This window comes from Triturus cristatus, chromosome 4_2 (genome assembly GCF_964204655.1).
Source record: "Triturus cristatus chromosome 4_2, aTriCri1.1, whole genome shotgun sequence".
In the NCBI taxonomy this organism is placed as follows: Eukaryota; Metazoa; Chordata; class Amphibia; order Caudata; family Salamandridae; genus Triturus; species Triturus cristatus.
The window spans coordinates 295,697,476-295,841,654 of record NC_140586.1 but is presented as its reverse complement, the minus strand read 5'-3'; the positions used below and the strand labels follow the sequence as shown (position 1 = coordinate 295,841,654).

General features: G+C 44.3%; 1 long non-coding RNA gene across 1 annotated transcript; it reads right to left on the bottom strand.

Moving 5' to 3' along the window:
• Positions 1-34,444: 34,444 nt before the first annotated feature.
• Positions 34,445-120,781, bottom strand: LOC146833735 (uncharacterized). The gene is made up of 3 exons (XR_014960266.1): positions 120,721-120,781; positions 37,253-37,340; positions 34,445-36,803 (listed from the first exon to the last, which is right to left on the bottom strand). It is a non-coding gene; the product is annotated as an uncharacterized LOC146833735 (long non-coding RNA).
• Positions 120,782-144,179: the final 23,398 nt, after the last annotated feature.

Genomic DNA, 144,179 nt, shown 5'->3' with positions numbered 1-144,179 from the left:
AGCACACGCACAATGAAGGCTGCGCGGGCTGGTATGGGGAGGCACATGAACAACAGAGGATGGGCGAGCAGGGATGGGGAAGCACACAGATAACTGTGGGATGTGCAGAAGAAAGAATAGCAACAGAAGGTGGGTGGACGGAAGGACGAGGAAGCAAAAAGGGCCACTGAGGGAGGGAGGGCAAGGGGAGAAACTTTCGGGTGAGAATTAAGAACACAAAGTATACCAGGGAGGCAGCTCAAAAACACATGCATGTTCGTGGAGTGCTTAAACCAAAATAAAAAAAGTAACACCTGAAAAGGGAGCAGTGGAAGGACACAAGTAATGGGCCGATGCTCCAGGCAGTGCTTAATTTGAGCTGGTGGGTGCCAGGACTTATTTTTCTTCAACAGATATTGACAACGAACAAGCAGTGGTGGCTGGTAGGAAACAGTGGCGGTGAGCAGGGCGACGGTGGGAGATAAAAAAAAGAAAAAAGAAACTTACCTGCCAACCACCACCTATCCTCCACACAGGAACCAGGAAGCAAGCACCCTGGCCCCCAGAAATCACAACCCTACAATGCAACATTGTGATTGGTCTGACTGCTGTGGTTTGGTGCTCGGACGGGAATGGGAGCCTGGGCATGTTCTCCACCCAGGCTGTAATGAAGCGTGGGTGGAGAACATGCAAAGAACATGCACAGTGTGCATGTTGGTTTGGCCACCCGAGAGGGCCGGCCAAACCTCCATGTGCACTTAAGGTGCAACCACCACTCATCCTTCCTGTGATGCGGGGAGCCCAGCCCCGCCCTGCCGCTTCAAATACAAGCTCAATACAAAAAATAAAATGATAACGGAACGTTATTATTGTTTTCTTTTTTGTATTGAGCTTGTATTTGAGGCATTGGGGCAACGCTCCTCCGCCTTAGCGGAGAAGCCACTGTTGCAAACAAGAGAGGGAAAAACACACAAAGTGAAAAGACGCAGGAAGAGAAAGATGGAAAAACTGGCCCAATGAGTAAAAGCAGGGACCGGCAATAGTAAGATAAAGGGACAGTGTCTGTTTGGTATTGGATTAAAGAGATCTGAGCTAAATTCACAACTACTCTGCCTTGGTATTTTTTCATGCTGATTTTTAATAGCACGGCTGGAGTAGAGCTTCTGCCACAGGCACTCATTCTTTTACAAATTAAGCACTGGCTTCAGGAAAGGGACAAACATCTGACGAGTAAAGGAAGCCCACAAGCTGAGGAATAAGAAGCAAGAAAAAAGACAATAAAGCACTCTAATTGTAAGCAATGGGCGGGCTCTAAGCCCAGTTTAAGCTGACAGTAAGTGTCATAATAGACAGAGCATGTGCTGTCTTAGGCGACGTTCTAAAAATATGAACCCATCTACCCCAACACTTAAAATACCTTTGTTCCAGACAGTGAACCAAATTAAAACCTCATTTGATGGCACCTTTTTCAACCACGCCCCTACCTTCCACAGTGGACCTACAAACTCTTTGGATGTGGTGCTCCAGATGGAACTCCCTCTACACAGTTACTACGAAGCTTCTTTGTTATGACCTCTCAGGCAAGCTTGACCTGCGCCCTCTTTAGTTTGTTATTTAGGCTTCGGCGCGAACTTTGACCCCAATAATCACCTTCTCTGCTAATCTCCCCCTGCCGCCTCCTCCTATCTTGCTGTGATCTGATCTGGCTGGGGCGCATTTGATGCCACACCGTGACCCCGGGGCTCGGCCGGCCTCCCTTCATTTTGGACACATTTGAACTTGCCTTTCATGGGAGAGCTGCGGAGAGGCTCCCTCACAGCCACGAGCCCAGTTTCTTGCCTCGAAATTCATGCTTCAGAGACATTCCAGTCTAATGGAAAACGGTACACGGATGCAAGCAACAAAGTCACGCGCGTGCACATTACATATTCATCAGGCTGCTCAGACAATGCACTTACCAGCTCTGGCCTGCTCCTTATCACAAAGTCATAAAACAATACAACCAAATTTAGTAAAATCCATATGACCATCTCTCCTTAAAAACAATTCAAAATAAAAACACAATCCCTGTTAGTGACACATAGCACTGTGATTGCACTCTTGCGCAGTATTCACCCATAAACTATGGATCAGGTTTACTGAGGACGTGCGTTGTACTTGTGTGACGCGAATCATCGTAAGGCAACACAAGTCCTTAACTTGGATTAGGAAAGCTGCGCAAGGGTCGATTTGCATGGCCCTGCATGGCTTTGTAATGAAATGTAGCGTAACGCAACAGCTTGTGCGACGTTTCTTTTTCATTTCCTTGTGGTAGACGTTCCTTGGTTGGAGCGTGGGCGTTCCTCTGCATCCACCTATGGATTTTGACATAATCCCATATTTACTAAGGTCAGTAAACCTGGGATTGCGCTAAAATGCTACACCTCTCTGACCCAGGTGTAACGAGTAGAAATATCTTCTGCAGCACACATAGAAAGAGGAAAATGCCTCTAAGGGTTGTTTATGCCTTCCTGCACAAAAACAATCCTGCAAGTAACACAGGCACCTTTGAGGCATTTGCGAATTGGGTGCCTGCGTTGGCACTAGGCAGCACACAGTGCGCCAGCGCTAGAAGGCAGCAGAAATGCGCTCTATCTTTGTAAGTATCGGTGCATTTCTGAAGCCTCTCTTTCACGCAACACAGAGCAGTAAGTTGCCTTGCTCCGCTGCGTTGCTTGAAATCTTAGTAAATCTGTCCCTAGGCTTTTATTTATTGAGATATTTTGTAAAGCGCTGCATGTTGCCTTTCAGAGCACTGGCACGATGGAAGTACAGTCTGATTATAGGAACAAAGGAAGTTAGCATGCAGTCAAGCGAGACGAGTAGCTGTATCACCTATTTTACAGACTGAGCTTTATCTATAGACAATCTCAGAGGACGGTGAGTTTGAAAAGGTACATTTTAGCAGTTTTCCTAACTTCATATGGTTGAGTTCAGCTTTTAGGATGGGTTCAGGGGCGTTCCAGACATTCAGGGACAAAGCGAAGCAACACTTCTCAGTGCTCCCTCCTTGCGATACCATTGGTGCGTCATATTTCTTGTATGACACATCATGTCACAAAGGAATGACAGATACGTCAGTATTACTGATGTATCTGTCGGCGCAAAACTGACGCATTGCTGGAGTTGTGTCGGAGCACTGCAGGGGAAGGACTATGATTATAGAACTGCGTCACCTTTTACGCCTGCTATGAGGCAGGCGTAAGGCGTAAGAATTTGACGCAGTGGCGTCCTAGAAGTGGTGCCCTGTAATCTTATAGATTTCAATGCGCCACTTCGACAAGGTCTTGATGCGGGGGGAACGCCAACCCTGCATACATTTTACATGACGCAGGTATAATGTAGCGCAGGGCATTACGAAGTGAGGCATCTGCCTAGATGCGTCACTTCATAAATATGAAGCAACGTGGAGAATTATTTATGCCGCCACAGCGTCACAAATAGTGACGCAACAGTGGCGTAAATGTGACGCAAGGGCTCATAAATAAGCCCCTCAGTCCTTGTGCATCCAGGGATCTGACACCATGTTTTATCTTTTTAAAGAAACATAGGTTCGTCCAATGAACTAAAATAAACATAGTTCTTTTGTAGGTATGCACTGAAGTGTTACTGTCATTCATTTTTGTACCTTTCTACTGCACAGACCAGACCACATTGGTGTTGGAGTACTATATAGAAAAAGCATATACGGTGTATAAGAAGTAGGTGTAGTGCATAAGCATAATTACAGTCACTTATAACATGTTATGTTACCAACAAAAGCGGGTAACCTTCAAGTAAATAGTGAATCAATGATATTGTACAAGTAGGGACAGTGGGTGCTTGCAAGAGCAGGGGATCACCGTTTATGACTGTGAATGACATATACAACAATTAACATCTAACAGTATATTATAATGAGTCTGGCTCGCTTGACAAGTAGAGAAATGTGACAAGTCCTCACATCTGCAAAGGATTCTAAAGTGTCATTAAAGAAGATGTGAAAGAGTTGGGAAAAGACCTTTGCCACGACTCAGGAACAAAGAGTTCTGGAGTCATGCAAGCCGAACAACGACTTGCCCAAACAACGACTCAGCCTTAAACACGCATGTGCGTGGTTAAGGCTGATTTGGCCTAGTGTTCGGGCAGGGCGGAGTTCGCAGGAGCATCGCAGAGGAACAGGTAAGAGGGGTTAATTTTCAGGGGGTGGGAGGGTTTGTGGTTAGTCTTTAGGGTTGGGGGTTAGTTTTTAGGGGTATGGGTGATTGTGTTTGTTTAGAGGGTGTGGGAGGGATTAGTTTGTAGGTTGTTGAGTTTGTTTTTATGGGGCGTTGGTGAACGTATTTATTTTTAAGGTGGCGGGGAATTAGTTTTAAGGGGGTTAAGTTTGTTACTAGGGGGTGGGGATTGGGATTAGGTAATAGGCAGTATGGGTGATCGTGTTTGTTAATAGGGAGTGGGGGAATTCGTTTTTATGGGGTTGAGTTCGTTTTTAGGGGATGGGGTGATCGTGTTTATTTTTAGGGTGGGGGAATAAGTTTTAAGGGGGTTGTGTTAGTTTTAAGGGGGTAGGGGTTTCGAATTATTTATTGGGGGTATGGGTGATCATGTTTGTTTATAGGGTGTGGAGGAAATTCGCTTTTATGGGCAGGAGGGTTTGAGAGGGATCGGGGTAGTAGTTGAAAGCCATTTTTTATATCACACATTCCTTTAACATGAAAAATCGTGGAAAAAGAATGCGTGGTAAAAAAAATCGTGGTTTAGATGAGGTCTTCGTAGCGCCCTCGTTGTTAGTGAAGTCGTGGTTATGGAACCCGTTCTTCCAACATACAACCGTCAGAGTTACGTGCAAAATACAGCAAAAGTCTGTTTTGCCCCCCCCCCCCCCCCCCCCCCCCAAAATCGCAGTGCTTACATGTGATATTGATGTTGACAACAGGTACCATCAAATCAGAAATGATCGGTCCACATCAACATCACAAAGTCAAAAATGGGTATAACTAGGTCATGCTATTTCTTACTCAATGTTCTGCAGGTCATCAGATAATTTGCCCTAGTGTACTTTGAGGATGATGTACAAGAAATTCAACTTAGTCGTGCCAATTTTCCAGAAGCCGTTGGAGATGTTCAAGATTGGGTATCGTTGGGACTCCTTTTTGTATGAAAGGCACCTTTTGGCTGTTTCGTTCTGAAGTCTTAGCTATGTTCCTCTTCCAGAAACCAAAGTAGATGATGTTAAAATAGCCAAGCCATGCCAGGAGATGGGCTCTAGTGAGCCCTATTTTACATTCAGTTTGTAGGAATAGGAGAATTCTCCAGAGAACGAAGCACTGAATATTCACACCCTTTTCCAGTGTTGGCTCAGGGAACAAAACTGATCAGAGAGGTGTGCCAATGTTTTGAGGTTGGACAAATAATGGAGAAATCTGCTCAGGATTTTGGATCACTAAGCTCTCTGTCTTGGTGCTGTTCAAGAACAGGAATCGAAGGGATGGATAGTGTACCTTCTGCCATAATGCAAAAAGTGACAGTTGTCCTGCCCCGGAAGCGACGTGACTTCCGTTACCGGGACATCCGGGCCCTGGGGGCCCTCCCTCCCTTCTACTAACAGGGAGCACTTTTTAATCCAAAGGACCATGTGGTTAAGGCGCAAAGAAATATCGGTTCGATTCCCTGGTGCATTTTCTGACTGGAATTGGATTGAGTATCATCAGGGTGCATTTGGAATTTCACCAGGTAATGCTCGACCAAGTCTTAAAAGGGGTGTGAGCTGATGTTGAAGGGAAGACACAAGGGGAAAGATTCTTAAGGAACACTACACGTCTCTGGGCATGTGAACGATTCTTATAATCCAATCCTGATTTTTTTTCTACAGTCAGTGAGGAATGTTTTTGGACCTCATGCAGCACAGATTCTGGCATAGCTCTTCAGAGTTCAACTTTCCCAGATGTATTGTAGGGTGATGGTATTATAGGCCGCCAACAATTCAAAGAGGGTCAGAGGGGTTTTCCTATCCTCCAGAGAGAGGAGGATCCCTTCACTTAAATTTGTTTCAGGGAAGGGGTGATATTTGTTTGCTTCAGAAGGCTTGCAGCAATATCGGTAGGATGGACTTTATGTCCATCGCCATAAGGGAGGATAGGTGCTTGAAGCATTTATCTGAACAAGGTAACGTGTTAGAATTTTTATTTATTTATGTTTTTTTTTTTTGCTGGTTTAGACAGCGGGAACTTGTCCCGTAGTTATTGGAGCGTTTTACATAAGCATCAGTTACATTACACAAGGGCACTTTCTTTTTGTTGTTGTTTGTTTTAGGCACAGAGAGATTAAGTAATTTGCCCAGAATCAAAAGATGTTGAGCTGACTCAGAGACTCAAACCTGGTTCTCCAGATCGAAAGTCATCTGTTCTAGCCGTTAAGCCCCATCCCTGTCCAAATGGATGCATGTGTTTGGAGGACAAAGTTGAGGAGCAGAATCCAGAATTTGGACCAAGGTGATGGCGAATTGTAGGTGTGGGATGCGATGGGCAAATGAGGCACATATGGGGTACTAGTGATGGAGTCCCGGATTTTGGCAATTTGTGATATGAAGATGAGGGGGTCTTTACAGCGTTGCGGAGAAATGCACAGATTGCTTTTTAAAGCATCACTGTGAATAAGTGCCTAAGAGATGCTAAAGATGTCCTTGGTTTGGTAGGGTGCCTTGGCAACGTGTTTGAGGTAATACGCCTTTTTAACTCTCTTGATGGCCCTGCAGGAACCTCATCTGTTTCACTTACAAAGGCTTTTATCTTCTTCAGACTGGAACTTACGCTATTGTCATTTCAGGACTGGGCTAGCACATTCAGCTCCAAAGATCCCAGAGTAAACCACTTCTTGGTAGATTTGATTCACACCTCAGGGTTTCTGAGCTTAGTAGAAGTCAAATAATCTAAAGCAAAAACTAGACTGAGTTCCAGGTTGTTGCTTTTTGCTGAAGGCTTATTTATGTTGGCATCTTTGCAAGAAGGCACCAAATCTCTCGGTGCTGAGGAGGAGCCTAGCGCGCATCCAAGATGGTCGCGTGAGCACAGGGCTCCCCGGACCCTTTCTGCTCCTCGGAATTTATCCTGAGAATATCCTGACGTGGCTTATGGAATCTGGGAGATAAAGACCAGCTGAGCATATATCTCTTTTCAAAAATCAAATCGGACCTGGGAATCCTGAGTTGTCGTCGTCGGAACTTTTGGGACCCACCCGACGGAGGTGACCGGGGTGAAGGTGACCCGAGGGGCCGGGCTGCAATTGAACAACAGCGGCCTCAGCGCGGTGCCAGCTGCCGATCCACCACTTTCGGTTTCGGTTTTGGACTTCAGGAGACCGGCGGGGGGGTGCGCTCGGGGTGGCGAGGTGCTTCCTGGGCCTCTGCACGAGGTTTTCTTCCACCTGCCACTAGAGTGCCTATCGCCTCGGACCCCCTATACCGACATTTTGTGGTCTTCTTGCTGGTGCCCTTACACCTCTTGATTGGAGGTCCCCTTGAGTGACCGTGTTCACATGGGGGGCAAAGGGGGTCCCGAGGGGCGCAAGACCAAGGCTTCCCTCCGCGGGGGAGCAGTCCAGAGCAATAACATGGACCGCTACACCCAGGGCAGGGGGTCCTCTGGCGCTGCTGGCCTCCCCTCGGATACTGCGGAGGGAGGCACGACCGTCTCTACGGAACTATCCCTGCAGGACATTATGGGCGCCATTGATGGCATTAGGGAAACCATCGCGACGCAATATGAGGCCCTGGCCCGTAAGATTGACACTGTCGCGATTGATGTCACCCTGATCCGGGCCGACCTCTCCAAAACTAACGAGAGGGTCCAGGCTCTCGATACACGGACCTCCACCCTCGGTGCGGAGGTGTCGGATCTGCGGGCCGCGCTTGGAGACATCAGGGTGGTCAACGATCATATGGCCCGGCGGCTTGAGGACTTCGAGGGACGGGCCCGACGCAACAACATCCGCGTCATAGGTGTACCGGAGTCCTCCGACGGCCGCCCGGTTGACCTCGTGGTCGAGGAACTTATCCTGAACCAGTTGTCCCCGGCTGGCCTAAGTAAGTTCTTTGCCGTGGAGCGGGCCCATCGAGTTCCGGGTGGTCGGCCACGACCGGGGGCCCCCCCGAGGCCTATCGTGGCCAAACTGTTCCACTACAGGGACCGCGACGCTATTCTGCAGGCCTCACGGACCCACGGCCCGGTTCGTCATGAGAACTCGACCATCAATTTTTATCCGGACTTCACGCAACTGGTCCAGAAACAACGGATGGGATTCCAAGGGGTGAAGCGTCGTCTCCGCGAGCTGGGCCTAAAGTATTCGATGCTCTACCCTGCAAAACTCCGAGTGGAACATGGGGATCGGACAGCCTTTTTTGACTCTCCTGTGGCCGCAAGTGACTGGCTGGACTCTCTGCCGGACGGAGGTGGCCGTCCCGGACCCTCTGCGGGCACCGCGGGTGACGGGTCCCCTTTAGAATGACTTTTGGTCCTTGATTTTGCCGTTTTGCTCTGTACAGTTGGGTCTTATTTCATTTGTATATTGTGTTTTACCAGGACCAGTGAGGGGGGCGGGCGGGGACGGGTCCCTTACCTCCTCTGGGGTCTTTTCGTAGAATGGGGGTAGAGGGGCGACAGGCACACTGCAAGTTGGGGGGGTTTTTTGGCCCGCAGGGGTGCAGGGTGGGGGGAGTTGGTCTTGGGGTGGGGTTGGGGGGGAGGAGGGGTTGGTTTGCTGTGTGTTTTTTGTTTACAGGGCGAGGTACTGATTTTTGTCCACATTTGGGAACTGTGCTGCAGGCTGGGGGACCCTTGATTTATTGGGGGGGATGGGGGGGGACGGGTTGAGGCTTATGTCATGGAACGTCAATGGGTTGGGGGACCGTATCAAGCGGGGTGTAGTACTGCAATATTTGCGTCGTTTGACTCCTGATGTGGTGTTTCTCCAGGAGACGCATCTGGTTGGCAATGTTTGTCACGCAATGAACAGGGGGGGATACCGCCTCGTGGCCCATTCTGGTTTCACAACTGGTTCCAGGGGGGTGGGCATCCTCCTGCGAACCTCACTTCCGGTGGAGATCACTAAGATAGTCTCGGATGACAGAGGGCGCTATGTGTGTTTGATTGGGAGGTGGGAGGGGCAGCCCCTTGCCCTGGTTTCAGTTTACGTCCCCCCGGGCCTCCAGAACTCCACCTTCACTGACTTGGGTCGAATGCTGCTTGACCTTCCGGACAGCCTTCTGCTCATGGGCGGGGACTTTAATTCTGTGGTTTCGGGTGAACTGGATCGTCACCCACCAAGGACCCTCCCCGCTGCCCAGGCATGGCTGGGTGGGATGCTGGAGACCTTCGGCCTGGTGGATAGTTGGAGATTAATGCATCCGACCCAATGTCAATTCACCTTTCACTCGGGGGCGCATGGGAGTCTCTCTAGGTTAGACTACTTCCTTATCCCGCGGCGCAGACTGGTCGGATTCGAGAGGTCAGGCACCTGGCGCGGGGTATCTCCGACCATTCTCCGCTGTGGCTTCTTTTTGACACCGGGTCGCGGTCTGCAGGGCGGATCGCTCCCATTAACCCATGGTACCTGCGAGACCCTACGACTCGTGACAGCCTGGTTAAGGCTATGGACCAATACTTCCTTGATAACGAGGGGTCGGTGTCGTCTGCAATGTCCCTGTGGGAAGCCTTTAAAACCGTGATCCGCGGACACGCCCTCTCCCAGATAGTGGTGGCTAAGAGGGTCAAGAGTGAGGCAGTGGTGAGGCTGGAGACTGACATCTCGGGGCTGGAGTCGGCCCTGGAGGCGAATGTTACTCCGGACGGGCTCCATGCCCTCAGCCTGAAACAGTTTGAATATAGGTCCCTGGTCACTGACGCGGCCAAAACTATGTATAGGGAGCAGCAGGGTCGTCTGTACGATGCCGGGGACAAGGCGGGAAAGTTGATCGCGTGGCTGGACAGGAAGGAGAGAGTGAATCGTGTGGTCCCGGAGTTGCGTGCTGCGGATGGTGTGTGTGTGACGGAGCCGGATGAGATTGTGGAATGTTTTGCCGACCGCCTCCGGGCAGTGTACTCCCCAGTGACTGACAGGGATGAGGACGACTCTCGCCTTCTACTGAGGGATATCGCCTTGCCCGGCCTGTCCGTTGAGGACCGTGAGCGGCTGGACGCCCCCTTGTCGGCGGATGAAATAGCGACCGCGATCCGCTCCCTTCGCTCGGGCAAGGCTATGGGTCCCAACGGTCTGCCCATTGAGCTATATAAATTGCGCCCTGACAAGCTTGCGCCCTTCCTCAGTCGCATGTTCCGTGAGTCACTGGCGGCGGGTTCCCTCCCGGCCGACCAGCGTTTGGCCACGATAGTCGTGATCCCCAAGAAGGACAAGCCGCGAGACCGCTGTACTTCTTACCGGCCTATTTCACTGCTAAATGCAGAGCCTAAGATCCTGGCGAAAGTCCTTGCCAATCGTCTGTTGAGCGTCGTGTGCGATCTTATTCATCCGGACCAATGCGGCTTCATCCCGCATCGTAACACCGCTCTTAACTTGCGGCGTCTTCACGGCGCCCTTGCCAGGGCGGAGCTCCTCTCCGAACCGGCCGTGCTGGTTTCTTTGGATGCCACGATGGCTTTTGACACCATCGAGTGGCCATTCCTCTGGGCTGTCTTGGCTAAATTTGGCTTTGGGGAAGGATTTATTGGCTGGGTGAAGCTTCTTTACACGGGACCCATGGCTCAGGTGGTGGTGAATGGGCGGGTCTCTCGGCCCTTTGCCCTCGGCAGGGGCACGAGGCAGGGATGCCCGTTGTCCCCTTTGCTCTTTGCTCTCGCCCTGGAGCCACTCGCTGCTTGGCTCCGCTGGGAGCCCTCGCTTAGAGGGATCCGGTGGGCCCCGGGCTTTGAAGATCGGGTTTCGCTGTATGCGGACGATATTCTCCTGTATCTCACCTCGCCGCGGCAGTCGCTCAACGTCCTCTTTGACGTTCTGACTTCCTTTGGGAACAATTCGGGTCTCACGATCAATTGGTCTAAATCCTGCGTCTATCCGATCTCCGGTGGTCCTCCTCTCCTGCCGCCTCGGCTTCCGATCCAAGTATCTCTGAGCGGCTTTAAGTACCTGGGGATATACGTTTCGCTGGACCCGGTGGCTCGCTATGAGCAGAATCTCCTGCGTCCACTTCGGCGATTGCGGGAGGACACGGCCCGGTGGTGCAGGCTGCCCCTGTCCCCGCTGGGTCGGGCCGCGCTGTTCAAAATGATGTCCCTTCCCAGGCTCCTCTATGCACTCCAGAATTCCTTCGACGTCATCCCAGTGGCCTACTTTCGGGAGGTGGAGAGCCTGCAGAGGAGACTGGTGTGGGACGGGCGGGCGCGTATTGCTCTTGCTAAGCTTACTCTCCCCTGGTACGACGGGGGCATTGCGCTTCCCGACATTCGCAGGTATTATTGGGCCGCGCAGCTTTCGGCCATTAACCATGCCACGTATGCGCCTGGCCTGAATCCGGCGTATGAGATGGACAAGTTCCTGCTTCCCGGCGGGAACTATAACAGGGCACTTTACTCCCGCTCGGCTGGCCGGACCCTTACGGGTCCTACTAAGATTGCGGTGCGGACCTGGAGGGCTGCCACTGCGGCCACGGGCTGGAGTGAGCGACTGACATGTGCTACTCCTTTGTTTGCCTCCGATCGCCTGGGCAGCCTCTGGACTACGAAGGGGTTTGACCAGTGGGACACGATTGGTATCAGCAAAGTGGGAGACCTGTGGCATAAGGGCGCGGTTAAGACTTTCGCGGTGCTTCAGGCCGAATATGAGCTTACGGACAGGGAGTTCTTCCGCTATGCCCAGGTTCGAAACGCCCTGCTCTCGGTCTTTGGAGAGGGGACCAAGATCCCGGTTTCCTCGCCCCTCGAGGACCGCATACTTGACGGACATGTCCCTGGCAGTACTATTTCTTTAATTTATAAGAAACTGATTAATCATCGGGCTGACCTCTTTGTGCGCCTTCGGGAGGCTTGGACGGGGGATGGGGTGGAATTGGACGACGAGGACTGGCAGTCTGCACTGTCGTCCCCCAAGGAGGTCGCCATTCCAGCCCGTCTCCGGTTGGTACAGCTTAAGATTCTTCACCGGGTGTATGTGACGGGTCCTCGCTTGGTCTCGATGGGATTTTCCGACGACGGGCTCTGTAAGCGGGGTTGTGGGCTCAGCGCCACCTTTCTCCATATCCTGTGGGAGTGCCGCGAGGTGGCGGACTACTGGCGCCGGGTCCATACGGTTATGGGACAGGTCACTGGGGTTGTGCTGCTGCCGGAGGTGCGTCGCTGTGTCCTGAATGTGTGGGAGCCCAATGATTATAGCGCGGCTCAGACTCGGTGGGCGGCCCTGGGGAATATGATTGCCAAGAGAGATATAGCGCAGCTTTGGGGTGCCCAGCGGCCGCCCACCGTGTCAGTATGGAAGGAGAATATGGACTGGTGTATGTTCAGGGAGAAGACTGTGTATGTTGCCCGTGGTAAGCCGGGGGCATGGGGCAGAATCTGGGGGCAATGGAATGCATATCGCGGGGGTATCTGTACGCCCCCCCTGGTGGACACCGATATCGCCATGTCCCCCTGACCCTTGACGGTTCCGGGCACCTTTTGGAATGACTACATATGGACGTTCATTTCCCTTGGCCCCCCCCCCCCGTCCCCAGCCTCCCGGTACTCCTTCCTTTTGCATGCTGCTTAATGGTCTGAACTGGAGTTCCCCGGAGGAAGCCTGACCTGCGCTGTTTGTCTTTATGCCTCGCCTTTTGTTTTTCTTTTAGTTTTTCTTTGTGTCTGTTGGACTTAAGTCTCCTGTTCCTTTAGAACTATCCGGAGCCACTACGGGGCCGAGCCCCGGGAGCCGACTGCAGCCTTGATAAATGTATATTTCATTCTGTACTTAGCGGCCGGCCCTGGTGGTTGTAGGCCCGTGCTTGTAATCGAATTATTGTTCAATAAAAATTTAAAAAAAAAAAAAAAAAAAAAAATCTCTCGGTGCTTATATTTCTGAAATCTCTGGTGGGAATTGGGGAAGTTGTTTCTGCTTTAGTGGTTGTTTTGTAGTTTAGGTTTGTGAGGATAATGTAGAAGTGGTCAAAACAAGCCTTTGGTTGCAGTGCCATGTTGTAGGTTTCTAAGTTGTATTTGAAAATGAGGCCCAGACTGTGCCCTGCTGAGCACACCGCGCCCTGCTGCATCTCTTTGAATTCGAGGCCTTCTGTATTATTGAGGCGGTCTGAGGCGGATGTCAACCTACAGGTTAAAATCTACCATAATTGCAATTTTATTGGCTTTAGTCGATAGGAAGAGAATGAGATTAAGAACTCAGCCCAAAAAACAGTCTTTTATCCTGGGAGATGGTTAGGAAGAAGGTGGTATCGCATCTTGGGAAGGAGGTCATCGAACGTGCTATTGGCATTCTCACCAAACCATGTCTCGGTGAGGCCACCTGACAGGTGGATTCAGTCAGGAAAAAGTGGGTGTTGTGGGGATGCCGCAAGCTGATCGGGTGTAAGCCGGGCCATGTCTCAGGTGGGGCCACGCAGCTTGGGAAGGATTGAAAAAGACTGAAGTCAACTGTAGCATTGTGACTAGACTCTCGAGGTTGTGAACAACAGTGGCATTGATGTTTGGTAAGGGCAGAAGTTAGGCAGAACATGGGCCTTAGAGGTTCACAGCATGGTGTCTGGTGAGCTGTAAATGGGGCAACTGCCTAGGGTGGAGGAGTGCACCAGTGGGTCTGGAGGATTCAACAATTCTAATGTTTGCCCCTTTGGTATTTCTGAGACTTTTGAAGATCTCTTCATAGACCAGCAAGTTTCTGTCATTGACTGGGTTCATGATAGTTCTGTTTCTGTAGGTGTTAAGGTGGAATTTCTTTGAGGCTGCTAAATGAGATATCAAAATCTAGTCTGTGGCTACCTTACATTTTCTGAGAGCTTTTAAAATGTGAGCTTAGACTGGAATGTGTCTCAAGTCAGATTCTGAGTTGGTTGTAAAGCATGTAAAGTTTGAAATTTTAAGACTTGTGTAAACATCAGCATGAGAGTTTCTGGACTTGATCTCATACTGGCATGTTATCAGTCCTTTCTAGTGTTTTTGGAAACTGAGGTTGGTGGGTAGTGGATCAATTTAGAACATGTGCAGTACCATTAAGGTCTGGGGTCACCTCTTGTACAGTTTGGCATTTTCAAGGTGGGGAGGAGGGCGAGGCTTCCTGGCGCGAAGGGATTGTGTTGATGGCTGAGTGGCCAAGAGAAACTAGTGTGGGTCAGGAGCATGCACTTGTTATAAAGAGTGGGAAGTGGGTGGCCAGAAAAGGTCAATCCAGTGGGTTCATGGTTATGGTATGTGGAGTGGTGGCAGGGCTCCCTACCAGCACTTCCAGATTTGTGAACTAAAAAAGACTTCATTTGTGGCTTTCTACAACTTCCTTCTGTCTGATGCAGTTTAAGATTCACCACACCTGAGGTTCGTAATCAGAGAGTCTTTATTCAGTTTTCTCCCAGTGAAGGTGAGTATAGGGTGAAGACGCTCTCAGGGCCAGTCTGTTGTAGTTACAATTCAATTTCAAATTCAACTTTAAATATAAAGGCCTGGATTTGAGGGTTTGCACAGTGAGGGCTCACATTAGGAATACGATGAGGCTAAGTGCCGATGGGTAAGCTGATTGCAGTTGGCTGCCCTGGCCCTTCTTGTGGTGGGAGAGCTGAATTTGTGAGAAGGGCTTCTTTAGAGGTCATGTGTCATCATGCCCAGGAAGGAACAGGTTATATTGTGCAGTGAAAAAACATAGTTAGGTTTATTTCTGATGTGATATTGTGTGGAACTTACGGTGTAGAAAGACTCTGAGATGATATAGCCACTCTCGCTCCCGCAAAATATCAGGTGGGAACTATGTATATTTGTTTCACTTCCTGGTACTTTGTACCAGCTAATTTAACGAGAAGTATTCACTATGCAGCCATGATGCCCTTAGCACTGGTAGGATTAGTAAAATCTCCCCCGTTCAAGAGGACAGACCACTCAGACATGTCACTGTTACAGTTATCAGCATTTGCAAAGCCATTCCTGATAGGTTCACACTTTAACCCCTCTGAGGAAAGCTCTACGGCAGGACATCAGAGATGGAGAAGGCGGACCAGGAGAGAGGCAAGCAGGTGACAAGATAGTTTAGTTTAGTTTAGTTTAGTTTGCCATTTGTAGAGCGCATGGTTACACCACCGGTGTGTCCCCGCGCTAAAACGGTTCTTAGTAGGGAAAATAGGCGACATTTGTATACTTGACCCTTAGACTGTATTTTAATCACTGGCTGAGAACAGCCAGGTCTTCAGTAGTTTGCGAAATCTAGATTTGCATTGTTCTGTTCTTAAATCCATTGGTAGTGAGTTCCAAGCTTTTGCCGCGAGGTATCTAACGGAGCGTGCGCCCATTTTGGCCTTAAAAATCCTGGGCACTGTCACTAGTGCCCTACCCTGTGATCTTAGAACTCGGCCTGGTGTATATTGTGTTAACAGTGGTTGCAAGTGCCGTGGGCCTTTCCTTAATAAAATGCGGTGGCAATGACACATTGCCTTGAAAACAATTCTTTTTCTTACTGGTAGCCAGTGTAATTTATCCAGAGCTTTCTTGGCAGAGGCTCTTCTTGAGAGGCTTAATACCAGGCGAGCAGCCGCATTCTAAACCGTTTGTAGTTTGGACAAACCTTTTTTGGAAGGTCCTAAGTATAATACATTGCCGTAATCCATTTGCGATGTCACCACTGCATGAACTATGGTTTTCCTTGCATTAGATTGCAAGAGGTAAAGAATCTTTCGTAGTGTTTTCATAGTCCCATAACATTTGCCTTCTACCTTACGAATTTGGTTGTCAAAAGTCAAATCGGAGTCAAACCAAACTCCAAGGTTTTTAACTTCTGCTTTAGGGGTTGGTATGTGTCCTAGGGCCATATGTAGGTAAATTAAATTTACCGATTCTTAAATACCGAACTTTACCGATTCGGTATTTATGAATCGGTAAATGTAATGTAGGTAAATTATTACCAATTCGGTAAATATCGGTATTTAAGAATCGGTATTTACCGAATCGGTAATGGCAACTGGCTTCCCATTCATTCCTATGGGCCTGGAGGCCCATAGGAATGAATGGGAAGCCAGTTACCATTACTGATTCGGTAAATACCGAATCGGTAATGGGGGAGGCAGTATCATGGGTGGCAGGGTGTCACATTGACACCCTGTTGCACCCCTGATTCGTCCATGTGTGCACATGTGGCGCACATACATGCCCTAAGGGCATGTATGTCTGCCACATTGCACACTTCAAATTGCACAAAAATGCTTTTTTACAGGTATTCGTCATTTACCATCAACTTTTAGTTGGTGGTAAATAACGAATCCCCACACCAACGAGACACTCCCCCTACATATCATTTCAGGATTCGGTATTTACCGAATCGGTAATTTTACCGATTCGGTAAATTACCGAATCCTGAAATATGCCCCCTACATAGCAAAAGCCTAAATACCGGTCGGTAACGGGATATTTACCGAAAATCGGCCGTTACCGACCGGTATTTGGCTTCCTACATATGGCCCCTAGTGTTGCTGGCCACCAGGCTGATGACCAGATAGTGGGAGCTTTTCCCACAATCATCACCTCCGTTTTGTCCCCATTCAGTTTAAGATAAAGGGAAAGGGAAGAGGTCCTGGTGAATGATATGAGTTCACTTACCCCCTGTATATCACAGGATGGAGAAAAAGCGTTTTGTGGAAAGGCAACTTTATACGTCTGACCAGAAGTCGGGAGGGAAATAGCTGGAGAGATTAGTAGGGAAAATGAGATGAAAGAAGTGGCATCAGAAGAGTGCATCACTACAGGAGACAACGGAATCTCTGTTATGCCATGCTTAGGGCGGTGTCTGCGCTGCAGCATGGTAAGTAGTTCCCCAGAGCTCTCTACACCGAACTGACGAAGTTCTAAGACGGCCAAAATGCACCTACTCAAAGGGGCTGTGCTCTGGTTATCTGGCTTGACTGCTCCTGTGGGGCAATGCCAAGACAGAGGTTTGTGCGGGTGGTCCCCTTTTGTAGAGGAACTGATAAGGGTAAAAACGAAATTAATGGAATGCTACCCATGGACATCCTGCTGATTAATATTGATTTAAGCATTTTCAGCTACCACTTTTTTATACTTTGATATGGAAATTCCCGCGAAGGAAAGTTTGGAGCATCATGGCCTCTGATAGAAAATCTTGAAGCAGGTAAGCTTGTAGGGGAAATCCTCTTAGTATTGTTTGACTTTCTCTATACCATGGCCCATATTTATGGGAAAGTAACGCAATGCAGTGCAGCAAGTCACCTTGCTGCACTACATGGAAAGTGGTGAAACCATGTACAACATACCATAACATGTATTTGTAAAGCGCACGTTCACCCCCCCCAAAAGGGATCTTGGTGCTGAATAACAGATGTTTATTGTTATCCAACTCCAGCTTACTCATTTTATTAACTTCAGAAAGGATGAGTTGACACACTGGGATTTGAAACTGCAACCATGAGGTCGAACACAGGCCTCTGCGATGGATGCTTTAGTCTCCTGAGCCATCAGACCCAGCTGTATATGGGATGGACGTACAAGGGCTAGACGGTGGCACAGTCCAGCCTCTACAGCACAAATCCTGCCGCCACCATTGCAGCGGCGTCACTATAGGGGTGCGGGGGGTGCGGACCGCACCGGGTGACACCCTCACATGGGTGCAGGGGGAGCGCGAAGGCAGTGCGGAGCGAGGTTGCCTGCCTCTGATCACCGAGTTGTGGGCCCATCTTTTGAGCTGTCGGGAGGCCTGAGAAGACGACTTTCAGGCTCAGCAGCTCCTTGTACAAGCTGAGGCCTCTCGCCTGCTAGCCCGGCAGTTCTTCTCTTACTGAAGACAGTGGCTGCAAGACGGGGTTCTCACTCTTTTTCCTCTCCTTTCTTTTATTTGCTCCCCTGTGAAATGGATCCAAAAAAGAAAATCACTTTTGCTGGAAAATCAATGTCGTATTTTTCTGACATTTAATTCCAAAGTGCAGCATCGGGAATAAAAGTTTAAAAATATGCTAAATAAATAACTAAATAAAGTAAGACAGAGTGGTAGCAAACTGGCCAGATTGATTTTATTCACACCCAAACACATTAGCGCCACTTTGACAGAGTTTGCCAGTGAAGCGCTATTTTTGTTGTCTTGGCCTTGTTTTCCCAGGGCTTAGAACTAGTGGAACAATCCTGGAGGTACTGCAATGTGAGGATTGAAAAACAAAATTTGTACTGCTGCTCTGTATCTAGGGATGTTGTCTTTTTTTTACCATACTGTTTACGTTTTGTAAGGATATAAGCAATGGTCATTGAAATGGGTCCATTCAGGGCCCTGTTGTCATGTCCTTAACTTTTCAGGCAAAAGCACTCACTGATTTCTGAACAGTGAGTGTAAAAGCGTTAAGGTAATCATGTTCCTGCTTACATTTCACATGGTTTGCAAAATTTTGCATTCCCTATGATTGTTTGCTTTTTTCAGGATGCTGTCACTTTTTACTTGTAGGCCACATATCGTTCTTGCCCAGTACGTAATTTAAATTGAGCCGCATCCAGGTGTTTATAGCTGGCAACAATTGGGTTGTAGTTGAAGGCAGTCTGAGATTTTCTCAGTGGGGCAGTATGGTGTTCAGTGGGGGAGAGGATGTGGCACTATGGCTAGAGCTGCTGAATTTGGAACTGGGGAACCAGGTTCAGCCTTAATAACCAGTCCATCAGACGACTCTCCTGAGAGAGCACTATCTCATGCTAGACCTTGAAAGGCTTGGCAAGACATTAGAAGCCCCGGTGTCGTAGCACCAGCAGGTGGACCCTAGCATGCCAAGTGTAGGTTAACCTTCAAGGCTTGTCCACCACTATTCATACTGAAGTTCACCTCCAGAATTGCGGGCAGGCCTATGAAGCAGCACACCCTAGAACAACAGTGACCCTGTCACTGAGATCACAGGACCCTTGAGAAGGGCCAGCTCTAGGGCGGTGCAACCGGTGTGACCGCACCAGGTGCTGACTTTAGGTGGAGGCATCATTTTTGCAAGTCTATTATGGTTTTAAAAGCGCTTGCTGCCTCCTTCCTGGCCTCCAGCAATTTTCGGTAACAATAAAAATGTCATGATGACTCTGGTGATTAATGTTCTTCCTAGAGAGAGATCGGAATTTTGTCTAATGGAAGATTTGACTCATGGAAAGGTAGCTCAGAGGGTTAATGTACCTGCTGCAAAGAACATGTAACATGCAGATCACAAAGGGCACATAATGTAAATAGGCCAGTGGGCTACTGCTTTTGTCAGAGAGATCCTTTTGTTACTTGCAGTTTATAAGTTAAAATCCTAACATAGAACAGTGAGCTATTAACTGTTATCTACTCCGCAGCAACACAAGTCACATTTTTTATTAACTTTTGATACGTTTGAGCTACAAACAATTTATTAGTTGAAATGGTCAGATCATGCTGCAGATGTTGCATTATGAGGCAAATATAGCAGAGCCATTATTATTTAGAAAACATTTGCAAACTAGGATTTTTAGCCATTCTTGTTTGAACTGCTGTTGTGGAAAAGGGAGAAGTGCTGATGACAGAAACTCCATGGCTCGGAGACAAATGGCTTCTGCTTTTTATCGTATTTGGGGACATTCTGTGATTAGAAGTATATCCCACTTTGTGAATACATTTTACTGTCAATAACTCATTATAACCTTAAATATTCATGTGTATCCATTGGTTGATAAAACTGGGCAGTGAAACCAAACAAATAAAAAAAATTGGGATGTTTGCGCATTCTGGCCACACCTCTGGCTCCGCCCACTGATCCAATCCTTGGGTTATTCACGCTCTCTGATTCTCCGCCCACAGTTCCCCTACTTTTTTCCCCCCACTTCGCCCACTGATATATCGTGTTGCTGGATAGTGGGAACACCACACCAGTACAAAGTACCATACCTACGATCTTATAAATTCCAATAAACTGTTGACTAGCAGGTAGCTCACTGTACAACCTGATGAATGAGTCACTATCACACCGTTGTTAACAGGCACATTTTGTAAATATAGGACCTACATTTACAAACGTTACTAAGGATTCTGTATGGTCCCGTTATTTGCCAACTGTGTCCACTGGCGGACTCGGAGCGGAGGAGGTCCATGCGGTAAGTCGTGAGGGGGTGACACCATGAGTTACCCGCACCGGGTGACACCAACCCAAGTGACGCCACTGCACCATTGCCTTGCACTGCACCTACCACTAATAACCATGTGCACAGCATCCTCTGAGGAAGGCCATTCAGTGGCCTCTCAACTGGTAGTGTTTTATCGATCAAATGTTTGGACACAATGACATCAAGAAGGATTTTGTTTTTTGATGGTTCCGCTTAAAGCTGTTCTACGCTGTGTTATGAGCTCAGCGTACCTATAGTGAATTTCTACCATTTATACAGCCCCGTAGGGCTGTTGGAGCTGCAATTCCCATTGACTTCCAAGATCAAATTGTATCTTTGTATTTGGTCAGCGTAGATCGGTCCAATGTATTCTTTAGTAATCGGTCTTACTAGAAATTTACAGTTGATCATTGGTAAAGGCTTAGCGGAGGAGAGGAAAAACCCAAATAACTGTTGTTGATTTCCAATGTCTGCTTCTTGGTAGGCCCCTGAATTTTCACCCTCATCGGGCCCAGGTCGCGAGGGCAACTAAACTATCTCCCTGAGACTTGGACCTGTGTCCAGGTTAGAATGTATCTTGGCTTATGTACCCATCCATGGACAACGTCGGCTCTTGCAAATAACAAAGGCCTGCATTGGATAGTGTAGGTCCACTGACATTCCTTTATCACCTGCTATTGTGAGAAAATTCACAAACCTTTTTTCTGTGCAAACCTTCTGAAGCTTGCTTTAAAACTTTGCCAGCTTCGCAAACTTCTTTAAAATTGCAACATTTCTGTGAAATTGAGTTTCTTGGAAAACATTCTCAGCAAAATCTCGCTTTTCCCAGCTTCTCAAAAAATTAAATATTAGATTTCAATTTCACCCACACGGAAAGAAATAAACTAATCATTATTAGGTGCTAAGTAGAAAAAAATTGCAGGCAATATTTAAATTTCACACACACAGTTAAAAGCAGGCTACTCACCGTAACTTCCTAAGTTAAACAAAAACGGAATAGGTCTACTTGTATTTAGTAGCTTCGTTGAGGTGCTCAGGGATACATGCATCACAAAAGCCTTTTATTGAAAACCCTGACTTTTCCTCCTAAAGAAACTGACAAGGTCAGGAGAAGGTCACAAAACATGTGGTCAGAATAACTGACCTTCTTGTCCAAACAGACAAACAAGGAAACATGCTTTCTCTTCTAGTACATCAGAGAAGGAATCAATCCCCTATGGAGCTGTTGCTGCAGCTTGACCTCCTAACTTTTAGGAAGTAATGGTCCAAATAAATTCTGATTTATTTTTTGGGGTGGAGCACTCTAGCAGTTTTTTATTTGGTCTCCATCTGGAGATGTGGTTTATGACCCTTCCATTTTTTTTTAAGTCCAGAGTCAGGGCCTTATTTCGAGTATTACTGACGAGATATTCTGTCTGCTGCGTATTACAAGTGCATTGTAGTTTATAGCATTTGCAATATGGCGGATGCATTGCTTAAATTGCAAAATAATAAGTGTTGGTGCTCAGAATGTTTCTCGGAAGCCCACAGCGGCCTGCTGAGAGGTGGAGTTGCTGAATTTCAAGGCTGTCTAGCCTTGATTCCACCTCATCCCTCTTTCATCCACCCCTCTACACTCCCTGCCCCTTAATCTCACTTTTGCAGGCACTTTTTCAACTCTTCTTTCTCCCTTTGTCACTGTTTGCCATCTTTGGGACCGATTCACAAAGGGCCTCCGCACATGTGGCGGGGGCCCCGCAGTCGTGAGGGGAGCCTCGTACCCATGGTGGGACCAACGCAATGGGAAGAGACAGGAAGGAGGTCCCGCTATGAGTGGATGACCCTGCTATGACTGCGGGACCCCCGCCATGACTGCGGGACCCCTGCCGCGAGTGCAGAGCCCCCGCCACGACTGCGAGACCTCTGCCACGACTATGGGGCCTCCACCATGAGTGCGGAGACCCTTTGTGAATCAGGCCCTCTCTCTTTATCTTTTCCAAATCTCTGCCTTTGCCTCTCTTCCTCAGGGTCAAAGTCTAATGATGGAAAAATAACTTCTGGTCCCAAAAAAGAGCGCTGGTGGGCCCTACCTTCAACCACCGGCTCAAATTAAGCCCTGGGCGGACAGGATATCCGCCACATTTTGACAGAGTATCCCACCTGCAAACTCTAAATTACGTCCATGTTCAAGATCTATTGTAATGGGATCACCGCCCAGTTTTTCACTGCTGTTAGAACAAAGGGAGATCGAATTAAGCCGCAGTTAATGGTCGCATAGATTGCACAGGCACAGAATATGTGCCAACAGTGGAAAAAACATGGGCAGTAATTTGGCTGCAATAATTTTGCTTCAGAACTTGCAGCCCAATACTTTGACATGGCCAAAGCTGCAAATAGCATGATTTCCACCAGAAGTGAGCACCAGTGAAAAGCTGGTGATAACCTAATGTAGATCACCTGCATGAAGTGAATTTGCATAGCCAGATATGTGACAGGATGGAGAATTGGCATTCCCAAAATCCCGATCATCCACGCTGCATGTACCTTGGAGGAGAGACTGTGATGCTGGAACACACAGCAGGTAGCAAATCAATGGGCAGCAATAATCACACAAAAGAGGAGGCAGACGGGAGCTGCTAGGGTGTACTGCATAAGAACCATGCCACTGCTAGAGACCTGCTAGCTGTCTTGCAGCCTCCAACCAAAATAAGTTTGCCGAGATCAATAAATTGTTACAACCTATGTTCTGCCATATATTGCATCAGGTGAATAATGACACATTAGGCTAATCTAGCACCACATCATTCAAATTAATTTCATATTTCCTATACTACTTTACCACTAATCGATTTTGGGTTCCGTAGAAGCGTGCTGCTTGCCAAAAAGCGCTTTGATGCCTCGTCAGAGGTAGTAAACGCTATATAAAAGCAATTATAATACAATACATCAAATACACCTCTGACAGACAGACAGTGCCTAGCAAAGAGAGATTCTATGCCATAGTGAAGTTCCTAATAATGTAAATAAAACGCGCCCATGTCTAGCTAATGCCCTTCAAAAACCAGCGAGCATGCAGAGTCGATACTCTATGGACATACAGATGACAAGTAACTCTGATCTGTCCTTCCCACATGTATACCAGATGAACAGCAGTTACCTATGATTCTGTGATAAAGCAATGAGACAGGGTCGCCAGGATACTACAACTGCGAAAGATATGGTGCTCGATTTGTCCTATGCCATACCTATACATTTTACATGATAATTGGTCAGAATTTCATCTACCCCATTATTGTCTGACATAAATATCATGCCCTAAATATAGTTTACAAAAATGTTGCTCCAGTTGGTGTATATTTTATATACAGATAATATTATGCTAACAAGATTGTGGCATCATGCCATGATTATACACATGCACTGTAGCACACCTGTCACATAGCCACTACATGCAGTTTGCACACTTAAGTAGCATGTGACCTTAAAACACTGGAAACATTGATATACAAAAAGCGCATGACACAGCAGGCTGAAACTTCAAAGTAGATGTATACATATGCAGATAAGCAGCATAGCTTACTCCATGAGAAGACGGGCACAACCAACACGCTGCCAAACAGTACTTTATTGTCCCACTAGACTCATAGCAAGCGTATCCACACCCCTGCGTCAAGTGTTAAGCCAGTTCTGGTGGCTCAGTGGATTAATGCGGCCACTGCAGGGCCCTGTGTTTGAACTCATGGTCACAGGCTAAAATCCTGGCAAGTCCATTCAGCCCTCCATCCATCTGAGGTCAATAAAATGAGTACAGTTGATTCTGGTAACAATAAACAACTATTATTCAGCACCAATATGCCAATGGGTGAATGTGCACTTTACAAAAACACCTTATGTTGAGCCAAATTTCCAAGGATACCTGGCAAATTTGTAAACTATCTCTCCTTGCAAGTGACGTCAATGATGATGGATTGACCTTTAAGGTGTGGATATTTATGCTATCCTTCATCCCCCAATGCCCATGAGTTGCAACACAATGGGGTCCATACACATGCATTCAATATGAGTGAATTTGCTTAAAGTGCTGATTCAGCTGCTTAGACAAAAGTGGGGTGCCTTCTTGTATGCACAGAATTTGTGTGAAATATCATCCTCATGTGCTACTCACTGCATAACAACGTCATCAGGCTCTTCATGCTTGTGCCTGAGGAAGATATATATTTTCATGACAGTGGTGATGACATCGACAGTCCCCATCCACCCACTGATCAGAGAAATGTTGAAGACAACTGACAAAAGAGGATGTCAGCACTTTGGGCCTTATTTATGAGGCCTTGCGACAGTTTTGCGCTGCCGGTGCGTCACTTTTTGTGACGCATCGGTGGCGTAAAACATACCTCTGTTGCGCCCTATTTACAAAGTGACGCATCTAAGCAGATGCGTCACTTTGTAAACCCCTGTGCTACATTATACCTGCATCAGGTATAATGTATGCAGGGTGGGCGTTCCCACGTAAGTAAGGCTCGTAGAAGGGACGCAGTGAAATCTACGAGATTTCACTGCACCACTTCTAGGGTGCAAATGCGTCAATATCTTACACCTGCCTCACAGCAGGCATAAGACTGACGCAGGCCCTTTCACAAAGGACACATTGCTGGAATTGCGTCACTTTTGTGACACACTCCAGGAATGCGTCAATTTTGCGCCTACAAACACGTCAGAAATACTGACGTATCTGTAACTCCTTGCGACATGATGCGTCATACAGTAAATATGACTCATCCATCATGAAACAAGGAGGGCGCACTGAGAAGTGACGCATCACTGCTTTCATACAGCGATGCGTCACTTCTCATAAATGAGGCCCTTTGTGTTTTAAGGAAAGTCCTTGAGACAGCTTTAGCTCCCTTTGTAGCCTCATCTAATGAAAGAAAAAAAATCATAAATAAAAAATACATACATACAGGGACTTTGAATCAGTCCTCTTCTTCGAATGGTCTGCTCAGCTGTTAACATTTCGTTCCCACCAAGGATAGCATAGGGCATGGGAAACGGGATCAGCCCACTTCAGCCACTGGTTCTCTTGCACTGAGGCATGACATTTTTTTCAGTCACATGTGCACATCCGCCTAACAATAAGTGCACTTCAGTGCCAGCACTGGTGGGCAAATACTTTACTTGCCAATGTTTCTTCTTTCTATTTTTTAATTCCTTTTTATTTTTTAAGTTATCCTTCTGTGTTTAAGCTCTGCCTTCAGGTTATTGCATTTCAAAGCCAATAATACATTTTCTTTATGGCAATAAGAATCATATTTTCCTGTGATGTGCATTAAACTTAAAAGTGATTTACATCTGTTGTACGTATACTTGGCTGCTAGAAAGCACCCTACTGTTCTAATAAAATTATATGCAATGGTTTACTTTTAAGGTTCAAAGTTTATTACAAACATATGGTCACCGCATTTAGGTGGTGGCAGCATGTTTTCTTTTTGTTTCTTCTTTTTATTTTTCTGACATATGCTTGCAATAAAAAAAAACTCAGTATATCAGCTTGCTGCAGCCAATTCTTTTGGCTTTGCAAATGCTTGTTTAATTATGCAACAATTAAATGTGAATAAAACTTGGGCATGACCATATACATCATCATCATCAAATATCTTTATTTCGGTCGTTAAGACCATAAAAGAAAGCATCATAGTACAATAAAAACATAGCAGTATTAAAACATTACACAGTTGTGATAAAAATATTAACTCAGTCCAACGTCATTGCTTGATATGGTTTTAAGAAGACGTGAGCGTGTAAACCACATAGACGTTAAAAACTTGGCAACAGCAAAGGCAATTGGGGGCGAGATGTCAGATTTAAGTATTCTAAAAGCTGGGAGGTGTTGTTTGAAACCCATGTTTCTAAGTAATGGGCAGAGCCAATACTTCCTTGCTCTGCTGTACACCGGACAGAAGAATAAAACATGCAGGTCTGTCTCTTGTGTCTGCTTGCAAAGGGGGCAAAGGGCCGTGTGTGCTGAGTGAGACCACAGGGCAGTGTATGCCCTCAGAGGGAGAGTGTTATAGCGCCATTGCATGTAAAGCTTTCTTGTGAGAGTGGGACCCATATCATTATAAGTTGACTCTAAGTGGTAAAAATCTTTAAAAGCCAAGAAGTGGGCAATATGGGAGCCCTCCATCGCTGTCCTTATAGCACCTTGTAAGTGGTGTTCACGAAATACCTTCGTGATAAGTTTGCGGGAATCCCTGGTGCATGTAACCTCTGGATCATACCACAAGTCAGGTCTACCCAGTGTCTCACAGGTAAGCTTTATGTAACTTAACCATGGTATTTGTATGTTGTTACGGAGGCGCAAAATCTCTTGCAGCTCTGCTCTATATTTGGAAAGTTCTGGGGACGACCATATTTTACACCATAGGGTTAGGGGTTTTAAGGCCAACTCCTCTGAAAGCGGTCTTAAGCCCAGATCTAATCTGAGTGGCAGAAGAGGAGTACTGGCCGGTAAAGCTGTCAGCTGCCTGAGAAAAGTGTTCTCTGTTACCTGAAGCTTCTGCACAGGCGTATGTCCCCAGATTTCTGCACCATAAGTAATGGCCCCCCGGGCCTGGACCTTATATATTTGTATACGTGGGCCTATGGGTCTGTATGTAAGGCCCTTTGTCATCCTGGCAATGCCACCCACAGACTGGGTCAGTTTCATATTCGCTCTTAGTTTGTGTGGCTCCCAGGTCATGCGTTCGTTAATAACTATACCCAGATATTCAAAGGTAAAAACCCTCTCCAGCCTAGAGGATCCTATACTGGGCGACGATCGTGTGGTCGGGGGTGGGTTGAAGATCATAAATTTAGTTTTAGCAGCATTGATCTCCAACCCACGCTCCTCGCAGAAGCCTACAAAGCCATTCAAAACCCGTTGGAGTCCCATGGGGGATTTGGAGAGCAGCAGGGTATCATCCGCGAACATAATTGCGGGAACCCTGCTGCCGTCCAACTTAGGGGCATCAATATCGTTCAGGGTGCAAAGGTGATCTACGACCCCGTTAACGAATAGACAAAAGAGAGTCGGGGCGAGAACACAACCCTGCCTAACCCCCCTATCGACCGGGAAAGCATCAGACAGTGTTCCATCCCTTCCACATCTTACTCTTGCATAATTCCCCTGATGCAACCTTCTCAAAATTGAGAGAATATCCCCGGGGACCCCCATCTTTGTTAACACCGACCATAACTTATCTCTGGGTACCAGATCGAAGGCGGCACGAAGGTCTACAAAGACTGTGTGAAGACTGCCGCCCTCTATCAGCACCGTATTCCAATACAAAAGGTTTAAACGGAAGATTTGGTCGGTGGTGGAGATGCCACGCTGGAAACCCGCTTGGTAAGGGCTCATAATCGCCATTTCTTCGATCCAGTCCTGGAGGCGATTTAAAATGAGCCTACCAAAAATCTTCTGCGGTACATCTATTAGGCTAATGGGTCTGTAATTGGCTGGGAGCAGAGGGGAACCCTTTTTATAAATTGGTACAATCTCCGCCCCCAGCCAAGTACCCGGAATAGCCATACCTGCTAAGATAGCGTTATAGAGGGTCGCAAGATAGGGGGTCCAAACGTCTGGCTCCTGCTTGAACAAGTCACCCGGAAGCCCATCTAAGCCAGGTGCCTTACCTGTGGCAAGGCTAGTCAGAACGGCTCGCACCTCCTTAAAATTGAATGGTTCACCTGTCTCAAGGGAGCAGTGGGGATGGTTAGAATTTTCCCCTACATCCTCAGGCAGTTTATAAAGAGACTGAAAATGGTCCTGCCATACCTTGGCTGAGATATTAGGTTCTGAGGCAGGTGTCAATTCCTCGGAACCCGTGTTGACACAGCGCCAAAATTTGCGCGAGTCTGCACGGGCCAGGAAATTAGTGAGATTAATCCATTTATCATATTCCCATTCTCTTTTAGCGTTTGAGGTCATGGACTTGTAGACACTTCGTCTGGCCCTGATGTCCACGGCACACCTACCTTCCTTGATTGCACCCAGGAGGTCGGCTTTCGCCTTTCGGCAAGCGCCGTTGTACCATGATGGACCAAAAGATTTTCTATTAGTCCTGGTTATTGGTTTCGTTAGGCATTCCGAAACTATTATTAGGAAGTCGGCATGCAGCTGTCCTAGATCAGAATAGATAGCCTCACTAGTACCTTTCTCTGCTATCACCTGGAGTTTCTCCAATAGAGGCAGTGCTTGAGCATATAAGTTATGAATTTTTTCCGGATGGGAAGATATATGCTCCCACTTTATTCTGCGTCTATTGGACTCAAGTACCCGGCATTCTTCAGATTCACCCCTATAAATTCCCCTAACTGGGGAACCGGGGTGACTATAATTTAGTTCAAGGGCATTATGGTCGCTATCACTCCTAATTGTAACCCAAAAGTCTGTTACAAAGGACCATGAACACACAGGAACCAAAACATAGTCCAGTCTGGATTTACTGCCCATTCTATTAAAAGTACATCTTGCCATACCATCAGATTTAGACCTGCCATTGCAGGCGCGAAGGCCGTATTTCAATGAGAGGGAGTTGATTTGCAGAGCCAGGGGGGACCATGTCTTAGGAGCCGGAGCCTGAGTGGGAGGAATATGCCAAAGGAGATCCTCCTCCGTGGCCAGACCCTCCATGAAGCCAGGGAGGGGCTCGTAATGGCAATTGAAGTCCCCTCCTATGAGATAGGCAGTACCCTCTGGTATGTCATTTAAGACCAGAGCGAGCTCCGTGATGGTAGATGACTCCTGGGAAATATTGGTTGGGCGTGAGTAGATGTTAATCAACAACAGACTAGCGGCATTTGGCCACTCCAGCAGCACAGCAAGGATGTCTGCTGAATTAGTGGGTAATATATCCGCCCTGCAACCTAAGTCAGTGGCCACCCATGTTGTGAGGCCACCTGAAGGGCGCCCCCTACCCACCCACGTTGCATGCTTAGAAAAGGTTGCAAAGCCCATATGAACAATATTTTCTCTAGCCCACGTCTCTTGTAAGAGACAGATGTCTTTCTGCTCGATAAAAGAACACCAGGATGGGTTATCAAGTTTGTTAGAGAGGCCCGCAATGTTCCAGGATAGAATTTTAAGTGGTGAGGAAATTGGTGCGGTGCAAGGTGTGCTGGGGGGTGAAACCACTTCCGACTCCGACCCCCGGGGAGAGGTTGGGCCGTAATCAATTCCCTGCTTAACCCTCGCGGGTGGGGTGTTCCAAGGTGGGAAAACCACCCCTGAGCTACCCTCTTCAGTGATTTTAGTGTACGGAAAGTATTCCTCATCCTTAGGGGGTACTGGTTGTCTATTCTTAATTGTGTTCAAAGCGCCACCACCCACAGACGAAAACGGTCAATCCACCATGTCTAGAGTAGAGAAACGATTGTGGGTGGGTACTTGATCATGTCTAGGGCACCCTGTCAGCCAGCGTTCCCTATCCGCCTGTGGAGCCCTTGACCTATTTCTCCAGGGTACTAGATCCCACCCGCCCTCAGCTTGTGTAGTTGTTGTTGTGGGAGGGTAGAAGAAGGAGAGTGGGAGCGATTGAATAAGAGAACCCGTAGTTGGATATGGCCAACTACATATGTGAGAAACTGTTCGGGGATCCCTAAAATTAATCAATACACAGTCTCCCGGGGTAGTTTTTTTGGTATTACCCAGCCACGGGAGTCTCCTAACCATGAGAACCTCACTGTTAATGCCCTCTGGTAAGGGCCTGTTTTTCGAGAGCCAGTGGATGACTTTGTTTTTCAAAGCCACCACTGGTTCGCTGGTAGATGGTTTTAATTCAGGGATACCCGTTAGGATAACTGTGTACGGGGCTGACTCAGGCGGTAAGTTAACTGGTCTGTATCTACTATTATGTTCCTGCGCCCGTGGTGGGGAAGGAAACGGTGTGTCACGGGGAGTGGGGGTGGTATTCTGTGGAGGGATCGTGGGTCCAGGTTTTAGAGAAGGGATCGGTCTGGGCAGATGTAAATGGGGGAGCTGTTGTAGACCAGGACTGTCCCTAGAGAGTGGTATAGCTGTGGACTTTATGGGTGTTTTAGTAGGTTTAGAATTAACCCCTAACTGAACCAAATCATGATGAAGATTATTTATAGATGATTCCAATTTAGCAAGGCGATCTATTAAGGGGGTGAGTAACTCGCTCAAGAGAGATTTTATGTCTGCAAGTGAGGGGCCCTCCACCCGTGCAGCAATTTTTGGACTCACTGGTCTTTTGGTTAGGGGTACTGCCACTCCCTTTCGTCCCACTAATGGAGAGTTTGTTTTCCCCCTGGAGGCAGGCATCAGATTCTTTGGCCTGCGCCCTCCTACTGTTTGGGCCCTTCCCTTCCTCTTAGGTATTGCTCCCTCGCGATTCCCTTGAGTAGGATCTACACTAGGAATATCATTAGTTTTTGTAATTGTCTCAGGGGCTATATCCAGACTGCAAGTTGTAGGGGCAGTAGAGAGTCTTGGAGGCGGGAGGGATAGTGTAATAAAATCAATTGGAGTAGAAATATCGCAGTCTGTGATAGATGATATCGTAGTGCTTGGATTCAATGATGTCGAAGACACCGGCAGTCCAGGCGGTCCCCCCTTGACATGGTCAACAAATTCTGGCAGTTGTGGTGGGGAGGTAGCATGTTTGAGAGGGCCTAAAGACGATCTTCTAATCCAGTCTATTTCTAGGGAAATACGCTTCTCTAAAGTGGTTATGTCGTCAATCAACAGGGATCCAGCCTTTGCAAAATATAAGTCCAATGTACCTGTGGGCTTGGCAGCAGCCTGGGTTGTTTTGCTCCGAGTTTCTCTCACAGTCGCCATTGATGCAGTCACAGTAGAGGCGAAAGAGGGTAGGCCCTGACCCTGCCTCGCCTGGCCTCAAACGGCCCGCTCTTTGCCCGGTCTTCGCTCCGGGCGCGTTCCGCTGGCGCGTAGGGGCGGGGCTCTTATGCTGTGGAAATATTTAGAAAGGGGGAGGAGCCGTGCAGAGTTCACAGGTGTGCTCGATCAAAAGAACAACGAGCACCCTGGTCCTCGCAGTCCCGGGCTAGCGATGTCAAGCGGCAGCCTCCCCGAGTACGTAGTCCGTAGAGCACAGCAGTCCAAGCAATCCCGGGCAAAGGGAATCAGCAGCTTCGCAGTGTCCAGCAGCCCTGTGTGGCGAGCGGCTCCCGCGAAGCGGGGGCCGCGAGCGGCAAAGAACTGGATGGGGGAGGGGCCGGGAAGAGTTCACAGGTGTGCTCGATCAAAAGAACAACGAGCACCCTGATCCTCGCAGTCCCGGGCTAGCGATGTCAAGCGGCAGCCTCCCCGAGTACGTAGTCCGTAGAGCACAGCAGTCCAAGCAATCCCGGGCAAAGGGAATCAGCAGCTTCGCAGTGTCCAGCAGCCCTGTGTGGCGAGCGGCTACCGCGAAGCGGGGGCCGCGAGCGGCAAAGAACTGGATGGGGGAGGGGCCGGGAAGAGTTCACAGGTGTGCTCGATCAAAAGAACAACGAGCACCCTGGTCCTCGCAGTCCCGGGCTAGCGATGTCAAGCGGCAGCCTCCCCGAGTACGTAGTCCGTAGAGCACAGCAGTCCAAGCAATCCCGGGCAAAGGGAATCAGCAGCTTCGCAGTGTCCAGCAGCCTTCATCAAGGGTAGCTGTGACCCAAACCTTTAGTCCCTTAAAAAATCGTGAACAATTTGACGGAGAGTGCTCCACTGCAGAGCCTGGCATGTAGCCATATACAATTCCTAACCCCAACGAACCATAGGTTTAAAAAACCATTGTTTTGCCTGTTCCATCATACTCCATAAATCATAACCCCATAATACAACCCCCTGACCGCAATACATTCCATGATTCACAATCTTAAACATTCTAGTCCCAAGTCCAGCACACCCCATAAATAATAACAACACCATCAATGTATACCCTCCCTAGCTCCAAACATGGTCATGAATCATAACTTATATTTTATCCTCCCTAATCAAAACGCATCCCATGAATTATAATCCAGAGACCGATAGTAAACCCCAAAGCATCCCATGAATTATAACCCCATTATTTTACCTAAAATGACAACACAACCTGTGAATCATAAACCTATCAACTTATGCCCTTTCCAATGCTAAAACACTCTTGGAACCATAACCCCAACATCCTATGTGCTCTGTAACTCTAACACAGATAAGGAATGGTAACTCTATCATACTCACATCACCCACTTCCTACCTCAAATTGGATGGACATAATGAATAATGCTATTTTGCATCTCCTGCATGCCAGATATTGGGGGCTTGGAGGTGTGGGGTAACAGCAATCTCGCCTTAAGGTCTATACAGGAACAAGGTTTGGGTTCTATGTTGCGATTCCTATTGCAACACACTCGGGTGACTGCGTGCTTCTCTTTGCCTGTTCAGTACCTAATCAGCTAGATTTATCACATTGCTGTCCCTTGAGGCCTATACATGGTCATGGCCTCTTGCTGGTGTGATCTTCTTGCAGGAATCTCCTGCAAGCCGCCTGGCTTTCAGAAGGCCATATGTTCTAATGAGCAAGTATGTGCTGGCACAAGCTTTGTGTCTGCCTCTGGCGTGTAAAGGTTCTGGCTCTGGGGTCCTGCCACCTTCTGACTATGTGACGTCCTCAACATTGAGTACATATTGGCCATCTTGTAGACATAGAAGAGAGACAAGGGAGCACATGGGATTGGTGTATTTTACGGTCAGAGGAGTTGGTTGGTTGTCTGATGGCCATTCTGGGCCCCCACAGTGTTTCCAGTTACTGGGGTAACAGCATTTACTCTAGTACTGATGTCATCCCATATACTGTTCCTTATTCTTACTAAGATACTCCTCACCAGTCTGCTAAAACATTTTGCCACCTCCTCTGACAGGATCTCAAGCTCTGTTCAATATATCTATATGGAAGTTGTCTTACCTGTACTGTTGTTTTTATTGTGTTTTGCGACAGACGATGGTGATAGAAGTTGGACAGCGCTATTCGGGATAGAGTGTAACACTTCTGACCTGGCCAGGAACCATTTCCATATATGTTTGGACATGCTTGGTAATGCCCATTGGCAGCAATATTGCACCTGCAAGTGTTCACAGACACTCCATGAAGCTTCTGAGTATGTGCAGTTTTAGCGCTCGCCCACACGATATCTTATGTGTCGGAGGTAATTTTCCACCTGTAGAATTGACCACTGACACTGCTGTGCCTACGCTGGTTCTTAAAATGTATGCTCACAACATGGAGCATTTTGCAGTATCAGACTTATTGGTACTCACAATTGCCAGGTGAGTCACCACCTGACTCCAAACTAGTGTGCTATTAGGTAAGACAATCCAGTATACTGAGTACCTGGTGAGGGTTATGAATAACAATTGAGTGTGTTGTGTCATATTTTATTTTTCAGTGAATGTACACTGATGTTTCATGGCGTTATTGAGGGACACAACACTGTGCAGTTTGCCATAAACATGGTGAACATTACTAATTTATTTTTTTATTTTAATTTTAGAGAATAGCACTAAATCATTACTATGCCTGTCAAACTCTAACATTTGCACAACACTTTGATATCTGCAACTGGGCACTCCTAATGAGTATAATCTAATTAATCTTTTGCCTGATCACCCACCCTCTTGGGCCACCCAAACAAGTCATGCGCACTTTCCCCGTTCTCCATGCGGGCTGCATTACAGCCTGTGTGGAGAACATGCCCTGGCCCTCACTCCCTGGTTGAGCGTCGAACCAGGACGCTCAAAACCAAGCACAACGCTGCATTTGTGATTGGCCAGTGGGGCCTGGCTGTGCTTCCTGTTCCTCGAGGAGAGCAGGAGCAGAGACGGCAGCAAGGTAAGTTAACTTTTTTAAATGCATTTTTTAGTATGCGCACCCTCGGACCCCCCTCAAATGCCCCCCACCCCCGGCGGCCCCGCATGACCGCCCCGGCCCCGCCACCCGCGAGCCATGCCAGCCGCCAAGACTTTGATGAGGAAGACAAATGGGGAGAGACTGCTGTCTCATGTCTGGGATGGATGACATTGAACTGGAGTCCTTTTACTTGCAGTGCTTGCAGAACACAGATTAAACCTGAGGTTTATTGGTGATGGCAAAAACAGGGTCAATGAAGCTGCAAAAGGAAACACCTGTTAGCGGTTGCATTCAAGAAACCGGGATTTCAACTTTTTATTGAACAGACGGTCAGCCATAACAGTGCGGGTACAGCATCCCGAAATTTCAGTCCCAGGATCAAGAACGCCCGACTTCCCTCAACTGGTAGCTCGAAATCCCTGTACTTAGAGGAGAACATGGTCAGCAGAGAGGAGTGGCCATGTTGGACATCTCTTGAGCAGCTCCATAGATTGAATGATGGACAGTGCGAAGGGGGACCAGAGATTAATAATGCAGCTTGCCTCCCTCTGCAACTAATGTGGCCTCTTCAGACGAGGGAAGGTCGGAGCATTTTTGGATTGAGTCAAATAAATACCAGACGATTAGTACTTGTAATTTATGGTAGCAAGCTTTTAACATCTTTAACAAAATGAACTATAAAAAAAAACAATGAACAGGAAATACAGATGGCGATGATGCCCGGTAAAACAATTAAAGTCCATTAGAATGGTATATGAACCCGGAAGCGCATTAGTTGCCCTGAATGCCACTCTTAAGCACCTGCTTCCGGAAGGAGTATGCACACGCCAGAGGGTGAGGAGTAAGCTAATATTTCTGTATACTTTGTTGTGCTAAACAGATAATAAGTTTGCGATGGTCACGTGACTCGTATTCACAGTCATGGCGACAGGTGAGGACAGCTACAGTGCTTTGAAGTCGAACGCCTAGGGGGACAGGGAGCGGTGACGTTATTTTGAGTATAAACTAGTTGCTCGGCTGACTCCGGCAATCTTGTCTTCATCTCGGTTAATTGAAGATGAAAACGCAATTTGGAATGATTATGACCTTCACAACTGGGATTCATTAGGCCCTGCGTCTGGGGTCGAAGGTCACGCAAGCAGAGCCCGGATGAAAGGCTGCCGGGCGCAGGGAGCAGAGGGGAAGGTGATCGGAACCAGACCAAGTGGTTGCTACTGCGGGCATCCGGACCGGCATCTTGTTTGTTCAAGGGTGCCGCACCTGGGGCAGGGGGGGGGCAGGGGGGGGGGCTGGCTGGCTCTTCAGGGAGGCGACGCATGGCTCTGCCTGTGGAGGGGGCGCGCGGAACTCGGCTGGGGCTCATTAGGAATCATCCATAATTCAGAGAACCGTTAGGCTGTTTTATGTATAGAAGATGTGAGCTGTGAGGCCAGTCCTGGTATTTCAGAGATACAGGTTTTAGCTTCAGTACTGGGGGCCAGTCATACTTGGGAAACCCTGAAAACGTACTGACCACAGTGTTTATTCGCATAAGAATCTACATAACGGACAACTGTTACCATCTCATGGCCTCTTCAGAGTGCACACGGCGCAGAGTAGTAGGATGTGAAAGGGGAACTGAGGATGAAAGATAAAGCAGGGAGAAGAGGTTTTCCCTTGTTTTTGAACATTGAAATTTTACCCGCTTCGAAAAAGTCCACTCTAGACAGTCATAATCGTCTAAACGTTTACCTCATGACAGCTTGAGAGAAAAACCCTTAAGAGCCGCTCAATTTAAATGCCATGTTTCTGAGAAGAGAATGTTTAAGAAACATCAGTAGCATTTCTGTCTATGTCGTTTCAAGATTGCTGCCCTACAATACTGTCAGCAAGGCCTTTGCCTGACAGACCGGCGACTGCTGTCTCATTCGTCTTGGATCTCTCAGCAGCATTTGGAAAAGCCTCCTATGGGACCCTTATCTATTCTGTCCATCTATTTATGTTGGTTCAAAATGTCCCTAAATGTAAGGTTTGTTTCCTTTCTAGGAGGATGCAGTTTGTCAAACTAAAATCTTCATATATGTATAACTCTGCTGGTGACCCTGAGGCAAGCCCCGCCCCTTTTTCATCCATATACCCTCTTATCTTCCATATACCCTCTTATCTTGTGGAATGGTAACCTTGTTCTTTAGCATGCCCTGTAACAATATGCTGATCCTTGACTGTCAGAACATTCAAATCATGACCCTATAGCTTCCCCCTTTGCACCCTCTCCACATCTATTCGACCATTACAACTGGAACTTAGAAACACAAAAAGAGGAGGGTCAGGGCAAGATATTCCTGCACCAGTCGTTATACCTTATCGTGGCTGTGATTATAATTTAAAGCTCGGTGCAATGGACCTAGGACGGGACCTCCATATGTCCCAAGAAAGTGGTTTGCAAACCACTAAACTAAATTTAAACACAAATGGCCCTGCACTAAAAAAAGCAGGTAGTTTAGTAAAGGCAATTTATTGTCCATATAAAAAAACTAGAGAAATAAATTGAAGTCTTCCCAAATGAAAAGAACAATGGTAGATATTGATTGTAGAAAATATTTTCTTTTATCCTTTTATTCCATAGAAAACTTCTTAACACTCAAGACTGCCAACGTGTTTCGTCCTCATAGAGACTTCTTCAGGGCTAAAATATAAACAAACAAAGAGTTATTTACAACAAGTAGACAAATACACAACATAAATAACAGATGAACCAGACAAATATTACTTTATAATACATATAGACAATTTCATATCCCTTCATATAGAATAAGCAAAAGATCATGGGAAGACAATCAATGAACAGTTAAATGTAGTAAAACCACAAAAAATCAGAATATATATTGGACATTCTGAAAGGGAGGAAAGACCAGAAATCAATCTCATTATATTTATTCTAAGGTCCAAAACTTAGCAGACAAAATTGGACACTGTGACTTTCCAATAAATTATCACTGTTCTATATTGAAAATATCAAAACTACAGCAAAGTAATCTCACAAATTCAAGAGAAAAACACAAAACATTAAGGAGTGAAACGAGAGACCCAAAATATGTAAGCGTCTAAATACACTATTTAGTTGTTCTCGCATACCTTGATATAACATTGATATGTATCAAACGTTCTTTTGTGGTGTGGCTCTTGCATGTTCAATCGGATCAATAATGCAAAAAATGTAAATCTGAAAGAAATAAACAAAAAGTTCCCTTCAGTGGCAAGCTTACACACAAAATTCTATCTCACTGGTATTCCTCTTAGATGTTTTTAAACAATAGTAGAATACACTAAATCAACCGACCATGTCCCATTCCTATAACCATTAGTTGTTGTAACGCAATTTTGTTTGAAAACAGCAAGTCTAAAAGAACAGCATATAAACTTTGTCTGTATTTAAAAGCACCATATGTTCGATGCATCTTTAGTTGAAAACGGCCCTCACTTTTAAAAGTGCGAAAAAGCCATTCTTTTCATAATCTGTTATCGTAATGTACAGCACCCACAGCGTAAAAAAACATAGCAGTATATCATGCCGTACTAGAGCTAATCTAGTAACGCCATCTTGGAGTGTCAATAAATGTATAGAGTGAAAGCGCATCCCAATTAATTATAAAAGTGCGAGAAAAGACAAAATTGTGTTGCATTATAGATAAACAGTTCACAAATGATTATCAAATAACCAATCTTATGAAGCGAATAAAACAAAGTCAAGAAAATACTACTACAGACTCCTAATTCAAAAGGACAATTATCCTTGAATTTACAGATAATGACTCTCCCGATTATGTAAAACGGAGGCAGAATTCAAAATTTGAGAAGATCCGAGCCCCCAAGATGTACAATGTTCAACTCTCTAGAAGTGAAAATACCTGTGAGGGGTTATAAATCAAAGGTTTTAAACCCAACCTAAAACACATGACGCCAATATATCCTAGCCGCGCCATCTTTAGATAACAGAGTACGAACAGTTCTAAGTGACCATTCTCCAGGAAAAGTCTAATTTGAGAAATGGCTACCAGCCTAAATGTTATTAAACTATTGAGATATCCAAGGTATAGTTGCACCCTATACAGGTTATAAATGTTATGACATTACAAAGTAGAGACCAATCCTAAATAATATATATCCAAAGTGGAGACATTTCTTCTTAAAAACGAGCATAGGGGTGGGCGGAATTTGCGGAATTAACCTTCGCAAATTATCGCGAGAATGTTTAAAATTATCGCAAACAAGCAGAAATATCGCGAAGATGCGGAAGTTTTTTTCCGGCATGTTCGCGAGATTTTCTGCATGGTTGCGGGTCGCCAACTTACCCATGTGGTTGCTTGCGGGCGCGGCCATCTTGTTTTGAGTTGTTCTCGCGGTGCATGATCGCGAGAAGAAAGACGTGATCGCGCGACGCATGACGTCACTGCGGGCGCGAACTGTCGCGAGACAGCGCAAATGGCTAAAAACAATACAACATCTCATGGAGAACGCGACCGGATCAAGAAAACTTGTCGGCGAACGCAGGGATTCAGGTAAGGCGATCGCGCGCGCGCGAGAATGTATCATTTTACAGCGCGAGCAAGAAACAAATTATCGCCAAGCTGCGGAAACCGGAATTTTTGACATTTTCGCGCTCTCCGCGGAACGCAAAAATGTCAAATTATCGCAATTTCCGCGAACGGAACGAAATTTTTGCCCAGGCCTAATATTTAAGTGGTGCCTCGAGTGAAAAAAACGTTACAGACTTAAATATACAAGAAATCACAGAAACCCAAAAAGAAAAAACTACATTCAAATTAATCAAAATAAGCTCAACGTAAATCTTCAAATAAGCAGGGTAAATTATATATAAACACCATAAAACTAAGTTATAGGGTGTAGGCCAGCATTTTATTTAAGTTTAAAGCTGCAATCCATTGCTGCATTCTCACAGGATATGTATCTCCCGAGTTGCTGTGATGGCTTCCTGTTCAGTTAGTAGAATCGAACCGAGCAACCCAAACCTCGCAATTTATATGAAAAGAACAAGAGGAAAGAAAAGCAACACCTGTGAAGAATTATGAGTCATGTGATTAAAGCCGACTCATGTCATATGGTGCTGCTATCTAGAAGTCGTGCCATATTGGAATGGCATAAAGATAAATAATCCCGATCAGTGTATCGTAAAATACGCATATCGCACTGTAGCGTTACTGATATTTTGAAACTCAAAAGTCATCTATATGGTTTATAACGATAAACGAGAAAAATAATAAAATAAAAGTTAAAGACGGTAAACAACGACACTTAAGAAAAAGGTATGATCCATATGATTGTACTCAGCCCATAACACATATCGCCGATGTGTAGAGATCGCGGCATCTTGGAGCAGTGTAAAATGGATAGGTCTTGGTGAGGTGGCTTGAAATACCTACATCTCACGCTATGAGCCCAATGATATTGAAGTATAAGCTCATGTCACATGGCGACGCAGTCTAAAAATCGTGCCATCTTGAAATAGAATAGAAATAGGTGAAAAAAGAAAAATCGAAAAATCGAAAAATTAAAAGATAGCAAAACAGTGAAAAATTGTGAGCCACATGATTATACTCAGCTCATGTCACATGTCACCAATTTCTTGAGAACGAACCCCCTTATAACATCATAACATAGACATGTCTCAATAAAGAAACATGAAGTGCATATATCTCACGCTCTGCGAAAAATTAAAAGATAGCAACAAAGTGAAAAATTGTGAGCCATATGGTTATACTCGACTCATGTGGCATAACGCCGATATATTGAGAATAAACCCTCTTATAACATTATAACATAGGCAAGTCTCAATAAAGAAGCGTGAAGTACACATATCTCACGCTCTGTGGCCGAATATTATTGTTATGTTATGTTATGTTAAATAAATTTATAAGGGCGCAACTAACACCATTAGGTTTCTTGGCGCCAAAGTAAAGAGAGCAGAAGATAGTGCAAAGGCCGTTTATTGATAAGATTCTGTGAAAAGAAAAGTTTTAAGGGCAGATCTGAAGCTGGGGTACGAAGTGGTCAATCTCAGGGACAAGGGGAGGGAGTTCCAAAAAGTGGGGGCCAGGAAGGAGAACTTGAGCCCGCCGTGTTTCTTCCTCTTATATCTAGGGATGGAAAGCAAGACCATTTGGGAAGACCGGAGAGTGCGGGAAGGGACGTAGGATTGAAGAAGGGAAGAAATAAAGAGGGGGCCCTGGCCGGCTAGAGATTTGTAAATGATACAACCCAGCTTGAACTTACAGCGGGCGGCTACAGGGAGCCAATGAAGGCTCTTCAGGAGGGGACGGACATGATGATCTCTAGGGAGGAAGTGGATCAGGCGGGCAGCCTGATTCTGGATCAGCTGAAGCCGCCTGAGTTGGTAGGCTGGGATGCCTACATAGAGCGCGTTGGCGTAGTCTAACCTCGATATTACAAGCGCCATCAGGGCCAAGGTAAGAGCCTCGGAAGTAAGTAGCCGGGAGATTTTCTTAATTTTCCTTAATTGGAAATGGCTGGAGGAGACTACCGCGCTAATCTGGGGCGTCATGGAGAGATTACTACTGATGGCGACTCCCAGACTTTTAACACAGTTGGCCGGGCTAGGTGGACTGCCAAGGCTGAGAGGCCAAAAAGAAGAATCCCAAAGGTTGAGGGGACCCCCGACAAGAACGAGTTCGGTCTTGTCGGGGTTGAGCTTCAGATGGTTTGAGCTCATCCAGTTGCTGATAAAGCACAGGGTATTTTGAAAAGTGGCAATAGAGTCAGCAGAGGAGTTGATGTTGAAAATTAGTTGTATGTCATCAGCATAGTTGAATGCTGTGACATTGAACTGACGGAGGGCACGGATAAGTGGGGAAAGATACAAATTAAAAAGGAGGGGGGAGAGGGAAGAGCCTTGTGGGACGCCACAGGACAGTTTGACCTGGGAGGCAGTAAACTGGGATAGTCTGACAGCTTGATGGCGTTGGGTCAGAAAGGATCGGACCCAGGCCAGAGCGGTGCCCTGGATGCCAGCCTCCCTGACACGATCGACCAGAATTTGATGGTCGACCGTGTCAAAGGCGGCCGACAAGTCCAGGAGGACCAAGGCCTGGCAGATGTTCGCGTCCGCGCCCCTGCGCAGTTCCTCCATAACAGAAAGGATGACGGCTTCTGTTGAGTGCGCAGGTCTGAATCCAGCCTGCTGGGGGTCCAGTGCACCAGATTCTTCCACAAAGGAGCTGAGAGCGTGAGTGACGTGCGACTCTAGAACTTTGCTAAGATAGGGAAGAAGAGAGATAGGGCGAAAGTTGCTCATGATGGAAGGGTCTGCCGAAGGTTTTTTGAGGATGGCAACCACCTCGGCCTGTTTGAAGGGTCCCGGAACCTCCCCTATGGCTAGAGAGTTGTTCAAGAGAGCAAGGGGGGGGTCAGGACAGGCGGTAAAAACTTCTCGAAGGACCGAGGGGGGGCAACAATCGCTGGGAGAGCCAGAAGAGACGTTGTGTAGGAGTGAGAGGAAGTTATCCTTGGAAATAGGAGGGAAGTGAGTAAAGGTGTGTGTGGGAGAATAACTGGGGACACAAAAGGATGTAGGGGCAGGTGGGAAGGTGGAAATGCTAGTTTTAATTTTGGTGATTTTCTCCACAAAGAATTGATTAAGGGAGTCGCACAAGGATTGAGAAGGGAGAGGGGCTAAGATGACTCTTTCCGGGTTGGATAATTCATCCACTATAGAAAAAATATCTTTAGATTTATTGGATGAGTTTAAAATTTTGCCTGAGAAGTAGCATGATTTAGCCACAGTAATAGCGTTCTTGTACTCCTTCAGCCGAGACGAGAAGATCATTTTCGATTCGGGGGAGTAATCCCGGCGCCAGCGTCTCTCTGCCTGGCGGAGAGTAAGTTTGTGTGCGCGGAGCTCAGCGGTAAACCACTTTTGGGCATCGTGCCTGCGCCTTGTCTTAACCGGTTTTAGTGGTGCCACAGAGTCGGCCGCGGCGGTAAGCCAGTGTGTGAGGGTTTTGGACTGAAGGTCGGTAGAGATGTTGGGTCCAGTCATGAGTGGGGGTGAAGAACTCAGGAGAGCCGTAAGTTTGTTAAGGTCGGCTTTATTCCAATTGCGCGCCAGGAAAATGGATTGGTGGGCAGCGGTGATAGGGGAAGACAGGAATAAGGAGAAAGTGATGAGGTGATGGTCAGACCAGAGACAAGGGGCGATGAGGGGAGCAGAGATGGCAAGAGAGGTGGTCCAGACTTGGTCTAAAATGTGGCCTTTAACATGTGTGGGTGCATGTATATGTTGAGTGCAGTTAAGGCTCAACATTAGGTCAGAAAAAGCACGCGAATCAGCAGTTTCATGAGTGTCTGATGGCCAGTAATTAAAGTCGCCCATGATCAACACGTTGGAATTGCTGATGGTAAGCTGGGTGATCATGTTACCGAACAGGATAGAAAAGTCAGGCATAGATTGAGGGGGGCGATAGGTCAACACACAGATGAGTGAAGACCCAGGCTGCTCCAGTCTTAATACGAGACAGTCTGTCGAGGCGATACTAGGAAAGGACACTGGGGAGAACCTAATGGGGTGTCTGATGATGGCTGCAACGCCGCCGCCCGCTTTACTAGCAGGGCGGTTGGTCTGCAGGATGTAGTAGCCTGGGGGAATGGCCGCCAGAACGTCAGTAGATGAATCGTCAGTGAGCCAGGTCTCGGTCAAGAACAGGACATCAGGCTGTTCCGAGTCCAGGAGGTAAAATATTTCTGATTGATGACAGACCAGGGACCGGGTGTTAAGATACATCACAGACAATGGGGAGGAAGTAGAGCGAGGGAGTGACTGGGCCCGGGACGCGGGATTTGAAGAATGGACGCCATAATCGGAAGAGATAGGGGAAATTTCCGGGAATGAGGTTCTAGTCGTAAACAGATTATGAAGAAGCAGTTTCGGTACGGAGAGGGGGGGGGGGAGGGCAGGATCATGAGCAGAGACTAGAAAGGAGCGAGTGTAGATGAGTAAGGGAGCAGAGTGACATGCCCCATGCCCCGGCCTGCCGCGGACGGGCGCAGACGGGCTTAACTCAGGCGCAACTCCGGCGCGCCTACGTCGCGCCCGCTGCGCTCGTCCGCTGCGCCGACACATGGAGGCCCTTTAAATAGGGGCGGAGCGAGGGTGGAGTTCAGGGCTCCACTCCAATCAAACGATCCCAATCAAAGATGGCGGCCGCTACCGGCGGGGACCGGCGATCTCAAACAGCCCCCAGCCAGCAGAATACCTGGAATGATAAGGTATAGCTATTTTACCTGCATAACAAAAGTACAGGGGTTACCAATAAAAGTTTTAAAACCCTCGCGTAGGGTGAAAGCGCCGACCGCTCGAATCAGCGGGACGCTGCACAGTAAAATTAAGAAGATGCAGGAAAAGGTTCTGAGAGCTCTCTAAGCGTCTGCGCGCCAGCCCACTGCCACTGGGCTACAAACAAACACGAAGCGAGGCTCAAAGCGTGCTCCTAAATAGGGGCGGAGCGAGGGTGGAGTTCAGGGCTCCACTCCAATCAAACGATCCCAATCAAAGATGGCGGCCGCTACCGGCGGGGACCGGCGATCTCAAACAGCCCCCAGCCAGCAGAATACCTGGAATGATAAGGTATAGCTATTTTACCTGCATAACAAAAGTACAGGGGTTACCAATAAAAGTTTTAAAACCCTCGCGTAGGGTGAAAGCGCCGACCGCTCGAATCAGCGGGACGCTGCACAGTAAAATTAAGAAGATGCAGGAAAAGGTTCTGAGAGCTCTCTAAGCGTCTGCGCGCCAGCCCACTGCCACTGGGCTACAAACAATATTAAAATATAAGAAAAAAGATGTCCTACAAAGCGTTGTCCAAAATAATAATACATGCCCATAGGTGCAATTTTCATTTGGGCATAATGCCAAAAGCCCATTTTTGACAATGCCGATCACCAGTGAGTAGAATGTTTCTATCTGACATCTTGACTGGTAACATTTTTCATAACCTAATTCATTTCCAACTAGTACTGACTTCCATCAATTGGAAATATACAGCAAAAAAGGTCTTGAGAGAAAGGCCATTCTAGCATCAGCTATAATATTAATTTAAACAGTGAAAGATTTGGAGCATTAATTCACTGTCCTCAAAATCGCAATGACAAAATGGTTCCAGTCCAGAGAGAGTGACATATCAATACATCAACCATGCAATTATCGGAGTAAGTGACACATAGATGGTATTTAAACAAAACTTACTATGGGGAAGTTGTAATGTATGTACACGCAATGCCCCAAACCCTCAGGGTAAACAAAATTGAGAAAATACGGGATAAAAACCACTATTGATGAGTTAAACACAAGCAATCTCATAGGAAATGACGAAACTCATTATTAATATTCAGACCAAGAGACACAACCCTTATTTCTCTAGTTTTTTGATATGGACAATAAATTGCCTTTACTAATAACCTACCTGTTTTTTTGAGTGCAGGATCATTTGTGTTTAAACAACTTGAACTTAGCATTCCTCGGTGTCGAATACGCCATTCTTTTTAGAACCTTCTCTCAGTGACCATGCAGTTACTAGTTGACTTTGTTGAATACCGCTGTTTGAGGTTTCCTATCTGTTGAAGGACTTATATACGTCAGCCTAGTTGAATAACTATTGCTGTTACTCTGTTAAGGGATCTTATCTTGAATGTGCCTAATTAATTCTGATTCTCCAAATGTTATTGTTTATAGAAAAAAAGGCAATAAAGATATTTAGAAGACATCTCACCTAATTATACCCACCACAGAGTGTCATGTTGGATACACCACGGTTCGATGCAATCCTTCAGTCCTTTTAATATTTATGTGGAACCGGTTGGAGATCAACTGACGGGGAGGCCATCTTTATTCACAAGTATGCTAATAACATTGGTCTTAACTTAAAACCATTTTCATTGTCTGACATGCAATATTTTTAGGGCATCCTTCAACCATTAGAGAGCTGTCTGGATCATGTTTCACATTTCCCTTCTGCTTTCTCTAAAAAAGGTACCCAATCGAACACATTTTGTTGTGAAGGATATTGATGTACACATGGCACCCTGATTCTCTTCTCCTCTAACTGATGTTGTATTCGTGTGATTGGCTTGTGTATCACTGTGAACTAAGCAACCATTTTAAAGTGATTATCATCCTTATAGATTAGAACAGCACACACTGCAAAGTGTGGCATTCTTGCAAAGTGTTAGAAAATCTATTTTCCTTAATTTGATAAATAACAGAAATTCATATAATGATTATAATTATCACAACATGGCTTCATTATTATTTTATTATGTAATTCTATTATTCCTAATTGACAAGTGCAATCCCCAAAGGAGAGCTATCGCCATTAATTTGCAGACATGCCAACACCGCATTTGCACTGCCAGGTCTCTGTGCTTCTTTGTTTTGCTTACTGTAGAAAATAAATGGCCAGAGGCGTGACAAGGAAAATAGCATTTTACCTCTTTGAGCTAGCTAGTCAACCTAAATGCAGCACAGAATAAGCTGCATTTTGATTGTCTGACCTTGCGCATAGCTCAAGATGAGGTGGATTTTGATTGACTCGCTCTAGGAAGTGAGACGGCCAAAGTTGCTTTGCATCTGAGTGGGAAGTCCTCACTGAGCCTGATAAAGGGGGTTTAGGGCCTTGTGATATTGAGAATCCACAATCTTATTGCCTCATGTCTTGTCTCCCTTGTTCTTAGATCAGCTGTCTTCCTGGTCAGGATGCCTCCTGTTGAAACTCTGGGCATCTGAAGGAGTCCCCACTGGACACATGTCTTGCCTGAGAGTGCTGCTACTCGAGTCTGAGTGTGCTGTAATGTTTTTCCACTCCTGGCCTGGCTGAAAGACGTACCTCCATCATGGCAATTCTGCAAGAAGACATACTCAAGAAGATTAGTTGCAGCCTGGTAGAAGTGATGGAGCAAAGTTTCGTAAAGAAGAAACTTGCTCTGATGCAATCCTTTCAAATAACGTGTAACACTTTAATCAACCTGTTTGTGGATAATAATAATTTCATTACACACATTGCACAGTATCTAGGGGACGCTTGCCTATGTGTATTACTAACCAGTAACCCGAGTGTCATTAAAATGGTCGACAAAACGCGGGAATTTCACTACGCATGCGTCTATTGCATCTATGTAGTATGACGTTTTCTATGCTTGGAGGGAAACTTTTGCAGCTGCGCAATAGCTTTTAAAATGGCCGCTTGAAACTCACATGTTAATGTGCATGTTTCTGCTTAAACGAAGCCTGAAAGTTCTACTAATTGCTAATGCGAAAGATATATATAAGTAAATAGGATTAGAGTAGAAATAGGTGGAATACGGTGAATTCATTTATTTTCGTATTCTAACATGTTTTCCTCTGACTTTATTTTTAGTTCGTATTTGGGCCTCAGAGGGTGACTGAAATCCCTACCCCATTTGGTCTGTGCGCACGCGCACTGAATCCTGCCCGGAACCATGATGACACTGTTGAAACCCAGTCAAGGTCAAGGAAGAATCCCATGAGAACTTAACCCATCGACCCGGACAAGAGAAACAAATATTACAAATTGTATAAATTGTATTGATCATAATATGAAATGCAGGTGGGAATAAAGAGTTGGGAAAGTAAATTAAGGGGTGGGAACATAGAACAATGAACCTAAAGTAAAATATTACATTTAGTATGGTGTGATCAACTCACCTCTTTGCCCTGTCCAATCAGAATAGGAGAATACACGATATTGAAACATTTGGGTGGGGTACACGAACACAGAATAGTATAATTGAGGTAGGTTAATTAGTTAGATGTCAGACTCAGACCCGACACGGATGCTGCTACAGACGCTGTCAGAGACGCTGTCTCAGACCCTGCAGATGCCAGAGACCCTGCTCGAGAGACCGAAATACTGATCGATTATCCAATCATCTAGAAGGGGAGTTACGGAAGAGAAAATCGAAGAGAGTAGTGCCAGAGAGGGGTGTGACACTGGTGTTGCACTTAGAAGAGGTCACCTTCCTAGTTCTGAACCTATCCTGATCCTCTGTCTTCCACCTGTCCCGGTGGACTCCATCTGGCCCATCTTCAAGGAGTTGGGTTCATCTATCACCCTAGGTAAATATAATTCTGGGAAATCTGTCCTTGTACCTGCTGTCTGTTTTTCTCCCTCTTCAGGTACTGTCATCATGATATTTTATTGAGACTAATTATTGAACTAAACTTAATTTCTTCCTGAATGGAAACCCGATGTTAACTTGTATTTTGTTCTTTGACTCACAAAATTCTGATTAGATAAAACTTTTAAAACTCTTTGAGTCTGTGATTATTGGAGAAAACTTTAAATGTTATTTCTATCTATTCGACTAGCTACTAGATTCATTGACCAGAGGAAATTTATTGTCAAACAGATTGGATTGGTAAGATTTGGGTAAAGATAACAATATCTTACAGGTAAACCAAAATTGACCCCCGCAGTACTACTAGCTTATTGTATGAATGTTTATGGTTCCAGGTGATTGTATGGTGTGTGAGTAACCCAAGCTGGTAATCCGCTGGATCAGTTTTTTTTGGTAGCAGAGCTATGGTTAGATTGTTATAGTTTGTTAGGTAGAAAATATTGTGGATTGAATTATTGATTTATGTATTAACACCCATTTTATTTGTTTATGTTTTGTTTCATGTTGTCTGGAAATTCCCAGGAATATTGAATAGCGGGTGGCGAATGGAAGCCACACTGCAGTGAGGTTACTTGTCTGGATCAAGAAGGTGCTGAAAGTTATGCAGGACTAGAAGCACTGATTTTGGGATTATTTTCTTTCATATAAAAGTGAGAGTAATTGGTAGCAAAGGAGTTCGCTGGTGAAACTTTGGTCTTATATCACCTAGAAAGGGTAATACCAAAGGAATAGCAGGTTCTCTGATGCTTGAGTGAAGAGTAAGTGGAAAGGTTTTACTCATAGTGTGTGAAGAGTAAGTGGAAAAGTTTTACTCGCAGCAAAAGAAATTGACTATTCTTTGAATTTAGAGGATCTGACAAAGTAGCGAATGGTTCTATGTTGTTGATGAATGAAAATTGCACGTAAAATTGTGAGAAAATACGTTTTCGCATTACCTTGTAAAGGAGGGGTCAGTTGCGAGTGCTGCACTGACGTCATAGAGAGCCGCGCTGGGATTGGTTGAAACAGCGGGTGTGTGTGACTGACGCAAAATTTTGTAAAGGAGGGGTGTGTAGTGAGGAGTGATACTGACATCACAGAGAGCTGCGCTGATATTGGCTAAATGCATAGCAAAACAGAATCTGATTGGTTAAGAGAATAAAAAGCCGCACTGGTATTGGAGAGTCATTAAAGTAAGAGCAGATATTTGATTGGTCATAACAATAGAGTCCCCAAGAATAACAATAGACACTGGAATTTGTATGTACGATCCAACCTTAATAGGGACCCATCCAGATAGAAGGTTTATTGGTTTTGCTTGCGAACAGTATCTTAACCAGAATTCACACACAATGTACGGAGAAAAGAGAAAAATGTCATTTATGCAGAAAATTCAAAATTATTTTAAAAAGGATAAACCCATTGAAACTAGAGAAGGAGTTCTTATCCCTCCCCCGAAAACGCCCGCATCATACATGATGGTGGAAAGAGGCTATCATACCTGTGTATGGTTAGAAAATTGGATAGAGTACACAAAAAATGATGGAATATTAGCTTTCCCCGAATTTGGTATATTTAATGGGAGAGTCTTACATAACTTACGCACTAGAATGAATGAATTCGAACCCAGACATAGATTGACCTAGTACGAAGCATTAGAAGAATGGGAAACTGAAGCATTTGAGCGTGATAGATCACGAAGTAACAGAATCCTGAGTAGATACTATCCAAAATGTTCCCGTGAAACCCGAGATAATCAGATGAAACAGTGGAGACAAGCCATGGTGGCTGAAGGATTATATCCTGTACTAACGACTGAGGAACAGGTTGGAGGGAAATTCACAGAGAAAACAAAGCACTTAACAATGACAGGTAGTGGAGACTCAGAAGATGATTATTTAGAAGATATTTTAATGAAAAATCCTCCGCCTTATCAAGAAGGACCTAATGGAACAACTCAGAATGCCCCAGTTCTAGATACGCCTTTAATTCTGCAGGTTGTACATGACAAAACAATGGAAAGGGTACTTCAAGAAAGAGAAAGGGAAGCGATAAAGAAAAATAGAAGTGAATTAATACAGAAAATTACCCAGTTAAGCACGCATCCTGAAGCTCTGCCTATACCAGTAAATATAAGTCCTGTGGTCCCACTATATGGGGATAAATCAAATTGTCCTAAAACACCCGTCATGACTACTCCCATCATTGAACCGAAAAAAAAGAAAATAATAATTGATGACCAAGCTAGTGAATGTGAGTCAGTGATTTCATTAATGGACTTTCCGATAAGAGTGCAAATAAATGACACACCGAGAAGGGACACTCCAGGTTGCTCAAAAGAAGTACGAATAGGGATATCCACAGGGACGAAAAATGCCACCATAGTAACCCCAGAAGAAATAGAAAGATGAGCACAGGAAATAGAGAAACCAAACCCGCCACCGAAAATATTAGACATTTTCAAATTAAAAGTTGAATTAGAAGAAATAATATCTGGAAATGTAGGCTTGGATAGGTTAAACACCTATAGTGAAGAAGAGTTACTGTTCATTTGCAGAAGCATAGCCAGAAATACGAAAATATTTCATGGCCTCTGAAATGGGAATTAAGATAGGGAGATCCAAGGTGTTGCAGAAACCCTATAGAGCAGAATTTTCTGAAAAGGATTTGGAAAACATGAATATGTCGGGAAGAAAATTGCAGATAAAGGAGTTGATGACAATATTGCAAAAATGGGGAGATTTAGATAGATGGAAAGTTAGATGGACAAAGAAAAAGGAAGAAGCACAGACAAATCGATCGACATCTGAATATTTGATGAAAGAAACAGAGAAGGCTGAAACATTGTACCCAATGAGAGAGGTTCCAGGAGGGCGATATGTACTAGGCCTTCCGTTCCGCTCGGGGAATTTGCGGAATTTGGGTAATTTCACGTTCTGCGGAGAACGCGGAATTACTAAAAATTCCACGGTTTCGCAGAATTTTTTGCTTGTTCGCGCTTTTAAAATGCGTGTTTGTGAGATATTTCGCCCCGAGCACGCAAACAGCGTTCGCTTACAGGAAAAAGCATCGTGAACGGGCGGAACAAGCAATTCCGCATGTTCGCAGAACTTTTGCGTGCTCGCGGAGATTTTTTACCGTTTCGCAGAGCTTTGCGTAGCGCGACTTCGCAAATTCCGCCCACCCATGATATGTACATGTCCCATGGAGCTGACAGGATATTTGATCATTTACAAATGATTTCCCTAAATTGAGAGAAAAGCCAGTTGAATGGTACAGGCAAGTTGAGAGGTTTGTGAAGGTTTCAAAGGTTTTGTTGAAAGATTTGGATGGTTTATTTGACATGGTGGTGCCTGCTGATTTGTTGACAGAATGTAAAATTACAGTTGATTGGCCTAGTGATGAGTATCCGAGAAATGAGAAAACAGGAGCCCCGTCAGAGGAGGTTATGAAGAAATAAAACCAAGTAATCATTTTCTTAAAAGGGAAAATTCCCCCAAAAGAAACAGATTAGATAAAGATAGATAGAACAACCCAGGAAAAGGATGAGTCTGTACATGCTTACTATGAGCGCCTTTTACAGGTGTTCAAGCAGAATAGTGGATTTGAAAATATCGGAGATAAGGACCTGACTCATTTTGTGTATCGGTTTGTGTCAGGGTTAAGACAAGAGATATCCCAAATGATTAAGCAGCACAATCTGTGCTGGCAAGCAAAGTCCATAGATGAGATCCTAAAATATGCAAAATACTGTGGAGATGAAATTGACAATAGACGAAAGAATTTAGAAGAGAAAGTGATGTGGGCTCAAGTGAAATTAGCAGAACAGCAAGAACTCCAGCTACAGAATCAGGCAGGAAATACAGGAAGGGGGCATGGTCAGGGTGATAATAGTGGGGGTAAACCAAAAGGGCGAATGAGCAGAGAGGAAGCAAAGAAAATGTTTCCCATGTCCTGGGTGCGGAAAATTGGGACATTGGAAAAACGAGTGTAAAAGTATGCAGAATAATAATGGCCCAAATCAAAATTTAAATCCACAGACGCAGAATGAGGTGATAATGAGTCAACTGCATCAGGTTGTAAACCTACAGAGTCAATTGCCACTTGCCCCATGCCAAATTTTGTGAGTCAAGCCAAGTACAGTGCAGACACGGGATTTCAAGAAGGAAGTGGTAAGAAAAATGTTGTAACATCGCAATTTCTTTTGCAGGATTCCTATTTTGATGATAGCACTTTATGACAGTGCCTGAGGGGGGAGGAAGAGGAGTGCGTACTTGGCGCATCCTTGCCGGTAGATCAGTCAGGTCCATATATCGATGGTAAGGTGGAAGGAAATTATAATACCGTCTTGTTGAATACTGGTACTACCCATTCTACTGTGAGAACAGCAGACATCTCAAACCTACCCCTCTCGGGAGAAGCGATCCAAGTAGTGGGCGTTTCTAATAAACAAATTAGGACCCCAATTACAAAACCAATGGAGGTACGTATTGGCAAATTCAAAGAGATGCAAACGTTTTTAGTGTGTGACTCCAGTCCTGTGAACTTATTAGGAAGAGATCTATTGTGCAAGATAAATTGCACCATATTTTGCACACCATATGGTGTTGCTATTCAGACTCCAGACGAAGACGGAGTGTTCAAAATAATGCTAGCAAAACTAGGAACAGAAGTAGATGAATTATATTCTGTGATGACAAAGGATGAGTTACCAAAAGAGGTCAAAATATCCGTAAATCCTGAAGTGTGGGATTTTACAGGAAAGGAAGTGGGATTAATGAAAAATGTAGATCCCGTGAAAGTGACTGAAAAGGAAGGTGCAGTTTATCCAAATACTCGACAATACAGAATGAGTCCTGAAATAAAAGCTTGTGTTGCAGCAAAATCGATCGAATGGTCGAGCAAGGCATTTTAAAAGAAATAATGAGTAGTCTTTGTAATTCACCTATAATTGGCATCAAGAAACCTAGTGGAAAATATAGGGTGGTACAAGATTTACGAAAGATGAACAAGATTGTTGTACCATGTTGCCCTATAGTACATAACCCTGCAGTGATTTTGTACCAGATACCATGGAAGGCAGGATGGTTTACCATAATTGATTTATGCCATGCCTTTTTCTCGGTTCGGTTCGGTTCAAAATCTTTATTCGATTCAGACAATAAATCATAAAAGCACAAAGTTAAAAAGCGATAAAATACACAATTAAGATAATCCATCTATAAAACAATAATTGTAATTTGAAAATCCATCATACAGCATAAATACAAATCCCATGGCAAAATACAGTTCTACAGCCAAATTATCCATAGCGTTTCCTAATCTGAAGTGAGACTCGTATGAAATTTAACATAGCACAACAAGTTTCAACAGAAGATAATGACAACAAGTAGTCGTAGCCTTCTTTATAAGTACATGGTTGCCGCCCCTTCAGGATAGGCTTAATAAATCTAGTCCTTGGTTCCTGATATAAAGAACAAAAGAGGACAACATGTATGGTACTTTGGCTAACTCTGTCATTACAAGGACAAGGGGGTAGCCTCTCACACCAGCCCCCTTGTTTAGGAAAGGCGAAGAGAAAATGAAGGATATTTAGCCTAAACCTCGTAAAGTAAAACCGCCATTGGACATTGGTTGTAAAAGTTAAATAAAACTGATGCTGTTACTTAAGTGCATAACTAGTTGGGCCTCCCAAACAAGATGTATCTAAAAATTTCCAATAACTTGCTTTAATTTGGGTTTTTATGTTTCCCTGGATATTTTCAGGATTATCATAGGCATAACCCAAACCTATCTTGTTCAGCATGTCACTGACATATGACAGCCAGGGGATCTGCTTTGCATTATCCAGGCTCATACAGTCTAAAAGAATTTCTCTGGAGAGCTGCAGGGCATCAGATAACCATATTTTACCCCATAATAATAGGGGCGACAGACGGATAATATCAGTCACTTTGGTCATTCCCATTTCGTTATGACAAAAACTGTTTGATGAGCCCGATGGGATCAATAATACCCGTTTTAGGAATTTATTTTCCATCACCTGTATTACTGAGGGATTTTCGGTCCCCCATACCCCTGCCCCGTAGGTGGCCACAGACAAGCATTTGGATATATATAAGGTTTTAAGATGCGCAACAGGTTTTTGACCCAGCTTACCACAAAAACGTAAAAGACCTTCTATGGAGCGGGTGGCACTCTGGACTCGAGCCTTCATTAATGGGGCCCAACTTAGTTTGTTGTTGAAAAGATTTCCAAGGTAATTAAAATTATCCACCTTTTCAATGGTAAAGTGATTCACCACAAATTTCCTTGATTTTGACCCTTTTGGACCACAGACCATTGCAAAAGATGTTGCAAAGTTTACTTTCAGGTCAAGGTCCAGCATAAAGGTGTTAAAAGCATCTAGGCACACCTGCAAACTATTTCCAGTGAGGGTCATCAAAACAGTGTCGTCTGCATATGAAAGTATGGGAATACTCCTACCATTTACCTTTGGAAAGTCACAACAGTGGTCCAACAAATACTTCTCCAATCCGTTTGTGTATACTAGGAACAAAAAAGGCGCCAAAATGCAGCCTTGACGCACCCCCTCAGTTGAGGGAATGGATTTTGTTGTTTCGCCCCCAGGTCCAAACCTTATAGCCACAGACGTTGCTGCATGCAATCTACGGAGAAGTGTCACCAGGGGTTCTTCAAAACCCATGTCGTCCATCATCTGCCACAACTTACTTCTACAAACAGTGTCAAAGGCACTTGACAAGTCCATGAAGGCAAGGTAAATTGCAGAACTCCTTGCCTTCATGTACTTGCCAATAATTAGCGCCAAATTCAGACACTGTTCGACCGTCCCCTTCCCTCTTCTGAATCCATACTGGGAATTCACAATTAGACCAACAGAGTCTGCCCATGTTTCCAATCTGGCCAAAATGACCCTTCCCAATAATTTACATGATGCATCAATCAAAGATATAGGGCGATAGCATCGGGGATAACACCTATCGCCCTTCTTAAAAATCGGCACCACCACTGCCTCCTTCCACGATACAGGGATACGACCAAGAACAACAGCCCTAAAAACGTTCAACAATAATGGTGCCCATACTTCAGTATTGTGTTTAAAAAAGTCCAAAGGGACAGCATCAGGGCCCGGGGCTTTTAATAGTATACCTTTCCTCAAGGCTTCTTCAACCTCTTCCAATGTGAGCGAAGAGCTAAGGAGCGAAGCTGTGGATGGTACCACCAAAACCCCTGCGTCATCCAACAGATCCGGAAGTAATAGTGCTTTGGGATTAAAAATTTTACCAAAGTGAGCTTCCCAAGATTCACCAGTAACCTGCGTCACTATGCTTTCCTTGTCGTCACTTTTAAACAGGGGGCGATTTACTACTTCCCAGAAGAGCCTACTATCTTTTAACTCAGAGGCCTTCTCTAGATCTTCCCAGGCACGGTTTTTCAACTCCTGCTTCCTCTTTGTGATGGCCTCTTTATAGGCCCTTCTAGTCGATCTTATCAATTCTTTGTTTCTTGGTTTTTGTATGAGGGCCGCTTTTAGGGATTTATGTGGGGCGGAGCATGCGGAATCAAACCATCTAAAACACCTTAAATTCTTTTTCCCCACTGGTTTTTTAAGGTGCTCAGCCACGTGCCCGCATAATTTTTCGAAACTCCCAATGACCTTGTCTGAGTCAGATGTTGGCAATAGGCATGAATCGATCTCAGTTTTACAAACATTCAAAATCTCCGCCTCTAGGCCTACAGCATCTATTTTCCCCCACTTCATGGTAACACCCTGATTTTTATTATATTTTATGGGTTGCTCCCAAACCGGATGTTTTCTACTAGCAGGAGCACACAAAGATAGCATTAAAGGATTATGATCACTTACAGCATTTGCTATTACCTCAAGCCTATTAACATAATGGAGAAAATTACTGGACACAAATACAAAATCAATAGTGCTCATTGCACCTCCTATTCCCTGAAAGGTTGGTATTGGCGATATGTCTGGGGCGACCCAGGGCTCTACCATACATAAATCATTTAAGACAATGATATTATTTAAAGCGTCCCCCTGGGGCGTGTGTTTAAAATGCATCAGGGGCTGTTCGTTTAGGTCCTCAAGACCACACACATTTGAACCACCGTACTTGCACAATGAACAATTAAAATCGCCAACCCAAATAACAGATAATAGAGGTCGTTCGCTACGAGCCTTACGTATTGCTTCCTCCAAACTCTGAATTGTGCTTACATCATTCCTATCAAAAACATTGTGGTACCAATTAATTAATAACAAGGGCTCTGGGAACAAATTTTCCAACAGGAGCAACTGGTACCAGGGAGTATCCACTATTTTTGAAGTTATCAAGTTCTTCAATTTAATGGAGAGTGCTGTCATTATCCCACCCCTAGCCCTCCCAGCTGATGATGGCACCGCCAAGACATTAAAAGATTGAAAACCATCGATTTCCCCACCCGTTCTACTCCATGTCTCCTGGAAGCACAGGATATCCTGGCCACCCACGTAATCCAGCCAAGCTTCGTCCTCCAACCTACCCGCAAGACCTGCAATATTCCATGAGATTAGGCACAACGTATGTTCCCCTAGTTTATCATCCACAAGCTCTTTTGGAGTTACCAGGTCGTGCCCAATAATAGGTGGGTTTGGCACACAGCCCAAATTACTGACAACCTGAGTGTCCAAAAGTATATTAGGCTGTGCATTGTGGTTGAAAACATCCACCACCGAGTTATCCTTCTGCCTTTCCCCCTCATTCTCCACCATGGCCAGATCTGGAGTAAATGAAACATTTTCCCTTTTCTTGTCTAATGGTCAATCTAAACCCTCCATTCCCGCCAATGGGTCAAAACGGTTTCTTAGAGGAATATTGTTATTTGACATCCACCCTAGGTATTCCTCCCCCTGAAATCTTATTCTTGATTGATCATAGGGCAATTGCATGAAACTATTAAAACTTTTCGGCCCCATGTAACCTCCATCACCCTGGTGCCACAAACCAGGATGATTTTGGGAAGGTCGAGATGCAGTATTACTCTGTATCCACCCAGAGTAACTATTGCCCTGCAATCTTGACCCAGAGTAGCGAGGATTAAAGGAAGCATGATACAGGTTGGGGTAAAAGTATTCAAGGCCTATACATTGAATATCCCCCATTCTGGCAAACCTTGCTTTGTTACAAATTAAGTCCTTGACCCACCTATCCCTAAAGTTAATAAGGATACAATCCCCCTCTAAATCCTTCTTGCTTGGACCAACCCAAGGGACCCGTCGTACACTTAATATTTTTGTAACAGAAGCTGGGGGAAGTGGTCTATTGTTGTCGAGCCAAAATTTGACTTTATTTGATAAATCCTGACTTGATTCATGTTTATTTTGTGCGACCACCGGGACACCTGTCAGGATGGCCATAAAAGGGGCAGAATCAGGAGGTATGTTCACACAGGTTGATTTGCTTGAAGGTGCCATTTTACCCAAGACTAATGAACCGCTCAGTGGAGTTAATTTATCTTCAGGTGCGGCCGCTAGCTTAGACGTAGTTGAGCTCAATGTTGACGCCATAGCTGTATTAGACATTAACTGAGAGCCCACATCAGCCGCCAATGTAGGTTTAGTTGAAGCTGACTGTACGGGGATTCGCTGGGAATCAGCAGATGCAATAGGCTGGGATAGATTACTTTGATTTTGAATAGAATTTTTCTGAGCCCCCTTCTTTGTTATAATACGATTCCCCAAGGACTCAGGGGTTTTACTGTTATTAGCCAGAGTTTCCAGCGAATGTGTGTTAACTGATATTAAATGCTCTAGTTGGTCCAATTTTAAGTTAACAATTTGTGTTCTCTCTATAAGGGGTATCAAAAGACTTTTTACCAACTTCTCAATGTGTATTAACAAATCTTCGTTGGTATTATTTTGGCAGCAATGAGTCAGATAACCGGGATCTCCCGATCGTATTCCCCTTCCCTTCATGTAACCTCCCCCTCTTTTACGTTTGCTAATTTTTGTAACTGCTTGAACAGGATCCGAAACTTGGGATTGTAAGGGAATAGGCCCCACCAAGTTCAAATTAGAGTGTTGGTTCCCATCCCCAATGGAACTCAATACAGTACGATCCTCTATTGGGCCGTTCGCTATATCATCCATAGGTATTTCTTGAAAATCTGGGGTTACAGCTAAATTTGGGCTAGCTTCCAAATCATTAACTATACTCTTTTCAGGAGTGACCACAGAGGCAAACCGTCCCAGGGATGAACGTTTCCCCGTAACTAAATCCAGAGACAAACGCTTTTCTGTGAGGGCGATTTCTTTATCCAGTATCCCTGTAGCCCGGATAATGAAATCATCCAGGGTTCCAGTGGCTTTACCGCTACTTGACTTTACTGTGACCCGCCTACCCTTCCCTGATAATGAGGACATCATTAAAAAGTATATACAATTTAAAAATACGGATGCTTCAAAAAATAAAAATAAATCTAAACTTACACACAGTGACTACATTAAGTATCTCATCACATTCGTAACTAAAACATACTTTAAGTCCTCAAGTCCACAGTGAAAGAGAATGGGCCCGGCCCGTCCCTGTACGCCCTTGGACGGCCTTAGACGGCCCGCCCTTTGCCCGGGCTTAGCCCCGGGCGCTCCCGCGCGCTCCCGCGTCGCTGGAATGACCTTCCCTAAATAGGAGGGGGGAATAGGTACGGGGGCGTGACGAACAGGGAGAGCAGCCCAGGTGGAAGCAATTGGGCACGCAGGGACTCCTGGGCAATGGAGTCCTCTGCAGCTCGCAGCCCTGTTTGCTACCGCTCACCCCGCTTAGTTCAACCCTGTTCCAGAGCACCCTTAAGGTGTTAAGAGGGCGCTGCGGGACCCGCACAGCGGGTCCGGCGAGTTGCTGGCGCTGAAAAGGAGTCTCACTGTAAATCCCACGACGAACTGGCAGCAAAGGTAAATCCCAAGCAAACAAGGTTTTGGCTCTGTTTTAATCAGGCGGCTATGCAGGGGGGCGTGACGAACAGGGAGAGCAGCCCAGGTGGAACCAATTGGGCACGCAGGGACTCCTGGGCAATGGAGTCCTCTGCAGCTCGCAGCCCTGTTTGCTACCGCTCACCCCGCTTAGTTCAACCCTGTTCCAGAGCACCCTTACGGTGTTAAGAGGGCGCTGCGGGACACGCGCAGCGGGTCCGGCGAGTTGCTGGCGCTGAAAAGGAGTCTCACTGTAAATCCCATGACGAACTGGCAGCAAAGGTAAATCCCAAGCAAACAAGGTTTTAGCTCTGTTTTAATCAGGCGGCTATGCAGGGGGGCGTGACGAACAGGGAGAGCAGCCCAGGTGGAAGCAATTGGGCACGCAGGGACTCCTGGGCAATGGAGTCCTCTGCAGCTCGCAGCCCTGTTTGCTACCGCTCACCCCGCTTAGTTCAACCCTGTTCCAGAGCACCCTTACGGTGTTAAGAGGGCGCTGCGGGACCCGCGCAGCGGGTCCGGCGAGTTGCTGGCGCTGAAAAGGAGTCTCACTGTAAATCCCACGACGAACTGGCAGCAAAAGCGATTCAATTGCATCCAGATAGTCAGTTTTTATTTTCTTTCAAATTTGAGGATCAAATTTATGTTTGGAATCGCGTTCCTCAAGGGTATACTGAAAGTCCTTCGATTTTTAATCACATATTGAAAAAGTGTCTTGAAACATTAGTGCTGCCTAGGAATTCAGTCCTGGTACAGTATATTGATGACCTGTTGGTCGCATCGAAAACAAGGAATGACTGTGTTACTGATTCCATTGCTTTATTGAACCATCTAGCCAAAGGTGGACATAAAGTGTCCCCAGAGAAATTACAGTTTTGCCAGACAACAGTTAAATATTTGGGACATCAGATACAGAAAGGACTAAGAAAAGTAACCTCTGAGAGAATAAAAATAATAAGTCAAATGAAATTGCCACAAAACCAAAAAGAAATAAGGATGTTCCTTGGTGTCGTAGGATATTGCAGACAATGGATTGTAGGGTTTTCCTTATTGGCAAAACCCCTGATACAAATGACCACGAAGCGAGTAAAGGACCCAATAGAGTGGGATGATCAAAGCATGGAAGCCTTTGCAAAATTACAAAAATGTCTGTGTGAAGCACCTGCTTTAGGTATTCCTGACTATTCGAAAGAATTTGCACTGTTCTGTTGCGAGAGAGATAACTTTGCACTCTCAGTACTAACACAGAGACATGGTCTAATGCGACGTCCGGTGGCATATTTTTCTGCTACTTTGGACCCTGTAGCATCTGCATTGCCTGGTTGTCTAAAAGCTGTAGCCGCAATGTGCATGAGTTTGGAACAGAGTGAGTCCATTGTGATGTAAAAGTGTCCCTCCCACATGCAGTTGTAATTCTGTTAACAAGAACCCAAACTCAGTATCTTACCCCTAGTAGAATGACAAAATACGAAAGAATTATACTAGGGGCTGCAAACTTGACCATAGTCAGATGTACTGTTCTTAACCCAGCTACCTTGTTACCAGATCCATACAATGAAGAGGTGAAGGATGAAGTCGAACATGAATGTCTTGACGTGACAGAACTCAGTACCAAACCCTGTCCTGACATACAGGAGGATCCCTTGGAGAATGCTGAACATGAGCTTTTTGTAGATGGCTCGTGTATGCGCCATGAGGAAGGTGGACTAAGTGCTTCTTATGCTGTGTGTACATTGGCAGGACTAGTCGAAGCATCCTATTTACCAGTAGTCAAGTCTTCACAAGTAGCACGAATTGATAGCTTTAATTAAAGCTTGCAAAAATGGGAAAAATTGGAGAGTAACCATTTACACTGATAGTATGGTTACGGGGTTGTGCACGACTTTGGCCAGCTCTGGATGCAGCGAGACTTCCTGACTTCTTCTTCAGGGTCTCCCATTAAAAATTGAAATTTTGTGAAAGAATTACTTGAGGCAATACAATTGCCAAAAGAAGTGTCAGTGGTCAAGTGTGCTGCACATAAGTCAGGAAATGACCATGTGACGGCAGGTAACCGATATGCTGACCAGGTTGCCCAACACTGCGTCAAATATAAGATGGCAGTGAACAAGAACATTGAAACATGTGGATTCAGCTGCCAACTTATGCTACTTTCAGGATTAGAAACATGGAAAGAAGTAAGAGTACAAGATGAGGTGGAAACAAGAGAAAGAGAGGAGTGGGAGAAAGTTGGATGTCAGAGAAGGGCAGAAGACGGTGTATGGGTTTACTTAGATGGCAAACCAGTGATGCCAGACTGTATACTTGCACCAATGGATAGGATGTATCATGGAGAGACTCACATAGGCAGAGATGCAATGATAAGACTAGTCAGACAAGATTGGTTTAATGCAAAGTTCAGAACTGTTGCAGAGAGTCTTTGCCAGAGATGCTTAACACGTCAACAAATGAATCCAGGCAAGAAAACCATAGTTAGTATGGGGAGAATTGGAAAGGCAGAAGGTCCCGTCGTAAGACTGCAATTCGATTTCATTTAATTGCCAGTTTGTCGAGGTTTAAAATATGTACTTGTCATAGTCTGTTTATTTTCAAAGTGGGTGGAAGCATACCCAACCCGAAGAAACGACAGCCTGACAGTGGCCAAACTCCTATTGAGAGATTTCATTCCTCGATTCGGTTTTCCAGTAACTATTGAATCAGATAGAGGGTCTCATTTTAATAATGAATTAATTTGGTTGATTTGTGAAGCATTCAAAATTGAACAAGAGCTGCACTGTGCATACCGCCCAGAGGCTTCTGGAGTGGTAGAACAAGTAAATGGCACAATTAAGTCAAGATTGGGAAAGGTGTGTGCATCCACCCCACTGGACTGGCCTGATGCTTTACCTCTTGTTCAGATGGGACTCAGAAGTATTCCAGACAAGAATACTGGATTGAGTCCCCATAAAATACTCATGGGAAGAGCAATGAGACAAACATGCATACCAGGACACAAGCTGTTGAATATATCTGATGATGTGGTCCTAGAATATTGCAGAGAGTTGGCTGGCCAAGTGCGTTCTATCTCTCACCAGGTTGGAGAAGACGCAGTCGCCAGGCAGCCGAACCAAGCGCATGATCTGAACCCCGGTGACTGGGTAGTTGTGAAGAACCACACTCGAGAATCGTGCCTAGCACCAAGGTGGGAAAAACCACATCAGGTTATATTATTTACAACGACAGCAGTAAAATGTGCAGGCTTGCCTAATTGGATTCATGCAAGCCGTACTAAAAGAGTACCAGCACCTGACGAAGACGAACCCCAACTGACTCAAGCAGTTGGGAATGCTGAAGGTTGTACAGCTGAAGGATCCAGAGTAACAGATCCTGAAGTAGCTGACCAAGTACAACCGAGCACCAGTCAGGATGATTGGATTCCAATAGTAGAGATACCTGAAGTAATTGTAAGAACAAGGAGCCAAACTAGATTAGCTAGTCAGGAAAAGAGCGAGGACCAGATAGGAGCAGAAGAACGCACTCAGGTAAGTGAAAATACGATTGTTAGGGAACCTGAGCAGGACCAGACAAGGGGAGAATAATCTACTCAGACAGAAGACACTGAAACCACAGCTCCTGAGTCTGAGGGGGGACAGATAGGCTTAGAAGAATGTGTTCAGGCAGCAGAAAGCCAAAGTGCAGTAAAACCTGATCAGGACCAGACAGGAAAAGAAAAACAAGCTCAGGTAGAAGAAGAAGAAAAACAAATTGAAATAAAACCTGAACAGGGTCAGATTAAGGAACAAGAACACATCCAGGCAGGTGGCACTAAAGAAATAAGCCCTGGACAAGGTCAGATAGAGAGAGATTCCGAAAACGAAAATAACCAAGTTGTGCCACAAACTAATAAAAACAAAAGAACACTTGAAGAAAGTGAAAGTGCAGTGCAAGCCACAAGAGTCAGAAAAGGTGATAATCGGCCTAGTGTTATCAAGAGAGTGAGATACCGCCTCAAAACAATAAATTAGGAACCAGATCGAGTAAATGAAGTATCCAGTCCGAATGAATAATTAAATGAAAATTCCAAACGAAGAAGCACAAGATTGAAAATACTGAGCAATAAATTCAAAGGTCCTGAATGGACGTATGTTATTATTGAAGACTTCGAGAATTTGGAAATAAATGAAGAAGCTGATGAAGAATTAAATGCAGAGCAAATTGACGAAGCAGTGAGACCAACTTGAAAAGAAAATTGTATACCCAAATATACCATCGCAAAATGTATTTTAATTAAAAGAAGAGAAATCTTCTTGTCCAAAAGAAAATGGCTGACAATAGAGCTGCTGGAAAAACTAAACGAAATTGTGTAAAGAAATGTTGTAGAATATGTATATGTAGCATATTGTTAGTACTTATAATTTGGTTAGCACTAACAGGAGTGATGGACATGTTGAGTGGGAGCAGCTCCTTATCTCCGGGACCTAAAAGAGGCATGAATATAGAGGTCGAAGCCTTGGTGTAGGGAGTTCATGAGTCCATCGGACTGTCAACAGGAGCTGCTTCAGTGGCTGCACACCTCATGCCAGGGATCCTGGCAGAGTAGGACATGCTCTGGGTGAAGGGAGAAGCAATTCCTGGCAAAGAGTGGCCAGAGGTGGTGGGGTAAATCAAGCAGAGAGAGCATGCCAAGCAATGCCGGTCTTTGTTCTTCAGGAGCTCCACAGTCCCAGGGCAGTAACTTGATTAGTGTGGTAACATGTAGGAACAGGCTAACAGTATATGGATTGCAAAACAATAAACTCAGGAACACCTGCTGGCAAACGGCGAACACCCATTACAACGATGCAAGCGCATCGTGGGTACATTACATCGCACATTTCACATCACGGAAATGTTTACAACGCATGGTGTTACATCGCGCATGCTTACATCGCGGAGATGTTTACAGTGCATGCTGTTACATCGCGCATTTATTGGAAGCTCAGGCCACATGCTTGACATACATTACAGATAGCAAAAACAACATTAACTTGAAAGTCAATGTTTTTCCTGTGTTATGTTTTTATGGCAGGGCAACACGGTGAAGTCTTCTTGAAAAAATAACTTCATAATTTTATTGCCTCAGAGGAAGTGTCACAGGCGACAGCTCAGTATCGCAAACAAAACATAAAAAACCACACAATAACAAGTGAATTTTGTAACCAGTGCAACTTGTAGCAATCGCCTGATAACGTGAGGTTTGTAGCTTTTCGTATTAAACAAATAATATAGCCAAAACAGTATTTTTTACACTGCACTAGAATGCATTTTATTAAAGGTTAAAGGATATCATGTTAAATTAATAAAATAAAAACATACAAACATTGTAATCAGAATGATTCTCTTTGCGCCTCACACCGGGCTGCGGTTTCTTGTTTGCACTGACTCGCTCGCGCACACCCATCTGTCTTATCAAGAGCAGGGAATGGACCACACATCACTGTGCTTAAATGAAAGGAGGATTGTGTGTGGCTGCTTCACACGAGAATGCATAATGGTTATCATGATAGCATGATAGTATCGTTTTCAAAATTGTCTTCTGATAAGCAAGCAGATGGCCACATTCTTTGGAAATCAATCTTTGGCAATAATGTCAGAAAACATGAATATGAATCTGAGACTATTTGTACATTTTTACTTTAGTGTGTGCTTTTTATTCGCAATACACTTTGTTATAATCTACTAATTTACCTTTGTGGTGATTGTCATAGGCACATCATTGGCCCAATTTACCACATATTGTTTAATGCGATCGCCAACCTTCCAGAGACAATAAATAACATTTGTCTTGAAAATATATAAACCCCTTCCCCGAAGAGAGCTTCGAGAGAGGCACAGTCAGCTTAGTAGAACCTCTAAACACGTACCTACATTTTGATCTGGAGTGCTCCACAGAAAAGAATAGCTTTCTTGTAGACTGGTCTTCCAAGTTTGAAGTCTGCAACGTTTCCAAGAACACGCAAAGGTCTGACGCAATCTCACAATGCCTTCTCCTACATTTTAAATCTCAGATGAGCACAGTAGGTCCTTACCAAAAGATGATACAGAATCCTTGGCCACAATCCAGTCTGCGCCTCTGAAAGAAAAGACACTTAGCAGGGAAGTGAAGTGTGCCTTCTTACATAGTGGCCATCCTTCACTAGTCTGTGTCCCCAGTCACCCTTCAGTCGGACAGCTGCGCACTACTTGCAACTCTGCAGTCTGGTCCTGTAGGGTGTCTCATCTGACAGCAGAGGGATGAAGGTGTCACTGTGAGATACCTTCATACTGCTGCTCCAGGCCGGGATGCTCTTGCCTTCCCTCTCAGGCACGTCACCATGGAGCTCATGTCCAGAGTCTCCATGGCTAGTCTCACCCTGGCGGAGCTCCATCAGTTCAAGCTCGTGCTTGGCCGCCGTTACTAAGACGCGCTGCTTGTTGTAGTACTTGACAAAGTTGTTTAGGTCTTGGATGGCTTGCTGTACATTTGTTATCTCCATCAAAGTTTCCCCTTAGTGTGTCAAGATCAGACTGACATAGAATGGCAGAATGGCCAAGGCATCAATAATAATTATGAACGACAATGCAAAGTGTAGTTTGTTCGGGGAGGAGATAAGGCGCAGGACATACTCAAGAGTGAACCAACCAATGCAGGCTGTCTCAATGCTGTAGTCATCACAGACAGAAAGGATGGCATCATACCCCCCCCGAGACACAGTCCACCAGCTCTGCCAGGCGGGTGGCCGGGTATCGGTTCAGGATGTCTCCGTAGTAAAGGTGCCGCATCCCCCCGATATTAACCACAATTTCCACGTCGTCGCTGCATTCGGACCCTTCACTCTCCAGCTCCTCGAAGGTGGAACTGCCCATCATGTTTGTGCGGAACTGTTAATGTCCTATTTCTTTCCAGTTCTTGTCAGCGGGTGGACTTTGTTCAAGCAATTCAATGCAAGGCAGGCATATCCTCGCAAACATCGAGGCAAACGAGAAGCGCTCCACCTGCAGCAGGGAAGCTGGCAAGGTGTGCGTGCTTACACTATGTAGACGAAATGCAACAAGCTGCATTCAGGGAAAGTGAAAACTCAAACGAAAGGCAGACGAGCAGTTTTTTTTCTTGCTTCTGTTAAACTCCAAGGAAGACAGAAGTAAAGCCACACTGTGCTGGAGAGCTGGGCTCCTCTTAGATTTTGTTCGTTGCATGTCGCTTCTGCCAATGTAATATGTGTGATATGCGTTGTAATGACGTGTGCTTTGAGTGTGTGTGATGTAATGTACTTGGCCATAGGAAACACTGCATTTGCGTTGCAACGTCATGCGTTGTGAAAATGGCCGGTGTAATGGTGTTTGCGAAGTATTACATGCGTGGTAAAAGCACGCGTTGGAATGGAGTGCGATGTACGAACATACATCCCTGGCAAACTATCTAGCATTCAAAACATCACTTTCCAAAAGTTGCAGCACATACCTACAACCATTGTCAAGTACTTGACTCCCAATATTCATACATTATTGCAGTTCTACTGTGGGTGGGAAGTGAGAATGGCAGATTTAGGATTTTAAAATATGAGATATTTATGGATGGGTGGATATTTTTGTAGCATATGCTTTTTTAATTGATCAGTTTGCGGTCAATGGGGCATATTTAGAAAAAGATTTTGGTGCCCAGAGCTGCACCAAAATCAGCAGCATTGCGCTCCAACATTTTCCAAACGCAGGGATGTGCTGTATTCACTAGAATACAGCGCACCCCTGTGTTTTCCCCTAGTGCTGGTGCAAAAGAAGCTGCCTAACGTCAGCGCAGGCCCCCTGCCGCCATGTTGCAAGGGTGCCTGTGCTGCAGGGGCGATTGTTTATGTGCAGGAAGGGACACCTTAATTCATGGTGATTTCCTCTTTTTATGTGTGCTGCAGAATGAAGCACACATAAAAAGAGCAAAAAATGAGGAGAAAGGAATAATTTCTCCTCGTTAGAATGGTGCTGTTTTTGTTGCCGCCAAAACCTTGTAAATCTGGGGTAGTGTCAAAAAGCAATGGGTGTTGCGGTGGAACACCCACAGCAACACCCATTGCCCGCCCCTTTGCCGCAGAGGACTGCAGTAGAAAGGGGCATATGTACAAGGTGGCGTTAAGCCACATTAAGTGGCTTATCGCCACCTTGTAAATATTAAAACTGGTACTACGCCACCGGAGTGTAAAATAAAATGGCGCTCCGGTGGTGATAGGGGCTTTCAAATATGCCCCAATACTTTTCAGTTTTCACTTGTAATCTCTCTGTGCGACTCTACTGTGACCATAGCAGGCAGTGCTGAGCTCACCCCCAATGTTCACACTGGTGGCCATAACTAACGGCCATGGGTATCGATGAGTTAATAGAATTATATTAATGAATATAGGTGTTACGTTACATTATTCTCATATTTCATAGTAAATATCGGTTTGGGGTTTTGTAAACAAATCTACAAATGTGCACCATATTAACCGTTTGTTGTTACAGGCTGAACCGTTCCTTCTAAGTGACATTGGTCCCATTACACGTTCCCAGTTATCTCTGCTGAAAGGCACCAGGGCCACAATTAACAATTCCAGGCGGTATCTCTCCATGAGATAGCGGGGATTACAAGTTAATTCCACTGGAATGCAGATTAACCTTCTAGACCTGGAATTACCAGATCCTTTTGAGAAGGTTTTCCCAGACTCCCTAAATGTTGATACCTATCATCTCCTCTGAGCAAGAGATAAATATCTGTGGCAGGGTGGATGGTGGTGGAGGGTGTCTGGGTGTTTGGGAGGCTGTCGGCTATCTAATGGAGGATTGTCTGCTTCAGCTGCTGTGCCTGAGTGGGGTGGGCGGGGCTGAGCTGCTCTTTCACCTTGCAACCCCTGCCCCTGTTTTTATGGGTTCGGATCCCCCACCCTCCAAGTAAAACTGTTCTTTTTATTTTTGGACCCAGAACTTACAGGTCCAGAATCACTGTGAATACCCCTCCGGGCAACTTGGAATGAACGCCTTTCTAGATTCTACAAAGAATATATTTCACCTAGACTTCTTTTCTAATGAACTATGCATGCATGTTGTATGTATGTGGATTTAGAGAGCACAAAGCTAGCTAGGGAGCAGTAAATAAGGGTTGAGAACCCAGGGGTTCAGTTAATGGACATTGCATCAACCTGGGCAAAATCCTATCACATGATAAATAGCAAGCAACACGCTGAGGTAGTTGCAATGTTTGTCTACGATTCAGGGGTCCACATAGATCCTGGTAATTTACTATGTTTCACAGGGAAACACGGTCTGCACACAAATATTGTACCTATCTTTGAATGGTTTTAGTAACATTTTGGCACCAGAAAGGTGACTTCATAAGCCTGCTTGCTTCTCCTGCAGTGGTAGTAGGCAGCTGAAAGATGTCAAAGCAAGAAACCTATGGGTTAGTACTCTACTTTGTACTACTGCCCCTATATCGCTTGTTTGGGAAGGAAGCTTGCACTGCGATAGCCTGTGCTGGACCTGTTATGTGTGTCTTTGAGAAGCTTGCACTCCTCCTGCCTGTACATGATCTATTCTATGTAGGTGATGCACATTCCTAAAATTACGAACATTTAATGTGAGCTGGGGAAACACAGCAGCAGTTTTCACAGTCCTGTGTTTCCTCATGAGCAGACAGGCTGTAACCGCTGCCATTTTTAACAGTATTTTTAACAGTATTAATGTCAAGAAAGTGGGGAGAGGATGTGGCCTGAAGGCTAGGGCGGTCGACCTCCACGCGGGGAACCCGGCTTCGAGTCTCGGCAGGGACGCTCAACACATCCTGTGATTCTGCGTAAATCACGTAATCTCCCAGTGCCTACCAAAAATATGAATGTGTCTGTCTGTAACGCAACTGGTGCTCATGTAAAGCGATCTGATACCTTGGGGTCTAGTTCGCGCTATTTAAAACTCCCCCCTAAAAAAGAGTGTCCCAATGTGTTAGCAACAGGGAAAAGGGGATGCATTATAACACATCTTTATGTCATTTCTGAATCTAAAGGCGGCACAACACCTATAGCAGCAAAAATAATAAAAGAGTTGCTGAAGTACAAATGTTTCATAATTGTTGTGCTAACAGTCAATCTGTCAACAGCCCCATAACAAGCATTGAAAATGCAATAGGTCTTGCCCTCGTTTAAGTTAAAGCAATTCTGTTTGTAATTAGGTGGCTTTTTAGCTTTGCTTTTATTAGTGTTTTTCACACGTTCATGTACATAACATGCATATGTATGCATATATGTATATGTATATGTATGCATGCATTTATATTTGTATTTATATAGATATGCAGATGTATATATATATATATATATGTATGTATATATATATACACATACATATATATAAATGCATATGCATATATATGCATATATATGTGCATATGTGTGTGCATAGATTGAGGTAGAGAGATAGCGGTAGATAGGTAGAGGTAGGGGTATAGAGGTAGAGAGGTACAGGTAGAGAGGTACAGGTAGAGGGGGAGTAGAGAGTAGTAGAGAGAGAGGTAGAGAGAGAGGTAGAGAGAGAGGTGGAGAGTAGAGAGTAGAGAGTGAGTAGTAGAGCGTAGAGTAGAGAGTGAGTAGTAGAGAGTATTAGAGAGAGTAGTAGAGAGGGAATAGTAGAGAGTAGTAGAGAGTGAGTAGTAGAGAGTGAGTAGTAGAGAGTGAGTAGTAGAGAGTAGTAGAGAGTAGTAGAGAGTGAGTAAGAGTAGTAGAGAGTGAATAGTAGAGAGAGTAGTAGATAGTAGTAGAGAGTGAGTAGTAGAGAGAGAGTAGTAGACAGTAGTAGAGAGTGAGTAGTAGAGAGTAGAGTAGAGAGTAGTAGAGAGTGAGTAGTAGAGAATAGTAGAGAGTAGTAGAGAGTGAATAGTAGAGAGTAGTAGAGAGAGAGAGAATAGTAGAGAGTGAGTAGTAGAGAGTAGTAGAGAGTGAGTAGTAAAAAGTAGTAGAGAGAGAGTAGTAGAGAGTAGTAGAGAGTGAGTAGTAGGCAGTGAGTAGTAGAGATTAGTAGAGAGAGAGAGTAGTAGAGAGTGAGTAGTAGAGAGTGAGTAGTAGAGTGAGTAGAGTAGAGAGTGAGTAGTAGATAGCAGTAGAGAGAGAGTAGAGAGTAGTAGAGAGTAGTAGAGAGTGAGCAAGAGAGAGTAGTAGAGAGTAGTAGAGAGTGAGTAGTAAAGAGTAGTAGAGCGAGAGTAGTAGAGAGTAGTAGAGAGTGAGTAGTAGAGAGTGAGTAGTAGAGAGTTGTAGAGTAGTAGAGAGTGAGTAGTAGAGAGTAGTAGAGAGTGAGTAGTAGAGAGAGAGAGTAGTAGAGTAGTAGAGAGTGAGTAGTAGAGAGTAGTAGAGAGTGAGTTGTAGAGTAGTAGAGAGTGAGTAGTAGAGTAGTAAAGAGTGAGTAGTAGAGTGTGAGTAGTAGAGTAGTAGAGAGTGAGTAGGAGAGAGTAGTAGAGAGTGAGTAGTAGAGTATTAGAGAGTGAGTAGTAGAGAATAGTAGAGACTGAGTAGCTTACTCTAGTGAAATGTTTGTGAAGTGAAATATAGCAGACAGCAGAGTAGACATATTGAAGGCTTTGAAGACACAAATTAATTGGGGTGCCAGTCCCCTAAAAGCTGAATCCTGGTTGTTTTAGTCCATTATTTTGTGTGTGCTAGACATTCAAGTACCCTTGCTAGATCAGGATGGCCCCAAGAGCGGTTCTCTTTCGATCACAAAGTTATCTTTGTTCGTGCACCAGCGACCAGTAAGCTCTCTAAAATGATAGAAAATCTAGAGGGATCATATCGGCTCCCTACTTCATACTTGCTCAGTCATCACTTCTACAGGTGCACATAGGATTAAACTCTTACGCAATGTATGACCAGGAGCAAGATACAAAGTGGCTAATGCAAAAAGTTGAATTGCTAGTGTCGAACAGCGGGTCCCAGGAGTAAGCAAATCGCTGCCTGGTGATTCTATTCGGAATGGCAAAGCGATGAATTACATCCACTGTGGAATCACACTGCTCCCAGTCGCTGAAAACTCACTTGAGTATGGAGCCACAGTGCCTGTTCCATGACGAAGAGTGTCCCCTGTTGGTTATCACATAAAAGGAAGAGGAAGCCTCTAAACAAAAGCCTGTGCAGCTCTGTTGTAGGTGACTGATCATCCTCTCCACAACATGTCCTTTGAAGCCGCTGTACATTAAATGCACAGACAGAATCAGGGAAGAAACGAAGTCAGGAAAATAAGCTCTTCTGTAAAACGTGAAGTCACATTTCCAACTTATTCTCTTACTTCAAAAACCCGTTCCAAATGGATCTGGATGAACCAAACAACAAGAAAAAGGCGGCGAAAGCTAACAAAAGACAAACAAATACCGTCAATGGTGAGAGTGTCATGCGGTTGTCACTCGTGCTTTTTGTCCCAGTGCAGGCCTATGGACAGCCACCCGTCTCATGCAGGAACAGTCACTGTGTCTGTGTAGAGGGATGTAGGAGTCCTAACAAAAACAGGCGAGTGGAAAACCAAAGTACAGGGTGATGAAAACATATACCAAACACCCAATTAGTAGGCTTTACAAGATGTGAATAAAAACAAATAAATAAAAAGTCGTTTTAATTTACGATCCATCTCAGACCAGCAATAAAAAAAAAAGACTCCAGCCTCAATTCCCTTTGCCAGTGCTTGCTACTTATTATTTTTTTTTTACAAGTAATTTGTAAAAAAAACAGGCAAATCAATTAAAAAAAATAGCAGAGTGGGCAAGTAGACCATGCACACCAGGTCTGGTATTGAAGTGCACTCCTGTTTTTAGGCGCTGTGCACATGCGATCAGACATAATCCTTACACTCGTTGTGCAATGGATGAAGTGGGCTGACCCACTGCCTCATGCTTTATGTTGCGTGTGAGGAAGCAAAATGTAAATTGCACTTTCCATGCCAATGAGTGAAGAGGGCTGACTCTAAGCCCCTATATATGTGTGTGTTCGATTATCAGTTGTGAACAAAATGGGAAACAAAGAACGAATATGCGCGAAACCGTGTAAGAGTATCAAGGAGGGTGTGAAAGAAAGAATGAGACAGTAAGTGGAAGGAACCTCAAAAATGGGAAGGTTGCACTGTGCGATCTGCCTCTGATCAGTGTTATTGCTCGAAACGCCGCTTCTCCCAACTGTACACAAATATCTGCACACCAGTTTGGACTCAGAGGTACACAACCGAGGATTGGGCAACACTCCAGCTCACACAACTCTAATTGGTTTATCAGCTAGCTTAATCTCCTCGGTCAGATAGACATTAAGCAAACTGTGCCGCCTGTTGCTAGTTTCCTAGAAGAATGTTGATTATACTTATGTCAGTACACATAGTCCACCAAGAAAACAAGGGAGGTCGGGCGGGCTGGCGTGCAGTGCACGCGTGCGTGCACATGGCGGCCTGCTTTCACTTTAAACTGTGTTTAAAGTGAAAGCACGCCGTGTTTAAAGTGAAAGCACGCATGTTCAACAAGATGGCGGCGGGCTGTCCACTGTCCTTACATGCACACGCATGCTGTTAGGTTTGGACAAATGGAGAGAGCAGCCATCTTTGTCCATCCCTGCGCGTGCATGTAAGGCTTCCGGAGAATCGATTCCAAAAGGTACTCGCAATAGCGAGGGCAGCGCATGCGCTGCTTTTGCTAGGCGAGACCTAAAAAAGGACAATAATTGGTAAAACAACGAAAAATAGAAATTTCTCTCTAACGAATGCCCAGTGTTCAAACATAAATTGAACTTTAGTGAGATAATACTATCGTAACATACAAAAGAATAACACTGAGAACTGAAAATGTGACAACACTGAAAGCGGCCATTTATTTGCCCACTCGGCTCCTCGTGTGTCTGGCAAGTCAAGCAAGTCTGAGTAAACCTAAATGAGGAGAGCGGAGACCCCGGATTACATGTGGTGTAAGGGAGACACGGGTCCTTTCTTCATACGCTCTGGGGTTGACCTACTATACAACCATATTGGCGAGCTATACTGAATGGACTGGGCAGAATCTTTTTGGCAACATTCCGAGTTGAACTCAAGTATGTTCTTCTTGGCATACCTACAGATGTGGGCATTCTACGGGCAAAACTCCTGTTCTGCAACCTGGGCCTGGTGGTGGCGAAGCGGGATGTGGCTAAGCTCTGGGTGCCCCAGAGATACAGACTTTTCAGGTGGGGAGGGAGGGGATCGATTTATATATGGCAGCTGAGAAGGTTACTTACAAAATCAGAGGGTGTCCACGTAAGTTGTATAAGATCTGGGGGTGCTGGATAAAATATTACAATCGTGACTTGATGGATGATGAAAATGTGGCTTCAGCTGCCCAGCCTTAATGCTATGTACTTTGCAGTTAATTGTACCTGTATGATTCCTTGTTGCCTACCGAGCTGATAGTCACTACCATAACATTTGTCTTTACTAGCACTGTGCTGCTGCTCTCCGGCTCTGGTTATTTCATTGTTGTGGGTGCGAGTTCACGCTCCTTTTGTTATTTGTATGAAAAACAAAATAAAAGTATATTTTTTATAAAGTCTGAATAAACCTCTCTGTATGTATGACACTGCTAGGTCAGGATACAGCCGTTTCTTTGTTTTCTCGACCACAGGGAGCCGTCTAAAGGTTCCTAATGAACTAATAGCATCAGGAATTTCCTTTGTACTTGACATACAAGTTCTGGTCAGGTTCAGACCAGGTTCCAGCTGCAGGTGATTAAGGATATGACTCCTCACTCTAGAGCAGCCTAATCTTCCCAAGTACCCTTGAAGCACCCAGCAGCGTCATTTTCCATCAGTGCTGTGTCTTTCAGTGCAATGTCTCAAGAATAGGGCACTCTTTTTGAGCCCTGTAAAACTCTGCTCTACTGAGACCTCAAGCAGTCAACAACTCTTATGACTCCGAGAGGGTCCCTCCCTTCAGTATCTGTTCACCTGCAGGATGTACAATTTTTTCTCTATATGGCCAGGCAGCCATGACCTCTGCTCTGAGATGCCTGAGTTCTCATGGATGGAACCTGAAATGAAGCCTTTGTCTCAGGTGTCTATCTTAAACTTAGTCAACAAATTATCCAGCTCAAAGAGGTCACTCACTACCAGACAGTCCTTGTCAAGGTCCTACTTCGCACCCACAGTTTGTATTTCCACTTATATCTCTATGTGCGCCTGGATACCCTCACGGGTGGAAAGAAGCACCTACAAATCACTGATTGATTGATTGATCTGCAATTGCACTTGCCAACTAAAAATTTACCACATTGCTGCCTTTGCAAAGCTTATTGTGGTCCACAAACTGATGCACACCCTCATCTGATAGCACCAAAATTCAAGATTCCCATAACATCTGGCAAGTTACAGTGACTAATTCAGGGTACTGTCATAAGTTAGGCAGAATGTTAGAGAGAGTCATAGCGTAAGCAGAACCTAAGGTGCTCCCAAGAGTCCAGACAACCAACCAAACAATTGTTGCTTCCATCAGTATGCTAGATCATTCCTTTCAAGTGTGAAAAAAAGCAGGATGGATATCTGGTGAGCTTGAGATTTGGGTCCAGATTTATCAAAGGATTGCGTCCTTAAGTCAGATTTACCAAGCCACACAAAGCCACCTTGCGTGGTCCTGCGTGGCTTGGTAAATCTGGTTTAACGGTAGGCAGCGCAAGTCGCTGCCTTGCGTTACTCTGTGCCGGCAGGTGTTACATGGGTGAAGAGTGGGTGTACCCATGTAATTTGGCACATTCCCAGATTTACCAAGACACGTAAGCCTTGGAATGCATCAAAATAGTACGTCTTTCTGACAGAGGCACAACAAGGAGATGCATCTTTATTTCTCCTTGTTTTTCCCTCTTTTGAAGTGTGCTGCAGAATGCAGCACACTTAGAAAGAGGAAACCACCTCTAAGGATTTGTTCTTGTGCAGGAAGGTGCACTGTTCTGTAAAAAAAACAATCCTGGGTATAATGCAGTCACCCTTGCACCATGACACATGGCTGCCAGTGTTGGCACTTGGCAGTCACAAGTGTGCCAATGCACAGCGAGAGAGCAGGAATGTGCCATATGTTAATAAATATGGCGCATTTCTGCCCTCTTCATTTGACGCTGTGCAACAAGTTGTATTGCTGCGTTGCGCTGTGTCAAATATTGATAAATCTGGCTGCAGGTCTGCAATATTGTTTTATGTGATTCTCTCTCTGCATTTCAAACATCATTCCATTGACTTACTCTGGGCATCCGAGGCTTACTCTGGCCAGCCTTAAATGGCCTTTTCTCATTGGACTTCTCCCCATGCCGAAAGTCCTAGAAGTTGTTATGGGCATTCAAATATTGTTTTCTGGATATTCTAATGAAATAACGTTACCCCGACTTGTTTTGATAGCTGCGTCCACCACTTGAGTTTACCCTGTTTGTTACCTGTCAGTTAGCTGAAACCGGCCTTTATTAACGTGATCATAGATGTTTTACTTTGTAGCTGTATCTTCACATGGCTGGTTCACAGATTGCTGGCTTTAAATAAAGGCCGGTTAAGTAAAGACCAGCTAACTGACAGATAATATATATGTATATATATATATATATATATATCTACTGGCGGTCGCCAGTAGATAGTTATAGTTAGGACCTATTTTCCATAGGAAATCCGCAACATTCTATTCCCAATAAGTCTGGCGCCGGTTGACGAATCTTCGCGAAATTTTCCAAACTTTTGGCCAGCTCCGCTCCTACCCTGAAAGTTTCAGGGTGATTCGTCAAGTGGCGGACGAGAAAAAAGGGGGGTCCCAAAACGCGTTTTCCCCATGCAATTTCCCATAGGATCTGTTGTCGCAGCTACAGCCCGAACCGCTGAACGGAATTACACCAAATTTGGCAAAGAGGTAGTCCTCAGTTCAGTCTCGTGCCTTTTGCATAAATGGTGTGAATCCGTTCAGTAGTTCCTGAGAAAATTAGAGTTAAAAGTACATATATATCTATGGCCAGAGAGGATCCGCGCACCCTACCCGCACCGTAAGCGCACTCTCCCCAAACCGAGCACGCACCCTCCCGATCGCGCGCTGAATGCTAATTGGCTGTCGAGTGTCTGTCTACATTCGAAACCAGGAACTGTTGGCGGCCATTTTCTGCCTCGGTAGAAGCGAGGCTGAAGAAGCAAGGGGAATAAGTGTGTAAAACATATAAAGGGGGCAGAGTGGAAATACTCTGACCCTCTAGAGGTGCTTAGGGGCTCCCAGAAGGACACCCTGGGGCCCCCTTTTTTTTTTTTTTTTTAAACGGCGGAATGCACGCACGTTGCGCGCATCCAACCGCATTTGGTGCATGGATCCTCTCGCGTTGGGTGCGCGGATCCAAGGGGAAAAAAATTGAAAAAAGACAAGAAATCATTGGTTGTATGACAACTTTCTACACTGAAAGGTAGGGTGTATATTTCTGTTTTTTAAAGGCATGATTCTTATTGGTTAACAAAAACTGATTGTAAGGAACATTATATATGATAAGCTGATTTTTTGAAAAGTCAAGCACACTTGCTGTCTTGTTTAGCAACATTGTGTGCTGAACTTGTGACCTGTGTGCTCAGTGCAGTGTTCCATGACCTGTTTCTATGGTAACAGGCAGAAGGCAGATGTGGGAAGGGTTGAAATGGATTTCATTTGGAAAGGGTTGAAATGTTTAACCAATAGAAATGTGTGTTTGCTTTTGAATTTATGTGTGAAGGATTGTGATTTGATGTTTACATGTATATGTGTGGAAAATGAAAGGGAATCTTTTCCATTCTTTGTTTTTGCTGAGAGGTGCACAGTGCAGAGATTCTGTAAAAGAAAATCTGGTGTGTGACTGATATACTTCTTAATCTACAAAACAACTTGAAAGGTGAGTTATTTAATTGTGAGGGGATGTATTTAGACTATTTTGATTTTAATCAGACTAATGTATTTCTCATGCTAAAGTGTAGGGAGTACTTGTTTCTCTACAATCTTATTGACAGTGTGTGTGCATTAGAGTGCATGTGAGTTAGGCTTTGACACAAAAGTGCAGTCCTGAAATATGTAGATTGTGTGCAGTTCCCTTACCACTTCCACAGTAGTGAATGATTTTTGGTAAACTCCTAGGTATAGTGGTTGTTGTCTAGAATTACACTGTGAGTATGTGTGCATTTGGGAACCACTGTGAGAGAAGCATTTGGTAACATTGTGTATTTGGTGACAGATAACTCTTTTAAAACCTGTCATGTTGTCAAGTTTTAGTAGCATTAGAAGCCAGTCTTTGCTTATGCGTTGATTAAATGAGTCATGCTTTGAAACTAATGTGCTGTACTTAAATATGTAGATAGTGTGCAGTACCCTTACCTCTTCTAGACTAGTGAATGAGTTTTGGTAAACTGCTAGGGATAGTGTTGCTTGTCTAAAATCACACTGTGAGTCTGTGTACATTTGGGTAAGGATTGTAATTGAAGTATTTGGTAACATGGTGTATTTGCTGACAGATAATGTTTTAAAATCGGTCACGTTGTCAAGTTTTAGTAGCTTTAGAAGCTATTCTTTGCTTATGCATTGATAAAATGAGTCAGGGTTTGACACTAAAGTGCAGTACCATGTACTATTCTCTTCACTGTGCCAGAACTGAAAATTAAAAGTTTTACCCAGGCACTGTCCTAGCAGTAGTCTGATGATTTAGTCAGTTTCCAAGTACTCATGTTGTGAACCATACATTACCACATAGCCTGCTTCAAATGTCTGTGCAGTATGCATGCAATCTTCTAATATACTATACACTTGTCTTTCACATCTTCAATTCCCTAGTCAGTATCCATACAGTCCAGCAAACATCCTGTCACTCCCTTTGCACTCCTCTAGTGACCCATTCAGTACCAAGTACTAATCCATTCACTGTGTCAAAAGCCAACCACTTATAAATTCACCCAGGCACTCTCCTTGCTGTGCTCTAATCATTCAGTCAGTTCCCAAGTACTCATGCAGTGAGCCAGGCCTTAGCACATAGACTGCTTCAAATGCCTATTCACTATGCAAGCAGGTCTCTAACCACCTACACAGTTGTCTTTCACACCTTCAATTCCCCAGTCAGTATTCATACACTTCTAGCAAACACCCTGTCACTCACCCAGTGTGTCTCCTTATAGTACTGTAATCATTCAGTCAGTTAGCATGTAGTCTTTTAGTGAGGTAGGCTTTAGGGCATGAACTGCTTCAAAGTAGTATGCACTATGCATGTAGTTTTTTAACCATCATCACACTTGTGGTTCAGGGCTATAGTTTCTTAGTCAGTTTTTATATAAAATGTGTTTGTACAGTAATGGAATAGTATAAATTTGAAAGTTATTAATATACATTTATTTGTGATTCTTTTTTACAGATACAGAACAGAAGTGTTTCTCATCTGTTTGCACTCTTCTCGTGCAAGATTGTTTAGATGAAGGGTCCTTCGGTGTTTCATCATACTTGCCGTGCCGTGCAAGTATTTCTTGTTAGGATCCCTTGCAACAGAACTCTTTTGCAAATCTTGCACGTGACCAAGGTGGCATTGATCTTTGTTTGCCCCTCGGGAAAAGTAAAAAATTTCCACACCACTGAAGGAAAACGTTGTGGGCGTGGTGCGTCCTCCAAAAATTCATCCTTAGATTCGGTGAATATTTTAAAGCGACAACATTTACAGTTTTTGTAAGTTAAACTTATAAAATTTTGTTAGCTGTAAGCATTTTATATATCTGTGATTTGTATCTTGTGGTATTTTGTTGAGAATAGCATGTTGTTGTTTTTTTAACAATCTTTTTGATTGGTTTTTTTTTTGCCCGCTGTTAAGTGATGAGTACAATTGAAATCACTATCTTTTGTGAAATTTAATATATTCTAAGAACAGAAAAAAGGCAAACAAATTACTTTGTGGAAATTATGCTGTGTTGTAAAACATGTATTATTACATGTTATAATTGTTTTTTCTTTTCTTTCACAGATCCAATTTTAAAAATAAGCAATTTATATGAATATAGATTGCAATGAAAATCTGAAAAAAATGTATACCATTTTTTATTGCTATTACTGAGAAGGTAAGTTTAACTAAGTCTCAATATGCAGAATGAGGAGGTTTGCAAGAAGCTACAAAGTTGAAACACGTTTCTAAAAACTCTGTTTATACCTATGTAGTTTTGAAATCTGACCATAATCAGATATCATGTGACCTGCAAAAAAAGAGATTTGAGGGGTTCATAATATTTCCCATTTTAGCTACTGAAGGACCGCAATTATTTCAATCATTCTTCTTTGAACATCTTTGCAGACAAAACTCTGTGCTTACCTTCTATCATTTGCAAGGAATTTTTAAACTGGAAATATGTCACTTTTTGTAACATAGTTATTGCGCAAGACACTCTTTCATATTTACAAAGAGAGCAAAAGGCACTCTGTGCACTTTTTATACTCCATGTAAATACAACCTCATTATGCACACCAGTTTGCGTTGAAAGGGTGTTCTATAAGTGTTGTTGTGCATGATTGCACTGAATACTCATAGAACAAGACACATGTCTAGATTTGTCAGAAATCATAAAACTCGATTTGTGTGTGAATGCTGCACAATTCCAAAATTGGTGTAGGAAAGCACAACAAGGACAATTGTTTTCATTTCTCCACATTTTTACATCTTCAATGCATGCTAAAATGCTCAGCATACATTGAAGGAGAAAAATGCCTTTACTGATTGTTTTGTACAGGAAGATGTGTCTTCTTGCACAAAAACAAACAGCACATGACGCAGATATCCTTGCACTTTGGTGCAAGTGTGCCTGTGTCACCACATGGCTGCAGTTTAAGCAGCTGTGCCGAGAGAAGCATAGATTTGCAGCATATTTATGTACATATGTTGCATCCCTGTGCTTCGGAACTACTACAGCTCACTGTAGTTAATGAGGTTACTGTGTGATGCTGCAGCACTTCCTCATAGTTCTGCACTCATACAGTCACCATACGCTACTAATGCATTCGTTCAGTCAATTACGTACTATACATACATTCATCTAAACTTTCACAGACAAACAAACAAATATAGCTCTTTTTTAAACCAGGAAAGTTAGTTCTTAGAAGAACTTTTTTTTTCTTCTTCTTTTTTGTTTTTTAATTTTTTTGTACTTTTTGGAACAATTTTGTTATTTTTTAGTTTTTTTCAAAAGGAAAAAAGACAACAGGAGGAACAAAACAGTCAACTTCTGCCAAAAAAATAAAATAAACACAAGTTTAGCACTTGTGGTTTTGCTGCGCTCGGCAGATTAGTTCAATTGACTGCTCGCCGTAACATAGTAGTTTGTTGCATTTAATGCAACTAATTTATAGTTTTCCAAATTCTGGACGTATGTCCGGGTGAGTGCTTGATGGTGATGCTGCAGAAGTGCTTGCCACTGCTGGCTGAGGCTGCTGTCGGAGTCTTCTGCATTCCTGCTTGACCAGGTTCACGGGATGCAGAGTCTTCAGGTGTTTTAACATACTTGCAGTCCCACAAGAGTATTTTTTTGATGGATCTCCTCTGGAAAGCACTCTTTGACATATTTTACATGTCACTTTAGTTGAATTAGTTTTATTTTGTCCTTCTGGGAAGGTAAAACATTTTCACACCACAGAGGTGTATCTTTCTGTGCGTGGAGGTTCCACAACAAATTCCTCATCAGACGAATGGTCTGATTCTGATGGTGGCTGCTGTGCGGAAGCAATTGCCTTCAGAAAAATTGCAGCTGTGGAAATCTTCCCCAAAAAGTTTCTTCTAGTTCTAAGGTGTGAGATGTTCCTCCAAAGAAGCTCAAAGAAGAATGATTGAAATGGGTGGGGTCTTTCAATAGTTAGAATAGGAAGTGTAATGAACCAATCAAATCTCTTTTTTTGCAGGTCACATGGGATCCGCGCACCCTGCGCTTACGAATCACGCACCCAGCGCGCTTCCGTGAAATTCAATTAAAAAGAAACATAGGATTAGATGTAAAAATATATTACTTTTAAGACTAGTTTAGAGTTTGTCTTCAATTAATATTCTCATGAAATACATATATATATGTTTTTTTAAATGTTAAATATTTCGCCGGATCCGCGCACCCATCGCATCATACATGCATATGACACATCGCGGAAGCGCGCATGCGTCGCATTACGTACATCGTACGTGTCGCATTTAGGCTTGGAGTCACGTACCAGTCGCATTGGAAACACGTACCCAATGCGTATTATACCGTGCGCGGATGCTATCGCGTAGGGATCGAGAACGGTGAGCATAGGGTGCGCGAATCCCCCAAAAATTGAGAAAAAAAATAAAACAAAGTTTTGAAAATATAGTTTAAAAATATTTGTAAAAATATACAATTTTTTTTTTTTAAAAACCCAATAAAAACAAATAATATTTTTTAATTTTTAAAAGAATTAATTGAAAAAATAAGTTAAGAAAATGGTGATAAAATAGTATTTCAAAAAAACATAATTAATTAAATTGACACACTGAAATTGAAAAATATAGAAATCCAATGAAAATCATTAAACATGTTGGGGCAGATTTATGACGACTGGCGCATCCCTGCATATCAGCAGGGATGCGCCAGTTATTATGCGCCACAGCTGCGCCACCATGGATGCGCCGCATTTATAATGCGGCGCACCATGGGGCAAAAACGGCACAGATGCGTGACGCATCTGTGACGAAAAGTGGCGCATTGCTGGAGTTGCGTCGCAAGCGCGACGCAGCTCCAGCAATGATCTGGGGGGCCCTATCTGTACAATGCTGCGTCAATCCTTACGCCTGCTTCAAGCAGGCGCAGGGTTTTGACGCAGCATGGGCCTAAAAGTGACTGAGTGAAATCTTGTAGATTTCACTCAGCCACTTTAAGGAGGCGTTCCTGCGCCGGAACGCCCCCACCTGCCCTGGAACGCCTACATGTGGCGCAGGGCTTTACAACGTGACGCATCTGGGAGATGCGTCACGTTTGTAAATGCCCCGCACCATGGCGCAGGATTTGCGCCGCTGCTGCGTCACAAAAGTGACGCAACGGCGGCGCAAAAGTGCCGCTAGTGCAACATAAATCTGCCCCGTTATCTTTAGAGATAAGTTATAGATAGGAATTAGCATTTACAAAACCTTTGAAATTCACTGAAAAAACTATAGGTTTCATGCATGTTATAGTTAGGAATTGGCATTTAAAAAACCTTTGAAATTCACTGAAAAAATCATAGGTTTCAGGGGCGTTATAGTTAGGTTTTGGCATTTAAAAAACCTTAGAAATTCACTTATAAAACAATACTAAATAAAGAAAACAGCCACAAGTATATATTGGCAGGTTGAAAGGAAGAACGTACTTGGGGACCCTTTTCACTCTTTCTCATCACTACATCACCTTTTTGTCTTCGCATTCCTACCACTCTCTGCATACCATCACCCTCCTCAAGTTCTATATCTGTAAATCCTCAGTTTAAATTGCACTGACGAACAACTTTATGATTATAATGGGTTTAGAAAATGTACATATCTGGTTGTTGTATTTTGGACTATTATTCTGAACCCATTCACCAGTGGTTACCTCAGTCTTCTTCACTACTTTCTTAACATCAAACCACTCTTTATTCTCTTTTGCCTTTTCCAACTCTCTTTGCTTCCAATCTATGGGAACACCCAAGCCTGCACCTTCAGTGTTGACCATTTTGGGAAACACTATGGGAATGCGTCTTCTACCCCTAAACAGCTCGAACGGCGTTCTCCCTGTGCTGAAATGTTGTGTGAGTCTGTATGCCTCCAATCTCTTCCTTGTCTCTTATTTCCACTCCTTCTCACAACATTTTTACAACTGTATTGTTTCTTTTAACATCATATTGAAACACTTAACCATGCCATTGGCTTCTGGATGGTATAGGGTATACTTTTTATGGGCAATTCTATTTCCCATCAGGAAACCTTCCATTTCCCTAGAGACTAGTTGCACCCCATTATCTATTAGCAACATATGCAGTATGACCTCTCTGGCAACAACATTCTTAAAAAATCAATTGTATGCCTAGCTTCAATTCTCAAGTGAAGTACACCTTAAGCTATGTGGAGTACAAATCAGTCAGAACAAGCAAATATATCAATCTTCCACTACTTTGTATAGGATCTTGAAATAGCCAATGCTCCAACTTCACATGGATGCACTGGTAGCTTCCTGACTATCATGGGCTGCATTTTGTCACTAAGCACTCACTTCCTACAATCCCTTATCACTCTTTTTGTCTGAAAGTCCATTCCTGGGCATCAGTAACACACTTTTAACCTGTCTTTCGTTTTTGAGATTCCCTGGTGTCTTTGTGCACTAAATCTATCAGCTCACCTCCATGCACTGCTTGTGGAATCAGTCTAGTGCCTCCTTAAGCGAATCATCTCTTTCTGACAATTTAGCCTTGACACAGCAGAATCTCTTGCAACGTTCTCCACGGCCTCCTTTACTTTTCCAACCTTCCTTAATGTGACTAAAAATACCTTGCAATAGAGCTAAATGCAGCACAACATAAATAGCAAGCCTGAGTGTCGCTTGCTAAATGTGCTCTTGGGATATGATTTTCCCCCAAACACACATCTGCATCAAGGAGTAACGTGGAATTACAAAATTACTTTGAATACTGTGGCATAATTTACATTCCACCCAGGCCTAGTCTCCCCTCCTTCTTTTCTTCTTTCCTCCGTTATGATACTTATGTTAATTAAAAAAAACACTGGTATTCTGCTCTTCTTCTTCACCTTCCTCCATATCACCATTTAACTCACTACACCAATCTCAACAACCAGTCTGCTTCATGGTTCTTGGGGGCATATTAATAAGCCAGGCGATAAAATTATCGCCGCTTAAGCGGCAGAAAACTGCCGCTAAAACGGCGATAATGGGCTTGATAATTTGCTCTTTGGAATTCCAATTGAAGCCCATGTTAGATGTGAAGGACAATTGGAATTCCATAGAGCATATTAGCAAGCCCATTATCGCCGTTTTAGCGGCAGTTTTCTGCCGCTAAAGCGGCGATAATTTTATCGCCTGGCTTGATAATATGCCCCTTGGTACTGGGAATATAACCTAGTACAAAGTTGCACTCCTTTAATAAAACCACCCCTTTGGCTCTCCTACTGAACACAGCATCAAACCCTTTTTTGTGAAAATTTCCCTAGAGGGTTTATGGTCCATTATGGTTCTGCAAGATGTTTCTAAAACATTTCGCTGCCTAGTAAATGCCCAAGACTTTCCTTTCTATAACTGAATAACACAGTTCTGACCACTTTAAACTCTGCGAAATAAACATCATTATAATAATAATAATAATTATTATTATCCTTTACAAAAGTCCTTCATATTACAAAAACACAATTCCAAAGCCCTTGAGACAAGCATCTGTGATGAGTGTATGTAGCTTTAGCCATGGGATCAAAACTTCACAAACTAGGAGCAGAGGATAACTCCCTCTTGACCTAACAGAACAGTTGTTCCCAATTAATATCCCACATAAAATCTGGCCCTTTCTTCAATAAATTCCTCTTGTCCTGTAAAACTTGTTATAGTACTCTGCCATCCCTAGAAAGGGTTAAGTTAAACCGGAATTATGATTTTTTTTAAAGAATTAATCAAAATCTAGTGCTTAGAGTCAAATAGCGCTTAAGGGTTCCTTGAGGTTGCGCTGGACTGGTGTAAATACAAAGTTCAGGCCGACCACGATGGCGGGCAGGCCGGCTACAGGACTCATGCAGGTCCAACTAAAAAAGTTCAGTGGATGGAGCAAGTGTCAACGTTGAAGACTTGATGGACAAGCTGCGTCGTCGTCGATCCTGTGGGTGGAGACTAAGTGTTGGCGCCAATCCCCGCAAGTTGATGAAGGCTTCGCTGATGAACCCCTTCACAATGCAGGTGCTGTGTCATCATCAAGCCGCACTATCTGTCATCGTCGAGCCGCGTAGTCTGTCAAAGCGATGTCATCGATCGGCGTAGAAGGGCAATGTGTCAGTTCTGTACAGTGCAGCAGAAATCACCTTTCAAGATCCCATGACTGGGTTCACACTACTTGGTATGGCAGGGCTCAAAGCTAGCAGAGTCCAGGTGCTGTTGCAGGATTGGAGGAAGTCTTTGATGGCCCTGAGACTTCAGAACAGGGGGCAGGCAGCAAGCCCTTGGAGTCACCCTGGGCGATCTCTCAGAGAAAATCTCCCGGTGGGACAATTCCTACGTATACGTAGGAATTGTTCTGATATTCGAGACTACAAAAAAGAGGCAATAACACTCACTAACAAATTGAAACAAAGGAATTACCCAACTAAAATAATTGAACAGGCCAATAAAAGAGCACGGAATACTCCCAGAGAGGCCCTACTCGAGACTCAAGAAAGACAACAACCTCAAAATATGATCTGTGTTACCACTTTCAACTCATCCTCCAACGATGTTAAAAAGATCATAAATAAAAGATGGTCGATTCTAACCTCCAACAAACTTTCACTGAACAAACCTATGTTCTCCTTTAAAAAGAACCGTAGTCTGAGGGACACTCTGATCCATACAGACTCTATTGGAAATGTTGAACACGTTCAAACAACACTATGGGATACGCCCCCAGTGACGGGACACTACCCCTGCGGGTCCTGTGTAGCCTGTGAATTCACCAGAGCTAGCAAAACACTTGAACTCGGCCTCAAAACCCCCTGGGAGCAACGATCTCATACCAACTGCAACTCTGAAGGGGTCATCTACCTCATAAAATGCCCATGTGACTTAACCTACATAGGTATGACCAGCCGAAAAATAAAAGTTCGGATATGCGAACATAGAAGTACCATCAGACGCATGGTCTCAGCTACTAGACTCACCACACACTTTGTCGAGAAACATCACAAAGACACTGACATACGATGGACAGTCATTGAGAAGATCAAGGGCACCAGGAACCTACAGAAAAGACTCCTAGAGAGAGAACAACGGTGGGTGTATCGTCTGGGAACACATGAGACAGGACTAAATGATTCTATACCGTGGAGTCAACTTAAGAAGTAAATCAGCCCCATGGACCTTATACCTGTTAACATGATCATCTAACACTACGTCTGATTTACGTAATGACAGTACTGATAATACACATCCCCACTGTTTAACTACTTGGACGCTGGATGGTTTTTGCTGTCACTAGTATGACAACATATTCCACCATAGAGTCACACCAGCACTCAACCAAGACGTCTTCTACTAGTCTTATATGGGTCATTAATTCACCAATTCTTCATCCCACGCTTCTCACCCCATGTGGTTTGAATATACTAATAGGTCTTATCACACATAGACCACGTCCGCTAAAACGCGGTAATAACTTTGTTCCTTACGCTCAGTTTCCACTCTGGGCATTACCGGCTCATTTTGTTTCATCAGCGGCGGTTTTCAAATTCTGGTTATAATTAACCTATGTTCTCTCACACCGCTTTATACACACAAGCGCTCAGCCTGCACTCGTATATATGTGCCCGATTATTATTATTATTATTTTTTAATTCACTTTGCCTCCCACCGTGGCACAGAGTCACGTATACCCAGCGTAGATCGCTATCTTCCAGTTCAGCCTATTTTTTCACTAAGAACTACTTCTCCCATCAACCCCGTACGCCGCGACGTCTGACGTCGCTTCCTGCAATCTAGGGGCGTGTCTCTCAATCAGCCTTCGACTATGGCGCGTTTTCGCGTTATATTTACCTGTCCCAGGCTTCACCACTTTGCGAAAGCCGAGGACCAGAACCAAACAGGTAGCAGGCAGGGCGGTTGATCATTACTAAGTAAGTACTCTAACCCACACGATGTCCCATTCATTATGTATCAACCTTCGTTCCTTGACTGCACCGATACGGAACGACTCCCCCCTTGTTTCCTTTTGCTATTTACCGCGTGACACAACTCTTATTCACGGTTCCCCCAGGACAGCCCCATCTGGCCCCTGGTCCTGAGAGATTCAATCTACCTTCCCGATTTGGGTAAAGTATAACTGTAGATATAGTACGTATGTTTGTGTTGTATGTATGTGTAGTATGATTTTAGTCACTTACTCACCTGCCCACTCATAACATGGTTCCTGGCACCGCCAGGAACATACTTGGTTTTAATGTGCACTAGTACCTGGAGACACTGCGTGCACGCTATTTTTACAAAAACAGACATCACTCTGTTATCGCTAGAATGCGAATTATCTCGCCACATTCACAGTATGTCTGTCACATTTTCTATGATATGTTGCAGATATGATGAGTGGCATGATAGGAGGACACTCCTCCTCACGTGAGCATGCACACGAATGTCCACGCATGTTCACGGGCGGTATACACCGTACCGCTCTAAGAGAAATGAAATAAGCGGCCATCAAACCGCTGGTACTTTTATATGTTGTTTGTCTCTATTTTTTCTTTCACAGATGGAGCCTGGCAGTTCACACACATCCACCTTATAAACCACGTGGAGCAGCTACTCTGCCCTCACCATACTGACAGGATAGGGACACCCCATTACGTGTTAATTACACTCACATAGGGGAGTTACTTTTTTTGCCCTGAAGAAAGTCCTGGACCTTTTTTGGCCCCTTTTTCGGACTGAAACATGTCGGCACTAGGGTCATAGGACCATAAAACTCCTATAAGACCCACTTTTTTAAGTATTTTAATTACTCGGACAGACCCAAGAATAAAGGGATACTGGGGATCTGTCTTGGGTATTTTATCTAGTTAACTCCCTCTGCCGTAGAACATATCAAAAGCACTCCCAACACTGTGGTCGAGCCCACCCGGACTTCTAGGGGTCTGGGTGACCCGATGATGAAGCATGACACCACTAGGGTGTGTGAGGGTAACTTAAAGAAAGACTTAGTTTCCCCACGACCACGGTTGTATTAGGCACAACCTAGAATTTCCATTTTTCTTCCCCTGTTTTATTAGATCTCTATAGATCTGTTAGAGTATTTTTTGTGCATTGTGTATGTAGCTTTAGCCATGGGATCAAAACTTCACAAACTAGGAGCAGAGGATAACTCCCTCTTGACCTAACAGAACAGTTGTTCCCAATTAATATCCCACATAAAATCTGGCCCTTTCTTCAATAAATTCCTCTTGTCCTGTAAAACTTGTTATAGTACTCTGCCATCCCTAGAAAGGGTTAAGTTAAACCGGAATTATGATTTTTTTTAAAGAATTAATCAAAATCTAGTGCTTAGAGTCAAATAGCGCTTAAGGGTTCCTTGAGGTTGCGCTGGACTGGTGTAAATACAAAGTTCAGGCCGACCACGATGGCGGGCAGGCCGGCTACAGGACTCATGCAGGTCCAACTAAAAAAGTTCAGTGGATGGAGCAAGTGTCAACGTTGAAGACTTGATGGACAAGCTGCGTCGTCGTCGATCCTGTGGGTGGAGACTAAGTGTTGGCGCCAATCCCCGCAAGTTGATGAAGGCTTCGCTGATGAACCCCTTCACAATGCAGGTGCTGTGTCATCATCAAGCCGCACTATCTGTCATCGTCGAGCCGCGTAGTCTGTCAAAGCGATGTCATCGATCGGCGTAGAAGGGCAATGTGTCAGTTCTGTACAGTGCAGCAGAAATCACCTTTCAAGATCCCATGACTGGGTTCACACTACTTGGTATGGCAGGGCTCAAAGCTAGCAGAGTCCAGGTGCTGTTGCAGGATTGGAGGAAGTCTTTGATGGCCCTGAGACTTCAGAACAGGGGGCAGGCAGCAAGCCCTTGGAGTCACCCTGGGTTCAAGTGATATGGGTCCACTCCTTGTCCTCAGCAGGGCAGAGATAAGCAGGCAGCTGGGCAGCACAGCAAAGCAGAAAACCAGTTCTTCCACAGCAGCAGTCAAGCAGAGTGGCAAATCCTTGTACCATAGCAATCTTTGCTCCTTGTAGAGTTCTTCACAGGTCTAGTAGTGTACTGTCTTGGCAGGGTCAGAGCCCCAGTTACAATACTCAGTTGTGCCTTTGAAGTGGGGGTGACTTCAAAGAGGGGTATTTGAAGTGCACACAGGCCTTTTCTTTCCAGCCCTGCTCCAGACTACCAGTAGGGGGTAATCAGCCCTTCATTTGGGAAACAGGACACTGTCTATTCAGGTGTGTCAGTTACCCCCTCTCTTCCTGCCCAGAAAGAGCTATCAGAATTGAAATGAATGCAGATGAGTTCTGTCACACCTACCCTTCCTGTGTTTGTGGCTGTCTAGAGGGAATACACAAGGTGTAGCTGTCACCTACCCCAGACGTGTATTGGACACATGCTGCAGGTACACAGAGCAGTAAGAGCAGAGACATATCCACTTTCTAAAAGTGTTAAATCCAAATTTACCAGTAAAGAGGATTTATTATTACCATCATAAACATACGAAATATGACACAGATACTTTCCGCTAATCAGGAATTACAGCTTAAAAGTGTATCAAGGAGTTCCCAGTGTTAACGTATGAGAGCAGTCGGGCTCACAGTAGTGAAAATGAATTAGGGAGTTTTTCACTACCAGGACGTGCAAAACTTAAGAGTACATGTCCTAACTTTTACGTACATAGCACCCTGCCCTATGGGCTACCTAGGGCCTACCTTAGGGGTGGCTTATGTGTAAGAAAAGGGGAGTGTAAGACTTGGCGAACGATTTTAAATGCCAAGTTAAATTGGCTATAAAATGCATACACAGACCTTGCAATGGCAGGCCTGAGACAGGTTGGAAAGGCTACTTGTGTGGGTAGCACAATCAGTGCTGCAGGTCCACTAGTGCAAAAACAACAATTATTGGACAGAATGCTGAACAATGTCATACATTCACCCCAGTACAGAGATCTGGGCCTAAATCCATAGTTGTTTTGCTCCTCATGCCATTCCTGTTTAGACCCAGCCATATGCAAATCAGTCTTGATCCTGTTCCCCATGGCAACAGTCCAGCTGGAACTGCCAAGCCAGGTCCACCCTGGACTGGAAACAAGAATCCTGGGACCGGTTTCAGGGCTATGCATGTTTCTCACAAGACAGAGTGACTGGCAAAGGGGGGGGGGGATAGCGATTATTTATCGCGATCATTTTAAAGTACAGTTGGAAATGATCTCTGCCCTCCCGGCAGAAGCACTGCATTTTCGTATAAAACTAAACAACCTTCAGTTCTTCCGAGGGATATTGATATATCGCCCACCGGGCATTAAAGTGGCTTTTACTCAAGCTCTTCTGACACTCTTGGAATCATACACTGACTCTCATTCCCTCACTATTCTAGGAGATTTCAACTACCATTTAGAATTCAGCAACAATACAGACACTACAAGGTTGTTAGACAATCTTGAGGCTTTTAGCCTCAAACAACTGGTAACCGGACCCACCCACCAAGCAGGTCACAAGTTGGATGGGATTTTTACCAGTAATCCTGACATCACCTTTACCAACCTACTAGCTCTGCCATGGACAGACCACAAGGCTATATATTTTAACCTTAAAATCACTCAGATACACCCCAGAGTACAGGCCAAAGCTTCTAAGGTATCAATCAGATGATGAGATAAAATCAAGGATGGCGACTATGAGTCGGCACTTGTCCTTTTCCCTTTTAGACTCAGATAACAACAGGGTAGTTCTGCAGTTTAACGACTGGCTATCGTCAACAGCCGACAAGGTCGCACCCAAGAAATTAATGACGGTAAAAAGAGTTAAGACATCATCACCATGGTACACTCCAGAGCTTAAAAGCTTAAAGATCAACTGTAGAAGATCTGAGCGTCTTTGGAGGCAAGACTATGATAACCAAAAGAAAGTTACCTACAATCACACTATTTTGCTATATAAGGAGGCAATCATTGCCGCAAAAAAACAGTTTTTACAGCAAAAATAAAGGAGGCGGGCAAATCCACAAGGATTTTGTTCAAATCCATTAATTTGTTGGCTAAACCCCAGCAAGATAGCGCTTTCAAGCCAGATCAAAATCTAGGTAATAAAATGGCGGGTCACTTTCTAGACAAGGTGCAAGGAATCTATAACGATTTCCCAAGTACTCCCAGACCTCAGGACATGACAGTGTCCGTAATTCGCCCCCAATGCAAACTGACTCATTTTCAGCCACTGAACAATGGGGAGGTCCAAAAACATCTACTCTCCATAAAATCTGGTGAACCTATTGATCCCTGTCCCCCTTTCATCATGCATCAAGCAGCAAATAAAATCTGCAAAAATCTTACCCCTATCCTGAACCAAGTCTTAGCCTCTGGTTGCTATCCTACAATTTGGAAAATGGCATCAATTACACCTCTTCTAAAGAAACCAGGCTTAGATCCTAGCGATCCCAAGAACTATCGCCCCATTGCTGGTCTCCCAATTGCGGTCAAAGTTCTAGAGAAACAACTGAACAAAGTGCTAACAGACTATATTGATGTAAACAACTTGTTGGACATCTCTCAACATGGCTTTCGCCCATGCCACTCTACTGAGTCTGCTTTAATCCTGGCAGCTGAAGAGATCCGCGGGGTAGTGGATGATGGGGGGAAGGCGGTCCTCGTCCTCCTTGACCTATCAGCCGCATTTGACACTGTAAACCATATTGTTCTGGTGCAGCGTTTGAGGGATATAGGGGTAGAGGGGACCGCCCTGTCCCTGCTGTCCTCCTTTTTGGAGGCAAGGGAGCAGAAGCTGTTTTGGGACGGCATGAAGTCGGACGGTTTTCATCTTCCCTGTGGAGTTCCACAGGGGTCTGCCCTATCCTCAACCCTGTTTAATCTGTACGTCACCCCGTTGGCCAATCTCGTTAGGAGACATGGTTTTGCTCTGGTCTCATACGCTGATGACTCTCAACTTGTCATTTCCATCACTAATCAGCCAGAGACCACAGCAGCCAGGTTCCATGCCTGTCTCACCGGGATTATGGCCTGGATGTGTCAGAGCTATCTGAAAATAAATACAGATAAGACAGAGGTGATGGAGTTTGGGCCAGACCAGCCCCTGTGGAACCAGTCTTGGTGGCCGATTGAGGCCGGAGATGTCCACGCCCAGTAGAGAAGGTCAAAAATATAGGGATCATTTTTGATAACAAACTAAATTTTGGTGCCCAGGTGAACAGCCTTATTTCGTCATGTTTTTTTCACTTAAAAATCTTGAGAAAAATCTTTCCTTTTATACCTCAAGAGCTACAAAAACAGTGATGGTAGCTCTTTTTCTATCAAAATTGAACTATTCCAATCATTGTTCTTGGGAATTGACAAATTCCAATTGCCAAAAACGGCAGTCCCTACAAAATGCTGCAGCTAGACGTCTACTGGGTTTACATAGAGGACAGCCAACCTCAGCTGGAATTAGATCGCTTCACTGGCTGCCCATCAAACAGCGTATAGAATTCAAATCTTTAACTCTTGTGCATAAGGCAATCTATGGGGGCAGTGCCGATGACCTTCAAAAACCTTTTATACCATATGTTCCTTCACGCGTTCTTAGATCGGCCAGTCAAGGTCTCATTGAAATTACAAAGATAAGACGGGCAAGATGGGTGGGCCGAGCAATAACACACTGTGCGGCCAAGCTTTGGAACAAACTGCCTCTGTCCAGTAGGCTTCAACCCAATCTCCAGCTCTTTAGGAAGAGTTTGAAAACCCGGCTTTTTACAGCCGCACAGGCTTCCCTTTCCAATCGTATCTTTCTGCCCTTACACCCCAGCGCCAAGACGCTTCGGCATTCGAGCGCTATACAAGCAATAAACATAAACATAGGACCGGTTTCAGGGTTTCACCCCTCATCAGCCAGGCTAGCTTGACTCCAGGGCAAACGAGAGCACTGGACCAACGTCAGGGCATACCCATCCCACTCGGGGTGACAAATGCAAAAAGAACATTTGATGGGCAGAATGCTGAACAATGTCATACTTTTACCCCTGTACAGAGATCTGGGCCTAAATCCATCATTTTATTGTCTTCCCATGCCATTCTAGTTTAGACCCAGCCATTTGCAAATCAGTCTTGACCATGGGAAAAGTCCAGCCCGAACTGCCAAGTCAGGTACTCCCTGCACTGGAAACAAGCATTCTAGGACCGGGGTGGCATGGTGAGCAAAAGAATGATGGATTTAACCCAGATCTCCTGACTTGGAGTGAATGTTTGATTTGCTCTGCATTCTGTCCATCATCTGTGTGTCTTTTGCTTACTCTCCCTATGTGTCCTGGGCATGCCCAGAAGTGAGCCCTGGGCTCACTGTGCCACTGGAATCAAGCTAGCGTGGCTGATGGGAGGTGTTGCCCCGAAACTGGTCCCAGGATGCTTGTTTCTGATCCAGGGAGGATCTGACTTAGCAGTTCGAGCTGGAGTGTTCCCATGAGGAACAGGGTAAAGACTGATTTGCCTATGACTGGGTCTAAACTGGGGTGGCATCGTGAGCAAAAGAACAATGGATTTAATGCAGATCTCTTGACTGGGGTGAATGTTTGATTTGCTCTGCATTCTGTCCATCGTCTATGTGTCTTTTGCTTTCTCGCCCTAAGTGTGCTGGGTATGTCCAGACGTGGGTCTTGGGGCTCACCGTGCCACTGAAACAAATTAGCCTGGCTGATAAGGAGTAATGCCCTGAAACCGGTCCCAGGATTCTTGTTTCCGGTCCAGGGAGGACCTGGTTTGGCAGTTCGGTCTGGACTGTTCCCATGAGGAACAGGGTCAAGACTGATTTGCATATGGCTGGGTCTAAACTGGGGTGCCATGGTGAACAAAGGAATGATGTATTTAACCCAGATCTCTTGACTGGGGGTGAATGCTTGATTTGCTCTGCATTCCGTCAATCATCTGTGTGTCTTTTGCAGGTCCACTAGTAGCCTTTAATTTACAGGCACTGTGAATATGATATAGCACTTTACAAGAGACTTACAGGTAAACTAAATATGCCAAACAAGTGTAAACCAATTATACCATGTTTAGAGGAGAGGTAAATGCACTTTAGCACTGGTCAGCAGTGGTAAAGTGCTCAGAGTCCTAAAGCCAACAAAAAGAAGGTCAGCAATATGTTTGGGGTGACCCTTCAGAGTGGGCCATCTTCCAAGACACATAACATCCAAAGACAAGTATGTCATCTTGTTACACTTTAACAGCAATAGTTCCTTTCAATACCTTCTTATTGCCCTCTGAAAATTGGAGGCAACATATATCAGACCAAACAGCATACTAACCTACCAGAAAATCACAAATGATATAATGAAAGCCGTTAAATTCTTTGAGTGCTCACCAGGTTTGATCTGGTGGTTCTGGCTTCAGTAAACAAAGACAACATGCCAGAAATGTTAGGAATGGGATGTCTGTCTATGTGTACACTTATATTTAATTATTGGAGGTGAACACATATCCTGAGATCCCCATTGGTATTCCTGGCAGCAAAAACAGGTGGCAATAACTCTGTGCCCTCCATCTCTTCACAATCCCTTCACTTTTCATCATTTCCAATACAACTTGCATCTCCTGTCACACCGTTACGGGTACAACGTACCTTGCTATACTTTGACTGAACACCTCTTACTAACCAGATGTGATGCATTTACCCTTTCAAACATACCACCCTCCCTTGAAAGACTGATGAACTCCTTCCAAATATCTTGAACAAATTCATCATTCAAGGGCCACACCTTAGTTTTATGCACAACCCTTGACACTTCCTTAAGCATTATGGGAGGACAAGTATTCTGATCTAACATAAGACCCACATATTTGTGGTGAAGCCAACTCAAAATACTGTCACCTTTAGAAAATGCATAAATATTTCCAGAGACGTAGCTCCCTTTATACTCTATCAAACTCATAAAGTAGCCCTCAAGCTTAATGGATTCACCACTGTATGCACACGGTATGATGTCTGGTTTGTTGAGCTTGATTTGTCCTTAAGATGTTTCCTAAAAAATGTATTTGAAACAAATGTATTTTTTGCTCCTGAGTCAAACAACACATGTATATTTCCCTTCCACTTTAATAACATCCTTGGGGTATTTCTTATTTCCTCCTTTGATCTATTAAACAATTTGAAAACATGCCAGTTTTGTGCCATCTTCACCTCATTCCACTTCAATTTCTCTCACTTTACCTTTTAAATGTTTAGCTCTACAGTTGCTGGCATAATGTCTTTTCTTAGTATCACTTACATACCACCTTCTATGCAGGGCACTCCTTACCATTAGCCATGTGTCCTTTTTTTGCCACATCTGAAACATTTACTTTGAAATTCTCTTATTTTATCTTGTAAAACCATTGAACCTTTCAACATCTGCACTCTCTCATAATGCACACTGTCCATCTTTATCACTTCCTCGCATATAATTGAATGCTCTATTTTCTATGCAATCACGAACATTTCATCCAAACTGGGTTCATCCTTTTGCTAGAGATCATCTTTAACTCTCTCATGGTTACACTCCAGCATGAGTTGGTCATAGATTCTCTCCTCTAATATGCTGGAGAATTTACATGAGGATGCCAGTTTTCTTAAATCTGTGACATAGCTTTTCACAGATCACCCTCTCTATGCACTAGCCTCCCAAAATGATACTTCTGTAAGATGGTACTGACCTTTGGAAGGTAGTGAAGATAAGGTTTCTATGTGCAAAATCCATATTCATTAACATCTGTTTCGTCCTCATCATATATGTTACGAAGATGGACAAAGGCCTCTTGGTCCTCTGACCGTAAACAATGCACCACCAAACCAGTTTTTATATCAGTACTTAAAGAAGTCTCAAAAACGTTGGCAAATAACTCAACCACTTTTTTCCATTATTGCCACATTATGTTAGGCTCACCAGGAGACATTAAGAAAAATGTCTGTAGCATTCAGCATGGTGAATTTACTCAGTACTTAAGACGATCTGATAATACACATGTTTAGCCCCCCACTTCATGAATGGATACATCCCAGAACTGGCAAGTCAGTGTAATATCAAGTAGCTTTTGAAAGTCTAGAGCTTCAATATTCGATTCAGTACTTGAATATACATCTTAAAATAGAAAGAGTTAAATATGACACCAGTCAAAGTTACTTATTGTTGACGCAAGTCAGTTAGTTTAAAGGACTTTGAAAAACGTTTTAAAAATTAAAACAACTTTTGAACATGGACCATGAAGTTCCCAATATGGTAGTCTGTTCTCTTTAGTTATGATACAGAGAAAGTGCCTTCCACCCAAAAATTAATCGTTCTTTTTTTTAATAGTCACAGTCCCTTGCTTTTAAACATGCAGTGACCTTACTGTAGTGTCTCCAATGTTCTTCCCACATTCCAACTTGTGCCTTCTCATTTTTTTCGCTGGCTGGCTAAAAACATTGAGAGTACTCATTCAGTGTTTGAAGCGCGCTGCCCTTGGGTGCCTCGTCATACTTCTGACTGTGTAGCTGACTGCCACTAGGCACACTCGCCATATAGTTGAAACATGCTATTCACAAGGTGGCAAGCCTGCATGCCAGGAGGACAGTGTGGGTGAGCATAGAAGCTTTCACATTTGATGTCTGATGTGTTCCATGTAGCTCCTGCGTAGACATCAGTGGAACATACCACAGTCCAAGAATAAGATGAATGCCTCACAGGGAAAACCTGGAGGTTTTTGTAACTCCTTCATCAACGTCAGTGTAGCACAAACAGGGGCCACAATAAGATGGAACCCTCACAGGGAAAGTTTGTGATGCGCATGTAGGAAATCCACATTTTCTGTGTGGTCAACCTGGGGGTCCAGAAGGGCACAGAGCAGACAAATGCCACTTCAGAGGTGGCACATTTTCCACTTTCTGTCCCCTGAGCAGGGAAGCAATTCAAGGGATTGATCAGACTTGGCTGGGGACGGGTTGTGTAGGAAATCTGCCTCTTCTGCATCGTAACCCCGTATTTTTTGCCTTTTGCTGGATCCTATATTTTTGCAGGCTTTAGACCTCTGTGCACATTAACCCTTCCAACCAGTAGTAAAGTGCCTGTGCACTCCCTTTAAACATAGTTGAATTGGCATATTCCTAAATGGCTTATTTATCTTATCTATGAGTCTCTACTATCTGGTGCCCAGGGCCAGAAAGATAAATTACACCAGAGAACTGCAGCATATATTGTGCAATCCATTACAGTAGTGGTGCAAACATGGCTACAGATCAAACCTCCCTCCTAAATATAAACGAGTCACCCCATATAGGCCCTGTAGCCTACAAGGCAGGGTGCATGGTATTTAAAAGTAGGACATGTAGAAATGTAAATGGTAACATGTATTTACATTGACTGGAACCCAAAAGCTATTTTTCACTGTGGCTTGCCTAGCTGTCCTATGTAGGAAACCAGATGACAGGTTAAACATTCTAATACTGAATCTCAGGATTGAGAATAGATAGAAAAATAATTAAACAACTATTTTTAATAGTTATTAAAAATCCAATTCAGTTGTGAAGTCAGATTTTACATAAATATTAAGGAAAAGTAACTTGTAGAGAGTTACCTTTTCCCTACCTGAAGTTCCTGGAGGCTAATTTGCATTTGCCCACCAACTTCTCCCAGCCGGTGATTAGCATTTGAATAGGTGTGAAAAGCCTACCAGGTGCAAACAGTAGGCAGACCTGAATGGGCAGAGATGACTACTTTGACCGTCACAGAGTATTAAAGGTAGGGTTGTGGGCATTCTTTTTTACACTACAATGTCAAATCCTGCTTGAGTATCACATCATACTTGTCTGCTGGGTTTTACATATAACACTTGGAGAACACATAAATAGAAGTGAACAGGATGCAGACATTTCTTGTGCATCCGCTGTGTGGTTGCTGAAGAATCCTGCTTTATTCCTACCAGACCTGTGTCTCCTCATTTATTGGGGATAAAGTGGCTAACTCAAACTGGATTTGAATGTTGTATGTGGGAGTACTCTAGAATTACCATAATACATAGTAGAAAGAAGTGGATTCCAAGATTCGTATGGCTGACCTCCTGTTCAAGCTACATGGATGCAACAAGGCATTGGAGGCAATTTCTGCAAACGCCCATCTGACTAAGGTAAACTGTACCTGGTCGGAGCCCTGCTGTTGGACTCTGCTTGACACCCTGTAAGCCTCTAAGTGTCTCTCCAGAGGTTATGAGGGGCCTTAGAAGTGTACACCTGTGGTAGACTAGGACTTGAATAACTCAGAAGATAAAATCTTTGACCAGGACGAACTTAGTTAGTGTATCCACCTGGCGCTCCATTGCAGTCATACTTAAATTGCACCTAGGCCCCAGTCTATCGCAATCATTGACTATCATTGGCACTTTGTGCTTCTTGGCACTATTCTTACTTAACACTCTAAAAAATGTATATCTCTGGCTCACTTTATTGGTGTTTTGTCATTCTGGTATCATTTTGTTTATTAAATTTGACTCTATTTTTCTAATTCGGTTTGGGATTTTTATTGTTTTGCATTTTGACTTTACTACTGTCTTTGTATTGCATAAATGCTCTACACATTGCCCTAAGTTAAGCCTGTTTGCTCCTATGTTACCTGTAAATTGCACACATGCATGAGCAAGCAGCATCCATTTTTCAGCACCCATTGTCTTTCCAAGAGCCTGCATACCACATACCACACAAGATTTAAACACATGCCCATTTCAGGAGAAGGTATTTTCTTTCAGTAGACTTTCTACTGACAGCCGTGATCTTTGCCTTCCATGAGTCACATTTCAAAATATCCACTTCGATCTCCATTTCAGCTAATGCACAGGCCCGCTTCTGATCAGGTGCTGATCATCCCCCAGGGGCAGCAATAAGTTCTAGACCTACAATTAAAGACACTTCACAGAGGAATGCTTTATTTACACAAACTTCATAGTAACCAAGCCTGCTGAAATGGATGGAGTAATATTCTGGTTACCTATCACTTTCCTTGATGCACACATCAATTGGTACCATTGTAAAGCTTTAAATGGAACTTCAAGCAGTGAGCAGCCCATGAAGTTCAATATTGTGCCACATGGCTTGAGTTGCAAGGAAAGCTTGTGAAAATGTCCACCCTTACATTATGTAATGAAACATGGCTATACACATCAAAAGGTTGCTTTAAAGGGCTATATGTGAACTGATGTTTCAAGGAGGGGACAGGAAAGGGGCAGAAGGAAAAAGGGACCTTCATGTCAAGTTGTTTGCATTAAGAAATTTTGGTACATTAAGACTACTCCAAGGTACTGAAAGAGAACAGAATGAGAGGTAGAGGGAAGATGAGAGCATTCTGGCTGGTTGAGTACTTGTAAAACTCGTATGCCAACCTAAGGCTTCTTCAAAGAGCTACATAGGGAAGTGATAAGAAACAAAGTGGAAGGTGAAGTGTAATTCTTGATAAGAAACAATATAAATCCATCTTTCCTCACCGACCTCCCGCTCATAATCCCTCATCCCCCATTCTTCTCCCCATTTTGCACTTTGAAGTAGTCTTGGGGCAGCATAACAATTAAATAAGCACCAAACATGCTATAATGTTTTCCTTTTCCATATACCCTATCTTCCCTTCATCGTCATTTCCTTTGTTCACTTGGGGGCAGCTTTAGTAAGGCACATGTACTTACCGAACTTCCAGAATGTCCAAACATTCCCCTTTTCTCTCTCATCACATTACTCTCTCCTTGTCGCTTCTTTCCTATTTCTATTTCCTCACAACTCTTGGTAGCAGCTCACAAATTGTATTCAGACTATATAAAATTTTAAAATGCTGTGACACTCTCTTCTCTCTCTCTCTCTCTCTCTCTCTCTCTTTCTCTCTCTCTCTCCCCTTTGGAGACAAAGATGTAAATATCACCTATTATAATATATCTAATACTGAGATTTAATCTCTTAGCAAGTGCTTACATTTTTTACAAATGGGTGATAGAGACAGACATAGTAAATAGTCAATCTTGTATGTATCTTTCATTGGGCATTGTTATGCGCTCTTGCAATGGCAAATAACATTTTGAGGCACCTTTTTTGGTGATGCCATGTCTTCTGTAAAAGATGCCTTCCAGAACCTAAAATATATATAATTGCACATCTGATACGGTGGGTAAGTTACAATATCTAGTAGTTTGGTTGGAGCCTTCGTAGAAAAAGAGATGTGCTGATGTGTTGAGTTCAATAAATGTTTAAAATGTATATAGGCTTTAGTCCCTGGTTAGACTGACTATTATTGGGGGAATATAAAAATTGCTGTAACAGCTGGCAGGCAAATACCAATTGACAGTCTTACTGCTAGTGTTGAATGTGACGTGAGTTTGTCGTCCATAACCCCACAGAAGTTAAATAACTTCCTGCTCTTAGGATAGTCCCTAAGACTACTTTTAATAAGATGTTTGTTAACGTTAGGAGGCAAATTCTGTGTAATACAATGAATACAAGGACCCTAAAGACAGGAGGGAATGAGGGGATATCTTAGATCAGATGTCGATAAACTCAGGTACTTTGTGTGGACTCGCATTTTTCCATAATTCAGAAATTTGAATATGATCTATTGCTGCAGTATCTTTAGCATCATGTTGGATGGGAAATACTTTGTTTTGAAACCTCATGCATATCTTCCAACTGGCCACAAGAAGCCAGTCCTGATGTGTACCCCAATAGTTCCAAGCATGCCATTATGTCTAGATCCATACTTATAACAGGAAAATGAAACTCCAAGTCCTAGCATTCTGAGTGCTATTGGGTAATCAGCACTGACTTACAAGTCACTTTTATGACAGTCACATGACAGCCATGGTCATTGAAGTGGGCTAATCTGAAAAATAGAAATCGGTTGTGTTTGTCCGAGACCAATATCACTAGCTTTAAGCAGAATCCGTGACTGAGGGATTTTGTGGTTGTTGGTTGGGGACTGTGGTCTAAAATAGGTCAAGAGGAGCTGAAATCCTTTTGTATTAGTGTATGGAAAATTATCTTCTGTAAATGTCTTGAAAATGTGGTTAGATATGGCCTTTCTTGACCTACTCTAGACAACCCTGCCCTCACTTGATGATCAGAGCCTGTGAATTTTCGCTAGGTCATGTGTGATAAAATCTAACATTCCTGGCTACTTGGCATGGATGAACACATTTTACACAGTACACCTTTTTCAGGGTGTCACGATGAACATCACACTATATAATGTAATCTTTTATAAAGGTACAAAGTTCTGAGTGCTAGTATTAACATATCTATGAGCTGCAAATGATACTGGAGTACATTATACTATGAATGTTGTCATTGAGGTACTGGGATGACCATTTTGATTTGTGATACAATTACAATTGCTTTAGATTTAACTAAACTAAATGAAAATGCACCATTTTTCTTTGATTTTCAAACAAATCTTTGGAGTGAGAAACGCCACTGATTTAAGTATCTCATGTGCTGCCCTCACTTGCATTGTGTTATTTTACATGTCTTTGGTGCACAGAGCCTAGGTTGAAGTGCACAAAGACCCTTCATCGCCGCACAAAAAGAAAAATAATTAGAAGGAACATTGGTCTGCTCTGTGGCATAGCTACCAGGGGATTGAGCTCAGATTGATTTAGTGACTTTGAGGGTTCTCTCTGACATGAGTTGTGATTATTCCTTAAGGTGGGTTGTAACCCACCCTAAATAACAATACAATTCCTTACACGACACAAGCAACACATGTAATAGAAGTCTCCTGTGCTAATTTAGGGCTGCTCCAACTGCTTCTTTTATTTCCCGTTTTAGCACATCTAAACTGAAGTGAACTCTAGTTTTGGTCCCGATATTTCACAGACAATAAGGGGTCGATTAGGATGGCGGGCAGATGACCGCCGCCGGGTCGACAGTGGCAACCGCCGGTCAGGCGGCGGCCATCCGCCCGCCGTTGAAAGCCAGGAAACTGACGGTTCGATTAGCATTGCGGTCGTGACTTTCCGCCAGCCACATTTCCGCCGGTTGCTGGACCGCTGCAATTGTTGCGGATCAGGGCCAAGCACTGCTGGTGCATTTAGGATGCTGGCGGTTGCCAGCCTTTCCGCTGCAGTGGGACCGCCATTGAAAGGCAGGCAGAAACTGGTTACAGGGCCCCAATGCGGGCCCCAATGTGTTTGGGGGGTGTGGGTGCACTGGTGGGGTACCCATGCTACCCCCTACATTTACCTGTACCAAGTGGCAGGCACTGTCCAGTGCCTGCCACGCAGTGCAGGGAATTGCAGGACATGCTCCTTTTCACATCGCGGCGGTGCTGCTGGCAGCAGCAACCGCCGCAATGTTAACTGACAGAATACGACCGCCACGGTCGGATTTCGACTGCGGAGCATACTAATTGGACTGGCGGTCTTTTCCCGCTACCATGGAGGTCGGAGTGATTTTCCGACCGCCATCCTAATGGGCCCCTAAGTCTGTAGTTAATCATGGTGGGTCTAATTATTGTTAACATCACTTATCACTTAGTGGCACTACTTCCTATACTGCCTATGTCACCAATGCCCATTCTTGCCCTTTTGGTATTCAACAGCTTCTCTTCCAGGCATGTGTTGTTTTATGGATTTCTGTGCTGTCTTTGATTACCCCCCTATTTGGTGTATGAGCACCCAGCATCCCACTGCCCGTGTAGGTAAGCTGGTTAGTCTTATTATAATTAAAATGCACACATCTATCACATACCCTCACCTTGAACACCATCAGGCTGTTTACCACATAACACAATAACCCCACCTCAGTGGTCATCTTGCACAACATGAAAACACTTTTCATATAATCTCAAAACAAAATCAACACCCTCCCAACCAGACACCATACACGTGTGGCTTGTTATCTGTGTGGCTAAGAGCTTCAGGGGTCCACATGGAGTGGTTATGTTATGTTAAAGGGACTTATTAAATTCTTGAATACCTGAGGGTGTCTTGGCACTGGCTATTTAGTGACAAGAAGGATAGGCTTAAAAGAAGTTCAATAACCAGGTCTTGAGAGATTTCCTAAAAGTCAGAAGATTTGTGGAAGATTTGATGTGGAGCGGAAGCTTGTTCTAGGTGGTGGAGGCAACCAGCACAAAGCTGCGGCCTCCCCATGATGCTCATTTGAATTTAGGCAGAAACATGGATTTGGCTGTGGAAGATCTTAGTGGTCTGTTGGGAGTATACCAATTGAAACTGTTTTTTCAGGAATGCGGGTCCTTGATCATGTAAATCCTTGTAGGAAATACAAAGCGCTTTAAAAGTCATTCTGTGCCTGATAGGCAACCAGTGAAGCTTCCTCATTTGTTTAGACACCGATTGGTGTTTTGGAATCCTAAGGAGGAGGCAGGCCGCTACAGTTTGTAGAGTTTGTAGCTTGTTGAGAATGTGTTGATGCGCATTGAGATAAAGGGCATTGCAGTAATCAAGTTTGAAAATAACAAAAGAGGTAACTACTGATTTCTGAAGCTCGAGGAAGGAAAGCAAGAAGCTTTTTTATCATCTTAAGAGTATAAAAACTTTACAAGAGACTGCTTTGACTTGATCAGTACAGGAAAACCTGTCCTTTATCAGAAAACCCAGATTACGGGTTTTGCTGACTGGCGTGGGAAGAGGGTCTAGCTCTTGGCGCCACCGGACAGGAGTCCAGAATGAAGGATGGTCACCAAAGAGCAGGAACTCAGTCTTGCCAGAATTTAGCTGAAGGCAGTTCTCAGACATCCAGGTGCTGACCTACTGCATGCAGTTACAAAAAGCATTTGCAATGCAATAGGTCTCGCATTTGTGAGAGTTGAAGCTATTGGTATTGTAAATGACAATGCCTTTTATTTATCTGTTTTGATAATTAGCACATAAATAAAAGGCATTGTCATTTACAATGCCAATAGCTCAAACTCTTGTAAATGCCAAACCTATTTCATTTCAAAGAAACGAGCGCCATTTTCCTGGGCTGCTTGGTAAGTGAAAGCGCGCATGGCACACTGAATGTTGCAGAAAAGCATGTCATGCCTGCAGGAGGAGAAACTCTTTAACCCCTTCAGCGCTGCGCGGATTCCCCCGCGGTGCTGAAGGGTTCGAGCGCGGGCGGGGCCATGACGGAACGGTTCCGTCATGAGCACAGCTCAACCGATGCTCATGACGGAACCGTTCCGTCATGAGCATGGAAGGGGTTAAAGAAACTAGGGGCATATTATCAAGGACGGTGTTAAAATTATCGCTGGTTTAGCGGCAGAAAACTGCCGCTAAAGCGGCGATAATGGGCTTGATAATATGCCCTTGAGAATTCCAATAGAAGCCCATGTTCTGATGTCAACATGGGCTTCTATTGGAATTCTCACCGGCATATTATCAAGCCCATTATTGCGGCTTTAACAGCAGTTTTCTGCCGCTAAAGCGGCAATAATTTTAACGCTCTGCTTGATAATTTGCCCCTTAGTTCTTACAGACTGAATAAGACGTACTGTGTAAAAACAGAAGTAAAAGGGCCAGTCCTCATGGGAGGTTACAAATGAAGAGAAGGCAGTACTAAGGAGGGACTAACGAGCCTATTAACGAATCAGACGCGAGCATTTACAAAGGACAATGACACAAGCTAATGAAAAATGTGGGTGGAGAGTGGGCGGAGCTTCAAGTTCATACTCGAATACAGCATGCCACAGAGCAGCGCATGGGCTGCCCAGGCTCGGCCTAAACACTGGTGCGTAGGTCAGGCCCCTCACTGCCAGGAGAGATGACAATTTGAGGGTTGTTTACCTAGGAAGTGAGGGCAAAGCCAAATGATGTATACATGTTACAATACAATACACCTCTCCTGCACTGCTGCATTTGTGGGTTGGGGAGGGCCGGGAAGGGGAGGGGAGGAGAGAGAAGAGAAGAGAGAGAGAGAGAGAGAGAGAGAGAGAGAGAGAGAGAGAGAGAGAGAGAGAGAGAGAGAGAATTTAAATGTTTGGTTTTACCTCAAGTTTGTATGGGAAACTTGCACTTCTGTCTGCGATGCCGTATTTCTGCTGCGTGTGTACTTGTGAAGTTTGAGAAACAAATTTCAGCAGACCTAAGTCAACAAACACTGTACCGTTGTGAAAGCTCTGATGTTTTCTGTGGCTGCTTGTTTACTGTTTGTTGCGTACTAGCAAGTAAAGTGTTAGTTTACCTCTTGTATAATTTATCTATAGTTGTAGACACGTTGATGTGAACCTGTTCTTTTTTTGTATTTAACTGCGCAAAACGCACGGTTTCCGGTTTCGAAGCAATTTTTTCTGCAATTTTAGGTTTCAAAATAATAAACACAATAAATGAGATGGTTCTGCTAAAACGATAAGGCGATAAGATGCTACGCAGCAGAGAACAGATGTGGCCCAAAGGCTAGCGCTGACTTTGAAACTAGACAATCAAGTTCGAGCGTCGTCTCAACATTCTGTGATTCTTGGCAAATCAATTAATCTCCCCGTGCTTTAAAATTAGTAAAATAATTAATCTGACCTTGCAGTAATGTTATGTGGTGCCTTGTGAAACTTTAATGCCCTTGGGCCAAGTTTGCATTGGGTAAAACTGCAACAGCAAAAAAAGACCAAGAGCCGATGATCTGCTTTGGGGAAAAGTTGAGTGTCTTCAAAATCCACCCCGAGCACACATAAGTAAAATCAAAATTCCATGAAGTATCAAGTAAGTCCAGTAGTTTTCAAACCAACGTCCATATATTTATTCAGTCTTTCCAATTCTCGAATGAAAGTAGGTAAACTTTTCTAGACACAGCTAGATCTTCAGTTCACAAAGCAACAACAGCCAACACGTGTTTGTCGTGCAATTTGGTGCACAAATGACTTCTTCAGGGCTGGTATGAACGAATCTTAATTATTTGTACACGATAAGTCATTCCAATTGCTAGGCTCCCTTAAAGTCAGAAACCTCGCTAATATCTTTAGATTCCTGTATCCAATTTTCAACTAATAATATGAGCAAAAATACGATTTCAAATGCTATATTAAAAAACGATCACGATGTAATAATACTGGGGCATATTATCAAGCACAGCGTTAAAAACTGCCGCTGAAGCGGCGATAATGGGCTTGATAATATGCCCTTGAGAATTCCCATAGAAGCCCATGTTGACACCAGAACATGGACTTCTCAAGGTCATATTATCAAGCCCATTATCGCAGCTTTAGCGGCAGTTTTCTGCCGCTAAAGCGGCGATAATTTTAATGCAGTTTCTTGATAATATGCCCCACTGTCCTCTAGTGCTTTGTCCGACACGAGTAATTCAAACAAACAGGAATCACGAGTTCGTGACCTTCATGGAGTACCGCGTCCCGGTAATCCTATTCACCCGATGCTCTGCTTTGGGGAAGAGTTGAGTGTCATTGGCAATCTTCGTGAACTGAACTCTCTTGTTTACTGTGGCCTATGTCAACTAGAGCCAGCCATGAGGGAATTTGTTTCCAGTACAATGTATTGGGATGGCTATGACATGTTGCGGTCTTGAAGCCCTTAGGCAGGGCAATTCAGTAGGTATAAGCACAAGTCGCTTAGTATTCAACAAAAATAGTCCAAGGGACCCAAATTTCCGAACCAAAATGTGCCATATCACTAAGTCTCAGTGTCCATCTAGTGGAGCAACTTGAGTCCAACAGTCAATATCCATAAAGGGGCACAGTTGGTCCAAACTAGCGTCATGGTCACAGTTCATCACAAAGGGACTTCTGAGCTGGGCTGGCACGCAAAGGAGCATATGTACAAGCCATAACGTCACCAGAGCATCACTTTTTTTGATTCTCCGGTGGCATTGCGACGTTCCCCATATTTAGAAGGTGACGCTAGGCCACTTAACGTCGCTTAATGACACCTTGTAAATACGCTCCTTACCGCCGCAGTCTGCTGCGGCAAAGTGGCGGTCAATGGGTGTTGCTGTGGGCGTTCCACCACAACATCTATTGCTTTTTGATGTTGCCCCAGATTTACAAGGTTGTGGCAGCGCCAAAAACTAAGGCTAGGTAATACCTGGTCTCAGGATGGCGATACGAAGAGAAATAATTAATTTCTCCTCTTTTTTTCCTCTTTCCATGTGTACTGCAGGGCAAATCGCCATTACTGATTGTTTATGTGCAGGAAGATGTCCCTTTCTGCACAGAAACAATCACCCCTGCAGCGCAGGCACCCTTTCAACATGGCACCAGGGTGCCTGCACTGGCGCTAGGCAGCTTTTTTAGCGCCAGCGAAAGGGCAAACAAAGAATTGCACCATATTTTTGTAAATACAACTCATCCCTGCGTTTTGAAAATGTTGGAGTGCGGCGTTGCCAAATTTGGCTTAACACCATACTCCAGCATTTTCTTGTAAATATACCCCCAAAGTGTGCCCCGTGGAGATAATAGAAGATCAGGTGCCTCTTCTTTAAAGCTGTTCAATTACTCTCAAGATTTTCAATATGAGGAGACACACATTGGATATGGGACAGCCATTAGCCTGTAGGATCACCAGTTGGTAATAGAGAGCTAGGATTTAGGATAAGAGAAAAGAAAGAAAGATAAGGGCTATAAATAGGATTTCGAGGACTTAACAAAACAAACACTGCATACTTGGTGCCATAGCCACATGGATGCAAATGTTGTGGGTTCATATTGAGTCTCTTTTGGAGGTGAGGAGAGCGTGTCTAACCAAAACATGAAAATTGTAATCCAGTCCAAAATAGGTCCACAATTACAATCGGACTCTGCAGACCTACCAACAAGCTCATTGTTCGGGATATCAAGGGCCAGCCAGATGCCAGACCTCAGCACAGCCCAGTAGGGTCAAGGAGAACCTAGGTTTGGTTCTGGAACACCTCTTCCAACACATTGGTCCAATTCGGTGAAGAGGCCCGTTGACAGAGGCCATACCAGATGGAAGCGATAAGGTGCTGCTTGTGGCAATACAGGAGTACCATGTTTAAGGAAAAGTCATATATATTAGTGCAGTCATGCACACGCAGCAGGACTCCTGGAGTCGGTTCACTTGTAGGTTGCTGTGGATCAACACTCCATCTCCACTGAAATTATTGCTGGAGGGCTTCAGCTCAGTCTGGGTTGTTTGCCTGTCTACGGTGCAGGGCCTTCTCTCAAACAGGCACTCAGAAGGATTGTTGGTCAGGCTTTTGTACTTTCACACCTGGATTACAGAAACTCCCTATATCTGAGGGCCCCACGACCTGTGACCAGAAGGTTACAAGTCTTCCAAAATGCATTGGATCTGCTTCTGCTTAACATTCCAAGACATACCTCAGCTATAAAGTCCTAGTTTCTCCTCACTGGCTTCCCATTGATCAGCAGGTGAAGTTCAAGGCTCTATGCCGGGCACATAGAGGACTTCATTTGAAAGGTCCTAATTTGCTTCAGCCTTTATGATGCCTTACGTACCATACTGAGCAGGGCACTAAAGTCAATCAATGCTGCAAAACTTATGAAAGTGCCCTAAATACACAGGACACAGTGGGGTGGGTGCTCTTTCTCTTATCTTGTTCCCAAGCTGTGGAACTCTATACCCATTAGCCTGCATACGATGGAGAATTAACTCATGTTCAGGAAGGATTTAAAAGCATAGCTCTATTTAGCTTAATCTGTATCTTGAGAGGAGTTGCTGAGAACCATAGGTGCCAATAACGTTGTGGATGCTATCACTGGGAAGCCTTCTGGTAGCTATGTGCTCCATAAATCCTGACAGAATAGAATAGAGAGACAATCAGAAGAACCAGCCCCCTCTAAAGTCGACTTCAGGCTTAATTCCAGCTTTGGCGAAAATTCAGCTCATTGTTCGGTAAGCATGCAGGTTCAACTAATTATGGTTGGCCCAGCTCTTCGACTTTCTGGAACTTGACTCGGGTCTTTGTTCAGGGTGGTTGGTCATAGGAAATTGGCAATCAGAGTTCTAGCTTAGTTGGAATTTTTAGGTGACCATCAATCGCTTCAATGGGCATTTTCATAGGCTTAACTTGGACTAAATTTTTATTCTAAACAAAAAGATAAAAATAATTCCTTATATGGAGTTCCTTCCCACTGGAACAGGTCAGTTTTGTTGTCTTCTCCTACACCTTAATAGGTGTTAACTATATATTTATACTACACAAAGAACGTAGAAGGCAGGAGCTGCAGGGATGAATGATAAGAACATCCTTGCACCGGGAGCGACCCAGCCACCATTTAAATTACATAGGGTCAGATGTGCAAAAAGTAGGATATGCGCTTTCCTAATTGCGATTCTTTCCAAATTGCAATTAGGAAATCGCAATTCATTAAGTAAGAAAACGTACAACTTTTAAATAGTGATTTCTAGTGGGTCGCAAATCAGCCCACCTCACAAATATTAATGAGGTAGGTCATAGTTTGCGACTCATTAGGAATGATGACCAGCACTGGGATGGTGGCTTGCTGGGATCAGCAGACCACCATGTCTGTGAATGCTGTTCAATGAAACAATCTATATATATATTTTTTTAAATGTAGCCCGTATTCTTCAAAGGAAAATGGGATGCGTTTAAAAAACAGAAACGGAACCGGTTAAGTTTAATACTATAAGAGCAGGCCGTGGTCCATTGGACAACTGCCTTCACATAAAAAATATGTATTTTAACATTCTCAAAGGGGTATGGGTCCCATGGGGACCCCTTCCCATGTGCGAATGAGTTACCACCTCCTTCAAGTTGTTGGTAAAATATTAAAGTTTTGTGACCCAAATTCAGTGATAAACATTAATATGCCCCAATCAGATTTGGTACTTGGAAAATGCATCCTAAACACGCCCATTTCAAATTCCGGATTGGTATGTATTCACAAGTCTGAATTGCGATTCGATAACATGTTACCGATTCGCAATTTGGGATTCATACATATCAAAATGTTTTGGCGCCACAAACCGGCGGTCGCAAACTGTTTGCGACCACAAAATAGTTTTATATATCGGACCCAAAGTCCTGCTACAATGGGTACTATCACACAAAATACACATTTGCTTTAGAGGACCATGGCAGAGGGAAGGGGGTTCCAATTACAGGATGCCAGCTGAGTGGTTTGACTGTTTGCAAAAGTTCAGGTCTATCCCCGACAAAATAATACATAAACGTGGCAGAGGGTTGTTGTGATGATGCAGTGAACTCCCACCTTTTCAGAAGCATAAAAATAAAATAAAACCTAACAATATTTGTTGTTCCTAATTAGAAAGTAAATTGTTTATTTCGTACCTTCCAATATCTTGAAATGCCTGTATAGGGTTTTATTTGCTGTACTTTAATCGAGTGGAAATAGTTGAAAGCAAGAGTGATTGATTCTTGTTTAATTTTTTTACCTTGATACAACGTGTGAAAGTAAGCAAATACTAAAAAAAAAAAATCAAAGTCATTGCTCTGTCAATAACTTCGTAACTTCATTGGCAATACGAATTTACTTATTACAATAAAATCCGATTGTGGCATGTTTAGATATTTCTTATGATCATTTGTTTTCTCTCTGATTTTATCAATATTTCTCTGTTTCGATTATGGATATTTAATCTACCACAAATTGTCCACTCATTTATATGGAAGTATGGAACCTCCCAGTAAATTTTTTGTATATTGATGAATTAGCAATTAATCATGCTGACTCAAGGGGTTATTTTAAATTAATTGTTGTTGGTGACTTTAATGCAAAAGTTGGCTTTTTAACTTTTTCATCTACTTTGTTTTGATCAACTTCGCCAATAGATTGTGATGACGCTAGCTATGTAGACCCAGTAGCCATGGACCCAAGAGGATGCTTGTAGCATGCTTTCTTGTTATCCCATGACCTCGAAAGCGCTGCACCAGCTAAAGCAATTGTCAACACCGCAACATATACCGAGAGAGGGGGTGGGTCAATAACAGACTACGGGCCCACTGCACGCAGGTAAAGTGAGACGAAAGTCTAACTTTACGACTTGGTATTCACAAAGGGAATTTACTACTTGTAAATGTCCTTTGTGAATACCAAGGTGCCGATTCCGATCCTGTAAAACCCGGGTACAAATGGTCGTACGGATCATTTTCTCCGTACGACTCGTACCCGGGAATTCCACCGTACAAACCAGCAAGTACGATTCGTACAGAAATACCATTTCCGTACGAATCGTAAAAAACACCGTGCGGCTAAAAAATACATACAATTCCGATCCTGGACAGCGCGTACGCGATGTCCGCACGGAGTCAGGCAGCATTTTACGGACCAGCAAGTACAATTCGTACCCACAGCACTCCGCACGGCTATATTTTTACGGGAGCCAAAAAGTGCCGGAAAAGCTAAGTACGCCGCGATGCACGAGGAAAAGGGGGCCCCTGCCCCCCGTATGTACGCACCGTACCAACCAGCCCCGGTATGGGGGTACGGTGCGTACATACGGGGGCTGGTTGGTACGGTGCGTACATACGGGAGTACTGGGGGTACGGTGCGTACATATGGGGGCTGGTTGGTACGGTGCGTACATACGGGGGCTGGAGTACGGTGCGTACATACGGGGGCTGGGGGTACGGTGCATACATATGGGGGCTGGTTGATACGGTGCATACATACGGGGGCTGTGGGTACGGTGCGTACATACGGGGGGCTGGGGGTATGATGCGTACATACGGGGGGCTGGGGGTACGGTACGTACATACGGGGGCTGGTTGGTACGGTGCGTACATACGGGGGGCTAGGGGTACGGTGCGTACATACGGGGGGCTGGGGGTACGGTGCGTACATACGGGGGGCTGGGGGTACGGTGCGTACATACGGGGCTGGTTGGTACGGTGCGTACATACGGGGGTTGGGGGTACGGTGCGTACATACGGGGGGGTGGGGGTACGGTGCGTACATACGGGGGGCTGGGGGTACGGTGCGTACATACAGGGGCTGGGGGTACGGTGCGTACATACGGGGGCTGGGGTACTAGCCTGGGGTGCGTCGCGTACAGGTGCAGGGCTGTGCTACGGTCCTGGGGTACGGGGCATACAGGTGTGGGGCTGGGAGACGGTCCTGGGGTGCGGCGCGTACAGGTGGGGGGCTGGGGTACGGTCATGGGGTACGGGGCGTACAGGTGTGGGGCTGGGAGACGGGCCTGGGGTGCGGCACGTACAGGTGGGGGGCTGTGCTACGGTGTTGGGGTACGGTGCGGAGGGGGGGTACGGTGCTGACATATGGGGGTACGGTACTGACATGTGCGGGGTGAGGGGGGGCTGTACGACTCGTATCCGGGCACAAGTTTACCCGTGTACATGTGTGCTACAGCGTTCGCTCCATACGGGGCCTTTTACATGCGGTTGTGTATTCGGACGGGCGGTACAGATCGTACTTGCGCGCTCGGACTTGTGTTTTACGATTTGCACGTAAAAATGTCCGGCTTCCTATCGGACACTTTTCCTGACGCTATTCGGACGTAAAAAGTTACGGCTCCCTCACGGACCATTTTCCCGACGCATTTCGTATGTATTTTTCACGTACGAATCGTACTTCGCAGTTTGTACGGTACTTGTACGATTCGTATGTGAAAATATACGGATACGAGTCGTACGCAAAATGTTTTACCCGGATCGGAATCGGCACCCAAATGTTGAGCTTTACGACTTTCGGTATTCACAAAGGGCATTTACGGGTAGTAAATGCTCTTTGTGAATACCGAAAGTCATACAGATAGACTCTCGTCTCACTTTACCTTTATGAATCAGGCCCAATATCTTTTACCTCTTGCAGTTTGCAAGCCCTTATTGCGGATATGAGGTTTTTCCCCACTCTCCATAGTGACCATAACCCCCTGGCCCTATATATTTCCATCACAAAAGGGACAGATATTTTCAGGGGGAGTAAACAGCCCTGGGCTACCCAAGATGCAGGGCGCAGACTCGTCTGGCACTCTGATGATATGAAGGGTGTAACGCCCAGCTTTCTAATAAATGTGATGATCGAGTGGCAGAGTGTACATCTAAGATGGGCCCCTAGATGTATTGACAAGTTTATTCAACCTAACTGTGAATATTAGGGTCGTCTTGTCTAAGCCGATACATACAAGGTTAGAAATAAAAAGTCATGGTTTGACAAGGTATGCCGAACATCCAGCGAAAAGCTACACTCAGTATTGAAACAAGTCCCAAGGGATCAGAGGGCTATTAGCACTTCCAGGAAGAATTACAATCTGGCCCTATTAAATAGGAATGCTGAACTGAGGGTGAAGAAGTGGTATATATTAGTGGCAGCTTGTGAGGCCAGGGACACAAAAGACTTTTGGGAAGCAGAGCAGCTTCTGCTTCAGGAGGCATCCCCGAGCTAGTCACTACCCACATTGGCCGTGACAGGTGAACAGATCATTTTAGTAAACTATACCTGTCTAGCATCCCTTATAGTGAGGACAGGCTGTTGGACGTACCATTACCCTTGCACCTTAGCTTGTTGAGGAAGTCCTTAAGGCTATACAAAATGGCCCTATAAATAAAGCCCCTGCGCCAGATTCTGTGCCCATGGGCATGTTCAAAGTTAATCCGGGGAGCTGGTCACCACTGTTGTCAAATGTTTTTAACTCTGTAGGCAAGGTAGGCATCCTACAGACTTGGCACAAGTCAGTTATTGTTCCAGTCTTCAAGAAGGGGAATGTACGTGACCTGGTGTGTTATTGGCCCATTTCTCTCCATGACTGAGCCTCAAAAACAACTGGGTGTATTGGGTGGAAACCCTGCTGGCTTGGACATCGGAGAGAAATATTATTTCTCCGGGCCAATACGGCTTTAGAAAAGACCTTGGCACTACAGAGCAATGTTTGAATCTCCACAAGCTAGTAGTTAAATACAAGGTCGCCAACGGTAGCTCTCTCCAGCTGGCATTGATGGACTTGTCAAGTGCCTTTGACTGTGTGCATTTTAGCATCTTTGGGCCTGGAGGCTGGCCTTGTTGCTTTTTTGCTCCATCTTCACTCGGACTTCGAAGCATCTGTTAGGTATGGCGAAAACGGTGAGTGTTCCTCTACTTTTTCGATCAATCGCAGGGTTAACCAGGGGTGCGTGCTCGCTTCGCTCCTGTTGCTCTACATAATGAGCTTGAGCTGCCTCTTGTGAATGTGGGGGCTGATGTACCTCCTGGTCCAGTATTTGTGAATAACGATAAAAGTCCACTTGTTTTCGAAATCTCATAATGTACTAATTGTATACATTCAAAACGATGCTAACTGCACGCACCAAACTTTGAACTAAACATTTTCAGAGGGTTGTGATAGTTAGGTTAATGATGTTGGCGCCTTTGTTGCCAATAACTGCAACAAGCATACAGCAGAGCTTGATTTTCCTGGTGAATTTAAAGGGCACTTTTTGAGGAGAATTTTGGGATTACTTCAATTCTCATTATATTGAGGGTGGTAAAGGAGGAGCTCAGCAGTGGAGGAAGCATGGTCCACTTCAAGGCCCTCATTAGGAGCGGCTGGTTACAACTGATACTGTGCAGGAATGAGTATTAAAATATTTTGGTAAATAATATAGGAAAGTTAGGGGCTATGTGTTGGATCACTGATAATTTGCGCAAACTTCAACTTTTTTTGATGAGGTCATCTGCTCACTTGTTGTGTGGTTTATGTACGCACAATTTGAGGTTGACTTTTACAGTTGTAATTTTTAGAACTGTTTGCAGGAGCAACGCAACTCACAGAATTTCATTGAGAAATCGGGGGTCGTATTTTGGTGGTCTTCACATGATTGCTACAAAATCGAGCTGTTCAGGGTCCGGCCCCCTTATAGCCACATACTTGAAGAGACACTAAGATAGAACAGATTTTTGATGCAAGTAAAATCTGTTAAAACTGGCAGGACCACCCCAACCGCTCGTCGGATTCTTCTTTTTACCTGTAATTTTGGAGAGGGACAGGATTGGGTTTTTATTATAAAAGTCGTGTCATCTTTCAAACGGGTTTCTGAACAAATAGCAAACATTGGGGCATATTATCAAGAACGGCGTAAAAATTATCGCCGGTTTAGCGTCAGAAAACTGCCGCCAAAGCGACGATAATGGGCTTGATAATATGCCACAGAGAATTCCAAAAGAAGCCCAGGTTCTGGTGTGAACCTGGGCTTCTATGGGAATTCACAAGGACATATTATCAAGGCCATTATAGCCGCTTTAGCAGCAGTTTTCTGCCGCTAAACTGGCGATAATTTTTAACGCTGTCCTTGATAATATGCCCCTTTGTCAGCAAGCTGTGTGAAACATTTGAGGACTTGCAGGCAAAGTTTAATGATGGGTTCCCATTCTGGGGGGTGGGAATTAATCTGTAATCTATGGGTGCTCAGGTTGCAAGATGTTCTCTATCAGTACATTTGTTAGATGTTTGCAATAGAATGGGGTAAGGCGGTGCGTGCTCCTGGTGTGAATATAGCTGTCATGGAGTTTCAGGTATCGGGGACTAGCTTGGTACTATTCTGCTCATGAGCCTTCTGCAGGTAGCACAGCAGCTGGCTCTCCAAGGCCACATGAGCTCTGATCCTGACAAAATAGCACTTTCACAGACCAACGATAGCACACTTATCAGGTTTGTGAGACTCAACAACCTGTATGGCACCACACTTGAAAAGCAAGCACAAGGAGATGATGGACGGAGTGCTGAAACTTTGCAGACACTCACCCCAGTCACAAATCTGGGTTCAATCCATCATCGTTCTTTGACCTCAAGAGGCATATTTACAAGGAAATGATGGATTGCAGAGCTGCACCAAATGTTACAGTGCCACTTCCCGCTATTCACAAAATACAGGGATTCGCCGTATTTACAACAATATGGTGCATCCCTGTGTTTTCCCTAGTGCTGGCACTAAAAATAGCTACATAGTGTCAACGCAGACACCCTTGCACCCTAGTACAAGGGTGCCTGCATTGCAGGAAATTATTGCTTATGTGCAGGAAGGGACACCAACAATTAATAATGACAATTTGTTACTTCCATGTGTGCTGCAGAATGCAGCACACATACAAGTAGCAAATCGTCATTATTTAATGATTGTTTATGCGCAGGAAGGGACACCTTTCTGCACATAAACAATCAGAAATGGCATTTTGCTATTTCTATGTTGCCTCAAAAAACAAAAACGAGACGTGATTACCCCTAACCCTCTGCGAATATCCTCCATGGTGCCCTTTCTCCATGCACTTGGACCAGGAAGGGAGGCAAAAACACCCTTTCCTCACCCAGCCATTCACAGAGCACTCAGTCCCGGCAAGGCCGCAAATCACTGTTCACGCCTGCTGGACCCCACAATTCCCTCCCCACGACCAGACGTGACCGTCCTCTGAGGCCCAGCAATAGGAATAGAAGCCACCAGGTAACACCTAAAGTGAGATGGTCCAAGCTAAGAAGTGTCAGCCCTGCAAAGGTGCTCCAGGAAGCATGGAGCAAATCCATGGATTTGACAAAACCATGGTAGGCTTAAGAGGAAATATCGTTATTAAGGCAGAGTCGATGCCCCATAAGAGGATGTCCTGGTGGTTTGATTGAGACCACTGGAAGCTCTCTAAACACCTTGGGCATTATTTATGAGAAGTGACGCATCTCTGTGTGAAAACAGCGATGCGTCACTTCTCAGTGAGCCCTACTTGCAGCATGATGGATGCGTCATATTTACTGTATGGTGCATCATGTCTCAAGGAATGACAGATACGTCAGTATTACTGATGTATCTGTTGGCGCAAAAGTGACGCATTGCTGGGGTGTCTCTGAAAACAGACGCAACTCCAGCAATGTGTCTTTTCACATGGGGAAAGCCCCATGTGAAAGGGCCTGCGTGTTTCTTACGCCTGCTGTAAAGGCAGGCGTAAAATGTTGATGCAGTACTGTCCTAAAAGTGGCGCAATACAATCTGATAGATTTCACTGCGCCACTTCTACGAGGATTTTTGCAGGGGAACGCCCACCCTGCATACATTATACCTGACGCAGGTATAATGTAGCGCAGGACTTTACAAAGTGATGCATCTGCTTAGATAGTCACTTTGTAAATAGGGCGCAACGTGGTGCATTTTTTACGCTGCCGGTGCGTCACAAAAAGTGACGCGACGTAAAAGTGTCGCAAGGCCTCATAAATAACGCTCCTTGTTGCCTGCAACCTTGATGGAACAACAAGATGTCTAGGTATTTTCAAAGTGGCCTAAGGTCACAGGAGCATATTGAAAAAATTTAGCGAAATGACAATGCAATGGCTTGACTCTTTGGTTTGATGTCATAAACAGATACATCTATAGTTTCCATCTCGTCTCGCGTCACAATAAAATGTCTCTAAATATTCTATACTGTCCACATATTCTAATGCCACGACATATCTCTATCCTCATTCTTTAAAAAAAAGTATATATATAATTTTATTAGCAATTCAAAAGGCACACATTGCAAAATACATAATAGACATAGGCACAATATAAATAAGTATTACAACAGCTAGAATGGCACAGTCATCGCCCCGTGATTACAGCTGTCACATTACACCTTGGATATTCATATAACTGAAAGAATGGACTAGCATGGCAGTTATTAACAATGCAAGCACTTCAAAAACAATCATAGTCAGGTACAGGGCTTATGGACTGTTTGCCGACTCCTCTCCAAGGCCTGGAGTATCAGTATTCCTTGATTGCAACCAATTCACAAGGGGCCCCCAGATGTCTTTTGGCCTGGAGGCAACTGGCATTATCTCCCAGAAAGCAGTAAGCCGCTCCTGGCAGAATGTTACATCAGTTACCCAGTCCTTCAACAGCAGGGGCTGCGATCTACCCCATGTCATGGCTATCCTGCGTTTAGCTAACAGCAACAACATGGCAAGTAATTTACGCACACCCACAGGGGCCTCCTTAACATACCCTAGCAGCCCAAGTAATGCCGTGGGTTGAACTTGTATCATGAGTATGTCACTAATAGTTGTGAATACATCTGACCAATATGCTTGTATCTGTGGACAGCTCCAAGCCATATGTAACAAGCATTTACAATGCAATGGTCTCGGCATTGTAAAAGTTAGAGCTATTGGCATTGCTCCTGACATTATTTTTGTTTATGTTTTTTTAAAAAACATTTAACCTCTTCAGTGCCCATGACGAGATAGTCTCGTCATGGAGCACGGTTGCGCTGTGCCCATGACGAGACTATCTCGTCATGAACCCCACCCACTAGTGCAACGCCCGGCACAGGAGGGGGAAAGGGCGTGGCACTGAAGGGGTTAAAGAAACGGCATTGTTATTTACAATGTCAATAGCTTAATCACTCTCAAATGCGAGACCTATTGCATTTGCACCCACAGAGACACACACAAAGCCACCCACACACACACAGAGCCACACACAAAGCCACCCACACACACAGAGCCCCCCACAGAGCCACTCACAGAGCAACCCACACACACACACGCAGTAGCCCACTGACCTATTTACATTATGTGGTTTTCTGCATTTCTAAAGACATACCAGCCTGCCCTTCATTCTAATTATTCCTCAACAATGGCGCACCTGGAGAAGAAAGGATGCAGCCTCTCTATGGTGTTGCTTCCCAGGATTCCTCCGGGCACCTGCTGACGTGTACAGATTCAGGGCTTGTGGATTGGATAGAAGAGATTTGGTTGCTGTGGCGCGGAGAGGGTGATAACTGCTGCGTGGGGCGCTGGGTGGGGGCAGGTTGGGATCGGAGGTTCAGAACTGACAGCGTGAAGTGGTGTGAAGTCGAGGCATAGGGGACAGACAGTGAGACAGCGTGGGGGGTGTGCAGTGTGAGGAGGCTTGGAGAGCGGCTGTGAGGAGCATGGGCACGTAGAGAGGCAGTGCACGAGTGTGGGAGCTAGGAGCACTCGGGCAGACCATGTCACGGCTGGAAGATTATTCACATGCAGTGTTAGGAGCCGCAATGGTATTTGGCTTCAAGCCTTAAGACCACAAACGCTATCAATTTCGTGCGACCAGGGCCCAAGCGCCATGAAGCCAATGTGTTTAAAGAGGGCACTACACTCTATTAGTTTATTCATACCGTCTCAAGCTCGATAGTAAGCATGGCTGTCTAAATAGAGTAAATCTTCAAAAGTGGTACGTCGCAAAAGGGTCTACCCCCACCCAAGTATGAACCAACTTACTTTCAGATGGGCGACACCGTGGGGCTCAGCAGCTGAAAGCAGCGGCTTTTTCGGATTCGGGGGCGTGTTTTCTTTCTCTCCTCTTGCCATTGGCTGGAATGTTTACATTCCAGAGGAGAGAAAGAATCAAAAAAACACGCCCCTGAATCCGAAAAGGACGGGGCTTGTTTGGAGAGACAAACCTCTTCTCCAATGGCTGACCAGCATTTAAGAGGCCAGCCAATGGAGAAGAGGTAAAAAAAAGGGGCGGGTTAAAGCCCCACTCCTAAACATTAAATCTCGGAGCGAGACTGCGCAAGCGCAGCCTTCGAGCCGAGACCTAAAAAACTACCCCACCCCCAGCCCTAAAAACTTTCGACCCCCACCCTGAAAACAACCCCAACCCCGCCAGCCCTAAAAACTACACCCAGCAGTTAAAAACGACGCCCACCCCCAAAACCCTGCCCCAACCCCCCCTTACCTAATTGCGTCCTCTCCCGATCCTCCCTGCTCCTGCACATTTGGGCAGCTAGACCGCGCACTGTGGTTAAGGCAAGCGTGAAAATGCCTCTGCCCGCGTTGTTCTGACAGTTTCCCTGGAAGTAGGCACCACCTCCCCTGAGAAGGGCAGCAGCCCCTCGTCATGTGAAGGGAAATTAACGGCCCAAGCACACTTCGAGAGAGGGTAGTAAACACTCCCCTTGTGAGAGTTAACGCGAGCACACATACACCTCTTGACGGTGTCACCAGCAGATGTCAGCCCTCCACCCCCTGTAATGGGCAGCAGACACACCCACCAGTGATGGACCGCAGGCACCTCTTGTGAGAGGGGCAGCAGACACGTCCACCTGTGATGGACAGAAGGCACCCCCCGTAAGAGGGTAGCACTCTCCGTGTGAGTGGTAGCACACACATCCACCTGTGATGGACAGCAGACACCCCTGGTGAGAGGGTGGAACTCCCTGTGTGAGGGATAGCACCACATCCACCTGTGACGTACAGCAGGCACGCTAGGTGAGACGGTGAAACTCCCTGTGTGAGGGATAGCACACACGTCCACCTGTGATGGACAGCAGGCACCCCTGGTGAGAGGGTGGCACCCTTCATGTGAGGGGCAGCATTCACGTCCACCTAGGATGGACAGCAGGCACCCCTTGTGAGAGGGTAGCACTGTGTGAGGAGTAGTGCACACAGCCACCTGGGATGGACAGCAGGCACCTTTCATGAGAGGGTAGCACTTCCTTTGGGAGGGGAGCGCACACATTCACCTGCGATGGACAGCAGGCACCCCTCGTGAGAGGGCAGCAAACACTTTCCTTGTGAGGGGTAGCTCACACATTCACTTGTGATGGACAGCAGGCACCCCTGGAGAGAGGGTAGCATTCCCCCTGTGAGGGGTAGCGCACCCACCCACCTGTGATGGACAGCAGGCACCCCTGGTGTGAGGGTAGCAATCCCTGTTGGGGGGTAGCGCACACATTTATCTGTGATGAACAGTAGGCACGTCACGTGAGAGAGCAGCCAGGACTCCCCGTGTGAGGGTCACCAGGAGATGACAGCACCCCCCCCCCCCCCCCCCTCACCCCCTGCTTTTGTCAGCAAGCAGTCACTGCTCCAGTGAGGGAGAGGTTCACCAGCAGCTGGCAGACCTCCACCCTCCTGCTAGTGTCAGCAGGCCGTCCCTGCCCTTGTGAGGGAGAGTACGGTAACCCTCAAAGAAGGCGCCATGCCTGACCCTCGGCAGATCCGACCCGGGAAGCTTTAATGAACTGTCCCAGCGCGGCCTGTGATTAAGGGGCTGGAACAGCAGGCAGAACAGGCTTCACCCTCAGGGTGCCTCAAGGCCCACACAGTGCTAGTGCCTGGGTACCACTGCACTGTGGTGAGCCAAGGCTTGCTTGTGCGAGGGTTCAAAGGGATGAACAGCGGAGGGGCACCAAGGGTGCCCAGAGACTGATCACAGACTTATTAATATTCAAAGAGCAAGCTCCCGTCGCACACTGCGATCTTGTGCAAGTGATGGCGTGGCGGCATCAGATAAGGAGGCGTTCAGATCCGAGCGAGCTCAGGCCCCGAGGGCACAGGGAGGACGGCGGGTACAGTCAGGGCACAGGGCAGCTCACACCAGGACACGGTGCGCCCTCTCACATTACACTGGAGACCACTTGTGACACGAGAACACCAAGGCCAGCCAGACTCACACTCCCGTCTGGGGGGAGGGGGGGGGGGGGGTGTTCCTTTATTAATCCCGCAGTCTACCTTCACAAATGAAAGAGTGGACAGCAGAGGTAGACAGATCAACGGCCCCTTACGAGCAGGACCGATGCCATCTGTTCAAGCCCAAGAACCGTACATCTAAGAGTTAAAGCCCCCTCCCCCACCCCAGAGGCTGGTTGTGGTTAATGTGTTCATTTCCAAGCTCAGAGGATTTCTTCCACCGCAAACGCCATCAATTTCGTGCGACCAGCAACTTACTTTCAGATGGGCGACACCGTGGGGCTTAGCAGCTGAAGGCAGCGGCGTTTTCGGATTCGGGGGCGTGTTTTCTTTCTCTCTCTCGAAAAAACACGCCCAGAGAAAACTTCGACAAAAACACGCCCCCGAATCCGAAAAGGACATTAGATCAAAAATAGATCAAGAGATCAAAATAAACGTCATAAATTCGGCGCGGCAGCACTTCGTCTCTCGGAGGGGGCCCTGGCCCCCTGCCCCCACAGCTGATAAAAAACTCTGAGGTTCGAGTGAGATTATCCCCTCAATCCATGCTGGCAGGGTCCGGGGGTTTCAGTTACAAATCTGGCTATCAGGTGAGCAACATGCAATAGGATTGAAGCAGGACTACAACTCCCAGAATGCATTGTTAGAAGAGGAATTCACAGTGCAGGACGGGAAGTCGCTCTGTAGACCCCTCTGCCGTGGCTCAGTGTTCCATATTTCTATACGTGCCTTCTTGTGCAGCGACCACCAAAATACCAAGGAGCCCTGGTGGCCCGCATCGCGCTCAAGAAAACACGTGTAAAGAGTGAAATGACGCCAGTGACTAAAGCCGCTGAGCAATGCATTTAGTGGTGAAACGCTGCATTCGCTCAGTGCCTAGAGTCGTGTCAGTTCGTGGTGAGCACTGCACACTCAGCGGTCTATTTACCGGTTTACTTTTCACTGGTTAATTCATCCACCCATTCACTGATGCGCTTATCCGCGGATTCACTCACTCATTGAAGTTCTAACTGAGTGACTGAAACCTTCAGTTACTTACTGAATCTCGCTCTTTCACACTTGCACGCGCCTCTCATTCACTGTGACACTTAATCGGGAGCTGTGATTGGCCGGGGCAGTCTTGACGTAGCTGTCACGGCCACGGGGCACGTGGCCGTGACACTGACTCCACTGTCGCCTCGCCTCCACCCTCCCTTCACGTGGGGTTTAAAGCAGACACGACGGATCCTGTCCTTCCGGTGTCTTTTATAAACACATTTTATTTACAGTTTGTTACCGGCACGTTACAAACCACATTATGTTGATTTTCACAACACAGTTGCTTCACATTTGCTTTGTTCACATTTTTTTGTAGCACATAAGAGAGAAGGGGGAGAGGACGAGAGGACGAGCACACCACTGCCTTTCTCCGAGGTCAAGCAGAAATGCCTCGGAGAAACGCAGCGGCGGTTTCAGATTCGGGGGCGTGTTTTTCTTTTCTCTCCTCTTACCATTGGCTGGAGGAGAGAAAAACACGCCTAAAAAAGGGCGTGGCTAAAAAGTGGAAAGAAGAGCACGGAACACGCCCCCGAATCTGAAAAAGACGGAGCCTATTTGGAGGGACGGCTCTCTCCTCCAATGGCTGGCCTCCGTTTAGGAAGCCAGCCAATGGAGGAGAGGCAAAAAGAGAGGCGGGCTAAATAGCCACTCTAAGCATCATAAGATCTCCGGACTTCCGGTTCTGCCTTCGGCAGACCGGACGGTCCCTTGACCTAAAAAGGTAGCCTGATCTGAATGAAATCTCCAACATTCTGCATTTGGTCTAATTCCCATGCGGCACAGTTGGATAGGTGTTCTATTATATTGGTGGAGGAATTTAAAATGGATTAGTCGGAGTTTATAGTTGGGAGCCAAGTGCTCCAACTGCGCACAGCAAAAATGCCATTCTTCCTCCGTGACCTGCGGATGTAAGTCAGTGTTCCATTGTTCCCGGTGTTTCGGGACTATCACTGGGTGATGCACTTGCATGGAGGTATACAGACGAGTTATGAGTTTTGTCGCTGAAGGAGTGATCAGAATCTTTTCGAGTGCCTTAAGTGTGGGCGGTGGTTCTGGAAATGAATTGTGTAGCTTTCGACATGTTGCTCGTATACGATAGTAAAGCAAAATGTCGGAAAACGAAGGTGGTGGTGTGTTAGTCGGTGTCGGAGGTCCAAGAAAGCCCTCCTCGCGGTATAAATTGGAAAATCTAGCAATGCCCAACATCTTAGCTCGTGTAACTGCACCTTGATCATCCAGCGGGGGCATTTGTGGATACTTGGCCAAAGGTATCGACGGGACATATAACATAGGTGTATTTGCTCTATGTCTGAGATTATCCCAGGCCCACCTCAGTGTTTTTGTAGTGTCGATTGTGTGGCGATGTCGTTGGCATGTCTGGTACAGTGCCACCTCTAATGGGGTAGGTGCCACTCGATCACATTCAACTGCTACATGTGGTTGAAATGGGATCGGATGTACCCAAAAGTGCAGAAACTGCGCCTGTGCGCAAAACGCATATAAAGGGAATTCTGGTAACCCCAAGCCTCCCTGGCTCTGAGGAAGTGTCAGCATCCCCCAAGCAACCCTAGCCGGCCCTCCCACCCACACCAGGGAGATCATCAACGATCTACGCTTATTAAAGAATGCCTGCGTCAACATGAGCGGGACATTAATGAAGATATAGAGAAACTTGGGGAGAACCTATCATCCTTCTTTTTAATCTCAGAACAATATATTTCTACATTTTCTGTATAGTCTGATCTCACAAAGAGAAATCTCAGTATTTTCGTTATGGCCAGATGTCATCATACGATGTGTCAACATTTTCTATATCGTCTGGTGTCAGAATGAAATGTCTGTATATTCTCTGCCTCCTGATATGTTACAATGAGATGTAGCTTTCTATCCAGATGTCACAGATAGATGATCCTATATTTCCTTTAAGGCCTGATTGTTCTAATTTAACAAAAGGATGTCTGTATTTCCTGTTTCTTCTGAGGTCACTGTAAGAAGTCTGTGCTTTTCTTACTTTTTCTGCTGTGGCAGTAAGATATCTCTGTATTTTGTTTTCGCCATGATATCTGTATGAGTTTTAACTTTGGTTTAATGCCACAATGAAGTGTTGCTTGGTGTTTGCTTTGGTTTGATGTTGCTCAGCCCTGGAGTGAAATATACTCTTGGCAGGCCATACATCATCCCTTCTCTTATAGAAATATAGAAATGTAAATATTCTGTGTGCAGGCAGCTGCTGTGAGTCTGACAGCCAAGAGGCCTGCACAGGCCTGTTGGAGGCAGGGTCAGAGGGCAGGAGCATTTCATTAAATCTAAGAAGCCCTCTTCACCAAATTACAGCCAATGTGTTGCTAATTAAGGAAAGGTGGGTCTTCTTATGTAACCACTCAGTTTAAAAAGCATAATTACGTTTTTAAGAGCACACGTTCTCATAGCCGCAGGGTTTTTGAATTCGTTCTTGAGATATTAACATATCCACCGAACATACATCGTGCATAAACATGTTTACTTTAATCCCATATACGCATTTACAAACTGCATACCACACACTGAATCATCACTTTCATAGGCGATCCTATTACCCAGTTGTGTGGTATTTATGTCTACAGAGAGAAGAAACACTGAGGCGACCTGGCTGGGTCTCGCATGAGGACTGCAGCAGGCACTCAACCTATTAAACAATCTTACAGATGACCTCACTATTTTATGGAGAAAAAAATTTATTAGGGCAGTGTTTAAAGCTTCAGGGCACGCTTAATGGTGGCTCAGAGCCCTCTTCACGGTCCAGGGGCTGAATGAGTTCCCTCTCACATCTTCCTTCGAGTCATTATTGGTCACTTTTTTGATGAATTAGTTTGATCACCGTTAAACCTTATCAGTTCATTAAAAATATTTCAAAAAATAATAAATCAATGTGTGTTTTATACCTAGACACGTGGGCTGCTTACTTTAGTGTAACCAGTGGAAACATTCGCCACACTATTTTGATAGGTGCTTGGCCAGGACTTTTCAGAGTTATGAAATTAGCTCGCGAGTCTTAGGGCCTGATTACGAGTCTGGCGGTCTTCCGAACGCCAGACTCGCGGTGCGCAGCAGTGGTGGCCCACTGTCCGCTGCATTACGACTTAAGTCGATGAGGCGGTGGACCGTTGGTCGCGTCACGGAACAGTCGTTCCCTGGCGGTGGCACAGGAGCGCAACTACGCAATATGCTGAGCAGGAACTGGCGCAGTCCCGCTCAGCATATTGCGAGTTCAGGACAACATGTGCCCCCCTGTCTGTACCCCCACAAAGTTCCAGCACGGCATGGACGTGGATGCCCTACTGGAACTTTTTTTGCTGTTCCCATTGCGTGCCTGTTTTCCAGACACAGCCATGAGAATAGCAAAGAACCGCCGACCGTATTACGAGCTGTGCATTTCCAACTCGTAATGCGGTCGGTGGTCATTGGGCGGTCTTGCATAGGTTTGGGGCATCGGAGGCAACGTTGCGCCGGCTCCGCTGCGCCAAACTCGTAATCAGGCCCTCCATTTTTTTGTTCCTGTTAAAAAGGAGAATGGCGCTGTGCACTGGTGTATGGCTTGTTGTCTGTAAGCACACGCAGATGCTTCCTTACCTTGCGCAGTGAAGCATGCTCACCTTCAGTTCGTGCCAGCCATTTCGATTAGTGCACTGTTAGAGAGTCAAGTACATTTCCTCTGATACTGTTCTCTGCCGTGTTGTGCAGATTCTGCTGTAGCGTTACTGTGGGTCGTTTCAGGAGAAGTGCAGGGATGTTCAAGACGCGAGGCAAAATAACATTTTGTCTTTGGAGTGCTCCCTTGCCATTGTCATGGTTTGTCTTCTAATTTGGTTTCATCTGGTGGTGGTGCACAAGACCTGCTGCCTTACTTCAAAAATTAAATGTACCAGCCCTGCTTTGTATTAACACTCCACTGGGACTTCAAGAGGCAAAGATGGAAACACTGCTTTTCACATTCACCCGTGAGTCATTTATAAGTAAAGTAAAATAAAAAGCACTGGAACCAAAATGTGAATATGCCGAACGTCTCTACATACAGCAGTTATCATCACCATTTTGACGTACTGCATTTTTTATGGCCTAAATCTTCCACTCCCCAAGCATTTTTGTTGAGAGATACGGGTGAATAGACAGGCCTACTGACCCGGTACACTGACAAAATATCGACACTCAAAATATCCCCATACAAAATCATTGTGACCAAAATATCAATGTAAAAAATATAGACATCCTCTACTTATAATAATAACTACAAAAATATTGATGTCATTAATATAGTTGTATAAAATATCGATTGTTAAATATATATAATATAAAATAATAAATAGTACATATATTAAATAGTAAAATTATTTTTAAAAAGTAAAACTTAACAAATATAACAAATAAACTTAATTTAAAAAGTTAAACACACATATATAATAATTAAAATATATTTACATATATCTACTTACAATAAAGTTATTAAACGAAGGGGCATATTCACAAGGATTTATCTCCGAATTATTTCCACCTTAACGCATCAAAAGTGGAGATAAATCTAACACCCCATTCACAAGCTGGTGCAAACTGCAGACATCGCAAGTATTCCAGCGATAACTGCCCCAAAATCTATCTCCACGGTGGACACCACCAACTAACCCTAATGAGATGCAGAGTAGGCATTCCCGTGCAAAAACACATGAAAAAACCACAACACCACTTTCACAACAAAATGCCAGATTCACGATGCGAGTCAAAAACACGCGATAAGCCGCGGTAGTTGCAGGTATTTAACACCTGCCTCAAGCAGGTGTAAAGACGGATGACTACCTGAATTAGGCAACGGAGCCCCACACACAGCCACACCCAAAGAACAAACAACGCCATGGAACTACTCATCATGCAGCTCCGAGCCCCAACAGGGCCCCAACACCCACCGCCACCACCCCCAGGACCGCCACCACCCCCAGGACCCGGACCCGCCCCCCCAGACCACCACAGAGGCAGCGCAGAGTAAGACAGCGGATCTACTGAAAACGCACCACTCTCACAGACCTAACGCCTGAGGAAGTCATTGCCCACTACAGGCTCAAAAGGACAACCATCCTCCGCATCATGACCCACATCGCCCATAGGCTGATGGTCCCAACACAGCGGAGAACCAACATCCCTCCGCAGACAAAGCTGCTGGCTGGGTTGCACCGGTTGGCCTCTGGTACCCTCAAACCAACAACTGCCAGAGTCGGAGGGGTCTCACAGCCAGCCCTTTCAAAGTTCATCACACCTGTCCTGGATGCCATCCTCAGCTTCATACCCCAGTACCTTCATTTCCCCAACACTGCGCAGGAACAGCTGGAGACAAAGCAAGGCTTCTACGCCATAGCCCGAATTCCCGGCCGTGTTAGGGGCAATTGACTGCACACATGTCCCACTTGTGCCCCCTGCGGAAACGCACACCACTATCGCAACAGAAAGTGCACGCATTCCATCAATGTGCAGGCAATAGTGGACCACCGGGGACTTTTCACCAATGTCGTTGCAAACTACCCCGGCAGTGTGCACAATTCCTACATCTTCCGACAGTCCATCATCAACCAGCGCTTCCAGGATGGCACATATGGAACTGGACTGCTCGTTGGTAAGTGCAAAATCAACACATCACACACCCCAAAGCCACCAACACACAACGCACAACTGTGAGAATGCACACATGACCAAACCACATACAACATGTCAAATAACACGACCACCTACCAGACACGATAACACCACTCCATGGTCATCCTGGGCTACCCCTGCACGCAATACAGACATAGCATGGCACCAAAGCCACACAACAGCTGAACGTTTGGGGATGCGGAATGCAGCCATGTGTGGAGGATGCAAGTGACCCGTGCATGTGAATGTACACAACAAGTGAGGCGTGGATGTGCAGGACAGTCATGGGTATGCAAAACACAGACATGTCCATGCAGACGACAACTACTGGTGACTGGAAAGTAGTGAGCAGTGGACGCAACCATGTCACCCCAGGCCGTGGGTCAGATAGCGGAAGTGTTGCACGCTGCGCCCCCCCCTGCGTGCGTGAGCATAGTGGGTTGGACCTGTATACGCCAGGGCTGCGCAGGGGTGTAGTCAAAAACCCCGTTGCGCAGAACGTGGTTCACTCCCTGGAAAGCCAACATCACTGACAGCGCGGCGCCTTGCGGCCTGCCATGAGGCCGACGCCTTGAGCAGCGGGGCCTGAGACCCTGTGCGCCTGCTGCACCCCAGGACGCTGATGCACAGACCAGGCCTGCCTGCCCCAGTGCACCAGGGCCGCACTGCTCACCTGCCGACACCGTTGTGTGTCAAAGAGGGCCCACCACATGCCAGTGCAAGCTCCAAGCCCCAGTTCCGCAACCTCTGCAGCCTCCACAGACCATCCTGGCCCCCTGACGCTGGCCCACATCACTCCTTTCTTATTAACATACTCCGCCGGCATCCTCTTCGGCCCAGTAGGTCCCACATGTGGAACTGTGTCCTGAGTCCAGAATGGCAGTGACCCCAAGTCCGTGGCAGCGGCCACAGCACCAGACTCCCTTCAATCAGTGAGGCATAATTCCATATCGCAGGCCTGCGATATGTGGTGTCACTAACCTTGTTCAACGCAAGCCGGCGACACGTGGTGCCTCTAACCCTGTTCAATGCAAGCCACCGACACGTGGTGCCACTAACCCTGTTCAACGCAAGCCACCGACACGTGGTGCCACTAACCCTGTGCGCCATGAGTGACCATCATCCTCCGGCGGTACATCGTTGGTGTCTGAGCCTGTGGCGTGGGGGTTGTCATCAGCAACGGGCAGGTACGGACTTGGTGTCTGGCATGGGTCTGTGGCATTCGTATCCGCCATGCTGCCGGGCACAACTGGCATGTGCCCTCTGCATCATGCCCTGGGGGTACACCACTCATTCTCCCCGTGACACTCTGCGGAAGGCACCTATGACACATGCAAGGCCCTGCTCTGCCCTCATGACCCTACCCCAGTCTCCAGCAGGTCAGCGTCCCGTGGAGGTGGGCCCGTGTCGGCTGCTGTGCATCCGGGGCCACTAGCCCTGGCGACTCGCGTCATTCCCCCTTGTGGTTCTGACATTGCATTTTTGAGTGCCTGATGACTGTTGGAGTTGTTGCCAGCACCAGATACTCCTGAGGGCTGGCTTACACTCACCCCACACACAGCCAGCACATGCATCATTGGATTAGTGGGCCTGCCATCACATCCTGCCGAACCAAGTATTGACTCTTTTCTCTCTGCACTGTCACAGGTGATCAAGGATATGCACTCTGCCCTTTGATGATGACACCCCTCTGAGACCCGAACACACCCGCCCAGAGACAATACAATGCGGCCCACATACGCACCAGGGGCATCGTTGAACGCACATTTGGCATGTTGAAGTCACGTTTCAGGTGCCTGGACGGCACAGGTTGGAAAGCTCCTGTACAGTCCGGACATCGTGTGCAAGATGATCGTTGCATGTTGTGTGTTGCAGAACATCTGTGTTCGCACCAATGCCCCATGGATCCCAGTTCCGGAGGTACTGGATGGTGATGGTGACGATGGGGCAGGTGGCCCGCATCCCCCTGCAGCTGCGGCAGGAATGGCTCGTAGGAACACCATCATTGACACTTACTTCTCAAGAGCACGTCACATTGTGGCCGTCCATGGCAATCATGGGAAGATACAAGATGTACAATTGCACAGCATGTGTGATTAAAATATATTTGCAGGTTACAGGTTTTACTTGTACATTGTCATGTTACATTTTCCTGCGGTTACAGATGTGATTTACCATGTTGTGCACATTTGCGGAACCAGTTGTGTCCTGTGTTCTGTTGTGGAGGTGTTCTGTTTGTACCGAGATGCTGTCAATGTCGAGGTGCACTTTTGCTTATGTGTGTATGCTGCACGGTGGGTGAGTCGCTCCTGCGGGTCTGATTTGTCTGCCACTGGTCTCTTTCATGCAGTGTGCCTGTCGGTTCTGTTCTTCCACGGTGCTTGGATGTTGTGGGGTACATGTTGTCCTCTGCAGTCGGTCAGGGTGCATCCGTGATACTCCGCAGTTGATGTCTTATTTTTCTGTGGCATTTTCCGTAGGCTGTTCGTGTGCTTTCTCCCGCATTACGCGTGAGTATTGCTGCCCTCACGCTGGTTGTCACTGTTTTCTTATCAGGCTTTGGCCCATCGCAGTTTTTTTTGTGTTGTGGTTTGTGTTTTTATCTCCATTGAGGTGGTTGTATTGTGGACATTGTCCGCGGTGTCTGCAGACCATCGCATGGTACCGCCTTGTTGTGAATTCTACGTTGACACTGGGTTATTTTCCCGTGATAGGCTGCGATGTGTAAAGTTGCGTTAACATTTTTGGGTGTTGTTTATCACACGTTCTTGTGAATATACCCCTAAGAATTTTAATTGATGTTATAATTTAAAAATAATATAAAAACAAATAAATATATATATACATACCATTGACATAAAATCTTTAAAAAGCAAACTTTTATAATTAAATAAAAAATTAAACAACTTAAAATTCTTTAAATGTAGCAAACATTATTTCACACATTACAAATATTAGTAAGTAAAAATGTTATATTTTAAAAAAAAACCATAATAACATAAATTATAACAGCATAAAATAAATTCTAAAATATAAAATGTAATACATACACTGTTCCCACTACAATTTATTCAAAACTGCGCAAACGATAAAACCTTTTTTATTCAAAATGTACTACTCCTACGTCACATAACGCAAAAATAATAAAACTGGTTAAAATTTACAAATCTCCCTCCAATAAATGCAACAGTAGTAAAAGCGTTGGATTGTGGATAAATAATATTTACTGTACCCATTCCACCCAGTAAAATTTACTATTCCCACCCTAATGAACGTGACAGTAGGGAAAGTGTTCGATAGCGGAGTGATAACATTTGCTATTCCCACTCCAGTCAGTACAACAGTAGGGAAAGTGTTGGATTGCAGAGGGGTAAAATTTACTATTCCGACCCCAATGAGTGCAACAGTAGGGAAAGTGTTGGATTGCTGAGGGGTAAAATTTACTATTCCCACTCCAATAAGTCCAACAGTAGGGAAAGTGTTGCATAGTGAAGGGGTAAAATTTACTATACTCACTCCAGTCTGTTCAACATTAAAAACAAACAAAATATCTTCAACAAAATATAATTATTTCAAAAACAAAGTTAATTAAAACATATATAAATATGTTGAAAAATAAAATAAACATATTTAATATTAAAAAAATTAAAAATAAAAACATATCACAATCTTAAATACATATCACAAATAACTACAATTATAAATATAATCCAAAAATAATTTTCATACAAATAAATATTTCTACTTAAAAATTATGTATTAGCAAAAACATTAATTATTACATACATTTAGTTTAGTTACTTCCCACCCTATAACACCACAAAACTCACAACCTGCACCCCAAAAATTATTTACACTATTAATATAAATATATATCAACAAACTAATTTTCATTAAATATGAATGATTATTTAATTATAATTAATATACTTGCCACGATAAACTCCCACAAAGCACACAACACATTTATAACATTTAACATAAAAATATTTTCACAATTAATATAATTAATTATTCATTAATAAAAAAACAATTAATATTTGCTTAAAATTAATTAACTTCCCACCCATACCCCTACAAAGCCCACAATCCACATCTAAAATGTAAATAAATTAATTTATTTGCACAATTAACAAAATTAATTTTCAATTACAGAAATATTATTAATTAGAAAACAAATATAATCATTAAACTTAATTAACTTCCCACTCTTTACCTCTAGAATCCACACAACGGCACCTAAAATTAAATGTAAAAAAAATTAATTACACAATTAAAATACATTTTCAATTAAATAACTAATAGTATTTAACAACTAATTACAAAGTAATCAAAAATAATTTACTCCCCACCCTTTACCCCTATGAACCCAAAAATAACACCTAAAAAATGTAATAAAACAATTAACAAAATGAATTATTAATATAGTCCTTTTCAACGAATTAATAATTAATTAAAATACATTACTTCCCACCCATTACCCCTATAACCCCACAACCCGCACCTAAAAAAAAAACGCAATTAACATATTTATCAATTCATTAATTATTATTATTAATTAACAACTAATTATTAATTAATTAAAAATAAATTACTTCCCACCCATTTCCCCTTCAACCACACAACCCACACCTAAAATAAATTTAACAATTAACATAATTACTGATCAATTAATTAATTAATATTAATTATCAACTAATTAGTCATTACAAATAAATTATTGACAAAGTCAATAAGTCTCGGGAAGTGCAGCTTTGCCAATGCTTATTTGGAAAGCATTGTTAAAAAATAGTGAAAGAAAAAATATCAAACTACAGGAGTAAAAGTACAGACATATGTTAAGGTATCTCGAACTGAACATTAAAGCCACTATTTTCTATCTTCATAAACGGCATGGTATATTTTTCAAATTTCACTCTTGAAATTTCGAACATAATTTAAAAAGCGTGTTGATCCAGCTAAAAAATAGCACAAAGGAGTACTTGCAGGTATCTAAAAGAACATAGCTGTCAGAGGAGGTGTCACAATTTGAAAGCAAATACTTGCCATTTAAGGGGGCATTATGTACAAGACAGAGTTAAGCCACGTCAAGTACGCTGCCTTGTACATAAGGCGCAGCCCCTATCGCCATCACAACGTTGGGTAAAAGTAACATAGTGGTGGCAGTAGGGGCTTGTACACATATCCCCTAGTCTTTTTCTCTGAGCTTTTCTCTAGGCACCGAGTCTGCTTATTCCTCGGATCCAGAGTCCAATTCAAGCTCTGGATTTTTCAGCGGGGCAAACTAGCATGGTCAGGGCAATGCGGAGTTCAATGTCGGCAGTTTGACTCTGAACAACGGAGATTTTTAGGAAAACTTTGTAAATATTTTTCACAATTTCAGAACTTGTTCCTTGTGGTTTTCTTTGGGGAGAGAAATGTCCATTAGCACCAGCCAAGGGTTCAGAGAGACTGGATTGCATCTTGGGGGCTAGGACTCAGTCTCCCACAATGCAGTCCGGGAAAAATCCAGTTAACACTGATCAGCTGGGGTGATCCTCTTTTGGGGCTTGCAGGTGACTTCTTCCAGAACTGTTGTACCTGTTGCTGCTCAGGGATTCCACTCCTGTTCCTGTGAGTCAGACACAGTCTTTTCTTTGTGGAGCTTGAGAGTGCAGCTGGTGCAGTCCTTCTGTGGTGCAGTCCAAGGGTCCAGCAGGGAAGTCCTTCTTCTTCCTTTGTGCCAGGCAGTGTTTGAGGAGCTCCTGCAACTCTGCCATATTTATCCCCCATTTTGGCTGGCAAAAGGTTTGAACACCCTAACCTGTAGGGGTAAAGCTATCTACCTCTGCTTTGACTACTTCCTGCGAAGTATGGCATATTTTTAACTTAGAATGCACTGGTTTCCAAAAATCAAAACTGAGAAATTATCTCCTTGGAGTGTGTGTCTGTGTAACCCAACCCACACGTGTGGCTAACAATTCACTACACTCCCCATCTAGCCCCTCTTAAGGGAGCTTCCATCCGGCTGGGGATCAATGAAGTGGGGTCTGGCCTGTGTCCTGTGACATCTGTTCTCCTTCCTATGAAGTTCAGCTTATCTCCCATGACACCTTCCTCTCCCTGACATCTCCAGGAAGCAAATCTTCTCCCACCAAGTGGCCGGATTGGTTTAGCCTCAGGCCTCTTCACACCTACTCAGGGAGCAGCCTGGCTCAGGCTGTCAAAGGTTGGACAATCAGAAGAAGCTGCTACAGGGCTGTTTTAGGTAACTAAGGCATAGTGAGTTCTAAAACTACTTTCCTGTTATGGTTATAATAAATCCAACCTTGGCAAGTTGTTGGATTTCTTGTAACCATTAGTTTGATACTTTGACTTATTTTGCTAGCTAACTCCAATCAAAAGTTAGACTGTATTAAAGTTTAATACAGCCTTCCCATGTTAGCCTATGGAGCTAGCAGCACTACAATCGGGAACATGACTTTGACTGTTTTTCCATACCAGGACATATAAAGTATCTTTTATACTGTCACTGCTTTTTTTTTTATAACAATGCACCCTTCCCTTAGAACCTAGGGCAGATCTTAGCGGTGACTTATATGTAATAAAAATGTAGTTTTGGACTTTGGAAGTACTTTTGGTTCAAAAGGCGAATTTGGAAATAGTTTTATTTTAAAAACTAGCCAGCAAGGCAGGTTTGATTTTAAAATTACACCAGACACCTCAGCTGTGCACTCTTAAGTGCATCAAGTCCACTTGGGTATCTAAACCTACATGCCCTACCATATAACTTAGAAGGAACGGAGCTAGCGGTAACCCTCTTGGACAGCACCGGATTATCAGTTACCCTTTGTGTTAATAGGTGATAAGTTCAGATTCACCCTCTGTGTGCGCTCTCGACTGGTACCCGCTAACACAATACCTCCCCAACCACTGGGGCAAGATGGGAACATAAACAGCAAAAGGCGCACCACAATCTCAAATTAGGTCAAAATCAGTCCATATACATCCAATTTTTCTTTTTCAAAATGATCTTCTTTATTTTTCATATGTTAAAATAACATTTAAGAACAGCCAGAGCAGCCGACGCGTTTCGTCCACTTGGGACTTCTTCAGGGCTGCAAAGTGTATATATAAAACAATGTATAAATACAATGAATACCAACATACAATATATACAGAACAAACAACATTATTATAAATCTTAGACAAATACACATAAAGTACTAATGAGACGGAAGACAGAGGACAAAAATAAACTAAACATATCAGGACATAAACAATTAAAAACAAGGTTATAAGTCAGTTAATCCTTGCTATTGATTTATATTCAATAGTTTTCGGTATCAGTAAGTAATCAACTCTATGGCATGTTTCCAAGTGAGTAGGAATTTTTAAAAACTGCCCAATTGTGTGATGCGACTGGTTTTTAGAAAAATGCATAAGCCATCGTTAGTTGAGTCAGAAGGGAAAAGAGTAGCTATCAACAGGCTCAGAGGGGTGTCACCGGAAGTGACAAGAGAAAAAGAAGAAGAAGAAGAGGGCGGTTCAAAAATGTACCCACCGTTAGAGATAATACATCTGTTTATGTGATTCTTGCTTGAGAATTCAGGAATATCATTTCAGAGTCACTAGAAAATGTCAAAAATGGAGGAGCATTACTCAGCGTAGTGTTCTAATATTTGCAGAGTGTCAAAGGTACATTTTATGTAATGATAGCCTAAAGATTTAGGCAAAAAGTGGAGTACAAAATCTATCAAAGGGTTCATTCAACGTCACTGAGAGAGGTCAAAAATTTATATGTAGAGGGTCATTCCTCAACGTAATGTTTTAATATTCGCAGAAACCAGAGTAACAAAAATACATCTTATTTTAATGATAACCTGAGGAGTTAGACAGGAAGTGGAGTATACAGCTTAGCTTTAATGACAACCTGAGGAGTTAAACAGGAAGTGGAGTATGCAGCTTAGCAAAGGGTCATATGCAAGAATCGATAGCGCAAATAAGTGAACATATAGAAACTAATTCCAGTGTCACAAGTAAGCCCCCAAAAGGCGAGTTCACTGTACCAAAGTACATAGAGGCCAAGAGAAAATAAAAACAAACCCCTTAGGGGTATCTGTACTTACATGGATAATGAGTATATCAAATAGAATAGTGGTCTGGTGTCGATGGGTAGCAAATGCGCGTCCCTTCTTAGTAAGAATCAAGCGTCCAATTAAGTAAAAACCAATGATATAGTGGGGTCCCGAATCATAAGAATGCCTAAGATGAAAACACAATAAACTAATGATTAAGATCAATAGTTGCGTTTTCAAATGGATTCAACTAACCCATTCACAGTATTAAGTATAGGTAAATCTAGGATGGGGATAAAAATAGGATAAATCTGGGAAAAAACGTTATAATGGTGACCAAAATAGGACAATCAAATATTGCGAGCAACCAATCTTAGATTGTATAGTCTTACCATAAGTGTCCAAACAGTAATTTATCACCAACCGTTATATGATTAGTGGATAATCCTCAGGTTTTCCGTAACACCCGAGACTCCTGCTCGTGTGTTTATATAGTAATTGACCCCATGTGAACTCCGAACACCTGGGTCCCTGCCTCGTAACCAGGATTTGCATCACGGTGAAATAACTAGAAGTAGCATGTAAGCGCAGTGGCCATTTTGGAAGGGTGCATAGTAATCAGCCTGCTAATGTCAGGAGGTTACGGAAAACCTGAGGATTTCAATCGAGGACCCGAAGGATGCGGAATCGGGTAGGTGCCTTGGAGGTGTTGGACAAATGCTGTTTTTGAGCATTTAGAAATAGCCTAATTTAGCAGTATTGTTGGCAAACTCAAAAACTCTCATTGAGCTTGTTTTTTAGGATTGATGGCACTCTAGTAATAAAACCCCGTAGATATATGTTAAGGGCTAAATCCTCTGTCTGTTTGATACAAGGAATATACTTTTAATTATTATCCACTAATCATATAACGGTTGGTGATAAATTACTGTTTGGACACTTATGGTAAGACTATACAATCTAAGATTGGTTGCTCGCAATATTTGATTGTCCTATTTTGGTCACCATTATAACGTTTTTTCCCAGATTTATCCTATTTTTATCCCCATCCTAGATTTACCTATACTTAATACTGTGAATGGGTTAGTTGAATCCATTTGAAAACACAACTATTGATCTTAATCATTAGTTTATTGTGTTTTCATCTTAGGCATTCTTAAGATTCGGGACCCCACTATATCATTGGTTTTTACTTAATTGGACGCTTGATTCTTACTAAGAAGGGACGCGCATTTGCTACCCATCGACACCAGACCACTATTCTATTTGATATACTCATTATCCATGTAAGTACAGATACCCCTAAGGGGTTTGTTTTTATTTTCTCTTGGCCCCTATGTACTTTGGTACAGTGAACTCGCCTTTTGGGGGCTTACTTGTGACACTGGAATTAGTTTCTATATGTTCACTTATTTGCGCTATCGATTCTTGCATATGACCCTTTGCTAAGCTGCATACTCCACTTCCTGTTTAACTCCTCAGGTTGTCATTAAAGCTAAGCTGTATACTCCACTTCCTGTCTAACTCCTCAGGTTATCATTAAAATAAGATGTATTTTTGTTACTCTGGTTTCTGCGAATATTAAAACATTACGTTGAGGAATGACCCTCTACATATAAATTTTTGACCTCTCTCAGTGACGTTGAATGAACCCTTTGATAGATTTTGTACTCCACTTTTTGCCTAAATCTTTAGGCTATCATTACATAAAATGTACCTTTGACACTCTGCAAATATTAGAACACTACGCTGAGTAATGCTCCTCCATTTTTGACATTTTCTAGTGACTCTGAAATGATATTCCTGAATTCTCAAGCAAGAATCACATAAACAGATGTATTATCTCTAACGGTGGGTACATTTTTGAACCGCCCTCTTCTTCTTCTTCTTTTTCTCTTGTCACTTCCGGTGACACCCCTCTGAGCCTGTTGATAGCTACTCTTTTCCCTTCTGACTCAACTAACGATGGCTTATGCATTTTTCTAAAAACCAGTCGCATCACACAATTGTGCAGTTTTTAAAAATTCCTACTCACTTGGAAACATGCCATAGAGTTGATTACTTACTGATACCGAAAACTATTGAATATAAATCAATAGCAAGGATTAACTGACTTATAACCTTGTTTTTAATTGTTTATGTCCTGATATGTTTAGTTTATTTTTGTCCTCTGTCTTCCGTCTCATTAGTACTTTATGTGTATTTGTCTAAGATTTATAATAATGTTGTTTGTTCTGTATATATTGTATGTTGGTATTCATTGTATTTATACATTGTTTTATATATACACTTTGCAGCCCTGAAGAAGTCCCAAGTGGACGAAACGCGTCGGCTGCTCTGGCTGTTCTTAAATGTTATTTTAACATATGAAAAATAAAGAAGATCATTTTGAAAAAGAAAAATTGGATGTATATGGACTGATTTTGACCTAATTTGAGATTGTGGTGCGCCTTTTGCTGTTTATGCCCTACCATATACTAGGGATCTGCAGGTGGGTTGTCTTGGTCACTTTGTATTATACAATTACCATATACCTCATAAGGACAGATCCTACCACTGGGCCTGGTTAGCAGAGCCCGGTGCACTTTCAGAGTCAATAACCACCAGCATCAGTCAAAGATTGGGAATGATCAGGGCAAAAATTATGACTTTCCCACACACATGCTGTAAACTGTGGTGGGCATAGCAAAGTGTGATTGGAAATTTAACCAACCATTGGATTAAGACCACTGGGAAAAAAATCTGTATGATGTATATAATGTATGTTTTCTCTTAAAACTATAGTCTGTTTAGACAGCAAAATCTGTCTCAAAGGCCAGACCTAAAACAAAGTAATTTTATAGGGAATGAATGCAACATAAATTAGGTTAATCAGACATCCAGGAAGGAATACCCATTCTGGAGCCCTAGCCAGCACAATAAACACCAAATGATGGCCCAGCAATGCAGTGGTTTAATTTAGCTACTGCACACATCCCAAAATACCTCAAAATGATTGAAGACCAGTAACACATTTAAAAATCAGCTTCAATAACAGCATAGCACAACAAACAAATGTGGCCTTCGTTACAGTAATCCAGATTTTATTGCACACATGTATTTTAACTTTAACTGGCAATACAAATGTATGTTGTTTAAAATACAGAGTGATGTGGTGGTTGCGAGGTAAAACCTGCAGAAGTTTGTGGAGGGTAACTACAGTAGACTGAGTCCTGCAGATCAGAAAGGAGAAAAACACACAGGATGTTTTACATTGTTCCTCACTCTGGGGCATATCAACAAAGGCTTTATCTCTGCTTTTTTGGCTTTAAAAGCCAAAAAAGCAGAGATAAAACTAGTGCCCTATCAGCAACAGGGTGCTAACACGCAAATTCGCATGTTAGCACCCTTTTACTCTACGCTTCCCCTTGCATCTCTAATGAGATGCAAAGGGGGCGTTCCAGAGTAAAATAATAGGAGAAATGTCGCTAAGCGGCATTTCTCCTATTATCAAGGATATCGCTAACCCTGTTAGAGATAAAAAAAAAGCAGCGCTAACCGCGGTTAACACTGCTTTTTTACGTCTGGTATTTTTCTGACTTAGCCATGATATCCTATGTAAGGTGGATATCATGGCTACGTATGTCTATCCCTATCAGCACGCTATCGCCAAACCTTGTGGGATTATCGCTGTATTTCCAGCGATAATCTCACAATTGGCAGCTTGCGCTCTGAATTTTATCGCTTTGGAGATAAGCGTTGCTGATAGCACGCTATCTCCGCAATAAAATTCAGAGTTGGCCGGCGATAATTATCCTCACGCTAAGAGCGCTGAGCGATAATTATCGCCTGCCCTTGCTTATATGCCCCCAGGTCTGGCAGAACTCAAAATGAGGATGTCATATTTCACTTGGGAAAAGCAAATGCTACGATATTGATCGTTTTTCTGGATGTTATTGCCTGCCGGGATTACTGACTGCTTGTCCTGCTTTGAGGACCTGAATAAAATGGGGAAATTTCAGGGTCATAAAGTTAGGAGCAACAAAATCTATCAGTGTACGTTGTTGAAATTGTATGCCAGCATTGACATAGATCTTGATTCTTATAGAGTGGTTTATACCACAGCTTTTGGCATTAGTCGTGTCTCGCTTTCATATCACAAACTGCACTAATTATTGAGTCTACAATTGTGGCAAGCATAAAGGGAGATTTTTAAAAACAATTATCAGGCAGAATGTTCTTAGCCCTGTATGTACGTTTTGATTTGGTAGTTCACCAATAATAAATAATGCATTTTTTCATTACATTTCAACAGTAAAAGGCCCAATGTAAAGGATCCTGGAATTTTGTTACTCTTTTGAGGTCAGTGCACATTCTACATGTAACCTCCTTTTCCTTATTCCAGGACCCCTGCAACAGTGCTGCTGAAGTGCAAGTTATAACATGTTCTTACTTGACAGTCATAGAAGAGTAAACATAAATCTACCTGGAAAGAAAATAAGCAGTGGGTTTCAGGACTTACTCTCTCATTCCACTAATTTACATTTGACCTTTGACTTTCTTTAAAAACAAAGCTAATATTACAAGACACAAACCTTTCTAAGTGACTCAGTACTGTTCAGTTTCTTTCTGATCTCCCCCCCAGATGTTGCAGCAACTCAAGGGAATACATTCAAACTTGAAGTTAGACAGTGTCACATTCACAGTTGTAGATGGTGTACGTTTTAGGCCTGGATGAGAAAGGCTATCATAAGAGCAGTGTGCAAAAGACATTTAAGCCTGATGTAGTCACTCTGGGGCATATTTACAAGCCCCTATCGCCACCAGAACCTCACTTTAAGGGGCATATAACAAGCCCTTATCGCCACCACCACGTCACTTTTAGTGACGTTGTGATGGCGATAGGAGCTTTGCCTCTTTACAAGGCAGCGTTAAGCCGGGAAACATCCCGGCGATTCCAAGGGCATTCCAAGGACACTCTAGGGAGCCAGTTGACTCGAACTCGACAGCGAGTTACTGTAACTCTACACTAATTGAGGGAAGACTTGTACCTCGCATGTGTAGATAAACTGTATGTACTGACAGACATCTTCTTCTTTAAATTGGATAGCGAGTAGCAGTTTTCATTGAGTGAATAGATCCTAAAGAACCTTTCAGTGGGTTTCCTTCACAACCCATTGGGTCCCAATTGAACAGTGGACCGATGTCAAGGGACTTTTTAAACAATTGACTTTACGTCCTGAAGATGATCTGACGGACAGTTTTGACACAACAGACCGAAACGTCAACTTTTTCATCGATTTCCCTAACAGTTGTTGTACAATAGTGAATGTTTTCTGTATGTCCAGATTCCTCACTCATTAGACTATGTGGAATAGATGATTTTGTTCATGATTTGTAGGTAGTTCTACACTTCCTCGATCATTCTACATTATTATATTTGATTGTACCCTTTTCAATTTTATCTATATTTAAAAAAAAAATGTACTTTTGGAAAAAGACTCTCCCGAGCTTTTGAAATTTCCTTCTACTCATTGATTGTATATGTCTCTAATAGTTTCATATATATATAGATTTTTTCAAGGGTTCAAGACCATCTGAGGTTGAACATACAAGTAACTACATGTATCTTATACTAGAGTAAGAATTTTCCAAAAAATCCCTTGTAGGCATCTCTGTACTCATTATTAAATTGGTTGCCCAAGCCTCCAAGGGTGGATTGGGTCCCCCACTTCCTTATACTGCCTTGTTAATAAAGCACCCTTTCATGCCATACTTAGTGTGAAAGGGGAGGGCAATGGATGTTGCGGTGGGCATTCCACTGCAACACCCGCTGATTTTGACGCTGCCCCATATTTACAAGGGTGGCATAAATATGGGGCAGTGCCAAAATTAAGACTTAAAAAAACTGGTCTTACCCTGGCAAAATGAAGAGAAATGCTTTATTTCTCCTCGTGTTTGCTGTTTCTATGTGTGCTGCATTGTACAGCACGTATTGAAACAGCAAGACACCATTGATTGTTTATGTGCAGGAAGGGGTCCCATCAGCACATAAACAATCTTTTTTTTAAATGATGCCTTGCAACATCAATGTGTGCTGAATTCTGAAGCACACATATAAGTTACAAAACACCATTGGTGATTGTTTTTGTACAGGAAGGGACACCTTCTTGCACATAAACGATCTTTCCTTGCGACTTGAAGTGTTGAAGAGCGACGTTAAGCCAACGTGGCTTACACCGCGCTCCGTCACTTCATTGTGAATATGCCTCTCTGATCTTAGCTCTGGAGTTTGGGAGTTTCAGGCTTCAAAATCAGGACAATTTTCAGGTGGGCATCCAAAGATATTGCTCAACAAATGGAAACAACTTTTATTCCTAGAGCTTAGAAATTGCAGTCACATATTTAGGCACCGTATTTGGGAGCATATTTACAAGGGCATTGTGCCACCGGAGAGTCACTTTATCCGACGCTGCTCCAGTGGCGCAATGCCCTGCTCCATATTTACAAGGCGGCGCTAAGCCACTTTGCTTGGCCTAATGCCGCCTTGTAAATAAGGGCCTCCTCGCTGCAGTTTTCTGTGGCAAAGGGGTGTTCAATGGGTGTTGCTGTGGGTGTTCACACGCAACACCCATTGCTTTTTGACACTGCCCCAGATAAATCTGAGGCAGCCCCAAAAACTAAGGCCTTTGAAAAGGAGGCATTGGTGCCTGCACTGGCACTAGACTGCTGTTTTAGCACCGGTGCAAGGCAAAACCCAAAGGTGTGTTGTATTCTTTTCAATAAGGTGCACTCCTGCGTTTTTTAAATGACGCAGTGCAGTGCTGCTAAATTGCTTGCAGCACTGCGCTGCGCCATTTAGTTGTAAATATGCCCCTTGGGTTTTATGAAATGACCTCCCTAATCAAAAGTTTAGCTTAATTTAATCGAAGATCCACATGTACGACTGAAACAAATACACTCATTACAATTCTTTCTGACTAAACCTCATGAAAGTCATCTTCAGATAAATCACAATAAAACTATTTGACAATCTTCTTATTCCTGGGAAATTTTTATCCAAAAAGTACACATTGATGATCAAGAGAATAAGATGAATCCATGATTCAGCTTGTCAGTGACACTTTGAGCACTTTCTGTCTAACAGAGAATGGATCTTCTGAAACCTCTACTTAAATACTGCATCCTCCTAAAATTAGATAAAAATCTTTGTCTATTCTGGGAAATATCTTAACTCATTTGAATCATCAAATATAAGGTCCATGGCAAGTGATGTGAAAGTGTGGCTCTTTTAAGAACTATACCACACAATAGATGATGGGCGGAAAGCTTGCAATAAGTCTAACCACTGGCAATCCTGCAAAACCTCATTTTGCCCTGTTGTTCTTTTGCCCACCATTTAGACTCAGCCATATGCAATTCAGTTTTGACACTGCTCAAATAGCAACAGTCCAGCCCAAACTGCTAGGCAAGGTCTTCCCTGAAAAGGAACACAAGCAACCCAAAAACAGATACGCCCTATGGGGCTCATCAGTTGAGTGTAACTTGGTTTCTATTCAGGTGTGACTGTTCCTATTGGAGCAGGGTCAAGAATGATTTGCATATGTCTGGGTCTAAACGGAGGTGGAATGGTGGGCAAAAGAACGATGGTTTGGAATTCTACCCCAAGCGATTTCCAGGAGTTAGACATATTGCATGTATTCTGCCCATCACCTTTTGTGTGTTTGATGTAACCCCCTACGTGACCAAGGTTGTGCCCAGAAGAGGGTCCTGTGCTCACTGACTGATGAGCTCCAATAAGGGCAAAACTGCTCTTGGGTTGCCTGTGTTCTGGTTTGGGGAGTACCTGGCCAAGCATTTTGGGTTAGACTAGATAGGTAGGTTAGGTATGATTGGCTAGCTATGGTAGGTGTGGAAAGATGGCACAGAAGGTATTGTGGATATGTAAGGTTAGATAAAGGAGTTTAAGTATTACAGGATTACGGTAGGTAGGCATGGCAGGTAAGTTGATCTGGTAGGTAAGTAACTATGGTTGGTATGATAAGTTAAGTATGGAGTTTAAGTATAAAAGGGGTTACACCACTACACCAGAACACTTTTGGGACGATTCAAAGTGCCTTGAAGTATAGTCTTTGCTTCACCAGAAGCCAATGGAGAATTTTTAAGGCTGACATTATGTTCCAACCACCAACATATACGATGTGAAGGGTTAAGAGCATGAAAAGCTTTTTTCCACTGACAAAGCTTTGTGAAATTCATAATGTTTTTCCCGGCTGAAGTTTGCTATTTTCCAGTTTACCTTTAACACACAAAGGGGCATATTTACAACAGAAGTGACGGAGCGTGATGTTAGCCTCCTTGGCTTAACGCCGCACTCCGCCACTTCTGAAACACAGGGCTGCACCATATTTACAACAATATGGTGCAGCCCTGCGTTTCCCCCTGCGCTGGCGCTAAAGTTAGCTGCCTAGCGCCAATGCAGGTGCAAGGGTTTCTGCGTTGCAGGGGAAGATTGTTTATGTGCAGGAAGGTGTCCCTTCCTGCACAGACACAATCTTTAAATGGCGTTTTGTAACTTTTATGTGTGCTGATTAATGCAGCACACATAGAATTTGCAAAACAACCTTTTTTTAAATGATTGTTTATGTGCAGGAAGGGACACCTTCCTGCACGTAAACAATCAATGTCGTTTTGCTGTTTCCAAGTGTGCTGCACAACGATGTTGTGGTGCTGATAGGGGCTTATAAATATGCCCCAGAAAGTTTTTACTGGTTTGGTTCTGATTACAGTAGTCCTTATTGATTGTGATATGTGCAATGATAAATAGGTAAAGTATAAAAGTGGGTATGGTAGATAGGTTTGAGTATACGATAAGCACTGCAACCACCACATAATTTTCAGAGGGCAAAACCTAACACAATTTGCTGGGTTAAAATGGGCAATAAATAAAGAAGCATGCTTAATTTGCTGTGTTAAGTACCAACATTT